At 47.2% G+C, this 141,894-nt stretch overlaps 7 protein-coding genes across 11 annotated transcripts; 1 reads left to right on the top strand and 6 right to left on the bottom strand.

Moving 5' to 3' along the window:
* The first annotated feature begins 13,967 nt into the window (after positions 1–13,967).
* LOC108918680 (brorin) lies at positions 13,968–18,247 on the top strand. The gene is made up of 3 exons (XM_029247142.1): positions 13,968–14,437; positions 15,346–15,475; positions 16,721–18,247. The coding sequence occupies exons 1-3, from the start codon at positions 14,084–14,086 to the stop codon at positions 16,930–16,932; spliced, it is 696 nt and encodes a 231-aa protein (XP_029102975.1). The 5' UTR covers positions 13,968–14,083; the 3' UTR covers positions 16,933–18,247.
* A 2,580-nt stretch (positions 18,248–20,827) lies between these two features.
* Positions 20,828–22,507, bottom strand: eif1 (eukaryotic translation initiation factor 1). Its single transcript, XM_018726193.1, has 4 exons — positions 22,327–22,507; positions 21,436–21,599; positions 21,241–21,342; positions 20,828–21,147 (listed from the first exon to the last, which is right to left on the bottom strand). The coding sequence occupies exons 1-4, from the start codon at positions 22,355–22,357 to the stop codon at positions 21,103–21,105; spliced, it is 342 nt and encodes a 113-aa protein (XP_018581709.1). The 5' UTR covers positions 22,358–22,507; the 3' UTR covers positions 20,828–21,102.
* A 7,119-nt stretch (positions 22,508–29,626) lies between these two features.
* Positions 29,627–40,352, bottom strand: hap1 (huntingtin associated protein 1). The gene is made up of 14 exons (XM_018726107.2): positions 40,084–40,352; positions 37,688–37,764; positions 36,694–36,810; positions 36,490–36,587; positions 36,192–36,300; positions 35,727–35,805; positions 35,492–35,622; positions 34,403–34,477; positions 33,929–34,140; positions 33,529–33,747; positions 33,013–33,329; positions 32,352–32,579; positions 31,913–32,009; positions 29,627–31,212 (listed from the first exon to the last, which is right to left on the bottom strand). Exons 1-14 carry the CDS (start codon positions 40,211–40,213, stop codon positions 30,858–30,860), a joined length of 2,244 nt encoding a protein of 747 aa, XP_018581623.1. The 5' UTR covers positions 40,214–40,352; the 3' UTR covers positions 29,627–30,857.
* A 19,310-nt stretch (positions 40,353–59,662) lies between these two features.
* On the bottom strand, positions 59,663–89,729 carry LOC108918758 (junction plakoglobin-like). Of its 2 annotated transcripts, XM_018726270.2 has the most exons (16): positions 89,635–89,729; positions 72,242–72,291; positions 71,005–71,178; positions 69,101–69,351; positions 68,156–68,394; positions 67,655–67,856; positions 67,279–67,423; positions 67,062–67,165; positions 66,056–66,394; positions 65,596–65,751; positions 64,720–64,839; positions 64,469–64,619; positions 62,739–62,860; positions 62,405–62,447; positions 61,581–61,731; positions 59,663–59,906 (listed from the first exon to the last, which is right to left on the bottom strand). In XM_018726270.2, exons 2-15 carry the CDS (start codon positions 72,252–72,254, stop codon positions 61,598–61,600), a joined length of 2,193 nt encoding a protein of 730 aa, XP_018581786.2. In that variant the 5' UTR covers positions 72,255–72,291; positions 89,635–89,729; the 3' UTR covers positions 59,663–59,906; positions 61,581–61,597. The 2 variants fall into 2 exon arrangements, with proteins under 2 accessions (XP_018581786.2, XP_029102942.1); XM_029247109.1 differs by lacking the exons at positions 59,663–59,906; positions 89,635–89,729 and adding an exon at positions 72,575–73,145 and having other exon boundaries at positions 61,598–61,731.
* Positions 89,730–94,685: 4,956 nt separating this feature from the next.
* On the bottom strand, positions 94,686–103,453 carry cdc6 (cell division cycle 6 homolog (S. cerevisiae)). 2 transcript variants are annotated; one of them, XM_018726215.2, is made up of 12 exons: positions 103,385–103,453; positions 101,459–101,694; positions 100,940–101,128; positions 100,636–100,835; positions 97,887–98,029; positions 97,310–97,416; positions 97,079–97,218; positions 96,348–96,448; positions 95,891–95,958; positions 95,621–95,793; positions 95,371–95,511; positions 94,686–95,147 (listed from the first exon to the last, which is right to left on the bottom strand). In XM_018726215.2, exons 2-12 carry the CDS (start codon positions 101,688–101,690, stop codon positions 95,061–95,063), a joined length of 1,581 nt encoding a protein of 526 aa, XP_018581731.1. In that variant the 5' UTR covers positions 101,691–101,694; positions 103,385–103,453; the 3' UTR covers positions 94,686–95,060. The 2 variants fall into 2 exon arrangements, with proteins under 2 accessions (XP_018581731.1, XP_029103283.1); XM_029247450.1 differs by lacking the exon at positions 103,385–103,453 and adding an exon at positions 103,093–103,290.
* A 4,413-nt stretch (positions 103,454–107,866) lies between these two features.
* LOC108918788 (WAS/WASL-interacting protein family member 2-like) lies at positions 107,867–119,554 on the bottom strand. Of its 3 annotated transcripts, none has more exons than XM_018726334.2 (10): positions 119,476–119,540; positions 118,546–118,591; positions 118,229–118,338; positions 115,063–115,198; positions 112,150–112,282; positions 111,267–111,395; positions 110,033–110,713; positions 108,661–108,876; positions 108,289–108,390; positions 107,867–107,946 (listed from the first exon to the last, which is right to left on the bottom strand). In XM_018726334.2, the coding sequence occupies exons 4-10, from the start codon at positions 115,126–115,128 to the stop codon at positions 107,906–107,908; spliced, it is 1,368 nt and encodes a 455-aa protein (XP_018581850.1). In that variant the 5' UTR covers positions 115,129–115,198; positions 118,229–118,338; positions 118,546–118,591; positions 119,476–119,540; the 3' UTR covers positions 107,867–107,905. The 3 variants fall into 3 exon arrangements, with proteins under 3 accessions (XP_018581850.1, XP_018581848.1, XP_018581847.1); XM_018726332.2 differs by lacking the exon at positions 118,229–118,338 and adding an exon at positions 115,414–116,393; XM_018726331.2 differs by lacking the exons at positions 118,229–118,338; positions 118,546–118,591 and having other exon boundaries at positions 119,476–119,554.
* A 1,976-nt stretch (positions 119,555–121,530) lies between these two features.
* On the bottom strand, positions 121,531–139,487 carry LOC108918678 (Rap guanine nucleotide exchange factor (GEF)-like 1). Its single transcript, XM_018726158.2, has 16 exons — positions 138,697–139,487; positions 132,770–132,848; positions 130,889–131,039; positions 130,131–130,228; positions 129,591–129,703; positions 128,863–129,030; positions 127,952–128,049; positions 127,027–127,149; positions 126,289–126,467; positions 125,695–125,785; positions 123,952–124,002; positions 123,776–123,863; positions 123,424–123,488; positions 123,259–123,313; positions 122,183–122,313; positions 121,531–122,085 (listed from the first exon to the last, which is right to left on the bottom strand). The coding sequence occupies exons 1-15, from the start codon at positions 139,076–139,078 to the stop codon at positions 122,189–122,191; spliced, it is 1,866 nt and encodes a 621-aa protein (XP_018581674.2). The 5' UTR covers positions 139,079–139,487; the 3' UTR covers positions 121,531–122,085; positions 122,183–122,188.
* Between the last annotated feature and the right edge of the window lie 2,407 nt (positions 139,488–141,894).

Raw genomic sequence — 141,894 nt, 5'->3', positions numbered from 1 at the left:
AGCGCCGGCCCCGCAAAAAGCTGAAACCCTTAGCCGGGCTCCAGCACTTACCCTAGCCCGAACCCTAACCCTAGCTCCAGCCTTAACCCTAGCTCCAGCCATAGGCCAGGCTCCAGCCTTAACCCTACCTCCAGCCCGAACCGTAGCTCCCAGCTGAACTCCGGCTGCAGCGCAAGCCACAGCGCTGGCCCCGCACGAAACTGAAACCCTTAGCCGGGCTCCAGCGCTTACCCTAGCCCGAACCCTAACCCTAGCTCCAGCCCTAACCCTATCTCCATGCATAGGCCAGGCTCCAGCCTTAACCCTACCTCCAGCCCGAACCGTAGCTCCCAGCTGAACTCCGGCTGCAGCGCAAGCCACAGCGCCGGCCCCGCAAGAAACTGAAACCCTTAGCCGGGCTCCAGCGCTTACCCTAGCCCGAACCCTAACCCTAGCTCCAGCCCTAACCCGATCTCCAGCCATAGGCCAGGCTCCAGCCTTAACCCTACCTCCAGCCCGAACCGTAGCTCCCAGCTGAACTCCGGCTGCAGCGCAAGCCACAGTGCCGGCCCCGCAAAAAGCTGAAACCCTTAGCCGGGCACCAGCGCTTACCCTAGCCCGAACCCTAACCCTAGCTCCAGCCTTAACCCTAGCTCCAGCCATAGGCCAGGCTCCAGCCTTAACCCTACCTCCAGCCCGAACCGTAGCTCCCAGCTGAACTCCGGCTGCTGCGCAAGCCACAGCGCCGGCCCCACAATAAGCTGAAACCCTTAGCCGGGCTCCAGCGCTTACCCTAGCCCGAACCCTAACCCTAGCTCGAGCCCTAACCCTATCTCCATGCATGGGCCAGGCTCCAGCCTTAACCCTACCTCCAGCCCGAACCGTAGCTCCCAGCTGAACTCCGGCTGCAGCGCAAGCCACAGCGCCGGCCCCGCAAAAAGCTGAAACCCTTAGCCGGGCTCCAGCACTTACCCTAGCCCGAACCCTAACCCTAGCTCCAGCCTTAACCCTAGCTCCAGCCATAGGCCAGGCTCCAGCCTTAACCCTACCTCCAGCCCGAACCGTAGCTCCCAGCTGAACTCCGGCTGCAGCGCAAGCCACAGCGCCGGCCCCGCAAAAAGCTGAAACCCTTAGCCGGGCTCCAGCGCTTACCCTAGCCCGAACCCTAACCCTAGCTCCAGCCTTAACCCTAGCTCCAGCCATAGGCCAGGCTCCAGCCTTAACCCTACCTCCAGCCCGAACCGTAGCTCCCAGCTGAACTCCGGCTGCTGCGCAAGCCACAGCGCCGGCCCCGCAAAAAGCTGAAACCCTTAGCCGGGCTCCAGCACTTACCCTAGCCCGAACCCTAACCCTAGCTCCAGCCTTAACCCTATCTCCAGCCATAGGCCAGGCTCCAGCCTTAACCCTACCTCCAGCCCGAACCGTAGCTCCCAGCTGAACTCCGGCTGCTGCGCAAGCCACAGCGCCGGCCCCGCAAAAAGCTGAAACCCTTAGCCGGGCTCCAGCGCTTACCCTAGCCCGAACCCTAACCCTAGCTCCAGCCCTAACCCTATCTCCATGCATGGGCCAGGCTCCAGCCTTAACCCTACCTCCAGCCCGAACCGTAGCTCCCAGCTGAACTCCGGCTGCAGCGCAAGCCACAGCGCCGGCCCTGCAAAAAGCTGAAACCCTTAGCCGGGCTCCAGCGCTTACCCTAGCCCGAACCCTAACCCTAGCTCCAGCCCTAACCCTATCTCCATGCATAGGCCAGGCTCCAGCCTTAACCCTACCTCCAGCCCGAACCGTAGCTCCCAGCTGAACTCCGGCTGCAGCGCAAGCCACAGCGCCGGCCCTGCAAAAAGCTGAAACCCTTAGCCGGGCTCCAGCGCTTACCCTAGCCCGAACCCTAACCCTAGCTCCAGCCTTAACCCTATCTCCAGCCATAGGCCAGGCTCCAGCCTTAACCCTACCTCCAGCCCGAACCGTAGCTCCCAGCTGAACTCCGGCTGCTGCGCAAGCCACAGCGCCGGCCCCGCAAAAAGCTGAAACCCTTAGCCGGGCTCCAGCGCTTACCCTAGCCCGAACCCTAACCCTAGCTCCAGCCCTAACCCTATCTCCATGCATGGGCCAGGCTCCAGCCTTAACCCTACCTCCAGCCCGAACCGTAGCTCCCAGCTGAACTCCGGCTGCAGCGCAAGCCACAGCGCCGGCCCCTGCAAAAAGCTGAAACCCTTAGCCGGGCTCCAGCGCTTACCCTAGCCCGAACCCTAACCCTAGCCTCCAGCCCTAACCCTATCTCCAGCCATAGGCCAGGCTCCAGCCTTAACCCTACCTCCAGCCCGAACCGTAGCTCCCAGCTGAACTCCGGCTGCATGCGCAAGCCACAGCGCCGGCCCCGCAAAAAGCTGAAACCCTTAGCCGGGCTCCAGCACTTACCCTAGCCCGAACCCTAACCCTAGCTCCAGCCCTAACCCTATCTCCATGCATAGGCCAGGCTCCAGCCTTAACCCTACCTCCAGCCCGAACCGTAGCTCCCAGCTGAACTCCGGCTGCAGCGCAAGCCACAGCGCCGGCCCCGCAAAAAGCTGAAACCCTTAGCCGGGCTCCAGCACTTACCCTAGCCCGAACCCTAACCCTAGCTCCAGCCCTAACCCTATCTCCATGCATGGGCCAGGCTCCAGCCTTAACCCTACCTCCAGCCCGAACCGTAGCTCCCAGCTGAACTCCGGCTGCAGCGCAAGCCACAGCGCCGGCCCCGCAAAAAGCTGAAACCCTTAGCCGGGCTCCAGCACTTACCCTAGCCCGAACCCTAACCCTAGCTCCAGCCCTAACCCTATCTCCATGCATAGGCCAGGCTCCAGCCTTAACCCTACCTCCAGCCCGAACCGTAGCTCCCAGCTGAACTCCGGCTGCAGCGCAAGCCACAGCGCCGGCCCCGCAAAAAGCTGAAACCCTTAGCCGGGCTCCAGCACTTACCCTAGCCCGAACCCTAACCCTAGCTCCAGCCTTAACCCTAGCTCCAGCCATCGGCCAGGCTCCAGCCTTAACCCTACCTCCAGCCCGAACCGTAGCTCCCAGCTGAACTCCGGCTGCAGCGCAAGCCACAGCGCCGGCCCCGCAAAAAGCTGAAACCCTTAGCCGGGCTCCAGCGCTTACCCTAGCCCGAACCCTAACCCTAGCTCCAGCCCTAACCCTATCTCCATGCATAGGCCAGGCTCCAGCCTTAACCCTACCTCCAGCCCGAACCGTAGCTCCCAGCTGAACTCCGGCTGCAGCGCAAGCCACAGCGCCGGCCCCGCAAAAAGCTGAAACCCTTAGCCGGGCTCCAGCGCTTACCCTAGCCCGAACCCTAACCCTAGCTCCAGCCCTAACCCTATCTCCATGCATAGGCCAGGCTCCAGCCTTAACCCTACCTCCAGCCCGAACCGTAGCTCCCAGCTGAACTCCGGCTGCAGCGCAAGCCACAGCGCCGGCCCCGCAAAAAGCTGAAACCCTTAGCCGGGCTCCAGCACTTACCCTAGCCCGAACCCTAACCCTAGCTCCAGCCCTAACCCTATCTCCATGCATGGGCCAGGCTCCAGCCTTAACCCTACCTCCAGCCCGAACCGTAGCTCCCAGCTGAACTCCGGCTGCAGCGCAAGCCACAGCGCCGGCCCCGCAAAAAGCTGAAACCCTTAGCCGGGCTCCAGCGCTTACCCTAGCCCGAACCCTAACCCTAGCTCCAGCCTTAACCCTATCTCCAGCCATAGGCCAGGCTCCAGCCTTAACCCTACCTCCAGCCCGAACCGTAGCTCCCAGCTGAACTCCGGCTGCAGCGCAAGCCACAGCGCCGGCCCCGCAAGAAACTGAAACCCTTAGCCGGGCTCCAGCGCTTACCCTAGCCCGAACCCTAACCCTAGCTCCAGCCCTAACCCTATCTCCATGCATAGGCCAGGCTCCAGCCTTAACCCTACCTCCAGCCCGAACCGTAGCTCCCAGCTGAACTCCGGCTGCAGCGCAAGCCACAGCGCCGGCCCCGCAAAAAGCTGAAACCCTTAGCCGGGCTCCAGCACTTACCCTAGCCCGAACCCTAACCCTAGCTCCAGCCCTAACCCTATCTCCATGCATAGGCCAGGCTCCAGCCTTAACCCTACCTCCAGCCCGAACCGTAGCTCCCAGCTGAACTCCGGCTGCAGCGCAAGCCACAGCGCCGGCCCCGCAAAAAGCTGAAACCCTTAGCCGGGCTCCAGCACTTACCCTAGCCCGAACCCTAACCCTAGCTCCAGCCTTAACCCTAGCTCCAGCCATCGGCCAGGCTCCAGCCTTAACCCTACCTCCAGCCCGAACCGTAGCTCCCAGCTGAACTCCGGCTGCAGCGCAAGCCACAGCGCCGGCCCCGCAAAAAGCTGAAACCCTTAGCCGGGCTCCAGCGCTTACCCTAGCCCGAACCCTAACCCTAGCTCCAGCCCTAACCCTATCTCCATGCATCGGCCAGGCTCCAGCCTTAACCCTACCTCCAGCCCGAACCGTAGCTCCCAGCTGAACTCCGGCTGCAGCGCAAGCCACAGCGCCGGCCCCGCAAAAAGCTGAAACCCTTAGCCGGGCTCCAGCGCTTACCCTAGCCCGAACCCTAACCCTAGCTCCAGCCCTAACCCTATCTCCATGCATAGGCCAGGCTCCAGCCTTAACCCTACCTCCAGCCCGAACCGTAGCTCCCAGCTGAACTCCGGCTGCAGCGCAAGCCACAGCGCCGGCCCCGCAAAAAGCTGAAACCCTTAGCCGGGCTCCAGCACTTACCCTAGCCCGAACCCTAACCCTAGCTCCAGCCCTAACCCTATCTCCATGCATGGGCCAGGCTCCAGCCTTAACCCTACCTCCAGCCCGAACCGTAGCTCCCAGCTGAACTCCGGCTGCAGCGCAAGCCACAGCGCCGGCCCCGCAAAAAGCTGAAACCCTTAGCCGGGCTCCAGCGCTTACCCTAGCCCGAACCCTAACCCTAGCTCCAGCCCTAACCCTATCTCCAGCCATAGGCCAGGCTCCAGCCTTAACCCTACCTCCAGCCCGAACCGTAGCTCCCAGCTGAACTCCGGCTGCAGCGCAAGCCACAGCGCCGGCCCCGCAAGAAACTGAAACCCTTAGCCGGGCTCCAGCGCTTACCCTAGCCCGAACCCTAACCCTAGCTCCAGCCCTAACCCTATCTCCATGCATAGGCCAGGCTCCAGCCTTAACCCTACCTCCAGCCCGAACCGTAGCTCCCAGCTGAACTCCGGCTGCAGCGCAAGCCACAGCGCCGGCCCCGCAAAAAGCTGAAACCCTTAGCCGGGCTCCAGCGCTTACCCTAGCCCGAACCCTAACCCTAGCTCCAGCCCTAACCCTATCTCCAGCCATAGGCCAGGCTCCAGCCTTAACCCTACCTCCAGCCCGAACCGTAGCTCCCAGCTGAACTCCGGCTGCAGCGCAAGCCACAGCGCCGGCCCCGCAAAAAGCTGAAACCCTTAGCCGGGCTCCAGCACTTACCCTAGCCCGAACCCTAACCCTAGCTCCAGCCCTAACCCTATCTCCATGCATGGGCCAGGCTCCAGCCTTAACCCTACCTCCAGCCCGAACCGTAGCTCCCAGCTGAACTCCGGCTGCAGCGCAAGCCACAGCGCCGGCCCCGCAAAAAGCTGAAACCCTTAGCCGGGCTCCAGCGCTTACCCTAGCCCGAACCCTAACCCTAGCTCCAGCCCTAACCCTATCTCCAGCCATAGGCCAGGCTCCAGCCTTAACCCTACCTCCAGCCCGAACCGTAGCTCCCAGCTGAACTCCGGCTGCAGCGCAAGCCACAGCGCCGGCCCCGCAAAAAGCTGAAACCCTTAGCCGGGCTCCAGCGCTTACCCTAGCCCGAACCCTAACCCTAGCTCCAGCCCTAACCCTATCTCCATGCCATAGGCCAGGCTCCAGCCTTAACCCTACCTCCAGCCCGAACCGTAGCTCCCAGCTGAACTCCGGCTGCAGCGCAAGCCACAGCGCCGGCCCCGCAAAAAGCTGAAACCCTTAGCCGGGCTCCAGCGCTTACCCTAGCCCGAACCCTAACCCTAGCTCCAGCCCTAACCCTATCTCCATGCATGGGCCAGGCTCCAGCCTTAACCCTACCTCCAGCCCGAACCGTAGCTCCCAGCTGAACTCCGGCTGCAGCGCAAGCCACAGCGCCGGCCCCGCAAAAAGCTGAAACCCTTAGCCGGGCTCCAGCGCTTACCCTAGCCCGAACCCTAACCCTAGCTCCAGCCCTAACCCTATCTCCAGCATAGGCCAGGCTCCAGCCTTAACCCTACCTCCAGCCCGAACCGTAGCTCCCAGCTGAACTCCGGCTGCAGCGCAAGCCACAGCGCCGGCCCCGCAAAAAGCTGAAACCCTTAGCCGGGCTCCAGCACTTACCCTAGCCCGAACCCTAACCCTAGCTCCAGCCCTAACCCTATCTCCATGCATAGGCCAGGCTCCAGCCTTAACCCTACCTCCAGCCCGAACCGTAGCTCCCAGCTGAACTCCGGCTGCAGCGCAAGCCACAGCGCCGGCCCCGCAAAAAGCTGAAACCCTTAGCCGGGCTCCAGCACTTACCCTAGCCCGAACCCTAACCCTAGCTCCAGCCCTAACCCTATCTCCATGCATGGGCCAGGCTCCAGCCTTAACCCTACCTCCAGCCCGAACCGTAGCTCCCAGCTGAACTCCGGCTGCAGCGCAAGCCACAGCGCCGGCCCCGCAAAAAGCTGAAACCCTTAGCCGGGCTCCAGCACTTACCCTAGCCCGAACCCTAACCCTAGCTCCAGCCCTAACCCTATCTCCATGCATAGGCCAGGCTCCAGCCTTAACCCTACCTCCAGCCCGAACCGTAGCTCCCAGCTGAACTCCGGCTGCAGCGCAAGCCACAGCGCCGGCCCCGCAAAAAGCTGAAACCCTTAGCCGGGCTCCAGCACTTACCCTAGCCCGAACCCTAACCCTAGCTCCAGCCTTAACCCTATCTCCAGCCATAGGCCAGGCTCCAGCCTTAACCCTACCTCCAGCCCGAACCGTAGCTCCCAGCTGAACTCCGGCTGCAGCGCAAGCCACAGCGCCGGCCCCGCAAAAAGCTGAAACCCTTAGCCGGGCTCCAGCGCTTACCCTAGCCCGAACCCTAACCCTAGCTCCAGCCCTAACCCTATCTCCAGCCATCGGCCAGGCTCCAGCCTTAACCCTACCTCCAGCCCGAACCGTAGCTCCCAGCTGAACTCCGGCTGCAGCGCAAGCCACAGCGCCGGCCCCGCAAAAAGCTGAAACCCTTAGCCGGGCTCCAGCGCTTACCCTAGCCCGAACCCTAACCCTAGCTCCAGCCCTAACCCTATCTCCATGCATAGGCCAGGCTCCAGCCTTAACCCTACCTCCAGCCCGAACCGTAGCTCCCAGCTGAACTCCGGCTGCAGCGCAAGCCACAGCGCCGGCCCCGCAAAAAGCTGAAACCCTTAGCCGGGCTCCAGCACTTACCCTAGCCCGAACCCTAACCCTAGCTCCAGCCCTAACCCTATCTCCATGCATGGGCCAGGCTCCAGCCTTAACCCTACCTCCAGCCCGAACCGTAGCTCCCAGCTGAACTCCGGCTGCAGCGCAAGCCACAGCGCCGGCCCCGCAAAAAGCTGAAACCCTTAGCCGGGCTCCAGCGCTTACCCTAGCCCGAACCCTAACCCTAGCTCCAGCCCTAACCCTATCTCCATGCCATAGGCCAGGCTCCAGCCTTAACCCTACCTCCAGCCCGAACCGTAGCTCCCAGCTGAACTCCGGCTGCAGCGCAAGCCACAGCGCCGGCCCCGCAAGAAACTGAAACCCTTAGCCGGGCTCCAGCGCTTACCCTAGCCCGAACCCTAACCCTAGCTCCAGCCCTAACCCTATCTCCATGCATAGGCCAGGCTCCAGCCTTAACCCTACCTCCAGCCCGAACCGTAGCTCCCAGCTGAACTCCGGCTGCAGCGCAAGCCACAGCGCCGGCCCCGCAAGAAACTGAAACCCTTAGCCGGGCTCCAGCGCTTACCCTAGCCCGAACCCTAACCCTAGCTCCAGCCCTAACCCTATCTCCAGCCATAGGCCAGGCTCCAGCCTTAACCCTACCTCCAGCCCGAACCGTAGCTCCCAGCTGAACTCCGGCTGCAGCGCAAGCCACAGCGCCGGCCCCGCAAAAAGCTGAAACCCTTAGCCGGGCTCCAGCACTTACCCTAGCCCGAACCCTAACCCTAGCTCCAGCCCTAACCCTATCTCCATGCATGGCCAGGCTCCAGCCTTAACCCTACCTCCAGCCCGAACCGTAGCTCCCAGCTGAACTCCGGCTGCAGCGCAAGCCACAGCGCCGGCCCCGCAAAAAGCTGAAACCCTTAGCCGGGCTCCAGCGCTTACCCTAGCCCGAACCCTAACCCTAGCTCCAGCCCTAACCCTATCTCCATGCATGGGCCAGGCTCCAGCCTTAACCCTACCTCCAGCCCGAACCGTAGCTCCCAGCTGAACTCCGGCTGCAGCGCAAGCCACAGCGCCGGCCCCGCAAAAAGCTGAAACCCTTAGCCGGGCTCCAGCACTTACCCTAGCCCGAACCCTAACCCTAGCTCCAGCCCTAACCCTATCTCCATGCATTGGCCAGGCTCCAGTCCTTAACCCTACCTCCAGCCCGAACCGTAGCTCCCAGCTGAACTCCGGCTGCAGCGCAAGCCACAGCGCCGGCCCCGCAAAAAGCTGAAACCCTTAGCCGGGCTCCAGCGCTTACCCTAGCCCGAACCCTAACCCTAGCTCCAGCCCTAACCCTATCTCCAGCCATAGGCCAGGCTCCAGCCTTAACCCTACCTCCAGCCCGAACCGTAGCTCCCAGCTGAACTCCGGCTGCAGCGCAAGCCACAGCGCTGGCCCCGCACGAAACTGAAACCCTTAGCCGGGCTCCAGCGCTTACCCTAGCCCGAACCCTAACCCTAGCTCCAGCCCTAACCCTATCTCCAGCCATAGGCCAGGCTCCAGCCTTAACCCTACCTCCAGCCCGAACCGTAGCTCCCAGCTGAACTCCGGCTGCAGCGCAAGCCACAGCGCCGGCCCCGCAAGAAACTGAAACCCTTAGCCGGGCTCCAGCGCTTACCCTAGCCCGAACCCTAACCCTAGCTCCAGCCCTAACCCTATCTCCAGCCATAGGCCAGGCTCCAGCCTTAACCCTACCTCCAGCCCGAACCGTAGCTCCCAGCTGAACTCCGGCTGCAGCGCAAGCCACAGCGCCGGCCCCGCAAAAAGCTGAAACCCTTAGCCGGGCTCCAGCACTTACCCTAGCCCGAACCCTAACCCTAGCTCCAGCCCTAACCCTATCTCCATGCATGGGCCAGGCTCCAGCCTTAACCCTACCTCCAGCCCGAACCGTAGCTCCCAGCTGAACTCCGGCTGCAGCGCAAGCCACAGCGCCGGCCCCGCAAAAAGCTGAAACCCTTAGCCGGGCTCCAGCACTTACCCTAGCCCGAACCCTAACCCTAGCTCCAGCCCTAACCCTATCTCCATGCATGGGCCAGGCTCCAGCCTTAACCCTACCTCCAGCCCGAACCGTAGCTCCCAGCTGAACTCCGGCTGCAGCGCAAGCCACAGCGCCGGCCCCGCAAAAAGCTGAAACCCTTAGCCGGGCTCCAGCACTTACCCTAGCCCGAACCCTAACCCTAGCTCCAGCCCTAACCCTATCTCCATGCATGGGCCAGGCTCCAGTCTTAACCCTACCTCCAGCCCGAACCGTAGCTCCCAGCTGAACTCCGGCTGCAGCGCAAGCCACAGCGCCGGCCCCGCAAAAAGCTGAAACCCTTAGCCGGGCTCCAGCGCTTACCCTAGCCCGAACCCTAACCCTAGCTCCAGCCCTAACCCTATCTCCAGCCATAGGCCAGGCTCCAGCCTTAACCCTACCTCCAGCCCGAACCGTAGCTCCCAGCTGAACTCCGGCTGCAGCGCAAGCCACAGCGCTGGCCCCGCACGAAACTGAAACCCTTAGCCGGGCTCCAGCGCTTACCCTAGCCCGAACCCTAACCCTAGCTCCAGCCTTAACCCTATCTCCATGCATAGGCCAGGCTCCAGCCTTAACCCTACCTCCAGCCCGAACCGTAGCTCCCAGCTGAACTCCGGCTGCAGCGCAAGCCACAGCGCCGGCCCCGCAAGAAACTGAAACCCTTAGCCGGGCTCCAGCGCTTACCCTAGCCCGAACCCTAACCCTAGCTCCAGCCCTAACCCTATCTCCAGCCATAGGCCAGGCTCCAGCCTTAACCCTACCTCCAGCCCGAACCGTAGCTCCCAGCTGAACTCCGGCTGCTGCACAAGTCACAGCGCCGGCCCCGCAAAAAGCTGAAACCCTTAGCCGGGCTCCAGCGCTTACCCTAGCCCGAACCCTAACCCTAGCTCCAGCCCTAACCCTATCTCCATGCATAGGCCAGGCTCCAGCCTTAACCCTACCTCCAGCCCGAACCGTAGCTCCCAGCTGAACTCCGGCTGCAGCGCAAGCCACAGAGCCGGCCCCGCAAAAAGCTGAAACCCTTAGCCGGGCTCCAGCGCTTACCCTAGCCCAAACCCTAACCCTAGCTCCAGCCCTAACCCTATCTCCATGCATGGGCCAGGCTCCAGCCTTAACCCTACCTCCAGCCCGAACCGTAGCTCCCAGCTGAACTCCGGCTGCAGCGCAAGCCACAGCGCCGGCCCCGCAAAAAGCTGAAACCCTTAGCCGGGCTCCAGCACTTACCCTAGCCCGAACCCTAACCCTAGCTCCAGCCTTACCCCTAGCTCCAGCCATAGGCCAGGCTCCAGCCTTAACCCTACCTCCAGCCCGAACCGTAGCTCCTAGCTGAACTCCGGCTGCAGCGCAAGCCACAGCGCCGGCCCCGCAAAAAGCTGAAACCCTTAGCCGGGCTCCAGCACTTACCCTAGCCCAAACCCTAATCCTAGCTCCAGCCCGAACCGTAGCTCCTAGCTGAACTCCCGCTGCAGCGCAAGCCACAGCGCCGGCCCCGCAAAAAGCTGAAACCCTTAGCCGGGCTCCAGCACTTACCCTAGCCCAAACCCTAATCCTAGCTCCAGCCCTACCCTGATCTCCAACCCTAACCATATCTCCAATCCCAATACGTAATTCATAACCCTAACTCTAATCCTGAAGCCCTAACTCATAACCGTAATCCATAACCTCTAACTCATAACCCTCACCCTTATCTCTAGCTCCTAACTCATACCCACTAATCCCTAACTCATAACCACTAACCCCTAACTCCTAACTACTAACTCTCAGGGAGACCTGGGCTGCAAGGAAGATGAGACATAGACAGAAACTTCCATGCAGCGATCAAGAGCAGCTGCGGTTCTTACACTGAGCTCTGGGCTCCTGGACTTCTGAATGGAGGTGAGATGCATCAGCATTCTCACCTGCTTTCCTACATAAATACACAAGCACCATATCACTTTATGGCGGTATAGGAGTACAAAAGTTATGTACACACACACACACACACACACACACACATTTTCAGAACCGCTTGTCCCATACGGGGTCACGGGGAACCGGAGCCTACCCGGCAACACAGGGCGTAAGGCCGGAGGGGGAGGGGACACACCCAGGACGGGACGCCAGTCCGTCGCAAGGTACCCCAAGCGGGACTCGAACCCCAGACCCACCGGACAGCAGGACTGCGGCCCAACCCACTGCGCCACCGCACCCCCCCAAAAGTTATGTATATTGTTATTTATATCTTATGTTTTTTTCATATCATTACAATAGCAACATTACTTCTATTAATTACTGAAATTGTAGCAATGTCGCTACAGTAGTTTGTGCATGTTAGGTCATTTAAATGTTATGTTGTTGAACCCCCCAAGCCCCCACAGGAACACACACACACACACACATTTTCTGAACCGCATGTCCCATACGGGGTCGTGGGGAACCGGAGCCTAGCCCGCCAATACAGGGCCACAGGGCGTAGGGCTGGAGGGGGAGGGGACACACCCAGGACAGGACGCCAGTCCGTCGCAAGGCACCCCAAGGGGGAATCGAACCCCAGACCCACCAGAGAGTAGGACCCGGGCCAACCCACTGTGTCACCACGCCCCCCCACAGGAATACCCCATGTAAAAGGATAAACGACTCAGTTTTATGGTGAAGGTGGCTGGTAGGGAAGTTGCCAGATACTCACTGGGGAGAGCACCGCCCCCTAACGGACAACACCAATACCTCCACACTGTTCATACAAGTTCACATCCTTCTTAGGGGGGCTGATTTTGGTGAATTATTTAAATCACTTTACTGAAAAGAGGGCAAATGGTATTATTACGAAAAGTGTTCACAGAAGGCTATAACAAACCTTTTAAACGCAATTCTGTAAACTTGTCCACTATTATTTTACTGTCTTTTACTGCTGAATGTGATTTCTCCAGCCCTGTGAACACATTTTCCCAATTTGAGGAAGATTACCCATTTGTACAGCTGGGTAATTTTACTGGAGCAATTCAGGGTAACTACTGTACTTTGCTCAAGGGTAGTAGGTGAGATTCAGACTGGCAACCTTTGGATGCAAAGGCAGCAGCTCTAACTACTACACTACCAGCTGTCCAGTACACTTATACACGGAAATGTTCCCAATTTTGGTTCCAGTGTGGTGGAATGAGCTTCCAGTGTCCCCCAAAGCTGCCTAATCCCTTCCACACTGACCTCCTGACAGATCCAAAAATTGTCATTTATTCATTTGGCTGACACTTTTCCCCAAGGCGACTTACAATGTTAAACTACTAATTATGATTTACCCATTTATACAGCTGGGTAAGTTTACTGGAGCAATTTAGGGTAAGTACCAGCTGCAAGTGGGATTCGAACTCTGGGTCCAATGGCAGCAGCTCTAACCATTATAGTACAAGCTGTCCCCAAAAATTATTGAGTCCCACACCATCTGCTATGATTATCTGTGCATTTGCTATTTGAATGTCACATCTACGGGCGCTACTGGAGGGATGCCCTTTCAAACATGTTCTTTAGGAGCGCAAAGGAGGTTGAACACAGTTCACAGCGACTCTCAGCCTTTCAGTAAATGATAGGGACTTGCATACAGTATTTACAGTACTTGGATCATGCAGTCAATAACACTGAAACTATTCTTTTAGGCACACACACACAAATTGAATTTATCATTGAAAACATGGCTAAAGTGCATACATATGCATAGCCTATGAACACATACCTTAATACACACACACACACACATTTTCTGAACCGCTCGTCCCAGATGGGGTCACAGGGAGCTAGAGCCTACCCGGCAACACAGGGCGTAAGGCCGGAGGGGGAGGGGACACACCCAGGATGGGACGCCAGTCCGTCACAAGGCACCCCAAGCAGGACTCGAACCCCAGACCCACTAGAGAGCAGGACCCGGTCCAACCCACTGCACCACCGCACCCCCTACCTGCCTACAAATAAAATTAAATAAAATAAGGATGATGATAATGTGTGACTGTTCCAGTGAAGTGAGCACGTTCGTTTGTACACAGCCAACTCATCCTTTTTTACATCAATACCTTTTCCTGGTCGAAATCCCAAGGGTACGTGAAAAAATGGGTAAAACACTGTTTGTGTAAAAAATAAAAAGCTTTTCGTTTTATTAGACCCGTCAATAAATGTCCTTCACTTCCACGGACCACGCGGTCCTTCACAACGTACTAAAGGTTAAGACCCTGAAAACTGTAGTGTGACACATAATCATGAAAAATAAAAAAGAACACACGACGGGGGGGGCAATGGGGAAGAAAGGTCAGATTTCCGTCTTTCCCTTCAAAGTACAAGTATTGCAACCTGCGGTGTAAATGTCCCTCGGCACGTGCAACTTGCCCCGGTTCTGCTACAAACTCTGTTTGCATCCTGCGCTCCGCTGCGTAATGACCGAGCGAAGCGCCACCCGTCCGTCGTGCGCAAGTGACGCGCTTCTTTACATAATGTTGCCTCCAGCAAGAGTCCGGGTGCGAGGTGGGGGGAGGGGCAGTCGGAGGGCAAGGGGAGGGGCTATCAGGAGCTGCTGAAACGCGCAAAGCTGCTCATTCTCAATGTGCTCGCAAAGTGGAGACGCGACACCTTGTATGCAAATGAGCTGAACTCGCGCAGGTGAGGCGAGCGAGGATGAGCGCGTGCGGCGCGCCCCTCGCCCTCGCGTTGGCCGCTCTGGCCACTGTCGCGTGCGCGGAATATTCGTCGAGGAGCGACGCCGAGTACGACTTCGGGGATTACCGGGGCAGGTGGTGCCTCGACCATCTGGGCTTCGTCTACAGCATCGGGGACGTGTACTACCCAAGTGCCGTGCGCTGCCCGTGCACGTGCACCGCGGACGGGCCGGTGTGCGCGAGGCCCCGGTGCCCGCGCATCCACCCCAGGTGCACGCGCGTCACATACAGGTCCTGCTGCCCCGTGTGCGAGGCGTTCAGCAGGGTGTGCGTGCACAAGGGCAAGACGTACAAAGTGCTTGAGGAATTCTGGGTAAGACGAGCAAAAATTAGCCGTGGTGAGCAGGGCTGGAGTTGTGACATTAATTTCAGTAAAAATAGATACATACATGTTGGGGGAGTTTGGTGGCGCAGTGGGTTTGACCCGGTGCTGCTCTCCGGTGGGTTTGGGGTTCGAGTCCCGCCTTGGGGTGTCTTGCGATGGATTGGCGTCCCGTCCTGGTTGTGTCCCCTCCCCCTCCAGCCTCTCGCCCTGTGTTGCCGGCTTAGGCTCCGGCTCCCCGCGAGCCCGTATGGAACAAGCGGTTTCAGATGGCGCGTGTGTGTGTGTGTGTGTGTGTGTGAGAGATATGTTTGCACGTATTCGTGTGGCAGCGACCTACGATTAATAACGTTGTATTTGTTCACGTCTTTTTATTAGTTAATTTCCACAGACGTATTTGTGTTGAAGCACGTCGACAGAGTAGAACTTGGGCACAAATATAAGTAGGAGAGAAAATTGCCCGCTGTACAAATCGGTCAACAATTTTAAGTAGCTTACACTGGCGCTTTTGGACTCGGAGAGAAGCTTCGGTAGAATGATTATACAGCATTATGTACGTGTTTATAGGAGAACTGCTTGGAAATCTCTTTGTAGAGCAGAAACCCAAGGCAATGTAAAAGTCTTCCGAAAATTGCCGTTATTTAAAAAACAAAAAAAATTCTTCGGAACAAGCGGCGCGCGCCAGCTACTTAACGAGCGTAGAGCTGCACGTACACAAATGTAACATTTACAGATCTAAGCAGGAATGTGTCATATTTTGGCAGTCGAGATCAGTAGGTGTTTTGTGTCTCAGGAACACATTGTGTCTCCCAATGAAACCAGTGGTAACGAAGAGTTTTTGTCGAGCAGAAGGAGCGAATTGGGCCAGTTCGCCTCACGCTGTTCCCTGTCCCACGCAGCTGTCCCCATGTGAGAAGTGCAGGTGTGGGTATAACATGGAAGTTTACTGCACCGTGGCCGAGTGTCCCGGGCTGCACTGCGTCAACCCAACATACGTGCCGCACCAGTGCTGCCCCATCTGCAAAACTGGTAAATCTCAGTGTTTGCACATGTAGGAGTACATACTGGTGAATACGAGTAACGGCACATAATATTCCGAAAGATTCTTTGGACTAAAATGGCTGCAAAGGAAATGTACATGTACTGTAAATCCAAGGGAAATGTTTACTTACATTTACTTTCATATGACAAACAAGATATGTGTGTGGTGTATAGTGGGGGTGGGGGGGGTGGGGCGGAATTCAGTTCAGTTCAGTGTATTTTTAGACTGAGCTGTGACAGAGCACTGAACAAAGGATGAGAGACATAATACAAATAAAAGATTGACTATACTTTAGTGACCATATTAATTATTAAAGCTAAAAGTAAGCCAATTGGCCATGCAGGAAGGCAACAAAAAAACTCCCAACCAAAAGGCAAGTGTCAAAAAACCTCTGGGGGTCCAAGTACCAGTTACCCCTCCGCCCCTCCTGCAGTTGGGCATTGTAATTTAAAAAAGACTTTAAAGTCAATTTACAGCTATTTATAACATGGTCGTTAAATGCCAATAAACTGATGTCCCAGTTCACATAAGCAGGTCTAGTCCACCGTGGCATGTCGTTGTTAAGTGATTGGCAGAACATGGTGCTTAGAATCTCAGTGTAATAACTGATATACAGTTATAACTAATACCCTCAAACTGTGGAAACTCAAATATAATTGAAAAAGGTATAATGTACATCACTGTCATAGGAGCGTTAATAAAGACTCTTGAAGCAGAATAAATATGACACGCAAGAGCAGTCACATGTACATGTACACATGGCCTGCAGTCCACCCTGTGCTTCTGTGTAGATCAATGACTCTATTTGTGGCCCTGAATGGATCAATGACTTTGTTTCTAACTTGTAGAATCTGAGCACGTGTGATGCGTTACATACACATTTTGTACACCACATAGACAAATAGCCAAATAATCCACTTTTTAATAATTTCCCAAGTGCTCTTATGGCATTTGTCTTGGATACTAAACAATGTACCATATTTTAGACGTTTACAGATAACTGAATCCAAAAAGTGATGCAGATGGTGCTGAGACTTCAAAAGTTGTGGGCAAAATGAAGGATAAGTGAGCAAGAGGGAAGTTGGGTGTGACTCTGGTGCTCCACACACTGTCTGACATACATACGGACACAGTACACACACAGAGCAAAAACAAGTGTCCAATTATATAGCATATGATAAATGCACAGAAACGCACACAATGTCTGAGGGCTACTGCTCTCCTTCTCCGAGGGCCCAACTGCTTCGTGGGAAACACGGTGATTCCAGCCGGCGTGAGGGTGCAGGTGGACGAGCACCAGGTGTGCTACTGCTCCTACAAGGAGGGCACGTGGGAGATGCACCATCAGGCCACCTGCGAGGTCCAGGAGCGCAGGAGCGGCAGCGGCGCGACACCTGAGCAGACGGAGCGGCAGCTCGAACCCAGGCTGGAGACCATTCCGTGAGCAGGGTGGTGGCTGGAGCCCCCTTCCTCTGGCCTTGGTGTCACTGGGTGAAGGAAGTTGTTTGTTTGCTTTGTGCACCTCTTTTGGCGACAGGTGCAAGAGTACACCCCTCTCTTCCCCCGCCCCCCACCTGCCTCAAACCCATATGTGCTGCCATCCCCGTTTCGGGTTCAACACGCAGAACAGACAGCAACACAGCAGGCTTTGGCCGGACACTGCAAGCCTTGCTGCTGTGCGCAACGGCGCAGAGAAACTGTTCTCGGAAGCAGGACGCCCGCGTCATTTGCATAGCTGCCCTTGTGCAGTCAAGGCACAGCCCTGTCGGTCAGCATGTAGCTGATGCCAGACTCACCGCGTGGATGTCGTCACCTGTGTGGAAAGTCATTTCCGTTCCAGTCCTGCTGCGCTTTGCGTGTCGTGTCACATGCCGTCATTTTTTCCGACTTTGAAGAACCTTGAGTCCCTCAAGGAGTTTCAGAATTTTGTCCCTACGTGTTGCTCCAGGTGTCCTTGTACGTTCGTCATTTGACAGTTAGCATAAGTGCATCAGTGATGTAACTGGGAACTAACTGTGTGGCATCTATGCAAAACAAAGTGTGTATTGTAACCTTTGACAACACCATTGACACACACCAGCTGTATTTTGAAGCTTAGTGTGGATTTCCCACCTTTCATAAACTAGAATAGACAGGTGAATTTCTGAAATGATCAAAGATGAGAAATATTCATTTTTTATTATTTCTTAAGTCTTTGTCCTCACACAGGGCAGAGATTAGTGTTACTTGGCCTTAAGACCGCAGTACCTGTTTTTTCTCATGCCAAACAGGAGCAAAGTAAAAACTGCTCATCACAGGTGAACAATTCATATTGTATTTTCTGTACCTTTACCTCCATTTTGGGCAGGAACACAAGGTCACAATTGCAGCAGCATCATAGTTTTGTCAGAAAACATGTTGAAGTCCTTCGCAGAGCTGGAGGACATCCAGCAGCCTATGGGGGAAAGTGTCCATCAGAAAGGTAAATGTGGACAGGTACTCTCGTACAGGGTAAACGTGTACACGGGCAGGAAGGATGCCTTTTTTCTCTACGTTTGTTCCATGGTGATAAAAAGGCGGCGAGGTGTACGAATGGAATGTAAACACTGTAATGATGTTCCTGTTACACTGAGCACAACAAAAAAATGTGTACAAACTGATTGTTAGTTTAGGGTGTTGCTGTTTGCCATTAGGGGGTGTGGTGGTGCAGTGGGTTGGACCAGGTCCTACTCTCCGGTGGGTCTGGAGTTCGAATCCCGCTTGGGGTGCCTTACGATGGACTGGCGTCCCGTCCTGGGTGTGTCCCCTCCCCCTCCGGCCTTACGCCCTGTGTTACCAGGTAGGCTCCGGTTCCCCGCAACCCCGTATGGGACAGGCGGTTCTGAAAATGTGTTTGCCATTATTATTATAATTACTGTTAACATGCTTATGAACTCCTTATGAAGTGACTACAGTGAGAGCAGTCTTGTACCCACTTAATAAGTTGTTGTTACTGGTCAGCCCCAGATGATATTCATGGCATTTCACCTTATACTTTTGTCACATTTTCACTTCCCTGCATATTAAAATCAGAATAAATAAAATTGGTGTTTTAACTTTGCTTGTTTGGGGGGGAGATGGGAGTTTCATTATTGCTGGCATTAAAAGTGCTCCTGTAAAAGTGCTAGGATATTTGTGGCTGAGAAACACAAGGGTATTTTGGCACAGCCCACCTTTCTGCTACTGTAGCAGTCGGAGGGTCATCATATTTCTGCTGCAGCCTGCTAAATGTTAATATTAATAGTCATGATAATGATCATGTTTAAGCTCAATTGTAGGGAGTAGCCCAGTGATGGACAAATGTTTGGATTTAGCATACTGCCCTACAGAGGATAAACTGTATATGATGTACTACTATGGGACAATGATGGAATGCCTGCTGTAATTCCACCATTTAAAATATACTGTAATTATTGGGGAATTTCAGCTTCTAGTCGCTCTTCCACTGTTAAAGACAAAAATCCATTTGAATGGTCCTGCTGTTGTCCAGTGTGCTGAATGCAGGTCTTAAAAACATATCCAAAACTTTTGATACACAGACTGTCCTCCCAAGCATAACTAAACCTGATAAAATCAAAGTCGCTAAAACCAGGTTCAGCTGGACTGGCACCTAGATGCTGGAATTCTGGGCAGCAGGTGGCACAGTGGTTAGAACTGTTGCCTTGAAACTAGGTCTTAGGTTTGAATCCTACCTCCTACTGTAGTGCCCTTTACCAGGGTAACACCCTGCACTCATACAGTACAAATTACCTTGCTGTTCAAATGGGCAGAGCAGTGCAAGTAGCTCAGTGTACAAACCTAACTTTCTAATTTACCATGGTGAAAAGAGTAAGATACATAGATAAACCCTGTGCAAGGTGTACCCTGTGCTTCTAGGACAGGCTCCAGACCACTGGTACCTGCACTGAGCAGGCAGCTTAGTGGGGGTTAAGTATTTAATAAGATGGTAGCTAAGGTTAAATGCTTACTCATTACTGCAGGTCAATACAGCAGTGGAAGGGGCAGGGTTTCAACAGACAGCCACCGGGTTACAGTCATTACCTCTAACAGCTACATCACTGACAAAGATAGTACCACAGCTATGAAGGGTCCCTTTCAGGTGGACAAAGCACATTTACATTTGTTCATTTAACGCTTTTCTCCAAAGCAACATACATCTCAGAATACAATGTGTGCTTTACATTAACAGACATTGATACACATGAGCTGGGGGATGCTGTGCCACAAAAACCTTTTGAGAGCTTTTTTCCAGGGTTCTGTTTTTACTAAAAGGCTGCAGTGATATACCTATGCTATTTAACATGTCCAAGGCAGAATCTGCAGTTCACTGCATTACTATGAATTCCTTGTATTTTAATCACTTGTTTTCATTTTCCCCTTCACCAAATCAACTTCTACTAATGATGGACAACATCAACACCCAATGACATTCTGGGCCAAAACACTTACCAGCTGAGGCAAATATTTTAGAAGCTATTAACCCTAGACTTCTCTTTTGTGCCATTTGTCTCCACCCTTCACTCATCAGCCTTCTTTCAAGAATTGTGTTAAACCTGCATCCCCTACCACCAGATCTGTGAACTCCTTACCTCAGTGTCTCATGGCATCAAAGTCTAAACCAGGAACATCTACACCAAAAGATGTAAAATTCAATATTTACCCAATATAGCTTTACATACAAGGCACCTGTTATCACAATTTAAGACTGTACCTTCACTAACAAATCCCCCAAGAATAGCATTATTTTATGCTCATCTGTTCTAGTGAGAACTATGCTGTTAACAGAGCTGGAAGTCTAGGCAGGGCTGATTCCAAAAAAAAAAAAAAAAAAAAAAAAAAAAACCCACTTGAATTCAAGTGGAGACAAGCTCCAGACCCCAGATCAGTGGGAAGCACTAATATGATATGCTAGCAATTCACAACTGATGACTGCAATTATTCTTAAGGGAGATGGGACTATGAGCAGAGGTCTAACGACCAGGCTAAGGTCATCTACTATGCAAATAGTTTAAAAGGTCAACAGCATTAAGTTGACCATGTTGACTATAAGTCAGTTCATTGCAAAGGGCCTCAAGCAAAAGAAATGCATGTAACAAGTCACACTTAAGTGTGTCAAGTGGAGTTACATTAAGTAATCATGTCAAGATATTAAATGGATCATTAGATCTACTTCAAAGTGATAAGTGGTGCCACGATAGATGCCAGAAAGTCCTAAATTAAAATCCTGCAGCCATTCCTGTACTAAAAATGGAAACTCATTTCAGCTAACCTCAAATTATGCCAATTACTGTGAATTAGCAAAAAAGGGACATTATGCAAAATGTTATCTACTAGTTTATTGAAACATTGTACAAAAACAGATATGGAATAGTGCTTTAAAAGCAGCATACAAAGGTGACCAGAAGGTAAATTAAAACTGTAGTTCCTCTTGCATCATTAGTTGATCACACAGGCCATCTGTCCATATACAAATTGGATCACTACCCTGCTCAGAGGGTAGCAAGTTAAGTCTTTCCATTCAGAAGCCATCATTATAAGCGTGCAGGGGAAGCAACACATCAAGTATTAGTTAAGGGACAGGAGGTAACCATTGCATTTAGAATCCATGAACCTTCAGCTGCTCCTCCTTTGCCAAGCCAATCTGTGAAAAGGCACAGGTCACAAATTAGACCAGGGAATCATTTATACACAGTTTAGAGCAACCACTACTGCTGACACTACAAAATATCCATACCTCTGTCAGGAACTGGCAAATATTTTTCCGCTGGTCACCCTGCAGCTGGATCACTTCACCATACTCTGGGTGTTCAATAACTGTCCCGTTGCAGGCAAATTTCTGTTGAATGTACAGACCACTCAATTTCTCATTTTCTACAGTAAATAGATGTAAAGTGTCACTGAATCAGAGTGAAAGTATTCATGCACCTACCTTTTTGAAAGCCTTAACTAGTTTCTTTTTGTCATAATCATCTGCAATTCCTTGAACGGTAGTCAGAGTCTTCCTGCCGTTCCGCTGCTGAATCCTTATGTGGATGTAGTCTTCTGTCCCAGCCGGGAGACGATCATCACCCTTCGTTGCATCAGCAAAAGGGTCTGAAGCAGAACAAAAAGTTACATGCATGCTCTATAAGTGCAAGGTATCAACACATTAGACTAATAGTACTAGCTGATTGTGTACCATTGTTGAAAAAGGTACAGGTAGCAGAGGGTGTCCAGTTACAAGAATTTCAAACACTGAGGCTGATTCCCAAAATGTAGCGGCAAACATTTCCACGATGCAGTATAGGATCCAGACAGCAAGAGCGCCCTCGTCTGTATCGTACACGGTGACACGCATGCGTACTGAACGGACGGCTGTATCCAGCCAAGCAGGGAAGTCACGCACAGAGCACAGCTATTGGCTGGCTGCCCGAGTCGTCCTGCCAATTAGTGGGCCAACTATTGCAAAACGTCTACGTCACTTCCTCCAAGCGGCTAAGACAGTCGATGAGAAACTATTATAAATAAGCGTACAATTTTATATCAATAATTGTACTACAAGTAGAAATGCTCTTACGTAGTTTAATATTACACAGTGATTAAGAGGCAGATCTCTACGATCTCGGCCATGATGATCATCATGTAACTGTCGACATAAATATAAAAAAAAAAAAACCATCACATCAGATCAGTTACTACCGATAAGCGACAGTTAGCATCAGACTTATACAAGTAAAACAAATACTTCAAAATAATGGCGCCTACTACATAACCCTTCCCCCATTTTGGTTAGGCTACCGACCAACGTCGAACAAGACAAGATTATATACAAATATCTTACCGAAAGTTTGGAGGTTCTGGATAGCGGACATACGATAAGATTCTTTTTCCTTCTGGAAGATAACGGGCCGTCCAGCGACTGGAATTCAATGTCGTTATATACGCGCGATCCCGAGTCTTTCACCGTACACTCGCTTATGCTCTGCACAAAATGGCGTTTCTAGCACACCCTTCGAGACCGCGCTTTTATATCCGCAGCGCCTCGCGGCCGACGACATGAGTCACGTGGCTGCGTTCTTCCGTAGGCACAACATGGGCGAACGGGGCGGTGACATACGAATGACGTCACTCTAGACGTTCAGATTGTAGTCGTTTCCCTTTGTTAAGCAGGGATTTTTTCTTGGTGGTCTGTGAGTTTTGAAGAGGCGGTGAACGTAGCTTGTGTTTTGTAAACAAAACAGTATTTTTCTAAACATGTAACAAAGGATATTACTTTATTGGCTGTATGCTAAGATAGTGTCCAGTCCTGAAATTCGCCACATTTTGAGATATTGTTTAGTTAAAGATAGAACTTGTTCAAATCCTTACTACAGCGTTTAACCCAAATGAATAAATTAATTTTGTGATTTTTAAATACAGACAAATCACAGTGAAACCCCTCATTTTACATCTCGTCATTTCTACCGACGTATCTAAATTCAGGATATCAAGACAGGATATTTTAGCTTATTTCCAAATTCATGTCCAAACTGGTGATCTCTGTTTCGATTTGATAAATTATAGTCATGATCTTGCCCACCATGGCGTTGTTTGCAGGCTTTACTGACGATGACGTCATCAGCGGAGACGCCATATTGGAAGAGCAGGGAGCGTCCGCCAGGAAGAGCGCGGTGCGCAGCACTTTACCTGCAGCCTTCCGCACTGACTTAGTGTTCGGACCTTGTTTTCCAGCTAAAGGAATATGATTTGGATAACGCTAAAGCAAACACGCAGAAGGAACGCGACAATGAATAGGTGTTTAACAGCAGTGTAATAAAGAGATTTACAAATCGTATGTGGCGTTTTCTTTTTGTACACAATTGGACTAACCGTTGACTTAGTTTGTTCATGTCAGCGTTTCTCCCGAATTGCTGGGGTAAAGGCATGTAGGAACCCTTTACGCGATCTGCTGACGTCACACCTCGGTAAAACTGAATACACGTTGTTCTACTACAAGATACCGTCACCCCAAATTAATTTTCTGTACTTTTGATGCAGTACACTTCCCCCCCGTGTCTTCCTTTTCTAGAAAAACGATCTTTTTAACCCTAACCCCCCACGCACGCACGCACGCACGCACGCACGCACACACACACACACACACACACACACACACACACACACACACACACACACACACACACACACTCCAGACATGAATCTGTGCTATTCTGGTATGGGGTGCATCTGTTTTTCACCCAATTTTCTCAAATAACAGAGCATTGAGGGCCTGGTTCCAAAAGCGAGATCCCTCAGAAACAGCTCTTCTCTTGTTGTGGTTCAGGAGATACATGCAGAAATTCTGGTTGGATCTTCAGACAGATGGTTTGAGTCTGGTCCACAAGTACAGTAACAAATGATGAGAGTTCAGATGCAGCAAGTTGTTCTTCCCTGTCACAGCCCTCTAAACATAAGTGATGAAGTCCCTTCTCTCTGAAGGCTGAACACCCTGAACAGCTGTTTGGTGTATACTCACACATACACGCACACACACACAATCAATTTTATTCTCTGTAGCCACACTGAGGAAACCCTCTTGTCCACCAAGCAAAGACTCAAACCACACAGCCTTCAGTTGGGGGGGGGCTGTAAATAACCCAACACCCACCCCAGGCCTCTTTTAAAAATGTTTAAGTTTAATATAAGAGCAATTCCCTGATCATGGTGTTTGGATCGAGGGCCCACACTGTGTGCAGGTAAGACCACCTAGATCCAGCCAATACTTTTCCACCAGAGGGGACATTCTCACTGCGCTGAGGTCTATGGCATCCATTCTTGCACCCAGCCACCAGGACAGCTCTTCAGGGAGACCATGCTGTTCCCCAGCCCTTCCCCGGCACCATTGTCCATCCTCTGCTTAGTCCCTGTACTACAGGCTCAGGCGTTTTACTCCTCCTGGATGTAGCCTGTGTTGACATGGCCTCATCCATCTTCTCTCAACAATTTAAGGAACAGTTGGGGGCTCTAATCAGTCGTAGAACAAGACACAGCAGTCCTCTATACCTTAACTTTGATAGTAGCAGTGACACATAGTCAAACATATTCACAAAATAGTATACAATAATTTTGATCCAAGGAAGGATTTGTGCATTTTGAAAAGAAACCTGAGAGAGCCTTTGTTCTAGAACTTGCACCAGAGTAACACATGAGTGATCAGGTGTTTAGCCCCTTCCAGTCCCTCACAGACCCTTCTACGGTTTCACAACTATTTACATTTTCCATAATTTTTGTATTATAGATACCCCGTTCCCGCCCTGAGGAGGTTATTGTATTTCTTTGTTGTCACTCGTGTTGAACATTATGCAACATGTGCACAGACATGGGATTTTATATCGAAAAAATATTAAAAGTGCTATTCACTTTGGAGAGGAAACGTTTTGAAATGGAAGACTCCTGTGACAAAAATCAAACATCTGTGACGACAGTCGTAGTATAATAAACCGTTTTAACGAAAATGTTTCCGCATAACACAACATTAATGCAACTTTCATTTACATTTGTATCGACCGAGCTGCTAAAATGTCCTGAGAATAAATCGACGAGTTTTAGTACTTTCCATAAGTCATAGATCGTGTGAAATGAGTGTCTGATCAATATTTTGTTTCGGGCGCTCGAGGCTAATGCGCGCTTCTTACTTCCGATAGTTAACGCTCTCGGGCAAACAGGTGTTGTTTTCTCCCCATACACACTCATGCACACACGCACACACAGGTGCGTTATATAAGAAAGTACCAAGCCGCGGTCCTTCCAGAATGAGAATCCGCAGCACTGACACCTGCAGTCGGCTGTACCTGTCAGGTAGGGCGTGCTCTGTCTTACAATGACCACCTTCGACTTCTGTCTGTATATCACTAAAGGTACACATATTTACACCTGAGCGCATATTTTCATTTTTGAAACTGATGCATACAAATCAGGAAGAAGTTAAATCTAATTTATAAATGTTTTTTTGTAATTTTTTAGGATAATACTTACGTGAACATTGTATATGTGCGCAGAACCCAAATTTATGCTAATCATGACTGAAAACGGACTGATAACTGAACTTATTTTTTAGACATAAGTTGGTTAAGGGAACAAATCGATATTTCCTATTTATTGCCTATAGACAGAATCATAGTTGTTTTAAGAGAAAAAGCCGAAGAGAAAAAAAGACTAATTCAAGTAATACATTACATATTTAGCAGACGCTTTTCTCCAAAGCGACTTCCAGTGAGCTCTATGTAGTGTTATCAGCCCACACACCTTATTCACCAAGGTGACTTACACTGCTAGATACACTACTTACACTGGAACACACTCTCTCTGTCACTCACACACTACGGGTGAACCTGAGCAGCATGTCTTTGAACTGTGGGAGGAAACCGGAGCACCCGAAGGAAACCGACGCAGCCACGGGAGAACATGCAAACTCCACGCAAACTGAGCAGCGATCGAACCCACGTCCTCTCGCACCACCCAGGCGCTGTGATTACCGCAGCGGTACTCGCTGTGCCACCGTGCCGCCCCCATACATAACATACAGTACACAATACAAGAAGACAAAGTCTTTCAAAGACATTACAAAGACACTTTTCTTCCATAATAAATAAGGTGGCAGACCTTGTAGTCTGATAAAACATGATTATTAAGCGCGTTTTAATTTCTCCTATTTTAGTGGCGCATTTCTGCCTCGGCTCTCTCCTTTATAAACTCGTCGCAATTTTTCTCAGGATTTCTAACGGCCGCACGGCTCCGAGTGTAACTTGACTTTGCCACCTGCATTTCGGGGACCGCAGGGAATCGGAGTCACAGGTGAAGAGGCCACGTGACTACCATTGTAAGTAGTGTATCTAGCAGTGTAAGTCACCTTGGTGAATAAGGTGTGTGGGCTGGTAACAACACTACATAGAGTTCACTGGTAGTCGCTTTGGAGAAAAGCGTCTGCTGAATAAATAATGTAAATGTATGTAATCAGTCACACTGACTGGACGATTTTCCAGCACTATTTCCAAGGCTTATCATGTCTGCAGCTGCGTAAAACGGAACGTCCTTTTCCCCAGGTTTGCTCCAGGTATGACATCCAGATACATACACGTGTGCGCGCTCCTGGTGGCGCTCGCGGCCTCTTGCTCGGCCGCCGCTCGCGCACGAGCCACGCGCGGGCACGACGCACCGGGGGCCGGGGGTGCGCATATGGAGCGCGCGAGCTCCCCGGCTGAGGATCAGCGCGTTTTCATCTCTAGGCAAATACTGCAGGCGATTTCAGGTATGGACCATAAAATCATAATCATCATTGTGTGACGCAATCGATACACTGCACAGAGGGCGAAGAAAAAGTGACCGCTGGAGGAGTAAATGTTACACAAAGAGCTTGAAATAAGTACAGGACACTGACAGCTTGTGAGACAAAACGGTAGGAAGTGGAAACGTTGTACTTACTATATAGACACCTTATGAACGATATGATTTATGATACTGAAAAGCAGGGGGCATGGTCGTTTGGGCCCCTGCCTTGCAACCAAAGGACCTGGATTTGAGTTCCCCCTGTTGCTGTGGTGCCCTTCCTTAAGGTACTTACCCGGTCGTGATAAAGTAAAAATGACCGTGCTGCTTCAATGGGTCAATTAGTGTGTGTACCTCAACACTCCAATCACTTTAGAGGAAAGAGTTGGATGAATGTAAATGATCAGAGATAAACGAACAGAGGTCTTGCCAGAACACTGGCTGCATAAACAGCTTTAGAACCCATATAAAGCAGCTTCCAAAAGCAGCTTGTTTCAATTTTCTTTCGATTTATTAAGATTTCAGCTGGGAAAAACCTATACATTAATTAATACAATATATCTCTTACCTAACTTAGAGGTGAATATTTAAAAGCATGGTACAAACCTTTATTGCTACTGAAAATTTTTTCCACAAAACCATTCCAATTTGATTACACAGAATACAGTGAGAACATCTCTTTGGAAAAAGGGCCCCTATGGCTCCTGTTTAGATGAAACATTTCCCTTTTAAGTGTATGTACTGTTCCAGAGATACAAAACATGATTCCTTTCACAGTAAGATGGCACGAGCTAAGAGACAAGTTATGTTATAAATATCTATGAACTGCTTCATTTTCATAGTGCTTGTATTTTTGTAATTTTGTGCTTGAATTCATGTAAGAATCTCGAATCATCTCATATTTTTAACAGAAATAGTTAATATCAAATTAGTTTTAAGTTCTAAACCAAATGAAATACACACACATTTTCTGACCCGCTTGTCCCATACGGGGTTGCGGAGAACCGGAGCCTGACCCGGCAACACAGGGCATAAGGCTGGAGGGGGAGGGAACACACCCAGAACAGGAAGCCAATCCATCGCAAGGCACCCCAAGTGGGACTTGAACCTCAGACCCACAGGAGAGCAGGACCCAGTCCAACCCACTGCGTCACCGTGCCCCCCCAAATGAAATAAACCAGCCTTTTACAACAGGACTGAACACTTGCCTCCTCAGATTTTCCTTGATGTGTTTCTATAGGCATCCTATTATTTTGCCATAATTTCACATCAGTCTGATCCATATTTTTTGTTACCCATTTTTAACAATGTTCTGCATTCCCCAGTAACAGGTGGTGCTTTTTAACTGTAGGGCATTTTATTTAAAGTGCAGAAGTGTTTTTGTACATCAGTAGCTATTCAAAATAAGCATTTTTAATTTAAATTGTTAAAAATGTCTGTTCATAACTCAGTTTGTCTGTAGCTCCAAAATCACTTATACTACTGAGTCATAGTCAATGAAGGCTACTATAATAGACACCCTACCATCTTTTATGATAATTAGATTCTATGGAGACCTCAGGGAAATCTATAATAACTTAAAAATCTGTAACACAGATCCATTCGTCCATTATCACTGACCACTTGTCCGATGCAGCGTCATTGCAGTCAGGAATCTGACCCAGAAGCACAGGTGTGAGGCAGGATACATCCCAGACCATTGCCATGTAATGCTTGTTTTCATTAACTTCAAACAATTAAAATCTAATTTGAACCCATCTTAGAACCCATACCTTCTACCTCCAACATTAGTTGTTGACCAATTTTTTTCCCCATAATCATGTGCGATGTTCCTCATGTTATTCATCAGGAACAGCAGACAGGAGATGTAAACACTATGGGAGTGAGTTGAATTAAGGTAGTCACACACTTCTGTTTCTGCTTGCAGTCATCAGCTGAGAGTAAAACAAAATTTTTTCCAATGGGAAAAATAGCAGGGGGCATTAAAATATCAAATTGGAAAATTTGTACCTTTGAACATATACAGTATAACTCAGGTTCATAAGATGAACTGGTGTTTTTCCCTCACATTGTTCAACACACCTGGCGCACAGGTGATCAACAGACACACTTCATATGATCAGGTTTCCGTTGGCCTGGTTGTTGTGGTTTTAAACTTTAAACTTTGTAGATTGGCTGGTCTCTGTTGAAGCACACTGAAGTGTGAGGAGTGAAGGCAGTGAGTGCGTTCACACTGACTCTGTGCTCCTGCAGAGCTCATGAACAAGGAGGGTTGCTGGGGAAGCGAACCCTTCTCTGAGCGTGACTATCAGGGCTGGATGGACTTTGGGCGCCGGAGTGCAGAGGAACCGCAGCAGGAACAGGAGCAGCACTGAACACAGAATCACAGACCCACCTTTACAGTCTCAGCATCTGCTGAACCGGGTTCATTCCCTTTGAAATAAATACCCAATTTCTGAAACATGCAAATGTGTCTCCTTTCATTTAATAGCACATTGAGAGCTCACAGAAGTCAAACTAACACATTTCACCTAAACTAAGTGCTTTGCGTGTAGAATTTCATATGAACACAAATAGGTACACTAGTTATTAAACACGTTTATCTGACACTTTTCTCCAAAGCGACAAAGTGTTAATCTACTTACAATTATTTACCCATCTATACAGTTGGACAATTTTACTGGAGTAATTTAGGGTAAGTACCTTGCTCAAGGGTACTGAAGACGGAGGTTGGATTTGGACCTGCTACTTTTGGGTCCAAAGGGAGCTGCTCTAACCACTACACTACCAGCTGTCTCCCCACTGTATTTAACTTTATTCATTTAGTTGACGCCCTTCTCAAGTGCCTCACAATGATTTACCCATTTATGATACACCAGGAAAATTTTTACTGCATCACTTCAGAGTAAGTACACTGATCAAAGGTATAGAGCACAAGGTGGGATTTGAACCTGGGTTCTTTAGCAGAAGGCACTGATGAGCCACATCAGCACTTGCCATGAGGTGGTGAAGAAATAATGAATTCCTTATGAATATGCATTTTTTTTATACTTTCATGTATTAATGTCAAATAGACAGCATATTGAGATATTTGAGAAGCTCCTAAATAACCGTTTTGACCATTCAGTTGCTTATTGTTGACTGATTACAGTGACATCACAGCTACAGTTACAGTGCAGTGAGAGTTTGAGAGCACATGAGCTAACTGACCAAGGAAATATTGAGCCATTAAAAATAATTAACACCTGCGGATATTGTTTTTCAAAATAAATAAAAAAATCAAACAGGCAAATACTCTTCCATTGCATTTTCTTCCTTAACTGGTCAGACGTCCTCGCACCCTGACCCGATGCAGCAGAGCACACGAGAACACAGACCTGCAGCTCAAACCCACTTTCACCACTGCTGTAGCACCCTGAAGTGATACAGTAAAAATTACCCTGCTATATAAATGGGGACATCAGTGTTACTTGCTTTGGATAAAAGTGTCAACTAAGGAACAAATTAATAATGACCCAAGTGACATTTTCTAATATGATTGCTGTTGAATCACCAGTAAAATATCAATGCTTCACAGAGCAGGCTGTTGTACAAATATACCTAATCAGTCCACCCAGTATTCTGCTCTCAAGATGAAAAAAACATGGTAAAGGGATGAAGCAGCATGGAAATACTGCACTGTACCAGCAGTATAGTGGCCCTGAAAAACAGACACGTGGCCGCTGAAGTGCAGCCATTTCAAGTAAAAGGAGGAAGAGGAGAAGGAGATAAGGGGCAGAGATGCCACCAGGACAAGCAGCACCCTGCGCTCTTCATCCCTCCTGTTCTTTCTAAGGGCTTTTTCAGTCATCACTCAAACACAAACAGCAGCATTTTTTGTCACACAAACGTGCTCCGAAAACAGCTGGGTAAAACATGGTTATTGCTTCCCCACCTGCATCAAAGTGTACAAATATTTCCGTGTGGAGAGTGGCTGACAACGGACAGGTGGCCAGGTGACCCCCCCAACACGGAGGGATGGCGGCTGCAGGCGTAAAATAAAGATACACAGAAACCATGCTGGGGGGGCTAGGTGAGCGCTTCCACTGTAGGGGGTGCTGTGCAGTCATCTGCAGGGCATTCGCTTGACCGCCTTCCCTCACACTCAATGAGGCCTCGCTCCGCCACTTTATCCAGCCCTAAACTCTGCAGCTTCTCCACCAGGTTGAGGCTGAAGACACTCTTCCCCTTCCTGGACGGAGGGCGTGCCCACCTGGAGTCGAGCAGCAGCCGGGGGTCTGCGGAGGCCGAGATGCCCTGCTGCTGCAGCAGTTCCACGATTCCCAGAGGAGACGGAAGGGCAGCACGGTGGTTGTCACGGTTCTCCCCAGGGGGCATCACATGCCCTGCATTCCCACCAGCGGATGGGCAGTGAGGGTCAGCACTGCAGACAAGAGAAACAAGGAGGGATGCCCAACATGAGCTCCAGCATCACTAAACAGTTAATCAGATAGTCAGTTATTGTCAGTTACACTCAGTTATAGTAACTTAGACTCTTAAAATCATTTATAGTCCGTTATCAGTTATAGTTAGTTACACAGACAGAAACACGAAAGTTTAAAGTGTTAAACTCTTTAAACAAAACTATTGTCTAGAAAACCTGAGCAGGACTGTTTCTCTTCACACAAAAAAAACAAACTTTTAGTACTAAATAAATATTTACATAAATACTTAACCTTCAAGATAACTCCTAGGCACTTGGACACTTTTCACTTCGTATATACAGAGATATTTACCATTTCTCTCTGCCGCTGTTAATCAGTTATACTAATTAAATAACAGAAAACAAGCAGCAGCAGTAAGAGACAGTGGTCGGCCTGAAGACACCCTCCACTGAGAGCGAACATCCCCAAGCTGCGGGAAGTGCCTTCACCACACAAGGCTAACACTGTAATAACCTAATGTCATAATAATGTAATAATTGTCAAAATATTAATGCAATCATCTCCTCCTGAATGACAAATTGTTGTTACACTTGGCAACACTGAGGCACTAACAGGATGTGAAGTGTAGAGTACAGGCTGGGTTTAAACACAGTACAACTGTGCTACTGTGGACTCCCTGCAGGTCTACCTGTGCCTTACCTGTGCGGGATGGCTGTGAGAGAGGGATGCTGAGTCCCGCAGAGGGTAGGAAGATGTGTGGGAGGGGTCTGGGGCAGCCAGGGGCAGGACGGAGAGGCTGGAGGGAGCAGCGGGGTGGGGTTAGCACTGTGCGCCCATGCACATGCACGTACAAATAAGAGACGGTATGGAGACACACAAAGGACAGGAGGTAATGGTACTTGAGAACAGCTGGAAGGGCAGGATATGGAAGACGGCAGAGACACCATCACACACATACCACACAAACACTGCCTTTACTGTGTTTGTAAGAGGAGCCTCAGCAGTGACAACACTGGGCAATGAGCAGCTACTGCACGCAGTGATTTTTTCATATAGTAAAAAGCTCTCCTATCTGGCGTACGTAAGTATGTGCTGATGATTCATAAGCAAAGTTCTTATGTGCTCAGCTCATTCACACCTGTGGCACAGTTTCCCACAGTGCCCCACACTGCTGGGTCCAGGCCCTCCCACCGCGGGGCCTGGCTTGGCTCGGCCTCGTCCTCCTCCAGATCGTTCAGGCTGTACACATGCTGCAGGTCCACGTCGAGCTCCCGGAAGTCCTTGGTCAGGACCCCGGGACGGGGCTGCAGGATGCCACCCAAGTTGGGTTTGGCCAGCTGCTGCCAGTGGTGCAGTGTCGCTGAGCCTGAGGGCAGAAGGGCAAACATCTGTTCATTTATCTGACACCTGCAATAACAACACGAGGGCCGTCAAAGACGTACACTAATTTACCCACAGGCAGGGCTGGGTAATTTTTAGTGTGTCAATTCAAGGTAAGTACCTCGATCCAGGGTTCTGCAGCAGGAGGTAAGATTCAAACCTGTGACCTCCCAGTGGAAGCAAACAGCTCTAACTACTGTGCCCCCTACTGTTCCTCATTTCATTATACATTTGCTAATTTCTCTTGATCCTTCTGCACATCAGCTCCTGACATTTGTGCGCACAAACCAAGAGGAACAGTGTAATTTAATGGTAATAACGTCCCACATTTAATTCCTCCTAGGAGCCAGAGCAGCCTGTATTGCGTTCTTTACAAATGGCCCCCAAGACACGATCAATTGATCCCTGCAGAGCTTCACCTTCCAGGGGCTTGACAATCTGCAGGCGGTCAGGCAGGCAGGAGCGTGAGCTGCTAGAGACGCCCGAGGCCGACGAGTGCAGTGAGCTACTCGAGTAGTTGGTGCCGATGGACAGGAGACTGTCATTGGGTGTGAGAAAACCACTGGAGGTGTCGCCCTCAACCTCCAACGCTTGCAGTTTGCGTTCACGCTCCACTTCGAAGAAGGGCCGGCTCGAGTCGTGGCTCTGCTGGCGGGCCGAGAGGCGCTGCAGTGCCGCCTCCAAGTCCTGACCACCTGGGGTGCCTGGCTGTCCCAGGCGCTTCTCTTCCACCTCGCTGCATGGGGATACAGATACACAGAGCTTTACCTGAACTTTTATCACACATCAGCCACCGGTGCTGTAAGCCAGAAAAAGCGTACATTCAAGGGTCTGCTCACACATGAACTGTAACGTGTCTCTGGCTTACTACCCCACAGTTAACATTTGCAAGCAAAACGTTCCATGGCGTTACCACGTTAAAGCAGCGTGCCCACCTGAGCTGTACAGGGGGCCCCTGGCTCAAAGATGCCTTCTCCTCCAGGCTGACGCTGGCGCTACAGGAGCCGTAGCAGCTGGTGCGCGGTGTGCTCACACAGCTGGAGCGGCCTGACGGCGGACTGGAGCCAGGAATCTGAGGCGAATGGCAGCGGGAGCGCAGGCGGGCCGCTTGATTGGCTGCCTTCACCGTCTCAAACACGCGAAAAGGGTGGCTCCTATGGAGAGCATGTGAGAAGCAGTTGGGTGAAGACCTTTATCGATTTGTTACGCCCTTTCCCAGGGACTTATTTAACGATTTTTAACTGTGCTTTCTTACAAGCAATTCAATTTGACTACTGGCATGCGTGTGTGTAGAGGTGTGACAGGTGTGCTTTTTCCTGACAGCGGGTCCCTTACCTGTACTCTGGCGGTGCCGGGCTGTCCAGGCCCCTCCTCATGGTGCCTTCGATCTCAGCAGCCAGCGACTCCATAGGGACAAGGGCCGTCAGTGTGCTGTAGCGGTTCACCGTGCTGTTGGGCAGACTCTTGTTGCGCAGGTTCTTGAGCTCCTGCGACGCCTCACGCAGCATGTCCTCACACTCGCAGTACTTGTCCTGAAGCTCCTTCAACTGTGTGACACATTGCGTAGAAATCCAGAAAACATTATGGCATGCACTTTCCCAAAGGATCAATGACTGACTGCACCATCAAGTGGATCAAACACAGTAAAACAGTGAACTCTTTCAGAAAGTTTTCTCTAGACAAGAAATAACAAAGACATACGTGACACCAAGGAAAATATGATGTGTGTGATAAGGACTTTCGTCTGATACATATAGTATACAGTGTCATTTGTTCTGTTCCAGATATACGTGAAAAAGGTGGACTCACTTCTGATGTGAGTTGGGCTTGACTTTCCCGAGATGCACTCAGGTGTTGTGTTAGCTCTTCGTTCTCTGTCAAGAGCTGAGTGAGGGAACAGCTTGGTCAGAATACAACAGATACAGACCATACATAGAAGCTGTGATGACAAGACAAAGACAAACTGCCCAAAAGACATCATTTATTTTAAAAAGTAGTGTACAACAATCAACGCTTAAAGTCTTTCAAAGCCTTATAGGCTGAGTAAGTTTACATGTACAAGAACTTTGACCTGGTGGATCCTCCTTCAATCACATCATCACATAAGAACATCTTTGCTCTGGACACCTTAAAATTCAGGCTTAAGACCAACATGATAACAATCGCTTACAGAGGTGGACAGTAAGGAGTCACACTTCCTCCACTACTTGTACTTCAGTAACTCTCTGGAGAAACAGTACATTTTGGTATCAATACTTTCTTGAGTTCTTTTGAAAAAAAATGCACTTTTATTCCGTTACATTTCTGTCGTCTTCTTGTTACTTTGATATTTCCCCACCCCCGACATTTAATGTTTTCAATTTCTCTCCTAAAACTAATCAGGTCATTACTACTGCAACCATGATGTCTCCTGTGGATTTCACCCTTGACGGTGAGCTGTGAGTCGCACTCACTTTTTTTTTTTTTAAAAAAAAAAAAAAAAAACAGCGAACCACTAAAAAGCTGCTTTCCTCATTTCGTTGGCCAGGTTTGCCAATCAAGACTTTAGTCTTGAGTTTTGTTCCTTCTTGACTGACAACCTAGTTAAGTGAAGTGCTGAGGGAAATGTGAGTTTTTATTAATTTACCAGATGCTTTTCTCCAAAGCACTTTACACTCAGAGAACATTACCTTACACTCAACTACTTCACTATATTCTGTTAATTTAGAATGTGATGTGAGTTCTGACTTCACATTATTACAAGTGGAATCTCATCAACCCCCGTTTGGGGAGCACAGTGAATGTGGTCCCACAAGAAGGTTTTCTGTGAGTTTGGTGCAATATTATCATTACACAGTGGGAGTTTTGTTACTGTGTGTATAAAAATGTATGTCCGGTATGCGAGCAGATGCATCTCACCACTTTATTGTGCTGCTGCAGGTCTACAATCTGGGCCAGCAGACAGCTTATCTCCTCCTGTTGTCTCAGAGTGTCCTCCACTTTGCGGGCCAGTTCATCTGACAGCGCCACCACCTGTTTATTGGCTAAAGCTGCAGTGTGTGTTCAAGAGCACAGTGAGTTCAGCAGTGAGAAGGTATACGGAATAACCTAAACCTAGTAAGCACAAGAATGTGTCACAGAGAAGGTTACGTACCAAGCTCTTCCACACAGTCCCTCATCAGTTGCTGTTCCTGCTCCTCGTAGCTGGATGTTTCTGAAGTCAGTTCAACGGCCTAAAATTTCAAATTCAAAATCCCATTCAGTGCTGACTGCTGACCGATTCATCCCATTAACATGCACAGCATTCCTTGTGTTGCTACTGATCGCTGACACTCGGGAACACCAGACACGAGCCGGAAACACTCTGGAAGTCAGTAGAATCAACTGAGTCCCATACCAATGTTCTGTCTGGATACTTTAACTGAAAACTAACAGCAAAACATGGCAACTGGGATCATTTTAGAAGGCCTCACAACAGAAGAGATTTTGTAACAGAATGGTGAAGAAAATGGTATTAAACATAAGTAAATTAGAAAATGTTTGAAAATGCCTAAGTCAAAAATTCAAAACACGAGGAGCCAGTGTAGCTCAAGTAAGTTTGACGGTGGTTAAAGCTCACCTCTGAACGTAACCTGTGGTTCTCCTCCTCCAGCCCCTTGAGCTTCTGCTGCAGGAAGTCGTGGTCGATGTAGCTGCTGAAGGAGACTGATGACTCGCTCCTCCTCATCCTGAAAGAGGAATGACACAAACAGTGTGTTTCAGTGGAAGCATTGCTGCTGCTAGGACTTGCACCCAAGACATGTAGCCCAGAGCTCAAATGCAGCGGCGCCAGCACTAGGGTTCCCTCCCTTAAGTGTCCCAGCATTTTTGAGTGAAACTCCATGTGATTTGCAGTTCTTTGCGTGTTGAGAACTCACAGTAAAGACTTTTCCAAGGAGGAATCCATCTCTTCCGTACTGGCATACAGATGCAGTAGGTCCTCCCTCATGGAGAGCTCATGGCGCAGCTGGGCAATCTTCGCGTTGGGGACGTAGATCAGTCTCAGTACACATTGTATGCGTAGGACACACATACATACACGCAGACTGTTTGCCCTCATAACTGAGCATGGCATGTCATACCTCCTCTGTGGAGATGTGGAGCTGCTCTTCCAGCAGCTCATTGCGCTCAGCTAGGGCCCTGTTCTGCTTGAGCAGTGACTGACCAATCCGGGCCGCCAGCTCCAGGTCCCGCTCCTTCTATGCTCAGACAGGGACAGAACAACAAAATAACCCCAACAGTGTAAATGATGGTCACCACCAGCATGTCTGTGTACGAAGGCCTAATCCTCATTTGCCTTTTATCCACATACATTGTACTGCACCCATACGGTACTATACTATACTGTACCATATACTCCATTGCCTGCAGTGTACAATACTAGGCCTGTAATAAATGTGGACCATTGTACAAAAAGGGTGATAAAGCATTAATAATGCAATACCAACTGGACGCACTTCTGTGGGCACCTTCATCAAGAGCAAGAGTACTGAAGTTCCAAGCATATGAGAAACATTCAGCAGAGGAGACGAGATGCTGATGATGGCATCTTTCCAAACAGGACCGTCATGTTACAAGAAAGACTACTGTTTCCGTAAGCTTGTGTGTGCTCTCCTACCTTTCCTTTAGTTTTTAATAATAAAAGTTAAAATAAATATACATAAATAGAGATCAATCTGTAGTATTCATCATACATACATGATACAACAAACACTGGCTTATTTTGTTTGAACAAATAGTAATTTCACCAAGAAATAATTCACCAAGAAACACCACTGTATTGCAAGACATTCCTGATGCACCAGTTCTTTTCCTGGTGAACCATAATGTTTCGGTGGTTCAGAGGACAAAAACACAGCACAATGGTTCTATGTTTTAAATGCCACTAGTTTTTAAAATCAACAGTTACTTCATGTATGTATAGTTCAGCATAGCTTTGAGAAGACTGCCACGCATTAGTGTCGCGTTTATTTTTCCATTTCACAAGGCAGGATTCAGTGAAAATCTTATTGGGTAGAATGCATGTGCTTCACGTGTAGAGGGTTGAGAATTCCTTCACACGCTTGGGCCTCGTACCTCTTCCAGCAGATGCGTAACGGCTTCGATGTCATGGTAGGTCTTAGTGACCTGAGCCACCCTCTCAGCACACAGCACTGCAGAAAAAAAAACACACACAGCAAGAGAACTCAAGTTCTGAGCGCATGAAAACATTCAGCTCTTTGTTCTTTCTGTATGTGTCTCCACTGCATCACTGAAGAGCACAGCAAAAAGAGCTGCAAGATTTGTTCACTAAGTCAAGTCTTAATTGTCTTTATTGTGAATTCCCTACTTCATTGCGCGGTCACTGCAGACATCTCAAACGAGTCTCACTCAAGTAAACCTGAAAAGCTGAGTTTTAAACAACTGTACAGATGTATTACTGAACAGTTGTGAAAAACACCTTTTCAGGTTTTCGCTGTACTCATAATCATAAATCCATATGGGGGATGTGGGAGGGGGGGTTGTGAAACTGAATGACCTGCAGATTTGTATACATCACAATGGAACATTCACATTGGTGTGTTTCCATTCAGTTTTCAGTCCTGCTCACCATACTTTACACTGTTTTACTTTACACACTTCACCACACTGTACTGGATTGCCCAGTCCTATGTCTTTTCACTAGTATCATCCGAGTCCTATTTGACAGAAACGAGCACCAGGTGTGGCTCACTATCTAATAAAACAGTCGACTGGGAAGGCAAGGTCATTCTGAGAGGTTTCGAGTTTAAAAACATTTGGTGTTTGACTTATGAGGCCTGGAATTGGTCATAAATGTTACCACACCGCCGAGTCTTGTTTCCGTGTGCTTAGCTGTTTAAGATGTTTGTCTCCTCTTTTTCTATACAGTCCTTCGGCTACATGCGAGTTTAGCACAGGACAGGCTATGTGCAGGAGCACACATTCGCCTCAGACACAGACATTGACACAGACACACACACACACACACACACACACACACACACACAGCAGATGGCCCCAGCCACCTCATCTCAATAATCCTCTGGATCGGCTCTCTCTGCTGGGAGTGTGTGTTGGGACAGTGCAGGTTCACAGCGGCCTGGCAAATACACAGTGGGGCACAGAACAAGGCCAGCGGGGGCCTGAGCTCTCCTGCTCTATAAATACACACGCGCAGACACATACATCCTGGGAACAATGTAGCCCTCCTTCCCCTAGTTCCAGGACTTTAATAATGCCTCCCACCAGCTCCTCACTTACACCACCCCCCTACTGTTGAGTGTCTCAACATATCAGGGTCATTTAGGTCATGTGGTTCTTTCAATATAAAGGAAACATGCAACCTTAGAGACACTAAATTCCCACTTTTCCCCACCAAGTTCCTCCAAAAGTGATACAACTGGGTATAGTTTGAGAGTTTTGTCAGGAACAGGGACAGGAAAGCTCACATAAAAGTACTAACGAAAACAAAGTTCCAACAGGTTTGTTGCTTCCACTCTTGAAAAAAAATTAAGGAAAAAACTATATGGCTCCAGCAGTTTTGATACATGGTCCTCTACTGATAAGAACACTAACAAGAACAGTGACTGGAATAATGAAAAGCAGCAGGTAAAACTGACTACAGCCCCAATAGTAAAACCAGCTGCAACTCAAGTGTAGCTCTTTCCTTTCGAACAGAAGTCAATGCAATAAGTGCAGTAGCTGAAGCTTCAGAATTTCAGTCAAATCCGCATTGAGAGAAAAGGGCTGTAGAAATGTGTGTGCAGCTAGAGTATGAAAAAGTACCAATAGAGCAGTGTGTGCTGGTATGCGTTGGTTTGAAGCACCCACCCCTCCTTGGCCATGACAGCACAACAAGCACCAAGTTGCAGGAGAACGGTTCAGCTGCGCAGGTTGTCTGAATCCGTTAAGTCACTGTGGGTTTAGTGGGGAAAAAATAGGGCGCTGTCTGCGTCAAGTGTTACTAACAAGATTAACGCAGCAGCTCCACAAAACGGGGCTATTTCCAACACACACTGATTCTCACACTGGTTGCTGGTTCTCTTTACTTGTTAGGCAGCAGTATGAGTGCACCATATGTATTTGAGGCCAGCAGGGATTGCGTGCTTGTGCATGCAAGTGTGTGTGTGAGAGACACGCAGCATTGAGCCCTCAATGTCAATACAAAGACACCGAGGTAAAACAAAGATGTATGTTATAAAAGGTCTCAATCCAGGCTGTTACTGCTTTAAAACTGATAATGATACACAGTTACTTCAAATGCAATGCAGACAACTTAAAATTACTTACTGTGGTGTGCCATCATCCTTGCTGAAGTACACAGCTGGAATACAGTCTGTGCACGTCTCTGACCACCCAAAGGACCAAATGTCCAAATTGGTGTGAAATACCAGCAGAGCACAGAAGAAGGACATCATCAGCCGTCACCTTGGCTCTCGTCCCCCCCCAGAGACAGGCTCCTTGTCCCGTACCTTCCACCAGTTCCCTGCACAGCACCTCTGTGCTCAGCTCGGCTTCAGGGTGCCGCTCCCTGCTGTCATCTCCTCCTTCTCCATGGACAACAGAGCAGTTCCAGGTGTCCACAACAGCCGGACCGTCCATCTCTAGCACTCAGTCCGGACCTCAGGTCTGCAGACGCTCTTCTGCAGCAAGCCAACTTCCATCATGCACACCAATCTGTTTTTTTTGTTGGACCCATCAGCGTTTGACGTCCTTCTGACCTAATGGACCATAATGAGCACGGCCCACACTTGGAGGGACATGCACTTTTCTCTTCACCTTACACAGGAACCTGGGAGCCCAGTACAGGGGAGCAGTTCAGCAGAGAGAAGTACACGAGCACGGAGCCATAAATCATGTTGTTTTCCAACAAGAAGGAGGCCCATCTGAGCTTAGAAACACAACAGCACAGATGTAATATTCACAAATTTGTGACGTAATTTAACATAAGAAAGTGCTTCAGCAAAACCAACAACCCCTTTGTTTTGTAGGTGGTATGGTCCAACTTGTTGTAAGTCAGTCTGGTAATCCACTAGTGAGTCCTAACGCTCACCAGTGTGGATGGGAAAAGGGAACAGCGCACGCATGTTAACTGCTCCACTACACAGTTAAAGCGGTGACACATTGGTTTGTGTGTGTGTGTATTTTGCAGACAAAAAAGAACTGGTACAGATATCGATTAATTACATGTATCAGCAATTTGTCTCCATCAAAGCACAGTCCCTCCACATGACAAAGGTAATTCACTTCAGAAAAATCTTCCTTAAAATGACTTCCTCAAAAATCAAAGACATAACTACCATTAATTTAAAAGATAAAAACTGGAGTGTTCCTCAGCCACCCTTGGAAATCCATTTATGCTAAAACATGAATAAATCCCTTTAAAATGTACATGTTACTTCAGCTGTTAACATTAGTTATTTTAATAGTGCAGCTTCCCTTCATTAATTATTCCAGAATACTGTGTATCTTTGTACTTGCGGTCCTTACACAAGTATAAGAGGACAGCTGGTAGTGCAGTGGTTAAAGTTACTGCCTTTAGATCCAAAGGTTACAGGATTGATTCCCACCCCCAGTTGTAGTACCCTTGAGCAAGTTGCTTACCCTAAAATTGCCCAGCTGTATAAATGGGTAAATAATTGTAAATACCTCAACATTGCGAATCGCTTTAGAGAAAAGCATCAGCTAAATATGTAAATGTAACCATGACACTCCGTGGTAAACAATGCTGAAGAATTCACATCAAATGAATGAGTTCACATGGTCTCTCACAGCTCCCTGGTTATGTGACTAGACTTGGGTTCCACCCCAATTCTGTGTTGAGTTTTCATGTTCTGCCCCTGTTTACCTGGTTTCCGTCCAAAGCTGAGCAGCTTGTGTGACCTGATAACTAAATTTTCTGTACTGTGTGCGTTACCCCACAGTGAAGGACCGTTACCTTGGTGTGGTGGTGGGAATTTTGTGTCCCAGTAGTCCTGAAGCCTGGTGCTCCTGGTACGGTTTTCCTTGGCAAAGAAGTTTGGAGGAGGATCTACATAAAGAGTGGTCCATGAAGACCCAGAGGAGTACACATTCAAAAAGTGAGTGTACCCTCCCTAGAGAAGGGTTACCTACTGCCCCTGGAGCAAGGTCTGAGTGTGGTGTTCACTGGTGGGGTACGGGTGTGGCTGTCAACTGACCACCATTTGGTGGTGTGTTGGATTCAATGTCAATGTACACACACAGCTTCTGTATTACAGTTTAAATGTCTTTTTTCCCCCCCCAAGTTCAGTGACTTTTTTTTGTATAAGACAGAGAAAATGGTGTGAATGTCTTTAGTCTTAGTCTGGGATGCCAGCTGGAAGTTCTGTGTTGTACACAACTGATCTGTCACCTAATCTGGGAAACACATTGTACCATGTGGCCAAAAGATTACGTTTATCCCATTCACATCTTTTAAGTTACTATCTCCTGTTATGCCATGTGTGCGGTGTCTTTAGCCATATGTTGACAGAACTGTATTTTTAGTGCAAATCATTTAACAAAACACACACACATTTTCAGAACCGCTCGTCCCAGATGAGGTCGCGGGGAACCGGAGCCTACCCGGCAACACAGGGCGTAAGGCCAGAGGGGGAGGGGACATACCCAGGACGGGACGCCAGTCCGTCGCAAGGCACCCCAAGCGGGACTCGAACCCCAGACCCACTGGAGAGCAGGACCCGGTCCAACCCACTGCGCCACCACGCCCCCGCTTTAACAAAACAAATAGTCTTTTATGGTAATCCTGTAGTTTTCTTTTTCTCTCTCAAACACACACATACACAATGTCATCAACACATCCAAAAAAATTCCAGAAATACAGGAGGTACACATGTAGAAACACCACATTAAAAAGTAATTTAAAGTAACTAAAACACAGATATAGTAGCAATTCATATGAGGTTGATCCCCAGACAGCAGCGTGTCACTATAAAAGAGCTGACAATTAAAAGTCATGTGACATGTGAGTTTTCACAGCAACTTGAGGAAACTAATTCCAAAGAGGACAAACAATTTGTGCCTGAAACTGCTAAACAATTTAATGTGTAAAGAGGAACAGCCTCAAAAATAAAGAAAGCACATGGTAAACATGTATAAACTGCATTAGCAAGGAGGAACAGCAATCATAAGCATAAGCTGATTGACAGGGACGGAAGGACACGTCATTGACTAAATGCTCCAAAAGTACAACCTCAAAAATTACCACAGAATTGAATGGGCTCCTCTGTGACCAGTGTCAAAACATAGCGTATATCGTGAGCTTCACAGAACTGGAATTTATGGCACTGATGATGTTCAGAAACCGGCTGTATCCAAGACCAACGAACCAAGAAACAATGTGAGGTAAGGAGCACAAAACCTGAACCCCTGAGCAATGGAAAACAGTAGGATGGTCTAATAAGTCATTTTCACCATTTCCTTCCTTCTTTCCTAGAAGGATTTACATTTGAAGAAAAGTGAAGGATACCACCAACCCAAAAAGGCTGTTGCCAACTGTTAAACATGGCAGGGCATCCGTAATGCATCCGTAATGATATGGGCAGGACTTGTACGACAGTGTTCCAAGAAGGACTGAAGCTGTTCTGAAGGCAAAGGGTGGTCCCACTATTTGTCATGTCTGTAATATTAATATATTATTAGGTGTTTCTGTTATTTTGTCCAGCCCTTGTATCTCTAGATGATCAAAAATTCAAGACAGGTTTTACTGGACTTGAAAGCAGTATATTCTGAGGGTTATAAATGTGAAGTGCAAGGGTCCAATTAGAGTTTTACAAGTTTAGTGAAGACATGAAATCCTGATACAGGAGCCCTTCTGGATTCTTTTTCAGGTGGCTTTGGCCTTGATACAGTTATTTTTAGCTCCTCCCCCCTAATTACAAGTGACACCCAAACTGCTTCAAGTTTGACGTCAGCCTGAGTAGAGCAGGAGATGAACTGAAGGCCAGATCCAGAAAGGAAGTCAACAAGAGGACCCAGAAAGGAGCAGCGGCCTTCTAAGCTTCTTTCTGCTCTTTAGTATCTGTGCATGTTGACATGAGAGGCTCAAATATAGATCAGACATGGTGCTGATCTATCAGGACACAACCTGCTGTGTCTGCAGCCTTCAAAGAGCAAATCTCTGGAGGCTGGACAACAAACCATGTCAAAGTGACGAGAATCCCATATTTACCCAACTATAAAACAGTGTGAATAAAACCTGAGAGAGAGAAAGTGACACCAGTGTTGTTATTATCTCATTTCCTTGGTGAAGGAATTGTGAAGAAGGAAATAATTCCAGGACAGGTGGTGATGGGGGGGAGTTACTCTCCATCTGTACAGAGCAGGTTCCTCACAATCTCAGTGAAAACTAAGCAAAGGCTACAAGCAAACAATGGCAAGTCTCCTTCAAAGCTATTATGTTTACACTGTTACTGCAATCCATCACTTCCAAAATCTCTAGAGCTCTGGACATGACTGCACTCTAGTTTGAAACTCTACTGTAATTTTTCACTGTATGTGATGGAATTGAGACCCAGGTCTTGTGAGGGCACACATGCTACATGTATGATGCGGGGAGGTGTGGTCAGGTATACACCTGTGTGCGTGTGGTCATCAGAAGGTACAAACCAAACAGATGGTACTGAACAAAACCACACTGAAGTTCACAGAGCAAAAAAGGAAGACAGAAAGATAATTCTGAGGTCACAGAAATATGTCTCACAAAATGAAACTGCATTGATGAAACAAAGTGCAAACCTGTAACATGAAGATTCAACAGAACTCAGCAAAGAGCAGAGCTGAAACTCACAGAAGTATCGGAGCGTCTCCTCAATCTGCTGGTCCGTGAGGCAAAGCACGGCATCCGGGGGGAACAAAGGAGTGTGCAGCCAGTCGTCATGTGTGTAGCCGAACACGCAGTCGGCACGCAGCGTGTAGGCAGGCAGCTCTTCCGTCAGCAGACTAAGGATCTCTACCTCGGGCAAGTTAGCGCTGTAGCACAGGTCTGATGGACACGAGGACATGGCATCGGCAACACACTCAAAACACATTCTCAGTGCATGCAGCAGGTGGTGCAGTGCTTAGAGCCACTAACCTGATGGAGGTCAACTTACCAGTGAGTGTAGAAACGTCCCGGAAGTGTCTCTTCGCAGCACCACCAGTAGGAGCAACAGTGAGCGACAGGGGGTTTGAGCCAGCAACCTCCTGCGTCTGGTCCCCATGGTGGGCTGGGTGTCCCCAGGAGTCCAGGAAGGCTGGGAGGGGACGCAGGGCTGGTAGTCGGGAGGGCAGCTGGTGGGACAGCTTGACTGTAGAGTTGTCTTCAAGGTGCTGAGGAGACTTCCATGGACGAGCGCTGCGACTCAGAGCAATGTCGATGTCAATCTGGACACCGTCCACAGTCACCCTTCCGGTCAGGATGTGAACATGAGTGAGAAAAATGTTCAAAAAGAGCTTTAGTTACAGGAAAGCAGGGCTCTATTGCTGTTCATGTGCTTTAAAATATATAAATACACAGCAAACAAATTAATATTATCAAACATCAAAGAACACAAAGGTAACAACATCTTGAGCACAAGTGTTATTGCGGTTGGAGTCGCACAGTCTATCCCTGTGCGCATGTGAACGAAGACCATACAGAACACAAGAAGACCAGGTCTGAGCACACCAAGAACGTGCGTGTATGTGTGTGTGAGAGTGTATATATATATATATATATATATATATAATATATATATACACTCTCCCACACACACACACACACACACACACACACACACACACACACACACACAGACATCAGTAAGCACAGCTCAGTAAACAGTGCTGATGATGGTGCCCATGTGTTGCTGTTGGTACAGCATTGGACAGTATTTGTACAAGTAGTTTTGGACAGTATTCAAACAGGTACAGCAAGGGACAGTATTTGCATATGTATAGTGTTGGTTAGCCACATACACACTTCCTGCTGTTTTGTCTCTGAGCTCCAGCACTTTGGATTTGAAAAGAACCTGTATCCAGACTGGTGTTACTTTCACCAAACAACTGAGGTGTGAGCATCTCGTGGAGACACACTGCACTGAGGAGGACTCTAAATGAGCTCAAAATGCTGTTCCTGGACCCAAAATGTGTGACATGAACCAGTTCACAGAATAAATTACCCATTATGGGAGAAAAATGACCACATGAACTACTTCCAAATGACTAAAAATGAAAAAAAGTCAGTGATGTCCAGAGCCTACCACTCCAATCGGTGTGTTCTGCTGTTCAGACCCTGAGACAGAGCCACACTGTCTTGTGAAGCAGGGAAAGGATACTTAGTGGGAGAAGGTAATAAAAAAGTGTTTCACTTTAAAATGCTGCCTGTATTTTACTGTCCACATGCAAGGGACTAATTCATCACACAAACATGTGGGTCAGTATCTGGTCAATTTCAGGTTCATGATCAGAAAAGCCTAACAATAGTTAGGAACCTGTATACATTTGTCATTGAGCTTTTTGTAAAGATTTTGGATATAACAAGATTTTGGATGGGACAGCTGGTAGCATAGTGGTTAGAGCTGCTGCCTTTGGCCTCAGAGGTCACAAGTTTAAATCTCACATCAAGCTGTAGTACCCTTGAGCAAGCTACTTACCCTAAATTGCTCTATTAAAATTACCCAGCTGTATAAATAGGTAAATAACTGTAAGTAGATTAACAATGTAAATTGCTTCAGAGAAAAGCATCAGCTAAATGTTATGAAATTTTTAAAATGCTGAATAAAATCCCTCCAGAAAACCACCTCCACTTCATCTTCTCCCCACTTCCACCTGCTCTCCCCCTTCCAACTGTGCTGCACTGCTAACTAGTGGCAGAAAACAGAACTGCAGGCAATTGTTACTGCAACACAAAGTTGAGACTATAAGACTGAATAAAATGGAATTTTAAATTATATATATATATACACACACACATTTTCTGAACCACTTGTCCCACACGGGGTCGCAGGGAACCAGAGCCTAACCCGGCAACTCAGGGCGTAAGGCTGGAGGGGGAGGGGACACACCCAGGACAGGATGCCAGTCCATCGCAAGGCACCCCAAGTGGGATTCGAACCCCAGAACCACCAGAGAGCAGGACCCGGTCCAACCCACTGCGCCACCGCGCCCCCTTATATACACATACACACACACACACTTTTTTTTTTTTTTTTTTAAAAATCACAAATCTTACTACTGTTGGACCTGCAGTGGGGATTCAGATGTACACTTCTAATTTGCGTGTAAAAAATCTCAGTACAATACATATAACCATAAGAGACAAAGTTATAGAATAGAAACATGCCATTTTCCCATAAAAACAACAGAAAAATAAGGAGCTCATTGAAGCAGCAAATCAACTGTGTTCTTCCAGGAAAGAGGGAACTGCTGTGCACACACATACACACAAGCAAGCCAGGAACCACAGCACAGCCCCAGAAACTGACCTTATTCACATTTTATTCCGATTAAATTTGACAATATAAACCGTATGGTTCCAGGCACACAATACATACAGGCCACACAGAAGAGAAAATAATTCCTCAAGAACTCTGCCTTCTTTCTAAAGCAAACAAAAAATGTTAATACATTAACAATCAGATTAAACCCTTTGTTTTTGTTTGTTACAAAATAAAATCTTAATGCCAAAGTAGAGCAGCTCTGTGACCCACTGCTCCAACTCGAGACGGTTAAGGTTCAGATTAGTTAGGGTGTGGTAGCACAGCGAGCAATAATGACTAATAGAGACAAACAATATACAGCTGTTATATGTATGTGTGTCAAACATTTGTGTCATCTGAATAACCCACAGTTTTACTTTCGCCACATTAACAGCAATAAACCTGCACTGCAGTGCGTGCACATATTTCTTGACAGCGGAATATGAGCCCTGTGGACAGGAACACCAGCTGTAGGGGGTCCTCTCATCTCTACACATCATCTTCCTTTGTTTTCTGCAATTATTTTATAATTGCAATTTTACTTTTACTTCAGGCACCACCTTTGATCGAGACAGCTGGCAGTGTAAGTTTTGCACTAAGCTGAAGGGCTCATTGCAGGAGTGAACCAGGACAAACAAAACGCCATTATGAACACAAAGGGACAATGAGACATGAGACAGTGGGGCAGAGCAGAGCCTCTTCACACTTCCTGGACAATGAGTGAGGGCCCCCTCAGCACACCAGCAAAGCAAGGGGGTTGTGGCAGAACGTGGCAGGGGTATAAATGCAACTCTGAGTGTGTATGGAACCCTCTCCCCAAAGTGGGGGGAAAAGAAACCTGACAGTCCAAGTGTCACACACTGAGACCATGGACCCCAAAGTGTCACACTCATCCACACTCCCTGAAATCAGCTATTGACTCAAACTGCAAGTGTATTCACTGGGTATTCTACTTTCTGTCACTGCTCACCCCCATCCCTAACCAGTCACCCCTAACCCTAAACCCACACCCCTAACTCTAACCCTATCCCATTTTGGTCTCAGTAGGGTTAAGAGCGACAGTCCGTATGGGGGGAAGTCTGGGTATCAAGGCTCTAGTAGCTGTGTTCCTGGACCCATGGAGGGAGTGTGGACTGAAAAAAATATAATTAAAATGCCGGTGCTGTCATTAAAAGTTTTATGCAAGTAGAACAAGTACTTCTCAGAGAGAGAGTGTGAGCAAGAGAGTGAGAGCAGCTGTAACCCTTTGGAGGCCAGGAGCTGAGCAACTCTTGCTGTCAATAGAGACTGAATACGTGAGCACAGGCACACAGCTCAAGGCTCTTGGTGAGGTGGGGGGGCGGGGCAGGACGACAGGGCAAACACACCGGGAAGGGGAGAGGAGGGGGAGAGAGAGAAAGAGAGAGACAGAGCGCGTGCTTTGGCCTCTGGACTCCGTGACACTGCTGGTAAGACTACAGCTCTGAGTGGTAGGTCACTCTTCACCATGGTAAAAATTACGGAGGCAGGAATCACACAGTGTGGGTTCCAATAGGAACACAGCAGGCAGGGGCAGGCACACATACACACACACACAGAGCACAGCAAACTGGCCAAACACAACGTTCATTTTTAATCCAAAAATTTATTATCGGTATTTGCAGGAACTGCAGATAAGTGTCTGCATGTGATCATAATAATCATAATCATGACGATGCAATACAGCGACCACAGCAGTAGTTCACTAAGGGACCAGAGTCAAGGTCATTTGCATCCTGGCTCATCATTCATGGATACAGACTTTAGAACAGTTTGACAATCAATGCATTAGAAACCAGGAGCGCTGAAGAAAGTTTATTTAAAATTATAATAGACAAGAGTGCAATTCAAATCCAATGGACAAAATCCAAATCTAAGAAATAAGTTTAAAAAGTGCCTAGGTACTGTGTGAGGGAGTGACACAGTCGGTAAAGCCCATATATAAGTGGTTCATCATACAAAAATGAAGGCATAATCTGTAGCAGCATTTTAATTTTTTTTTTCCCAGTCTACACTCAGTGTAATTACTGATAAAATTAAATGACAAACACCACTATGGACTATACAGTTCTGTGTGCAATGTTAACATACTTATGCATACATATGTGCAAAACTGAGAGCACACAGAACTTAAACCATGCAAACAATGAGAAAAAATATAGTTATTAATATTAAAAATAATAATACAGACAATTTTAAAGAGATCCAGAACAAGGTAGCTAAACCACATTTGCCTTTGGTTACCTCTAAAGTAAAAACTACCGACTACCAGGTCCGCATTTCCATGTCCTTAAAGAGAATCGAGAAATTATTTCCAATAATCAAAGAAATTATTAAATATGGCAATTCTGAACAAACTAGTGTTGAGATTCAACATAAAATATGCAAAATACTGAGTCAATACTGGGGAGGTCCTGTGGTTAGAACCGTGGTTTTACCCTATACTTGCACCGCACATCAGGAGGTAAAGGGACCAGGAAAGTGGAAAGCTCAGTGTAGAGCCGGACACCAGAACTGCTCAGTACTGCAGTGACCTTCCATCCCTTCCCACAGACGCACACCCACAGAACCGTCCCACAAAAAAACCACAAACACCCACAGCCAAATACAACACAACGACAGGTAAACGTTACCACAAAAGGCATTTACACACTCACAGTGCGGCAAGAAAGAAGCGGGTCCTTGTCACTGAATTCCTCTGAGTCCTACTTCCACCGCCACAGGAACTGCGCCTGTTCAAGGCCGCGAGCGTAGGGTGCCACCTGGTCAAAGGTCCTTCTCCTGGCGGGGGGAGGGAGCAGGAAGGGAGAGAGTCCATAAATAATCACATTTACACAGGTACGTTAGAATAAATTAAAAGTAGCTCAGGCAGTTTGCTTCCACTGAGCCAACCGAGGTGAGACTCCCATGAGTGCGTGATCCAGAATGCTCCAGCGTCCTTATGGCGGGCATTGGCACGGTAACAACTGCAGGCACTGATGCCTGACACATGTCCTCCAAGCAGGTCGGCTCCGCTTCTCGAGGTGCTGCTCCTTGTACCGACTCTTCCCCCAGTACACCAGACTTTTCAAAATCAAGCACTTTACCATCCTTGCCATGCGGACCAAAGAGAGACCAATCAACCTTCCACACTGAGAGGGGTCACAGCGCTCGACAGTGATCCCAGGTACCTGCGTGAGGTTCTGCAGGCATGTTTGGAAAAGACTTTCTTTGCCCACCGCTTCTCGACGGGTCATTTGTGAAAATGTGAACCAAACAAAACAGCAGTTCATTCATTTGTTTAAGATCACCTTCATTTCCTCTTTGTGAAAAAAATTTCCTTCCAGCTATTTCATTATATATGAGTGCACAGTTAGTACAGCAGCAGAGCTCATCTCTAAGTACTGTACCCTGCTGAGCAGTAAGGTGTACTTTACCATATTCTGCAACCAACATAAAAAGGCGAACAAAAGCAAATCAATAAGAAAAAGGTTATGCAAGCAAATTATCATTTGTATTAACTTGACAAGTGCAACGATGACCCAGCTGATGATATTCATATTGTAGTATGTTTCACTGAAGTTCCCCACATCCGGGTTCACACTGTGTGTTGCCTGAATGCGTTCTTTCCCCACTTCTTAGTGAAACGTGACAGCAGGAAGGAAAGTGACACCAAAGGACAAGAACACAGTAAATACCATGTGAAATATGACGATACAAGCTCTGACCACCAGAGTTTTATACAGATTGAGTAAGTACATAGTTGAATAGTGCTGGGAAAAACTGTAACTAAATAATTAACCGTAAGTCCTGCGAATCGCAGTGCGATGAATGAAACACAGTTAACTCAAAAAAACACAGTCCTTCGCTACCTGCTACGGTAATGGTTCCTTATGACCACTGGCTGGACCAAGTGTCATTATGTCAATTATTCAATAAAAGAACAAAAGGGAAAAAACTCAGACACTCACGTTTTTAAAAACACCTCATAGTTTCCAACGCTCTGCGATGAACTTGTGAAGAACTTGTTGCGGTTACTTAGTTCTTTCATTGTGACGTCGGCGACTTGGACGCGTTGGATTGTGGGACATGTAGTCCAGGTCGAAAGCCCCGCCATTATGGGCTACAGTGCGCAGCAGGAGTCAAGAGTGAGGTCATTGAACTGAACCACATAGGTTCCACATTCGGGGTTTGATTGACAGGGGCACCTGTCCTCCTTTTTCCAAGATGAATGAATGAATGAATGAGAACTTTATTAATCCTCAGAAGGAAATTGCAATAGGTATACAGTGGTATACAACATAGAACATACAACATACATGCATAGATACATACATACGTACATACATTCATAGACTGATGATTTAGCCAACCCTTCATCTCCAGGTTATATTTTCTGTCCTACTTCTGCATTTCTTAAGCACACTACCTAGTCACCCTGGGCAAAACCAAGTGTGAAAATAAAGAAAAAACAAGTCTAACAATGACATTTTCAGCTTTAGAGATATAAAACCAATCTCTATTGTGGCCTATTAGTGAAAATAGCAGATAATACCACAGCAGGATTATTTTGGCCACCTGCTCACCCCTGAGGAAAGGAAGCAAAACCTTATACCTTTTCATAAATTTAAAAATGCAAGTAGCTCACATTCACTTTTTCATAAATGTAGAATGTAAAAATAGCAAATATTGTTGAGTTATGAGTAGGAGGAACCACAAAGAAGAGGGTGTCTGGGGACAGTTGGTGACAGTGGTTAGAGCTGCTGCTGCTGCTGCTGTCTTTGGACCCAAAGGTTGCAGGTTTGAATCCTACCTCCAGCTGTAGTACCCTTGAGCAAGGTATTTATCCAAAATTTCCCAGCTGTATAAATGGGTAAATAACTAAATTGCTTTGGAGAAAATGCCAGATAAATGCAAACTTCCATGACAGGAAAAGTAATTTATCAAAAAGCAGCAATAGAAAGATACTTTTACTGTAAACCATAAGTCAAAGGTCAGTGTAATACAAAAGAAGCGATAAGTGGTTTAAGATAAGTGGAGATATTGGCCTTTTTCAATCACTCCCTGGTAAATATGAGTAAATGTAGTGACTGTAGTAATAAGCAACTTTCTCTCGTCTGTTCTGAGCATGTGATCAGAATCAAAGTTTTCAGGAGGCTCCTCATTTAGCTGCTCAGAAAATTTCCTTTTTCTCCTTGTCTACACTGTAGCTGTGAACCATGTTGTTTATGATGACAAAGCGCATTATATTGTCATTATTATTCCCACCTAGGGCAAAAAAATGTGTTCTGTTCCTCTGGTGTTGTACACACACTATGTGGTCGACTGGAGTGTCTCGATTAAATCCACTAAACGAGGCGATATTAGACCTGAATCCTAATTCTAAAGCGTTTTGTCACCTTTATTGGACTTCTTACACAGGACCACGTGACCCCCTAGGAAATGCTGTTACCTGTTGCCTTTGTTCTGTATTTACCTTTCTCTCATTCTGTTCTCTTGAAATGAGACTATTGCCTTAAAAACTATTGAAAAACACATGGAAAAGGGTGGAAGACAGCTGGTAGCATAGTGGTTAGAACTGGTGCCTTTAGACCTTGAAGATTACAAGTTCAAATCTCCCTTCTGGTGTGAGATTTAAACTTGGGCTGTGAGCAAGGTACCCTGAAATTGCTCCAGTAAAATTACCCAGCTGTATAAATGGATACATAGTCATAGGTAGATTAAAATGGTAAGTTGCTTTGGGGGGGGGAAGCACCAGCCAAATGAATAAATGTAAATGTGTCCAGCTGCAAGGGGGTGTGGTGCTGCAGCAGGCTTGGACAGGTCTTGCTCTCTGGTGGGTCTGGGGTTTGAGTCCTGTTTGGGGTGCCTTGTAATGGACTGGCATCCCATTCTGGGTGTGTCCCCTCCCCCTCCAGCCTTAGGCCCTGTGTTGCTGGGTTAGGCTCTGGCTTGCTGTGACCCTGCTTGGGACAAATGGCTTCTGTCAGTGTGTCTGTGTCCAGCTGCTGAAGGGCTGGCTGATAAAGACAATGTGCCAGTAGGGGGTGCCACACACCTGCCCTGCCTCTCTGGTCCACACAGCACTTGATACTGCTGAAGGACAGTGGAAATGCCTAGATTTGACAGACATGTAATATATAAAAAGGCAGAAGGAGTGAGTGGTAAAGCTGGTGGGAGGTCTTGTTGTGTAATGTTGCAGTCATAAAGGTGCAGAATTCTCAGCTTCTTGACTAGACAGTCTTTGTCTCATGTAACTGCTCTTGCTGAGTGATCCAGCTGCCCTGGAGACACTGACCTCATCCTAACTCTCTGGAGTGTGATAAAACTGTAGCACACAGGGAAATACTCTGATGTCAGTGCTTTGCATACATGTATCATTGTCTCTTATTGTACATACAACGAGGTGCCCCACAAGTTCCAGAAGAATTTTCTGTACGACTGTGCGTGAGCACCTGGGCTGCACCCACTCATCTTGAAGTTGAATAGGGACTCGTAGAGTTTATATTGACACATAATTTAATCAACATGTACAACAGGTGTTACTATAGTACAAGTTACTATAGTACATATGTGTAGAGAGCATGAGCTTCAGCGCAAATATCTCCAGTGGAATGTGAGCCCTGAAACACCAGGAGATGGAAGGATGGGAGTCTGTTGAAATGACAATAAAATGAAAATTAATTTAAAACAGCTGAAAATAAAATAATTTTTTCTTGTAAACTCCTGTCTCTGCCATGAGTATGTGCAGCTGTGGAAACCAGTTACCATCTTTACTCTCTTTACTTTTTACTTTCTTTACCCTTCACTGTCCAGTAAAGCCTGAAACTGTCAGCACTTCACAGCTGTTTGGAAGCTGGAAAAATGCCAAATGCGATCTCCCCAAAATGGTTAAACATATAAGTTTCATGTTGAAAAGGGAGAAAACGTACTGTCCCAATTAGGAGTGAGAAAGGGGGACAGTCCCAGTGCAGTGCCAAGGAGCTCAATGTCATTAGCAGTACACACACACACACACACACACACACACACACACACACACACACACACACACACACACACATATTCCCCATGACTCCCAGCAGGCCCTAAATGCTGGTGCTCGCACATGTGATCTGACCCTTTAACATACACATTCTCTTCATTATTACTCGTGTCTGTTGCGCAACACTATTCCCCGAATTAACTGCAATTTGCATAGAAATTAGCCTCCCTGAAGCGCTATCTCCTGAAAACAGAGAGCAGCATGCACTTAAACACAGCTATATTTTATGCATAAATGCTTTGGCCGCAAAGAGATTCCATTATTGCTTTTAATGAGTCCTTTGAGCTCAAGCTGGACTCAAACCATCAGCCGCAGAAACGAGTATCGCATGATGGCTTCAGCAGCTTCTTCTCAACGTGCCCCGCATTTTCCAGTGACATTACCAGTCCAAGACGGTGTCTTACGCGTCACACACATTTGGACACTGTCATGCACAAACAGTCTCCATTCTCTTTAGCGTTTATACCCGGTGCAAGAAGTTGGCTTCCATCTGGTGCTTCTCCAGGGCAGGGCCTACAGAGGGTTCATTTCCTCCTCTGCACGGATTCCACGTGACCTGCATGAGCCGAGTGGCTGAGCAAAGAGTGGAATTGCAAGGAAGGGCTACTCCACATTGTGTGCCAGGACATGGACATATGGGAACATCCCAGTCAGTGTTCTGGTCTTGCTGGTCCCCGATGTATTAACCTAAGTAACAAACATTTTGCTGATACGAACTTTGACAAGTATTTAGGCTGGGATAGTAATCCGAATTGCCAGCAAAGTATCACCTGCTGTAATAGCAAACAGTAAGAGCTGCCTTGAGTCTTTCAACATAGTGGAGAAGAAGCAAACAACTTGTGAATAAGCTGTTGATTATCCTATGGCTTCTACATTAACCAGGTTGTCATCCTCCTCCTCCATATAATACGTCGTTACCCCTGGTTTTTTACTAGGCTTCTTACTTACCCACTGTGATAGACCAGGGGGAGGCGCTGTCCATTTCTTCGCATATGGAAAAACCCTGCTGTTGCCTCCCTCCCTGAAGAGCGGTTCCAGATGCTGACATGTACATTTTTTTCATTTAGCAGACGCTTTTCTCCAAAGTGACATATGACTCAGAGTCACGTTAGTTCATTTCACCAGGAGACCAAGAAATAATAGATCCAGGTGGGGGATGGGGGGGGGGGGTTCATTCGCTTCACCTGAATGTGCTACTGCTGCTTTCTTACAGGACTGTGAAATATCACAAAGAGAGAGTACTGCACAGCAGAACAAAACGGAAAATGGGAAAAGGGAACAAGTGGACGCCAGCAGCAGAAACAGGAGCGCAGTGTCATATTTTCAACAAGTTCTCAGCAGGCATCTCGAATGGCGCACGGTGCAAAATATCCTTCTGGCTCCGCTCGTCGGGCTCATTCCGTGCTGGAGCTCAGCGGTCCGGATAATTCCGGAAGCTGGTCGAAATGACAAAGTGCCTGAGGCACAAGGCACAGAAGAGGCCTTTATTGCATTAATGCAGTGTGGTGTCCATGAGGGCGGCACAAAGGGCCCTCTAACAGTGGGTGCGAGAGACAGAAACAGCATCTCCCTTTGGGACAGCACTCGCGTTCATCTCAGAGGCTTTTTATTGCTGCCTTCATACGGCTCTTATTGTCTCCGTGTCCCCAGTGATGGAAAGCGCCAGTCTGGAGGCCCCCGGGACCTACTCCTGGCCTGGGGGGCCCACATGACACTCATTAATAGGAGCATGAAAGAACTCCATTATTGAATTTTGGATGAATCTTAGAGGAAACAGAGGTCTCATACATGTATGTGACACATTAGCAAGTGAAAAACCACTTGGATTTGCACCCTTACTAGCATTATAATATATTACACATCTAGTCTGTTCTTATATCCATTTCCGCTCATCCACATGTTAGAATGACAATGCTCCACTTGCAAAATCGATTTTTTACATCTTAAACCGTCATGTTAAACTAGCTGCACGTGTTTCAGTGGGATTCTGTAAATTATTAATGCATCATTAATAACAGTCCCTGCACCGCGGGCTCAGCATGGCTTTACAGCGATGTCTCTCGAGCCACAGACAGCCACACGCATTCAGATGCTGTCACGCATAAACGGTCCCCAGAAGGTCCTTCAGCACTGCTCTGAGTTTCATTGTCCTCTGGGCAACTGGGAGACTCCCCCCAGGATGGCAGGTAAAGGACCTGAGATGATCAGTGCAGGGACTGAGGACATTATTCAGTCAGGCTGATCTCCGCTGCAGCTTGAGAGCGAATGAATGAATGAATGAATGAATCTTTTAGTCCCTGAGGGAAATTCTCGATCATTGCAGCAGTATACAGTGTACAAGACACACACACAGAAGATGCTGAGAGAAGTAGATAAGTGAGTGATGATGCCATCTCTAAAACTGTTCTCCTCTTTCACTGTAATGAACAAGAAGAATCAGCAGCAGAGAAAATGCAGAACACACTTCAGGTATAAAGTGAGACTCCAGACTCAGAAGATGGAGCCACAGTGCAGGACGCTTCATGTCCCGATGACTGACACCTTGTCCCACATGGTCAGCTCCCACTGAAAGGGCCCTCTTCTCCTGCTACTTGTAGCTTAACAAGTAAAAGCTAAGGTAAGGTCTCTTCACGGATGTATGATCACCACCTCCAACTCAACCTCTCCAGAACAGAGATTCTTTACCTCCTAGCTGGCCTGTCCTCCTGTCACGACCTGTCAATCAAACTGGACAACTCACTCATTTCGCCTACCTCCTTGGCTGAGAGTCTGGGAGTAACAATTGATGCGAGTCTATCTTTCTCTCAGCACATCGAAGCCACAACCCGGTCCTGCAGATACATCCTGCATAATATTCGTAGGATTCGTCCCTACCTCACTACTGACTCCGCCCAACTACTTGTCCAGGCCATGGCGACTTCCCATCTGGACTACTGCAACTTTCTCCTGTGTGGCCTTCCTGCTAATGCCATCAAACCTCTGCAGCTCCTACAGAATACTGCTGCACAAGCTGTGTTTTGATTTGCCAGAGTTCCCATGTATCTCCTCTTCTCATTTCTCTGCACTGGCTTCCTATAGCTGCCCGAATCAAATTCAAAACCGTGGTTACTGTGTACAATTGCATCAATAGAACTGCTCCTGGCTATTTACAAGACTTAATCAACCGTTAAACCCCAGCCAGACCCCTTCGCTCATCTGCTTCTGCTCGCTTGGAGGTCCCACGCACAAAAGGCAAAGCTCAAAGGTTCTCGGTTCTGGGTCCGTTGTGGTGGAATGACCTTCCCCTGTCAGTCAGAACTGCGTAAACTCTGTCTATATTCAAGAAGGGTCTGAAAACTCACCTTTTCCAGATCCACTTTGCCCAAGATCCCTCCAGCTCATTTATGGTGTAACTGTTCACGCATCGTAACTCCAAAAGCATCCCCAGATACGACCTTTATTCAGCCACTACTCTGGCATTGTACTTGCTTATTTGTGCATCTTGCAATATTAAAAAAAAAAAAAAAATTGGTGGGAGGGTATCGGGATTTGTCTATCCTGTGTCTTATGCACCTACTTGAACGATGAACCTCAGTGCAGCAAGTGGTAGGGAACAAACTGGGTTTGCTTCAGACTTTCATGTCTGCAGCTATGTCTCCTCCTCTTAAAGAAATGCATAAATTGTACTTTTGCTGAGATGTATTCCGCTTTGGACAAAAGCGTCTGCTAAATGAATAAATGTAAATGTAAAATGACAAACTTCCACTTTGTAATTTAACTAAATGGCAGTTTAACCATCGCAAGTTGAAAACGTGTCTAGACATTCTGTCACCAGTATTGAATATATATGTATATACTGTATGTACCCATATACTATACACACTGTCTAATGTAAAATAGCAGTAAAGTGGCAGTACCCCAGGAGACCACCAGAGGCCTTCCTCTGCAGCATCATACCTATACTTGATCCCATCAGGATGCTCTGTAAAGGGAAGCCAGCTGAGGATGTGTGCAGAGTCTTCTCCATGTCTGCTGTGCTCACCACTTGTTTTTCCTCATGTCGCTCATCCCTCTGATTGAGGGTGATGTGCATCTTTACTGCTGTAAACAAACTGCACCATGTTCAGCTCTATCGGGCAGTTTGCGCTGCAGTGAAAGACACGCCAGTGACCTTGTGACCTATTTTTCTTTACACCCAGCAGCCATGACAAGTCCACGTGACACACACACACACACACACACACACACACACACACACACACACACACACACACACACACGCGCACACACACACACACACAACCACACTTTGCCCCAGCGTCAAGTTAACACTGGAAACTATATTCCGCTGCAGGATATTTAACTAATATGAAAATAACTATAAAATTACTGACCACTGTGTTTTTTTTTAAACATAAGATAAAAGTGGGCAACACGGGGTGTAGTGATTAGAACTGCTGCCTTTGGAGCACAGTATATAGGCTCAAATTCCACTCCTGCTAGCAAGGTATTTACTCTGAGTTGGTGCAGCAAAAGTTACCCTGCTGTACAAGTCAGTGAAAGGTGCTTTGGAGAAAAGTGTCAGAGTAATTAATGGAAATACAGGAAGTACGACCACACTCCAGATGTGTTTAGTCGAGTCTCGATTCTCAGTCGGAACCAGTCTTTCTGTGACATGAAGCTGCTTCAGGTACCCAGAGCATCACCACCAGCTCTACCCTCTAAAAGACAAGAAGCCACAATATGTTGGTGAAATTAATATAAACTTTATTTTTTTGTATTATTGTACAACATAAACTTTTTTGTAAAAAGGCAATTCCGTGTTTATCATCTTTTATTATGATGTAAGGTAAATAAAATAGTGTAAATTTCGGAAGCTTTGAATGTCTCTTGTCGTCATGAGTTGTCATCCTTGTCATGATTTTCTTTAAGAGCTAAAATTTAAACTGAAAAAGTAGGAAAGTGAGTAACAGCAAACCGTTAAACCATACAGGTGTAAATAGTACAGTAATGAACAGTAATTAAGACAGTGAGCGGCAGAAAGCAAAAACGTTTAATATCCCTGCATTCTAAATATTGACTGATTTAAAAAAGTTACATGATTCTCCTCAAAATAAATCTCTTTGGCATAGCTCCCCATCCGCTGCCCACATCCAGTTAATCCCCACAAAAAACCAGTTGTCCTAATAATGACGAACACCATTACTGATAAAAACAAGAGTAATATTAATAAAATATGCCACACATCAGTAAGAAGGGAATTTATATGACAGAGCAACGACAACGCTTATGAGTGTTAGTCCAGTGTATTTACCGCGTTTATGCAGTCTTGAGTTGTCGAGCAATTTGCTAAAACATTTCGTAACGATCATCAGCCAGGTTCATACAGTCAGGATGTTTCATCACTGCTCAGCTGGCTACGCAGATGCCCAGTGCTCCCAATGCTCAGAGCCCAGTGCTCCCACAGGACCTTCTCTGAGCTCCAACAAGTCCTTTTAGCAAAATCCTTCTCTACAATATTGTGATGTCATATTACACATACAAAAAAATAAAAGCAAAAATGGCTCGTTACATTTCAATCTGGAAGCAGTGTTTAGAATTTAAGGAATGAAAGGAAAAAAAAATGTTACAAAACTTGTAGTGAAGCAAAAGACAAAGTTAAAGCTTCTGTTCAGTGTTTCCGTTAAAGTGACTCCGCTCGACAAGGTGAAAGTCGGAAAGCTGTTTCCTTTGTGTTCTGTCTGCATACAATGCAGCTGCACGACACCCTCCCAGCACCTTCCCCCTTTCACTTGTGCTCCTCTTTCCTGGGCGTCTGGAAAGGAAGAGCATTAAAAGTCAGTCCTGGCCCCCTGATGTCCTCAGCAAGACACACTACACACTATGGGACAACAGCACTGTGACTTTTATCATCAGGGTCATGAGTTGTCATAAGCACACGCACCATGTGGGACACCAAGTCAGCCGAGCGCTACAATACACAGCAAAGTCGTCACATACGTGAAGGGACATGTTTTACAAGCACAGTACAGGCAAAAATGTGGTAAAAACTAAAAACGAGGGACAGCAGGCACCGACCTCTCAAATTCAGTTACATGTTTCACTCATAATTTATGGAATGAGCTGCCTGGCTGGTGAACGTTTGTGTGGGATGAGTGCTTTGTGTCCATCACTTCATTCAGTGACACCTGAAGCTCTGGACAAAATGGGAGGCGACTCCCCCAGCAGAACAAGGAGGGAGCAAGAGGCCTTAAAAAGGGTTTTTTTTTTTTTTTTTGTTTTTCTCTAATATTATTTGTGCAGAAAAGTTTTTGGATTTTCAAACATGTCACTGATGGAATTTTCACAGAAAACCAACTGTGTCACTCAGTTTAGCTTCCTTTGCACATTTAAACCCCACCAGCAGAAAGCCATATTTCCAATATCCTCCTGAGTGAACTTCTTCCTTTTACATGTACTTGGGTAGCTGAGAACTTTGAGGCTGACTATACTGCACGTGTCCCATTTGCTGAGGAATGGGGGCCTTGTGACTGCACACCAGTAGAGGAACCTGTTAGTTAATACAACAAATGTCAAAATGACAATTCAGAACTGTAATTCAATAATTTATTAATTTATTCACTTAGACGCTTTTGTCCAAAGCAACTTACAACGGATACTATATAGTGTTACTAGCCCACACCTTATTCACCGCAGTGACTTACACTGCTAGATACACTACTTACAATGGGTCACTCATCCATACATCAGTGGAACACACTCACTCTGTGACACTCACACACACTAAGGGGGAACCTGAACAGCATGTCTCTGGACTGTGGGAGGAAACCCACGCAGAAACGGGGAGAACATGCAAACTCCACACAGACTGAGTGGGTCCCACGTTCTCTCGCACCACCCAGGCGCTGTGAGACAGCAGCGCTACTCACTGTGCCACCGTGCTACCCCATTTAATTTAAGGGTATTTCCTGAGAAAGTGTCTTTCTTCTGCTTCTCCATCACTCAATGCAATTCAGCTGGAATTTAACCCTCTTTCTGAGGAGTAAAACACCACAATGTGGCCCTGATCATGGCTAATAACCTGTTTAGTGCCTGCAGTCATATTTCTTTAACTGTGGGACACTCATGCTACTGAATTCTGCAGAAAGCTCAGGAAAAGTGCTCAGGAGACTCCTGAGATGTTGAGTCAAGTACATGGAACAGAGAGAAAGAAAAGAAAAGAAAAAAAAAAAAAACTGCAGGGACAGAAAAGGAAATTTTCATCTGATGAAGAAGTGAAAGAAGCTGTAGTTACTACCTTGAGGTCGACGTCAAAAAAAACAGGCACCTGCATGTCTTTTAGGACTTTTCCAAGCACTGGAACATCAGGTGTCAAAGGAAGGGCTCTCAAAAGCTGCCCCACCCCAAGGAATCTTTAGATGCGAACGACAGGTATAGTGAGGGCGCTCTTCAGTGAACACACATGTACCTGTGGCCTTGCAACACTCACCTGGTGAGCAGTGTGTGTTAGTAGTTGTCATTGTAGCCTTGTCTGTGCAAGGTATCAAAGGCTATGCTGGGCTGGTAATCATCCATCAGCCCCTCCCCATCCCCAGGCATGTCTGCGCCGTACGGATACGGGGGGTAGCCTCCGTCTAGCTCTAACACACAAACACAGAGAGAGACAACAGTTTGATAGCCTTCTACATGACGACCTGTTTTCATCACTAACTGTAAACAGAATTTGCTCATTTCCCACAAGCACCAAAAGGACCGAAACCATGCAGTTTTATCAATATTGTCATTTCTTCACTGTTTCTTCTGCAGTTTAACATGTCTAAATCATCATGTGTGTGTTTCAGCCCAAAACAGTTGGTTTTGGTTTTCCCACCAACAGTCAAAATGAATACTTCAGTGAGAAAGTAACAGAACCTTTATGCATAAAGCGATTTCAATTTTTTAACCTTATTTGTAACCAGCAAACTGGTTAAGTAAAATGGAGTTTATTCTTATTTGAGAGCTTTACATTAAAATTGTAAAGGTCTTAAATAACCAACTCTGTAGCTGTGAAGTGCTGTTTTATTATTAAAACTTCAATTATGTAATAATTTATAGCACTATTAGCAACTGGTTCCTCAAAACGTAAAGCAATAATGCTTAATATGCATTTTATCAGAGGACTTCAGATGTTGACAGTTGTGAAACATACAGCAACACATTTGTTTATTCACCTGTCTGACACTTTTCTCCAAAGCGACTTACAGCATTAAGCTACTTATTATTACAGTTCGAACCCTCAGTCAAGCTGTGGAAGTTCTGTGGTGCCGTACTCACCATCGTGTACGTATCCGACGTCCATGGGCACGCTATTGTGGGCCTGTAAAGGAAAACACCATGTTCAATAGTATGTTTTTACTCCACACTGACAGCCAATAACACACGGCTGTTCCATCTTCTCCTGGCTGAGCTCAGCTGTTGATGGCGGGGCCGGGAAAAGCACTTGGCCTTTTACAGGCCATCAGGCCATTGCAGAAACACCCGGAACCCACAGTAAGAAGCCAAGTGAGACAAGTAACCACGAAGCCTCGGTGGGGCTCAACAAGTAGTGTGGGAGATGAGCGCTCTGAGCTCACAGTCAGGGCTGTGAGGTTGCAAGGTGCACACGCACCATCTCCCAGGCGGCGGGGTCATGCTTGAACAGCGAGTGCGTCAGCTCCACGGAGACGCGCTTCCGGTAGTCTGGATTCTTGTCCTCAGAGATGCGGAAGAGGACGGCAGCAGCATACGTGGCTGGAGGGACACACAGTGTGAGTGACGCTTAGAAGGAGTCAACATTTCAGGTAAAGACTCAGAGAGCTTTGCAGTATAACACAGAGCAGACGGACAGCTCCACACCTCATTGAACTTACAAGCACACCTGGAAGCAGAAACCTGTTGGTGACTCAATTTGTTCATAATTACAACATTGCGTTAATAAAAGTTAAACAACACAGAGGCCCCTCCCTGTATTTTTGGGTTTGGTTCTGTACAAATCTCACAATAAATGTGACAATAAATAAAAATACTGTAACCCTAACACCCACCCAACATTGCACCGACCGCCGGTCACTCCATCACACACACTTCAACTATCCAGAAGCACCGGCCTCATCATTTCTTTACTGCAATAACTTACTTTGTTACCCACACAACCAATAAGATTAGTTTAGCTTTAATGAATAAGGAATAATTTACTTAGACTTCTCCTGTCAACATTCTATTAAAGTCATTTTAAAAGACTCAGTGCCACAGTTACTGTCATTCATTAAGTCCATTCATGGTAACGAACACGGCTCAGACGAGACCCAAGCGCCCATTTGTCACGCCAAGACATGTTTTGGCACGGAGCACTGAGTCACACGCTCATCTCACAAGTCCATGACAAATGGAAACAATACTGGGTGTGGGAAAACACAGCCCTGGAAGTTCAGGTCTGCTTTGAGGAACACAGCTCTGCACAGTGTCACAGTTCCGTGACATACAGAAAAGCATTAAAGTAGTAAAGTGTTGTTTCTCAGTATTACTTTTCATTTATTGAACTAGGGGCTAATAAGAGGGATGTGTCATCTAGATGTATAAACAGCAGGATAATTACAGTCGCACCTTTCCTGAACCCTCAGCATTGCAGTTCACACCACTGCTGCCCTGCGCGCTGTTTTCGATGGACCCCAGACTATTTTCACACGTTTGAAAGTTTACAGTTCACATGAAGCTGCAGGTCCATGTTCCGTCATACTGACAATTCCAGGAATTAAAGTACAGAAATTATTCACACATTTGCACACAACTCTAAGAACTATCAGTGCTTAGAGTTCATTTATAATAATGGTACTTTATGAGCATGTTTACTTACATTTATTCTTTTAACATTCCTATGTACTGGAATAATTTTTTTGTAAGATTACCATCAGTTACCTCCTCTCACGGAAGAGGGATCAAAGCTGTCAAAATCATCAATCATGGGGCTCTTCCCTTGGTTTTACTTTCCCTGCCCTCAGTACCATGGTGTTTTGAGCCTCTGCAGGTGGACTATGTGGGCTGGCCAACGCTATCAGGCACCCAAGGAAAGTGTCCCCCAGCACATCTCAGTACATTGAGTGTCTAGGCCATTCTGACACCATTTAAAGTCGGTGAAAAGACAGTCCTGTGACCAGCCATGTCTGAGAACTGAACCCAGCACCAGAGCCTCGCACTGCTTCTCTCCCTTTCTTTCTCCTGCCTTCCTTGTGCACCTGCTCAAACTGCCCTTGTCACTCTTTTCTGTCGGGTCCTGTTGCATGTTCGATATGGGTCATCAGTTTAATGCGCCTTTCTCCATCCTCGTGCTCCGCCTACGAAGCCCCGTGCCGCTGTCCTCACCAATGCCTTCGTTGCTGGAGTGCAGGAGCTCCATGAGAGGTGCCGAGGCCCCTTCGGCATCGATGAGCTCCGCCGACTGCTTGTCGAGCGCCAGCTCGCATAGGACACCAGCTGCCACCCTCTTCACGTTCTCGATAGGTGAGTAGAGTAGCTGCCACAGAATGAGACAGAGGCCATACAGACATACTTCACAACAAGCACTTTGACAAAAACCACCTGTCAAACATTTCTTGCAGGAAAAAAAGCATTACCTGTACAAAGAGCGGAATTGTCTGCATGCTCGCTATATCAGCCCTGTTTGCAGGGTCCCGAGCCAGGATGTGCAAGGCACCCGTGCAGCCCTCCACGATCTCCTCCATGCGCACACCATCCTGTCCCGTAAAAGGGAAAACATGGTACAAGGTCCAGCTGTGAGTGTAGTTGCAGTGAGGAATGAATAGATGCCATAAACACACATTCCACTGCCAACTCCCTGCAGGGGAATTAATTGATATAACAATCAGTGAAGTTCCTCAAAAGCCAGAGCTTCCACATGCTGTATAAAACTGCACCTTCCCACATATCCATGTCATTGAGTATTAAAAATATACACAGCGAGGGTAGCCACTGGAGGCTCAGGAGTCCTTTATAGCCTCTTTCACAGGGCAGGACACAAATCCTGTCCTAGGAAAAGACAACTCAAAAGGCTTGTTTAAAAGGGGAACACTTTTCATTATTATTATTGTTTATTTAATTAATGTCTTTGTTCAAAGCAGTTTACACTCTGATTGCTCAGAAGTGTTCAGGGTGATGACCCCCCCCCCAGTTTTCTGCAGCCAGTCACTAAAGGTCACACGTGTTGGACTGTACGCTACTTACAGTCTCGCTGCAGCAACATCGGCTCAACTAAGAGCAACCCACAGACGTGCTGGAGAAAAGCTGAGATGGTGCCAGCGTGAGACAAACACGTGACACAGCAAAACACGTCTGTCCATCAGCACACAGAGACATGTTGCCCCTTTCTATGATGTGCAACTAAGGTATTCACCCTAACCTCTGCTGTAATAACAGCACTGCTCATACACGCTACACGGCGGACACATCGTGGCAGCGCAGCCAAGGTCATTTTCCTGCTGCTGCTGACTGACCTGGTAGGTTTGCTGCGTGCTGGACGTGGCTTGTCTCTGCGCGTCCTGGTGGGCCTTCAACAGCAAGCTGACCAGCCGAGGAATGGTACCTGCGTCCTTCAGGGGACCTTGGTTGGCTGGAGACAGGGCCAGGTTGCGGATCAGTCCAACCGTGGCCTGAGGAACAGGAGATCGATGGACACACGTGTGAACCAACAGGAAGCCCTGTCCCGGAAAACTGCTCTGCTCACTTTATCTCCATATAATTCCTTTTCAAATACATCTCACATTTTTAAAAAATTCCATGTCGACCAGTTCTTCTTTTTACATTAACTTCAACCACTCTTCCTCTAGCAGTGGAGTTTTCGCACACTGAATTGATTTATTCACACTTTTTCCAGAGACCACAATTTATATTTCAAGCAACAAAGAGAATGATAAGGAATGTTCGATGCAAAGTGCTTCCACGCATCTTTCCCACCTTGACAACGGGCCAGTAGTACGGCTGATTGAGAAGCTTGACGATGGCGGGAATGCCATAGTACTGACGCACGGCATTCTGGGCCATCTCGGCGTCAGGGTGACGGCTGGTGAGGTGGCGCAGGGCACAGACAGCCGGCTCAGTTACATCCTCCTTCTCTCCAGCACGTAGGATGGCATGGATGAGTGCTTCCACGCCATTGCTCTGGGTCACGAGCGACTTGTTGCGGCTGTTATTGCATGTCAGATTGGAGAGGATGCCCGTGGCACACGTCAGCATGTTCACGTCGTCCGACCCCAGCAGCCCCACAAGCACTTGCAGCAGGCCATCCAGGCCATCCTGGAGATGGGGCATCAGAGGGCATAGGCAGGATGAGGAGGGGTCAGATGAGGCAGCGAGACAGAAGAAAGAAAGGAGTCGACATGAGACGGGAGTCATTCGCTTGAACAACTTCTCAAATACGGGCAAAAACAATTTACCACTAAATGTACACAAAATCTGTAGCACCTGCCCAAAACTTGAAGTGATAAAACAGTTTTAACTTCTTGAAAAGCAGTACTATTATGGATGAATTCGTATGATGTGTTATTTATTGCAAATAACACTTCATAAAGGGCTCAGGAGTGTCAGAGTAAGTACGTTATAAGAATTCCCTCATCCCATAGTGTTCTAATGTTATGATCATAAGATAAAGTAGTAGGTTTAAACAATAAATGAATAAAAGGGATGGATCTTTTGTCACCACTGTTTTTCCCCATTTAACAGTAATGAGGAGTTCATTTTATGACAATTCACCTTAAGAAGTAGGAAAAAATTGTGCTGCATGAGGGAAGCATGCACATGAGTCTCTTACAGCCAACGCGTTTCGGAGATAGAACGTGTGGCTACAATAACCCTATATGTGCATAACGACTCCTGCCAGGTGTGCTGTCGTACTGCACTCTTCTGAGAGGTACATGTGAAATCGTAAGATGACATCAAATGTTCAGTGAGGTGCAAAGCTGACCTGCTTTGTGGCAGCATCAGACAGGTTGCGCAGAGTCCACAGGCAGTTCTGCATGAGACGCTGACTGGACCCAGACAGGTGCTTCCCCAGAGCCTGCATTCCACCTGGAGGATAGAGAGCATAAGTTACGATGTCACCTTGTCAGGAGCAGCAGTGAAGAAGTTGAAATAACTGTTAGGGAGGACCCCTCGGAGAGAGACAGTACGGTGTCACTCACCAGCCTCAACGATGGCTGGCTTGTTGCTGGGGCAGACTGACAGCACCTTCAGCACCCGGCTGGTGGTCCACAGCAGCTTCTCGTAGTTGTAGTTCCTCATGATCTGCACAAGACCTTCTGGACCACCATTGGCCAAGATGATGAGCTGAGAAGAGAACCAAATGTCCATTGGGGCATGCGCTCATGGGATGCGGAGCAAGCTGCACGTTTACTAACCCTAAACTGTTATGGTGTAAAATATCACGGCGGGTGCAGGATTCAGAGACACGGACCACTTCAAATGTGTGCTGGATTACAGTAACGCAGTGTAGAAACGGTAAAGTTGAGATCATGGTTCACTTCCAGCGGAGCCTCCCACCAACAGCTCAGCACCCACCTTGCTCTCCTGGTTGCCGTAGGACAGCAGCTGCAGGCAGTCCGTGGTGATGGCCAGGAACTTGGGGTTGCTCTTCTTCAGCAGGGGCACCATTCTCTGCAAGCCGTCAGCAAGGCGCACAGCCATCTTGGCCCCTTCCTGGTGCAGCAGCAGGTTGTGCAGCGTCGTGATGGCATAGAAGAGCACAGGCTCCATCGGGGAGCTGCCAAAGACAAAGAGTTGACTGCAAACACAGCTACCACTGGGTGTCTGTTCATTACTCCAAAGTCACTTTCACCACCTTCCATTTCTGCATTTCCAATAAATATTTTTACCATTATATATTCAGAACTGTTTTCTTGCAAATAACTTTAAATCAAGGGATCTTCCCTCCATTTAACTTAAGCGGCCGATTATTTCCAATATTTTATTAAAAAACTTCGAAAAATATGTTGAGAAAATGACCCTGTGATGGACCGGAGTGTGCGGTCGAACCCAGGCAAACTGCACCAAGGGTCTCACCTCAGCATGCGCACCAGTGCCGGGATGCCTCCTGACTTAAAGATGGCCAGCAGGCCCTCACGCTGGTGTGACAGATTGTGCAGGATGCTGGCCGTGCAGCGAGCCGTCTCCATGTCATTGGTGTTCTGCATGGTACGCACAACCGCAGCCACCATCTGCGGCGATTGCATGAGCACCTTGCGGGAGGCATCCTTCCGTGTCAGCTGGTTCACTATCATAGCAGCCTTGTTCACGACCACCTGCAGCACAGCAGAGCAGCACAGTGACACAGCTGGGAGGCGTTTGCTGCAATCATCGCTATCAAGGTGCGCACACCAAGGATTGTACAGTTAATGCAAACCAAATCTCGGTTTTCATGCTACTACTTTCTCAGACTTTCTTTCAATATCTTTTGTGTACCTGACAAATTAAATATGTCATAACTTCATAAGGACACTCAAGGCTTTGTAATCCTATTTTTGAATGAGGTTTTAATTTTTTTCGTTCCCAAAAACAGCAAAAAAAAAAAAAAAGTCTACTGAATGTGCGCAAAATTTTTTAAATAATCTGTATATAAAAAGCATATAAAAGGCTTCTTCTCCATCTTCATCTGGTGTTGTCTACATCTGGAATCAAGATAATGTATTTTTATTTCACATTTTAACTTTTTTCTTTTACTCTAAACAAATTAAAAAGATTTTATAGTGGCTTATTTTCTAAGTGTGGTTATCAGGTGAGGTATTTGCAGAAATTTCACACTTCTAGGCAGGGAGACACTAAATATAACAGTCTAGGATATACCTAATTTCAGTATTTTTATGAATACAGTTGTTAAAGTGAGGCTGGAAACCAGAACACCCATGAAGAACCAGCGATGTGCACTGAAGGCACGGGCGAACACACGCGTGAACACACAAGCGGAGGTAGAAGTACACCCTGTCCCTCCCATGGCACACCACCACTCGCCTGGTCGTCATCGTTCAGCAGCTTGGTGAGCTCAGGCACGGCGCGGGTCGCCAGCTCCGCATCGTCCTGGTAGTTGATCAGGTGCATGATGGCCGTTTTGAGCAGCTGCGATGGCTCCGCCAGCCTCTGCACATTGGTCTGCTGCGTCGTGTCCGTCTGCGTGGACAGCACAGACACGCCCTCCATGGTCTCGGGGAACATGGCCGCACGCACCCTCTGGGCTCGGGTCAGCATGTACTGGGACTCCACATCTCCAAGTGGGACAGAAGAAAGAGATCCAGGCGTTACCGTCCACACTCCAGAAAGCCTATTTTACCAGCACTTGCTGTAACTTCTAGCAAGTTTTACACTGGGTTGGGGGGGGGTGTTAATGAATAAATTTGCATATTTCACAATATTGCTTAGTGAAACTGGTTACACTACAAGTTTATTTCTACTTTTTTAAGTACACTAAGCTCCTGTACAGTGATATAACCTCCCCCTTCCAAACAACAGGCTTAATGTTGGGTAAAGCAGCATTTTTGTCCATTACCCTGTCACTTTATTTCCACAGGAGGTATTTTACTTTGTTAACCGGATTGTTTCAAATATTTTGACAGACACACACTTGGAGTCTGAAACCCAAAAGGTTTCTGTCCATCTGCGTGTCACTGCAACTTTTCTCTGTGTAAATGAAGCATACGAACCTGAACAAACTAATCATTGCCAGTCTCAAGTAATTACAACCACTGGTTAAGGTCAACTGAATCTTCATTTATCTGACACTTTTCTCCAAACTTACTTACACTGTTAAGCTACTCAGCTGCCTTACACATTTATAAAGCAGGAGAATTCTGACTAAATCATATAAACAGCTTTAATAACATGAACACCCTTACAGCGGCATAAAGAGAGCTTTAACGTGGCACTCAAACAGATCTAATGCTACGAATTTGTTAGTAAGGCCAAGTGGCACCTCTACAGTTACATATAGTCTGTGTGTGTCAACGGTCAAAGACATGGGCAGCGATCTACCGAATGTTCTTTATACCCAAAGTCCATCAGTCAATTTTATCTGCACTGGACAAGGCGTTTTGGATAACAAAGAAAGAAACAGAGCTTTAAAAGGTAGAAACAGTGACAAGTATTGTAAAATGTGAGTGTTATCATGTGTAAGAATACATTTTGTTTTTGTAATTACATTAAGTGAACCAACTTTGAACGCTGGTAAGAAATTTCGTGACGAGTGATTCCACAGCACTATTACCCCTGCGCTCTGTAAGTAACGGAGGAATTAGGAACATTTCCTCGGGTCAGCAGAGTCGTCCTAAATGAGCAATTTATTCAAACAGAGAATAATTTATTGGTGGCAGACGCAGACCAGGCACCAGTCTGCACGCCCGTGTCCGGTCTGACATCGGAGCGTCTGTCCATTTGCTCACCCATCTGTGCCACAGGGAAGCGCTCCTGTGTTGACAGCTTGTGTTTGTGCACACTGTTGTTTAGAGAGAGCAACCAAACAGAAGGGATAAAAGGCACTGGAGTGAAAATGAGCTTCCAAAGGAAAATCAATAAAGCAAAAAGGAGGGCGAAGCCTCTCTGTGTATTTGTGCGTTCATTCTCAGTTCACACCCAGTTCCCCCACGCTGCGCTGCAGCACTCACAAACACATAAATATAGATCTGGTAATTCCTCCATTATGACTCGGACTCCGGGCCATTACTGTGCTGCAGGGGCATATGAGGTCATTTCCTTCAAAGCTATGTAAAAACCTTGCAGTCACAGCATTAAAGTAAGCAACATGGAGCAACCATGTTTCACAGGTATGTCATTCTGAAGCACTTCAAAATGTCGTTTTCTCTTTTCGCCATCGTTGGAGGCAGCCGTCATGTAACGAGGCATGTCCGTACCAGGGAGTGCCATACCTGCGGGGATCTCGGTAACTGTAGTGGTGAGCGTGTACTTCTTGGAGCCGTGCTCCAGGCCGTCGTCATCACTAAAGCTCCGCACCGTGGTGGCACCCGACTGGATGCCCGAGTCCGTAGAGTAGATGGTCTTCTGCCACTCGGTCACCTTCATGGTGCCCTCTGCTTCGCTCACTGCGCACAAGGGGGATGATGGGAGGAGAGGAGCATGGGACAGTCTGTATACAGCATTGCATGCTACCCTCTCCAAAAACCATCGACTGCTGGCTACACTCTGGCTAAAATGGTCAGCTACATTTCCATATTATAAGCATTCTGAAAAATACCAAAGGAATAATAAGAACAAGTGGTGCTGAATACAGAAACACAAGTTTGTTCAGGGGCCGTTCTGAACACCAGCGCTGATTAGTGAACAAATCCCAGAAAAAGACTCAGTGTAGAATGGCTGCGCGGTATGCCGGGCTCCGAGAGCGAGCAGGCGGGGAGCACTGATGGGTGCCTGTATGGCAATTTTTTATTGTTTTTCTCCCCACATTATTGATAAAAGTACAATAAGAACAAGAAGGAGCCACAAACTAAATCCAGGACGACAAGAGCAACGACTACACTCAAGTGAAACACACTCCTTCCCTCAGGCTCTCAGTCTGAGCCCATTATTGGGTGACTGGCTGCACCTGGTGCTCATTGTTCCCAGGTGCAGCTTCCATTCTGCCCAGGGAGTGGGTGTGAACAGGCTGGAACCGCCACAGGGACACCAGCCACTCCCAGAAACTCCAGTGCTTTTCACATCAACTGTTCAGATAAGTAAAAATGCAGTTTACAGCATTTCACCTATTTATACAACAGGGTAATTTTTACTCTATCAGTTCTGGGTATATACCTTGATCAAGGGTACAACTACAAGAGGAATTGTTTCAACCAAAGTAACAATGTAATAGAGGCACATATCAATGTAAAGGTCCCAATCACAATACTTGAACATATTAAGCTTATATAGAATGATGCACCAACGTTTGTCAGCATTAAATCACAAAGCACATCGCAAGAAATTTAGACCACTTTAGTAGTGGGATTAAATATTTACATTTTTCCTGTTAGCGGATGCTTTTTGGAAAAGCAGTTAACAGTGTTAACACACAAATTTCTAGAATAACTTTAAAAACCCAAATTCCCAAGTGCCCAACATTTCTCCCCCCCCCCACCACCACTACTGAAAAGAAAGAAACCAGGTACTCACTCTGCATAGCCATTTTCACCTTGCAGACCAAGATCTTTAACAACAAGAACCTAAAAGAAGGAAGATGGAGAACAATTTATATGAACTTTTCTTCCTTTAAAAGTCATGATAATTAAGGGATCGAAACAGACTCATGATCAATATTTCAGCAAGGAAGAAGGAACACTGCTGCTGCGGCACGGTGTGGCGCTGCCCTGTTTAACCACCCGACTGGCGCAAACACCTGGCAGACCATAGCAGTAGCGGGGGGGTGGGGTGAAGGACGACACACCTTTTGCAAGTAGCAGCAGGTTCTCCAGGTCTGGGCACATACCTCAACATTTTGCCACATACCTCTCGCTCTGTTCACACGCTCCACTCTCACATCTGCATTTCTTGAACCGCCTTTTCTCCCACAAGACACGTCCAAAACACTTTGGCGATTCGCTGCAAAGCCCACGACTTTTAGAGAGCTCTGCACTTCTGTTTTCCAGGCATCAAGCTGCAGTGTTTCTCCAACTCTGCGATCTCAGCTCCCTGCACCGCCGCTCTCCCCAGCCCCCACTCCCGTCGGGCTCTGATCTAACAATGTAACTTGATCTCTGGGTGTGTCGGGCCAAAGGGCGCCGAGCGAAAAGGCCACATCGCTGACACTCGGCTAATGGCGTCTCTTCCTGTCTGCGTTCCGTCTGCCACTCCACCCCTTCATCGCTCCTAATCTCGCTCCCACCACCTCCTGGTTTTCCCCTTCTTTTCATAGCCACCCTTAAGTTACAAAGTCTCAAAGATACAAACATTTTTCAAATTTATTTCTGCGTAGATTTTTTTCCCACCATCAGCCAAGCTACCGGACAGACCAGGTGTTCGGGGCAGTTGTCCTGGTTATGCACATCTGCATTGACGCACTAAAACAGACCATGTGCGCACACACAGACACCAGAACGCTGCACTATATTAACCTCTTTCCCAAAATCTCACATCATTATCTTAATTATTTTTCATATATTAAGCTGGATTTTAATTAAAATTCACTCATGTATGAAACAGGCTCAAATCCAGTATTGGAGCAGATGTGCCACCTGCACAAATGGTATTCTTATGCGCTATGAATTTTTAGCAAGATGAGCTTCACGATTCTTGGAAGGTTAAATTATAGCCTATTAGTCTATGCATATTCAGCTACAGCACACTGTCCAACTTTATTTCAACAGTCCAATTGTAAGTTGATATTACTTTAAGTCCGAAGTCTGGTTTCTCCAAAACTTCGGACTTTAACGGAGCAGTAATCAAAACAGAGGAGCACCCTCCAGTTTTCCCTGTCCTTTTCTGAAGAAACAACCCCTAAAATAACCGGGAAAAGTTAAGAGACCTGCTGCCTGTTGAACTGGATGTCAAAGGATACACAAAAGGACACAGTACTGTCAAAGTATGTGAAATGCCTGTGTACCTTATTTTGACCTCAAAATGGTTATTTAGTGAGAAGCAGTCTTCTTCATCTGACACAGTAGGTGTGTAATGACCAGTTCCATATGTCGGTTCAGAGGAAATCATGTGTGTAGTAGAAACATATTAGTAGTGCTGGTGCAAAAGTAAGTGAAAATCAAACTGCACTGGTTAAACCAACCAGGTAAGTAGAATCAGATGAGTAAATCAGGATCATTTATTAATTACAAATTTAGATTAATAATTTATACAAGAATAGTGACCACCCCTGTAGGGTTCACATACTTTCAAGCAGCACTGTAAATGCTAAGCGCTGACCCAAGCCACTCCAACGCAGATTCCAGCAATTCCCACAGATACTGGGGACACACATCACAATGCAATATTGCAAATGTGAGTATGAACATCCACTTCCACAAAGTGCCATAAAAAAAAGGAATGCTGTAAAAATATATAGTGGTAGGAATTTAAAAATGCTATTGCTCTGCATGTCATTATATATTCATTTCCAGAAATAATGTTTACACTCAACTGCACTACAGCTCAGCTTTCAAATTTTTTTAAAAAAAACAAACACAATTCTGTCTGATTCAGACTGCGTGGTGAGTTTTCATCAACAGAAATGATGCGGAGAAATGTCAAGTGCAGCACAGTCTTTCAGAACCGCTCGCCCTTGTTTACTTGATTACGGTGTCCTAGCGAGACATGGGTTATAACATGTGGTGCCTGTTGGACTTTCTGTCGAAGGCCTGGACTGGCACATGCCTTTGCAAAACTGCACTGAAGAAAGGGGAGTCGACTGAAACAATCTTCTGAAGGCTGCTCTGGAGAAGCTGCTGCCAGAGGAATTACAGTAAAGACAATAAAGAGGAGCACCAAGGTTCATGAAGAAAGGGCCTGGACACAGTCTGCACTTCACTGTATATTGCTTTTTGTCATCTCTCAAGTGTGAGGCCAGGCAGAAGGTGCTCAAAAACCAACACCTGTCTCAAACATCCTCCTTTTCCTATGGCAGGAAAACCCAAATGGCATCACACTGAACTATAAATTTCCCTGTGCTTTAGAATTGCTGCTTCTACCAAGTATTACAGCACAGTAAAGTGCCATTTATCTTTACATAGCACAGTACCCTGCAGACACGCACAGAGCTCTCACAGGGTTTCACATAAAACAAATGACAAACCAACACTTAAAACACACATCTCCGAGACATTATATATGCATTTAAGAACAATTAAAACAGGAACAAAAACAGTTAAATACATGGATAAATACCTAGGAAACAGAGCCATCCTTGACATACACCGTCATATTTAACTTTAATGGGGTGCCTTGCGACGGACTGGCGTCCCATCCTGGGTGTGTCCCCTCCCCCTCTGGCCTTACGCCCTGTGTTGCCGGGTAGGCTCCGGTTCCCCGTGACCCCGTATGGGACAAGCGGTTCTGAAAATGTGTGTGTGTGTGTGTGTGTGTGTGTGTGTGTGTGTGTTAAAAATGACTGAAGAAAATAAACCTTTGAGAGACATGGTGAACAGTAATTTACTATAGTGCAACGTATTACGTTACAGTATAGCAGATGTTAGTGACCTTAACGAAAACTAGTGCATATATCCACAAAAATGGTGCAATTGCTGACACCTCTCGTATTTCCACAAGAAATCTGGGCTGTGACCCCACAGTCAATCACAAGGATGGGGTGCTCTTCCCCAATGTGGAAAGGCCCATCAACGGGACCAGCTGACACAGAACAGGACAGGCTGACCATGAGACAACATATGGACATCCAATCAGACGCAGCCAGGACGTCCTGTGCCGCACTGCGACCTGTCAGGAAGGATCCACATGTTCCACGCTCAGCAGCAACTGTAATTCACAGAGGAACAGGAAATTTAGCAAAATCTGTATGATCATGTGATTGCAACTACTATTCTCCACATGACCATCCTAAAGCTGTCAGGCACAAACATCTACGCATCAGTCTTTGTTAAGCAGTAAAGATATAAACTTCATGTTATTGAACGTTGTAACACTTCTATCTATATGCACCCGTTTACCTACCCACCCATCTAACTGCTCATCTATTTAACTATTTACCTTCCCACCCATCTGTCTAAGTATTAATAGTAAAATTACAAACAGTGTGTTCAAAGATTGTAGCATGAAAAAGTGCTATGAACACAGCAGAGTGAAGAGACTGGACTTCACCTTCCGACAAAATTAATAATATCTTGCTGTTAGTCCTGCACCAAGCCGTTTCATGCTTATAGCAGAACCACGGCAGATGACACACCCCTCTGCAGTCAAGTGCATGCGTGTGTTTCAGTGGATGTGAACGATGGACTTTTCCACCACGTCGGCTGCTAGGGACACCAACAGGACGCTACGCAGACGGCTAAGGGCCACATCAACTGTGTGAAATTCCTCAGGAGGCGATGACATGCAGCGTGACTGGCTGGCTGCCTGGCACTTACCACCCTGTTTGGAAACCTTACTGTACAATAGAGGCACAAACAATCCCCCGTGAACAGGGCTCCAAACAGAAATAACCGTTTCACGGAACGTCAACTACTCACCGAAGAGGCAACTTTTTGATGTATTTTCAAATTTAAATGAAATACTGCTCAATCTGACATCATGCAACTCTGGATATAAAATAAACATAACCCTGTTAGAAGCAGCTCAGATTTTATCCACCATATAAAACAAAATGCATTCATCTACTCCTCTTCTCACACTGCCAGGGCTGCTTAAGTTTAAAAAAAAATTAAGCTTTTAATTCAGAGACTTGAATATCCTAGAACTGGTCTTGGCCGCTGTCATAATCCCGTTGGCATTTCATACAGCTAAATCTGTACTTCAAAGGGAAGGTGATAAATACCATTGAAAATCTTGTCAAAATTATAATTACTTTCTGAATTTTACTTTTTTTTTTTATAAAGCTGGCACACTTTTTGAAACATAACCGCTAGTGGCGATTCCAGAAAGACGTACAATGAAGGTCACACACTGCAGCACTTGGTAGTTGTGTGTCTAATGTATGTTCGCTGCATCACCACACGCCTGTCTACCTGCAAAAATATGCCAGCGTTTACCTTTACCACGAGGTTCCAAAGGTAAATTAAGGTAAATCCATCACCTGGCAGCTTCACAGACTTGTGAATAGTTATTACTCATGCATCTGATAAGTCTATCACAGTGCAGCCCTTACAGCAATTTACTGTTCCACGCTAGTGTGTACTGCAGTTGCACACTGCTTTTACCACGCAAGATCTAAGGTTAGTTTTGATAGCCATTGCCCATCTGGTTCTCGCTGTAGAGCTGATTATAAAGAAGACTTTAAGCAAAGATGCAAACTAACAGGCCTTACATGAGGTATCGTCCGATTTACATTTACATGTATTCATTCAGCTGACGCTTTTCTCTAAAGCGACTTCATTGTCGGTAGACTAGCATTGTATTTATCCATTTCTACAGCTGCGTAATGTTACTGGAGAAATTTAAGGTAAGTACCTTGTTCAGGGGTACTACAGCCGGAGGTGGGGATCAAACCTGCGACCTTTGGGTTCAAAGGCAACAGCTCTAACTACTATTCTACCAGCTGTCCTGATGGCTGAACATATATGCTAATTTCAGCTGACTGCTGAATATGTATATATATCAGTGATCACGATAAAACTTAAGTTAAAATTCAATAACAACCAACAACGAACAAGAATTGGGGAAAAACAGCAGTTCAGAAAAATGTCACAGAAGAGTGACACACACCAACTAACCGCTATTATGTCTTACTCTTACGGACTTCCGAAAAACCCCTGCAGTGACACCAATGACTAAAAACGCATAATAAGCACAACTCCTCACGGCTAGAATAATTCTCACACTGGGAAAAAAAAGCTGCACGAAAACCAAACGTGTCATCAGTGAATACTGTGTTCTCTGTGCTCTGTGGGTAGGTCAGTTTCCCGTCGTTTTTAAATGCGTGGGGGGTTCAGCAGTTTGGTGTGGTACCTGGAAGGAGGCTGTTACTGGAACGGTGGGGCCCAGGTGCGGCCCATCAGCCAGCAGCGGAACCCATAAGAATCCAGACTCAGACAGGCAGAAGGGTTTGATGCCATTGGTTTTGTTGCTAAATTTTTTTTTTTTTTTATATATTACTAGGACGGAATCGTCGACATTCAGATAAAGCTTTATGCAGCTACTGTGATAAGCACTGGATCATATAGTGGAAAAACTAACTGTACTTAATCCTGCCTGCACACTTCTGCTAAATGAATAAATGTAAATGTTGATAAAACTGTGTGCGTGTGTAGTTCTGGAGCACTTTTTGGGTCCATTTGCCAAATTATTTGTTTCGTTCGCTAGTTATTATTGACTTGCTTATCTTGTGCAAAAAGGAAGAAAATTAAGGATTAAAAAAGTCTCCCAGCATACAGTGTTCTGCAAGTGAAGTTTCTGATATTAACAGGACAAATACTGAGCGTTCTTGGGAGAAACACTTCTACGTTGAAATGCACTGAAGTGAACTGAACATTACATTATGCTCAGACAGAACATCCAGCTTTACTTTCAGGCAGTTTCCTGTGGCTCGGACGTGGGTCCGCTCTGCCCTTGACCGTATTTGAGCATTAAAGACGGGCTGTGCGGTCGAAGGGCAGCCGGTCGTGCTGGAACAGCGAACTGGTGACCTAGAGACCAAGGGGCCGAGTTCACCTTCGGGTGACGTGAGGCCTATTTGAAGATTACGGTTTTATAAGGCTGCTCAAAGCACACGTGGGCTCCTTTTCCAGTGATTTAAAATGCAAATCTCTCAATTCTGAAACTGAGCTTTATATTCTGTGTCTAGAGGGGAGAAGCGGGAGTATTAAGGCTCAGAAAACCATCAGAAAGAGGTGTGGAGACCAATCATGACACCCGCCTGTGTGACCTTCAGAGCAACCGAGAACAGAGCTAAACAGCACACGCTCAGTGCCACTTCTGCAGTTTAATACGCCAATATCAGAGTGGCTGCCTACTCCAAAAATCCAACGTGCAACATCGCCACTCAGCCAGTCACAGTCACTCAGGGAACGCATACAAAACTACTACATCCAATTATTTACCACCTATTTTATAGCTACTCACAATGTTACAGTTACAGAAAAATCAGACCCAAGCTTTGAATTCCCCAATTTAAACCCTGGGCTGCGGGCAAGATGTGACAGTTTTCCGACCAAGTTGGAAAATGGCAGGCAGCACAAGCAGTCCCGGAGGTAACGTCCTCCCTAGAGGACGTCAGACACTGTTATGCAGCGAGCTGTGCAGAGCAAAGAGGCCCTGCAGGGTTAGTCATAACTGCACTGCACATGCATGAGAACACACTCCCTGAGAGTGTGCATGCGAGAGAGAGAGAGAGAGAGAGAAACGCCCGTCGCATCCTCACTGAACATCAGCCACCAGCAGCACCACGCCTCTCAAAAGCCTTGCGGTTGTGCGCATTCCCTCCACACGTCATTTGTTTGGATGTGTGCAGTGCTTTGGCAGCTGTCTGAAGCTGTACCACACCGTCCATTCCTGTGGCTCGACCTGGGCCCCTTTACCTTAAAATACCTTCCTCAACCACCATCACCGCAGGCCTGAGTGAAACCCATAAACCTACCTTCAACCCTAAACAGCGAGTGTTTATGTGGCGTCCGCAGCCGGGTCACCGAGAGGGAGCTGCCGTGTGGGGGAGACTATCGCGAGCGGCGAACGCAGAGCCAGCACATTCTCTCTTGACATTTCATTTTTAGTTACAACAACAGAAAACAAACAGAGGAGGGAGGAGACAGGGAGGAGAAGAGGTGCAAATGCTTCCAGAATCAGGGGAAACGAGTACTGTAATGACTACTTTGGAGCAACTGTGGATAAAGGCATTTTACAGTGATAAATGCTGGTGTTTCCCCATACGTTTTGGCACAAAGTGCTCCGGGACACTGTGTCCAGACAGTTGGATCACCTGTAACTGTCGCTGCAGGAAATAAACGTAACTGTAGCGCAGTACAAACCAAACATCGGTGTTAAACGCATCGAGCGGACAAAAGGAAGAGAAGTAGCTGAAAGGACATCGTTCCTGCTCCGTGGACCACGGAAAGAAGAGAGGCACGCGTGCTGGGCGCACTGTCCCCCTCTAAAACAGAGCACGGAAGAGTGGAACACACACCCAAACCCCCGCGAAACAAATCGTGTACAGCAGGCAAACGTGAGGGAACTTTATAAACGCGCACACGATATCTGTTGAAGTCTCCAAACTATTAGTCTGCTGAGCACCACGATCTTTCCACGGACGCTGGACAGGCAGTTCGAAGCATGCAGACTGGAAAAGGGGGGGAGGGGGGGGGGAATTAATACTCTAATATGAATCATATCCTTTAAAATATCAAGAGCTAAAGTATTTATGGCATGTTTTTTTTTGGGGGGGGAGTGCAACTTTAAAATAAAAAATTAAGCGTCTCCACCTGTAATACGTTTAAACGAAAGCTCTGACACCAGTGACAAATCAATCCCGCCGAACAGCACCAAAAAGCAGAGGCAAAGAAAAACGTGCATTCCCCACACTGAGAACCAGAGAAGGCGGTGTGGCAGCAAACCCTGCTCTTCGAGGTAACTAGTGTATCGAACACGTAGCGACTTGTCCAAGTGGTCAAACGGGTCTCTCTGCTCACTTATCAAGATGAACTAATACCCATCTGTGCCTGGCTTGTTCTCATCATCGCTAATGGTTATACAAACAACTCTGAGGGGGAGGGGGAGCGGCGCTATATACAGACCAGCTGACATGAAGGAAAAGGCGCGGTACAGCAGAGAAATGGCCATGACAGCCGACAGTGAACCGGTGGAAGCAGGCAGAAGGCAAGCGGTTAAGGAGACGCTCGTCCCCAAACAGCGCTGCACTGGTTAGCGACTAGATGAAACACCACGTTATTGCTTGAACAATGAAATCACAGAGCGCTGTGCTGCATAAAAACCCGGCTGCGGGCAGCAGCTGCCGACTCATCTCCATGTTTCGCCGGTCATCCATCAGGGTCCCCCGTGGGTCCCGCGGCCTCGGGCGGGGCACCGATGTAGGTCCAGCCCACAAGACCTCACCGGCCAGACCTACATCGGTTCCCTGCCGACATGCCTGCGTGTGTGTGTCAGTGTGCGCTAAGGCAATGCGACAGCTTGTGAATATTTCATCAGCTCTGGGGGTTTGAGAAGGTAAGGAGGTGCATTCTCTCCTAAGCTGGGTTTCAGCGGCTCGCGGGACGGTTACAGTAAGAGCAGTGAGGTGCTGCGCAAACAGAATTAATGCACCATCACAAAACTTCCCCATGATAATCATGTTGGCGCGTGCAGCGTTGCCAGCAGCCAAGCCGGCGGCTGGCACTGACCAGGTATACATCACGTTCTGGATAAAATCCTATGGTATAAGGACATTTACAACACCGTGCTTTATACTTACTCAGCCCTCATATAACAGGGTCTGGTACAATGGAAAACCACAGCAGCTTATGGAAACATATACCCTTCTTTATACAATCAGATTATTTATTAGCCAGTATCATGGCATTCTCACCCACTAATTGGTCATTTAACTTCCACAACGAGCAAAAAAAAAAAGGTTGATATAAAAAACACCAGACACCTTTGGTTTGTGGGATTTTAGCCATGCATTCGCTTAAAAAGAAATAGAAAATGAGTCACTCCATGGGCGGGAGGGCAGGAGGGCACTGCAGAAAAGGAGTCTTTGAGCATCAATGTGTTCTAAAGTAGCGCTGCTGTCTCACAGCGCCTGGGTGGTGCGAGAAGACGTGGATTCCATCCCCGCTCAGTCTGTGTGGAGTTTGCATGTTCTCCCCGTGTCTGCATGGGTTTCCTCTGGGTGCTCCGGTTTCCGCCCACAGTCCAAAGACATGCTGTTCAGGTCCACCCATAGTGTGTGTGTTCCATTGATGTATGGATGAGTGACCCATTGTAAGTAGTGCATCTAGCAGTGTAAGTCACCTTGGTGAATAAGGTGTGCGGGCTGATAACACTACATAGAGTTCATTGGAAGTCGCTTTGGAGAAAAGCGTCTGCTAAATAAATGTAAACGTAAATGCAATTCAAAGATAACGAAGAGGTCAAGCACTTCTTCAAAATGAGAACCACACAGTTTAGAAGAAAGTTTTAAAAAACTAAGATATAAACAAAATAAAAAGAAAATACAAATACTATAAAATTTGTCAGTTATCACTGGAACAAATTAAAATACCTTATATTTCAGTATTTAACTTTAGGCGATATTTTCCTTCCAGGAACCAGTTTTTACCCCATATGAAATAGTGGCAATTCAACCCCCTCACAGCGGAAATTCACTGGGCGATTTCAGAGAGTAAATAAACCCTGTCAATTGAGGAATGGGTGTGTTTGGTTTTAAATCACACGGACTCAGTTGACTTTGCTTACAACTAAAGCTCTGCTATTGTTTACGAAGAAGCAGATAAAGTTTTGTTTCTCCCCAGTAAACTTATCATCCTTCTTATCTAGCATCCTGCATCATGAAGAAACCATTCCAAGACACCAGGAGACGTTGCCCAGCCCACTCCCAGCGGGCCTCTTCACAGCAACATAATTAGTAACTGCTGAGGAAGTTTCAGATACCCAAGCTAAAAAGATCCATGTTGGTCACAGTGCAGTGAGACACATTGCTGAGAAGAACGAGGGCCGTAGCGCGAAACATTTGCACAATGACTGGGAAGCTTAACTGACATGTGTATGATGACTCATCCCAAAATCCAGGACTGTTACCGAGGTTCCAGGCATGATTTACCGAGTCCTACACCTACGTTTCCTACCAGAGCCAAGGCTGCGCTCCACCCCTCTAGTCAATTATTTCGTAAAAACGGTCAATAATTGGCTGTGTGCGTGTGGGCTTGAGGATTAAATGCTGCACCTTCCATACCACTGGCACAAGTTTTCAGACTGGCACAAGAAAGAAAACGTACAAAAAAAAAAAAAAAAAAAAAAAAGTAAGAAACCAAACACATAAGTTGCAAGCAGTTTCACAGGGGTCTGTGCAGCTTCCCTGCAGCATCCACATAGACAGTAGTAGGTCAGTTCTGCTTAACATGTTGACCACTGGTCAGAGCTCAGGAACAAAGAGCCCCCGTCAGCAGCTATGAAGATTTATTTTTATTTAAATTTTAAGAAACCTGTTTCGCATTGTGCCAAAAATCCCAGCACTGGGTAAAAATTGACTGATGCTCTTGTTCCAACAGAGGAGGCTGCCATCAACGATATGGCGATTCTTTCCAAAACAACAATTATGTCAAGTCTGCAATCTCAATACATATGACATTTTAAGTGATCTGTTTTACAATTGGACTCTCATTTTGTTGATTAAGCAACTTTTCTCTTTGTTTTTTTAATTCTGGAAAATGATCACAACTGACATTTGATCACAGGGATGCCCTGGACTCTGTCATGGGGACAATCCCCAATTCCCGTGCAGCTTCTAAGAACAGCATGAGAGCAGGAGGAGAAGCAGGAGGAGAAACAGGAGAAGATTAAAGAGCACTGTCCCATCAGATATGGTACCAGAGCTTCTGATGCAAATCAGCCTAACTCCTGTAAAGCCCTACACGATCTGCACTCATATCTTAACGTGCTTTGTCACTTTCCTCACGCCACACCACAGCAGCTGTACTTTCTGTTCGAGACACGGGGACACCTAGGACAGACACCCCGCCAACAAGAGTGCGTGTTGATGCACCCCGACACACTGCAATGCAGCCGTGACACATCACACTTTCCACTGAGCACACTGTGCTGAGTGGACAGAGGGACCCAAAGTATCAGCATCACGCCACCCTCGAGTCCACATGGGAGAAATAGCATGCTCGTGTTGATTCGTAATTCCGAATGGCAACAGTAACTGCCATCTGAACTGCGTAATCATAAATAAAGTGGCTATTGCTGCCATGACTGCAGTAACTGGACAGAGAGCCACATTGCGTGTCCTTCATTCCTCAGAATGCTGCGTGCATCTGCAGCCCTCACCAATAAGCCCATCAGAGTTGGGTTACGATCATCATGTCCTGATGCAAATGGTCCAGGGATGGGAATTACAGCAGGGGCATCTAAGTAGAAAGGCCAAGCTGTGCGGTGAAGGAAACACACTGGATGGAGCTGCTCCTGGGGCTTTATTCATTTATATTGAAGAGTGCTCAAAGTCTGTGCGGTAAACACGGCATAAACACGAAGAACAGAAACACTAACAAAACTTACCTCACACAAACTGCTGTATATGTGCACACTCACTATAAAAGGTAAATAGTGCAGTAACTCAGTTGTCATAGCAACAGGCCACCTGTCACACAGCAATAGAGACCCTGTTAGAGGCACTGAAATAAATACTTTTATGTAAAATGTTTGATGTAGATAACGTCCAGTGGGGTCTCCAGCTCGGATCCAGACGTTTTTTTTTAAATTAAATAAAAAAAAATTATTTAAAAAAAAAAAAAAAAACCATCTGTGACCTGGTCCCATTTCAGCCCCTTACAGCATATGGGGGGGGGTGCAAAATTATTTGTAATGTTCCAGTGTGGAATAACATGTCTGTGACAGCAGAGGGGATTATTGTGTCTGGACTGCAGACGGATGGACGCGCTCACACACCCTCTCCAATTAGTACTCAAGCGATACAGAACCAAAGTATTATGGGTATTCGTCACACATTTCACACCTGGAGTGGGTGGGAATGACACAAACCACAGCAACATCATCATCAGGAGGAAGACAACGACACTGCGTTTATAGGGACTCCCCATTCCTCCACTCGGAAAGCACAGAGCAGTATTAAACAACACAACACATTAGTATATCTCTCTCACATACACACACAGAGAGCTCCTGAGGACTCAAGTTTTACCCCAGGGACTCATCACTGAAGCTCAGCGCTGTATGTAAACAGGGTGCCTGTCACTGAGCAACAAGCAGCAACAAGTTACAGCAACAAGATGCCACCGGAAACTACGGCAACATTGTATCTTGTGGCAATGATACAGACCGGTGTGATGATGATGATGAATGACCCACCGGCTGAACTGGGACGCAACACAATACCCTGCTCAACAGGTCCCACACCTATAAAGAGGTATAAATCTTTGTTGTGTCCCTTGACTTCTTAGCAAGCCCCGCTGGCGCAGTGCCCACAGGGGCCGGGGCCACAAGTCGACCTCGGTTAATGAAGACGCATAAGCTGCTGTTCATCCAGAACTTAAAGATTACATGTCTGGCTGGCAGTTTCCTCTTACACAGAATAAACAAGAATCATTCAACAAAACTGGCATTTGCTTATCATCAAATGACTCATATCTTTGCAGATGCCTTTGAAGTTCAGCAAAACATTTTTAAACTCCATATTACACTTTAGTGGAACTAAATTATCTCCTGCCCTGGTCACCTGTCTGCTGCCTCTGCACCTGAGTAAATGAAACTGACAGCAAAGTGGAGAAACTTTACAGAGTTAAACCACAGAACTGCTGTGACTCGCACCTGGTACAGTACCATCTACAGTATGCTTGACAGCAGCGAACTTACAGCGTAACAGAGGAGGTGTGAGGAACAGCGGAACTGAATAATGACAACAGATCAACTGTGGGCACAGGAGCTCCGGGGAAGCTCTGTCTGTGTGTGTGTGTGTGAGTGTGTGCGCTCGCACCCTGGAGCACACAGAGAGCGACAGCCTTGTTATTCACACCTGCAGCAGCAGCTCTGGGTCATAGCAACACAGAGAGATGGCAAAAACATCCACAGATGTACTTTTCAGCACAAATGTACAGCAGGTGCAAAAAGCGCAACATCTCAAACGTGTCATCAGGTGTCCCTGCCAGTGATGTCCACCACCCAAGAGGGCATCCTAAGCTCTCATCAATTTTCATAACAAACCTGTTATTAACGCAGAGTACAGGTGCGGTTATTTGCTGCCATCTAATGATTTTTACCTCCAGCTGTAAAGGACACGTGTGGAATCCAGCCTCTTGCTTACATGCACATTTATTGATCGATCTGATGATTTTGCCAACTTACAGTGCTGAGCTCCTTACACTGATTTACTCATTAATAGAGCTGGGTAATTTTTACTGTACCTGTTTGCAGCGAGTACCTTGATTAAGCAAGAGGTGGGATTCGAACCCTGGTGGTTCAAGTGTAAGGTGGCAGCTCCAACCACTATGCCCCCTGTTGCCGCACTGTGATTTTACTAATACAGTAGTTTGTTTAGTAACAGTGGTGGCATGGGAAGTGGATGCTACTCAACCATTCTTTTGTTCCTCTCTGTGGCTGGGAGCCTCGCACGTGCGCACACGCCCCTGAGGAGAGCTGAGAGCAGAGTGTAACAGCTGGAAGAGCTGTGTGCCACACACGGACAACACAAGGACGTGCGTCTAGGATCCGTGTAGCGCTGTTCACCTGTACGTGAACGGGGCTGTACCACATGCTATTATACAAGACCACATTACTGTAAGAAACCGTTTGCACATTTTGCACTTTTAACTGCGCCACCAAAAGTCGCTTGCTAAAAACCTGAAGTACCACCATGAAACAATTAAGCCAATTATGGGATGGGATGGATGGAAACTCATCCCTTCATTTACCTCCCAATTTGTTCTTTGAAAACCAATGAGCTGAACCTTAAACATTCACTTATTTAAATGCGGAAAGCTGCAGGAATAAAAAAAAAAACCTCACTGTTCCCCAAAAAGTGCCGAAACAGAAAATGAAAAATCAACACAAGGTTACTGCAATATTAATCTGATTAAAGCTGCACACAGTGAGCGCAATTTGCCTTCATAGCACCTTGGCAGCCATGTGTAATAGTTACACTTTTCTCCAAGGACACTTAGAGGTCAAACAGCGAGTGCATTTAACAGGAGACTAGAAACATGTAAATGTGCACAGACAGCAAGTACAGCGGAGGGGACTGTGTGAGGGAGCAAAGTCCTTATTTCATATCTCCTTGTCCATACAATCAGTATCATCTTCTGTGCTGTACCATAATACCGTACACAGCATGCTTATACAGATGGGTATCACCGATAGTGAAGGTGAACAGGTTTACTGTACACAGTGACAAACAGTAAGTTGTCTGAACACTATCAATAAGATTAACAGGTGTCACCGCTGTGCGCAGAAACGGAAACTGACTGCAGACACTCATCGACCGGGCCGAGATCCACGCGCGCAGTTCAGTCCACAGCCGATAATTTCAGCAACCACAGAAACGTGGGACAAAAACAGAGCAACGTCCTCTTTGAAAGTGTCCAGGGAGAGAACTTCATCATACATTGTAAAGTGCTCTTCTGAGTTCTGATTTACCGCAGCAGCCTCTTTAACAATGAACTTAATGGAAATGAAGCGCCGGACCATAAACACACCACATCATGTAACCCAGCTGACCTCAAAGTGATCGACCCAACTAGGGTATGAGGGAAGCAGTTGAATTTCCTCTAAAAACTGCGCTCCACGTGCAGCTACTGAAATAACGTGCACTGCTTTCATACTGCGGTGTAAGACAAGGTGAGTGTACTCTGCTTCCAGATCCCTCCTCCAGTTGGTGCCGTGGACTTTCTGGATCGTTCTCGGAGATGTCTACTAACGAACACAAATAAATCTAAACAAACATATTTCCACAGAGTCGTGCGAGACGGTTTCAATGCCACACTCAAAACCCCCCAGAAAGAAGCGTTTCAAAGCGTGGTGCAGCTCTGCCAGCAAAACGAATCGAAGTTTTGCTCATCGAGAGTTTCCAAAGGTCAATGCTGATGAGTCATAATGAAGCCCAGTGTGGAATCGATCACCTTGTTGGTCAATGTGTTCACTGCTGTTGGGATGGCCAGATGCTCCACTGAGAGACCCCAAAAAGTTCTCTGACGACGACGACAAAAAAAAAAAAAAAAATCTACATTTCTGTGCGACTCTGCTTCCCTCTGCGCCTTTGACAGATGGGTGTGGAAACAAGTGTCAGACAAGGTTCAGAGCATGTTCTGTAAAAACACACAGAATTTAACCCTGTTCAGCAGTAATTAGAGAAGCTCAGCTGGGGACCTTTCTCTCTCTCTCTCTCTCTCTCTCACTCACTCACTCACTCACACACACACACACACACACACACACACACACACACACACACACACACACACTCACTCACTCACTCACTCACAGTCTCCTTTACCTGAGCATCAGTTCCCTAAAAAAAAAAACAAAGGATTAAAATGGCATTATATGCAGAAGAGAAGACAGACACATTGAGAAACAGCTCAAGATGTACTTTAATGTGTGGAAACAGCACGAGAAGCACCGAGTGTGACCTCTATATTTATTATTTGTACGGGGAAAACCAGAGTAGTGTGTGGCAGACTGAACACACACAGAAGAGACTGGAAAACCTGGAAATATAAATGTCCTTTTGTTCAGTCATCTGGAAACAAATCAGTGGCCTGTTTTTTTTTTTTTTATTTATTTATTTTTAGAACTAACAGCTCTTCATAGCCAAGGAACAGGACTGGGGAACGATGAGGGACAGGACTTGGAAGAGCAGAGCAAGGGAGGTTTGAAAGCACGCGGCGGGTTGTTGTCTGGAGTGAGATTCCACAACTAGGAACAGTTAGGAGGGTTAAAACAAAAAATTAAAGCCAAATACAGTAACACGAGACACTGTTTATGGCAAAAGAAGGAAGTCTGCCCTACCTCAGGCTCACGCTCCCCACCCGAGTTGACAAACCACTGTAGACGCACAATGTTTTGATGCGTTTCCCAAAGTAGTGCCTGTTTATTATTATGAACCCTTGTATATACAGTAACTAGTTTTTAATATAATAACTTCATAATTAAGCCTTTCATTTGATTCTTACTGAAGGGTGACAAAAAAAAAAATAACTGCCAATCAGTAAGGGGGTGGTTTGTAAGTACAGGATGTACGTAAGTTGGACGTTTGCAACTCGGGGATCGTGTAGTAATCCTTAACTAAAGTATTGTGTAAGACACGTAAACACTATACAGTAGAAGTACTTTACTCACTCTTTACTCATCTCCCTCCTGCAGTGTGAAATGAGGTATACATAAAATACCACCCAAAACACCCTAAAGATCCAGTAAAACACCATTGTTTTCAACCACCGCCCCCCCCAGTGGGGAGGAGAGACAGCCGACGAGGACACTGACTGACCTACATCAGCCGTGGACGGACGGGCGCGCGCGCGCACACACACACACACACACACACACACACCGATTTCGCACGGATAGAAAAACATCGTTTCTGTGGATATTTTTCAGTTGCCCGATGGCACTATGGGGACAATATGCAAATCGGGACAGAAGCGCATACAAAATGAAATGAGAAAGCGCGGCGCGCGCGAACAGGTCGCGAGGCGCCCGGGGGCAAAGGCGAGGTGTGGCGCGCGCAGCCTGTCGGGCAGCTCCGGGTCCGAATATCCGGCTCCCTCCGGCGTTTCCGCTTATTCGGCCGACACTTTGTCTCCATGGCGCGAGCGCCCCGTCCGCAGGGGGTCCCCACGTTACACGGCTACACGCCACGATACGATACGGAAGCGCGTCACTTTTTTTTTACCTGAGCACAGAGAGCGCAGCGCGGCTCGCGCCGCCGTACGCACAGTGAGCGCGCGCCCTGCTCTCCATGCGCCGCCAGACGTTATTACCGAGGGAGGCGAAACAAGGCTGTCGGACAAACCTCCAAAATTAGGTTGCCACCGAAGCGGAACTCCAGTACAGTACGCGTTGCAAAGGAGAGCGCCTTTCCTCCCCCACAGACAGACACAAACACATCACATCTGGCAAAAAGTGCTCCAACGAGCGACAAAACAAGACAAGGACCGCGCAGCGCAAGACCCCGTTTACCACCGTACGGAAGCCTGCTATGATGATGCCGCGGCGTCAACCCCGTAAAAGGCGCAGAAACACGGAGTCGCTACCTGTGAGCAGAAGACTCAGCTCCAGAACCGACGCTCCCCAATGGTCACTCCACCCCGCGGTCGCGCTGGCCTCTGCGCACGACGTGCCCGAACAATGACTACGCGAGCAACGCCTTGGCGAGACTCCGCCCCCCGGCGGCGCCGGCCACGCCCACCGCCTGCTCCCTCAGCTCTCATTGGCTAACGCCAAAGTACAGGTGTTACTCGGTAAAAGCACGCAGTAGACAGAGAATAAATGTACAAAACCGATTATACAGAGTTGACCGTTTGAGCTGTGGTCCCGTGCTGCCGACGCGCTCTCACGGTTAGTTGCTGGTGCAAATGAAAAATAGGTTCTGTAGCACTGCCCGCCTCACTTCCTGCCCCAGTTCCCAGACACCCTTCCCTGTCTGCGCCCACACCTGGGTGACGTAATGAAACTACTCCCAGTTACAGTGAGTCACTCAGGTTCGAGGAAAACTGGGTGGCTCCGAAATGAGCACGATGAGTGTGAGAACTTTGGCACAGATGTTTCCACAGGGCGTGTGTCAAAACACCCTGAGTGAAAGTGCAAAGAGGCCAAACGCTTGTCTTCTCCCTCCTCCCCAGCGCTTCGGCTCCTCGGCCTCACCTACCGAATGCTCGGAAAAGCCCTGCTGGTGTGATTTAAAGAGGAACAAGCTGTGATGATAACAGTTTGTGAGCTCATGTAGCGAAACAGAGAAGGAGCAGGAAGTCCAGGTGGACGACGTCCCACGCCAACACACTGGAGACACCTGAAACACACACACACATTTTCGGAACCGCCTGTCCCATACGGGGTCGCGGGGAACCGGAGCCTACCCGGTAACACAGGGCGTAAGGCCGGAGGGGGAGGGGACACACCCGGGACGGGACGCCAGTCCGTTGCAAGGCACCCCAAGCAGGACTCGAACCCCAGACCCACTGGAGAGCAGGACCCGGTCCAACCCACTGCGCCCCCACACCTGAAACAACTAATTCTAATATTAATATTAATAAAGTGAACACTGTGTATTGCGACTCTCGTGGAGATGTGCAAGCACTCAGGTTTGTGCAGCCAGAAGCTACATGGCCTGGCGGTGCTGGACCTCGGAGCCTTGGGACTTCTTAACCCAAACCCTAAGTCAGCGCTGAGATCCATTTCCTAATACATGTACAGTGAAAGAGCACTGTAAGAGCACTGAAAACACAACAAATTCTCGCCAAAGTGCATTGTTCTGTGACAAACATCACAAAGAAGGCAGAATAATTTAGATATCAGCTGCACAGGACATCAGTACAGCACACAGATGTATGGGCCATAAACCATACAAGTAACTGCATAATGGTGTGTGAGAGATGTTTAATACAGTTTTCAGAGCTTTCAGTCCCATCTGAGGTTCTGATTCAGAACTGATGAAATGTATCACTTGTGTGCATGTACGTGTGTGTGCGCACTTCTTCCTTGTGCTGAGAATGTTTGCCACCAAACAGAAAGCAAATTTGCTCCAAAGCGCACGTTGCTTCCCCAAAAAGGTGCTGAACAAAGGGCCAGGAGACATAATACAAATAAAAAGTTGGTTGTACGTTAAATTACTACAATAACTATATTAATTATTGAAGCTATGAGTAAGCAAGCTGGCCAGAGAGGAAAGGAACAAAAAAACTCCAAACCGAAAGGTAAGGGAGGAAAAAAACAAAGGCTGTTAGCTAAAGACCGCATTCACCCCTCATGACACTGAATATCTCCAATGCTTCCTGCACTATACATATTTTACACTATAGGCTTTCATATTTTTATCAAATATATTGATAGACATTGTTTTTACAGATCATTATAAGATCCTCCTCAATTTACTCACAGGAAAGATATGTAAAAAATATTACATGTAGTTATATTAAATAAACATACATTGTAAGACTTGTTTTAAAATTGTATAAACTGCAAGTTACATTAAAATAAAAACATGCTCTGTGTTGCTCATCTTATTATTGATCACACCGAGGGCACAAGGTGTGAGTTGTAAGCACTGTGGAAGAGAGTTGAATGAAAGGCGACCCCCCCTCCGCCATTCATACCCTGTTTTTATTCAGTCTAAATACATTTTGCTGCTGGACCCGCACACACAGGTGACTTTCGCGACGGCCAAAATGTTGTGCAAAAGGGAGAAAACACAACTGAAAATAAAGAAATTGGAAAACGGTTGTATTTTTGAAAATCTGCTGCCACAATGTTCATAACTAAGTACGGAAAAGCCGTTCTTAGGAGCTCCATGAAAGATTTACAGTAAAAAAAGGGAACTGAGACGACAGCGAGTGGAGCTCCGGAGAAGTGATTATAACCCCCTTGAGGAGGTCTGAAAGGCCCAGTTCTGCTGAAATAATGAGCGCCTGTGCAGTTTTCGCCAGGAACTCACACATCTGTCCCTCCATCAGCGTGAAGTCCGTTGTCGGCAGTCGGCCGAGGCTCACGAGGGAGACGAAAGGGCGCGGAGAATAACTGTTTCCGGAAACATAGCATTTCAGCCTCTGGGATTGGGGTGTATGGAGGGACGTGTCAGGGGAGTTCAGGCGCCCCACCGCTCTTTCAAGTGCAATAAGAGTTCCCAGCAGCACTTGCTGCATGATCCTCCGTCACGGTTTTATAAATAGCTCTGCTTTAATGATTAAAGCTGAAAAAAGCATCCCTTAAAAGTGCTCTGAATAAATGTGACGTGTGACGCAGACGTGAACAAACGGAACACAGCAAAAAAAACACTCCTGACACGAAGGGCATCACTGACATGGGGGGTGGGGTGGGGTGGGGTGGGCTTGGGGGACTGGGCTCCTCCTCTTTCCAGCATTTGAGTTATGAATTTCTGAAGATACAAACGATTTTCTGGTTTAATTTTTTTATTGCCCCACTGATACCGAGCCCCCATTGCTCTGGGGCAGTGAGCCACTATCTAGTTATCAAGAAGGGCGGTGCTTCACTGAGGGTGTCAAACGTAGCTGAGCAGCAGAGCATTGAGTCACACTGAATCACAGAATACTTACTCACAATTACTGTGGTAAAAACTACCCAGCTGCACAAAGGGGTGAATAAGGCATCTGAGGTGTGGTGAAATCCACAGGAGGCGTCAAGATGACAGCAATAGTGAGACGACTGGATGCAACTGTGTGCGCCTCGGGTCTAGTACAACCATGGTAAAATGATCCATGTAAAACCGTGCTGTCTTTCAGCAAACGTCTTTCTGGGAAACTCAAAGGCACCGTGTCCATGTCCACCTCTGCATTCACGTCCACAAGCGTCAGGTGAAAGGGATCGAGCTGAAAGCTGGCGTGGGGACGAGGGACACTAAGGTGACTCACCTGCCTGGGCTGCAGTCACTAGTGTCTAGACATGCCTGCTCTTCTTCACAAGCCACGCCCCTTTCCTAGGACTGCTTTTCCTGCAGCAGCCTGCCTGCCTCGCACCCTTGACTTGACCGCCGTTTAGGGTCCAGCACATCCTCAGACAGAAACCCCCTGTGCGCAGGGGGGCCAAGATGCTGCTCTTGGCTCTGAGCGGAAGTGTATACTTTTTTACAATTTGTTTTATTAGCAGATTTTCTCCCATGACACACAGTGACTTAACTAGCCTTCGCATGACACCTTGTTCCAAGATGACACACACACACACATTTTCAGAACTGCTTGTCCCATACGGGGTCACAGGGAGCCGGAGCCTAACCCGGCAACACAGGGCGTAAGGCTGGAGGGGGAGGGGACACACCCAGGACGGGACGCCAGTCCATCACAAGGCACCCCAAGCGGGACTTGAACCCCAGACCCACTAGAGAGCAGGACTGTGGTCCAACCCACCGCACCACCGCACCCCCTTCAAGATGACATACTACGGTAAAGCGCCTGCAGTCATTGGCACAACTGTCCAGTGAAGCAGGGTCAGACACACATAGAGGTTAAGAACAGTTCAGTTACCCATCCTCCTGACACGCATGTCTTCGGGCTGGGGCAGGAAACACACCATGGGAACATGCAGAGAACACGCAAGCTGCGCACACACTCAGTGGGCATTGACCTCATATCCACAGCACGTGAGACGCCACCGTTAGCCGTGGCGCTCTGTGTGTCTTATTGGTTTGATTAGAGAAGAAGCGGCAACCTCAGAGTGCAGCTAGCGCTTGATTTGACGCTGTACTACGGTAATATTTGGGCACAAAAATGCCACACTAGTTTGGACTGAACTGCTTGTCATACCACCTAGACCTTTATTAACCATTTTTGTATACAAACACAGTAGAAGGCAACTGTAAGGAGAGAGCAGTGACAGTTGAAGTGGAGACAGGTGGCACCCCCCTGCGGTCAATGAGTTTGTACATGTGTGTATATGTGTACGATAGCCTATCTCCATAGAAACAAGAAGCCCTGGGCAAAAGCTGGAAACCGTCACTTCGCGGCTCAGAGGCAGAAACGCCCATGTGGTGTGTTTAAAAATGTGCTTCACACTGTGACATGGCCTGTACACTAGGGTAACTTTTACTATATCAGCTCTGGGCAAGTACCTAGCTCAAGAGCTTTACAGCAGCAGGTGGGATTTGAACCTACAACATTTAACTCCAAAGACTGCAGCTCCAACCGCTGCACCCTGCGTGGTACAGCAGGGATTTACCACAGGCCTCTTCTGCACAGCTCGGCAGGTGGTGCCTGCGTTCACAGCCAAATGGGCCCAGCTGGAGCAGGACTCAAACCCGTGCAGCAACACACAGCCCAGACACAGCAAGGCACCAGCGTTACTGGCTGCTACCAGGCTATCCTATGGAGAGGTGTGGCTGTGCTCACTGTGCTGCATCCCACCTGAGAACTACAAGCACTCAGCCATCACTTCCCGCTTTTTTGTCACATAGCTTATAAACAAACCTCCTTTGTCAGCTGCCACTAATGTGCTGAAGTAGTATTTCACAGGTCAAACAGTTTTAGGGTGCAGTGTGTGGAGCAGGTCCTATAGACACCCCTTGGGCTGTCTAACACAAATGCACACATACAGTATGCAGAAACAGAACTCCACCAAACTTTAAAACTGATTTTAATTTTCATGGAAATTAGGACACAAAGCACTGATACTGACATTGTCCAGCTCTCACTGAACAGGGGGGTGAGCAGAGCTCAGCAGATGCTACTTATATTCTAAGGAAAACATACAGCCGGAGGAGCAAGTAAACATGGTAAATAAAATACAGCCAGTTTCTGTAACTACCAGTGAGACCAGAGGGCAGCAGGGAAACCTACAGTGCTCTGCTGTGGGTATATATATGTGTGTGTATTATATATATGTATACACACACACACACACACACACACACACACACACACACACACACACACACACACACCAGAGCTGCCGAGGGAAACAGCACTGTGAACACTTGGATTCACAGGATGGTTGTCAAGGAGACGGTCAGTTCCTATCAAAGGCAGGTGGACAGGATGCTGCCCAAAAGTGTGTGGTCCTTCAGCGCATTCTCCACATCCTGTTCCTCAATTTTCAGACACACCTGTGGGCCAAGAGACAGGGACACAGTGAGGGACAGTGACTGTGGACAGACACAAGGTGGTAAAATATCAGGAATTGTACAATAGATGACAATATAATACTACAACCATATGTTGCATTACATTCTATTGAGCTGTAATAGAATAGATTACAATACAGTAAATCACAATTAACAGAAGACACTGGAATATGTCGATACGCATTGCCATCTGTGCCCCTCCTACCTTGGTGGTTCGCGCCTCCTTGGCCTTCCTGAGTGCAAAGACGCCCTGACTCTCGAGGAGGGAGCACAGCGACAGGCACTCACTCTGACTGACAGGTGACACGTGGCGCTGGACACAGAGGCGACTATATGCTTCATGGAGCTGGGGGGAGGGGGGGGGATAGGGGGTAGGGGAGAGAGAGGCTCAGTGACAGGGATTGTAGTATGGTGCCAACAACACACCAACACAAAGATACACACACGACGCTCACCTTGCCCAGCGGCACCTCACGCCCCCCTCCCCGGCGTGTTTCCATTAAGAGGCTGCACACCAGCAGCTTCTGCTGCAGTGGGAAACTCTCGCCATCTCCTTCCCTGGATGCCATGCGGTCACCGTAGACGTCGGAGAGGACCCGCGCCACCTGGGCCACGCCCACCCGGGACACTGCGGCACACAGAGGAATGGCACAGCCTTCAATACACCGACACTTCACAGGCGTGTCTCGGCGGGGATATCGGTGACCGCGGCACCAAAACCTCACCTTTGGATTCTGAGGTCACGGCGGTCAACCTGGACCTTGTCTCCGACTCCACCATCTCCACGGCCCTCCTGGACACAGGGACATGTTATTGGGACCCTGAGCATGGGTCACCCTCACAAGACTGCAGCAAAGTGGCACTATTGACCGCTCATCCTAGCGCACCATGTGCGCACACTGCAGGGCAGTGATGCTCCCGCCAACGGCTGGGTGTCCTGTGTCTAGAGTTATTTAACACTTTGGACACACTTTTTCCTCTTTCAAATTTTGAATTTTCAAAACCATATTTTTTTATGTCTAGTATTGTAATTAGGGGGTGCCAATTACAGCTTTCACAGAATTTCTGGAAAACACATTAAAAGAACAACAACTCCAATTACTGTCTACACTGTCCGCTCACACATCCAAACCGTGGCCCTGAGAGGAACCACCGAAGGCTCGCAGGGGATCCTTCACCAACCTGCAGATGTCCAGCGCTTTGCGGGCGTCTCCCGACACCGCCGACACCTTCCTGGCACAGAACTGCACTGCAGATGCGTCCAGCAACACCTCACTGGCCACCTGGACACACACAGACACACACACAGTCAGGGACACACACTCTGGACAGGAACTTGGCAAATCTGTTCTCAGATGGCACATCTTTACCGTTTTTACATCCATCATTTACCCCATTACAAACCTATTATTTACCCTCATTTAAGCACTACAGAACTTTTTTTACTCTTTCCATTAAACACATTGCTGTCTTTTGGACCCATGGTATTATTGCGCTGATTGCTGGAGAACCTTCTAGAAAGGTCAGGAAAAAGAATGCCTCTTGCTGCCCAGTCTCGGCCGTAAAGAGAGCAGCTTGTGTACACGACACACTCCTCCCCTCTCCCCAACTGCCTCACTATTCATCAACAGGTCAACGTTTCTCTATTCTTATAAACACAGCAAGGATTAAAGATTGGTGAAACAAAAAAAAAAAAAAATTCACACACAAAATTTTTTTTTACATATAGAGCAACACTGTGGTGGAAGTGTGATGCCCATGTGGTTGCTTTCAAACCCAAAGCTTGGGAAGATGTCACCCCCCCCCCCCCATGTAGTGTGCAGTTACACTACCAGAGTGTCGCATGGTATATCTGTACATTGTATATGTAGGCCTGTGGGGTTTTGGAGGACCCAATGGGGAGAGACACTCACATGGGCCACGCGGTCCTGCACGATGGCGGTCAGTTCCTCTCGGCTGTATGGTGGGAAGTGGAGGAGTGCTGGGCGGCAGCCGGGCCGGGTGTGCAGGCGGGGTAGGATGCGGTCTGTGAGGTCCAGTGCATTGGCAACACCTTTGTGAGGACGGAGGGACAGGAGCGTGTGAGCTGCGTGCGCATGCGTGTGCCCACTCGACCGACCCCACAGGCACTACCCACCACTTACCAATGAGACAGAGGCGGGACCCGGGTAGGTGGGGCCACTCGAATATGGTGTAGAGCACATCCTGAGCCTTACTGTCCAGCTGGTCCATTTCATCCAGGATGAGCAACCTGACACCACAGAGAGAACATTTCAGACAGACACACACTAATATACTTTTTTCCGTTCATTCACATTTTCTCAAGTTTGTTGACTGAAGAGAAACCTGCGTTTCCACATGCAGCCTGTAGGTGGCAGCAAAACACACTCAGAACAGGAAAGTGGGGCTCAGAGCCAAAGCCCAAAAAAAAAAAAAATCAATAACTACCCATCTTTCACTGGTCAGCAGATAAGGAAGACAGTGGAAAGCTGATGTGCACATACACACCCTTCTGTTCAATCGGTCAACCAGGAGGTTGTGCGTTCCTCATTTCCAGTCAATTTAACTGATGTTTTAATGTTCCAAGTTGGTAAAAATCAAGTCTATCAAACATCCACCGTGAAGCAGTGTGAACAAACTGACTGACTTCTGTTCCCAGGTGTATTCTGAGACTAAGACGTGGCAAAAATCTGGTTCTGGTCACTCCAACATGGCACTTACACTGCAGGGCCTGATTTAGTAAGATGCTTCTCCAGGTCGTCAGCAGAAACGCCCAGGCATTTGGCAACCCGGGGGAAGATTGCCTGGGAGCTGCGCAGCGTCATGCAGTTGATGATAATTTTCTGAACTGACTGAAGATCGTTCTGGAAAAGAGAACCATGTGCACAGCTCAGCATTAAAACACTGTAAATATCTACTCGACTCATAGTACCGCATCACTTATGTAATCCGTTTATCCAGTGAAAGATTGATGGATGTCCCTTCTTAAGACCAAAGGAACGGCACTTAGATGGCTTGAGCCCTACCTATCTGACAGAACCTATCAAATAGTCCAGCAGGGCTGCTGTTCTCCTCTGCCTCTCTCAACTGGTGTCCCGCAGGGCTCAGTACTAGGTCCTCTGCTCTTTTCAAGCTACACCTCCTCCCTTGGACCTGTCATTGCCTCCCATGGATTCAAATATCACTCCTACACTGATGATATCCGGCTCTTCCTCTCCTTTCCATCTGGAGCATCAGACATTTCAGCGTGCATCGCTACCTGCCTGTCGGACATCTCCGCAGGATGTCTGATCACCACCTACAACTCAACCTCTCCAATACAGAGACCCTACATCTCCCAGCAGGCCTGTCTTCCTGTCATGATCTCTCACTCAAACTCACTCATTTTGCCTCCCTCCTCAGCTAAGAATCTGGGAGTGATGATTGACAAGTTTAGCTTTCTCTCAGCACATCGAAGCCACAACTCAGACCTGCAGATACATCCTGCGTAATAGCCGCAGGATCTGCCCATACCTCACAACAGACTCTGCCCAACTACTTGTCCAGGTCATGGTGACATCCCATCTGGACTACCGCAACTCTCTCCTGTCTGGCCTTCCTGCTGTCACCATCAAACCTCTACAGCTGATACAGAATGCTGCTGCCTGAGTTATGTTTGACTTGCTGAAGCGTTCCCATGCATCTCCTCTACCCGTTTCTCTACACTGGCTTCCTATAGCTGCCCGGATCAAATTTAAGACCCTGGTTATTGCCTACAAATGCATCAATAAAAGTGGTCCTAGCTATTTACAAGACTTGATTAACCGCTACACCTCAACCAGACAGACCCCTTCGCTCGTCTACTTCTGCCCGCTTGATGGTCCCGCGCACAAAAGGTAAAGCACGGAGGTTCTCGGTTCTGGCTCCATTGTGGTGGAACAACCTCCCCCACTCACTCAGAACTACTGAATCTTTGTCCACATTTAAAGACTGTTAAAACTCACCTCAAAAAAAAAAAAAACCCACACATACTAGTAGAGATCAGGAATCGTCAACATTCTGATAAAGTTTCATGCAGCTACTCCTGTGATGAATATTGGTGCAGTGAAAGAAACTAACTGTACTTAAGAATCACACATCTGGAACGGTCTTTTTCTCCTAATGCAATGTACAAATTGTATTTTCTACGAGATGCACGTTGCTTTGGAGAAAAGAGTCTGCTAAATGAAGAAATGTAAAATGTAAGTGTTTATTGCAAAGTTGGGCAACACACCCTGAGTCCCGACAGACCCTTCAGCAGCAATTTAAACTACACTTCACTGAGTTATGAACTGAACATATTAAGTTCATAATTCAAATGTCAACACACACACACACACACACACATTTTCAGAACCGCTTGCCCCTTACGGGGTCACGGGGAACCGGAGCCTACCCGGCAACACAGGGCGTAAGGCCGGAGGGGGAAGGGGACACACCCAGGACGGGACGCCAGTCCGCCGCAAGGCACCCCAAGCAGGACTTGAACCCCAGACCCACCGGAGAGCAGGACTGCGGTCCAACCCACTGCGCCACCGCACCCCCAAATGTTAACACTTCAGATTTTATTAACTTCATTTTCCTCAGTTTTGTCCTTAATAGCTGTGGAGCAAATACCACCTGCATTTCTACATCCAGCCCTTAGGGGGAAGGAAAGAGTGTGGAACACAATTAGTTCCTGACACTTTACATTGTGTCCAGTGATCAAGTGTCCAAGATTGATAAGATGAGAAATGCTGCACTGAAGAGGGTCTCTGTAGATTCCTATTTTTGTGTTTAGTAATGATGAGTAATTTTTACATTAAAATTAACTATGTAGCATTGATTTTTGGAGACTCTACCAAATGAATACACTGAGGGATACATCTAGAGCTCTTATTGACTGTACAGATAATAAAACAAAAACAAGTGGCTAGATGATAAACATCCAGTGATGGATGGGTGTCCCACCCATGGGGTTCCCAGGACAGACTAGAATACAGTGACCCTTGATAAAAATGTAATTGAGTAAATTTCAGTTATTGCCATCTGAGGTTTTACATAATCAAACCCTTGGGGAAAAAACAAAAAGCAAGAGCTACGTGTAGAATGTTTTAGAAGACTGTACATCCAACCATGCCATTACACAGAACTTGAGCAACGAACGTCCCAGATGCGGACTCTGTGTCATGTGCAGGTCCTGTATTAATTTTAAAGTTGGTTCTGCTGAAACCGTGTGACTGGAAAACCAGTGAAGTTCAGCATAAGTCGTCAACTGGAGTGTCCCACAATTCCAATGGGAGGCAAATCAATACGGTCCAGTGGTCACTGGTCACATTGTGCTTCGAGGTGGTGCAGGACCCCAACACAGCATTAGCGCTCTTACACACTCCTTACACAAATGCAAGGAGAGTTCCACAGCCTATGGCTTTGGTACACCAGTTCACGTGCCCAACTGTACATCGCTCCTCACCTCCATGTCCTGCAGCACGCAGCTCAGACAGGCTGTCTTGCCTGTCCCTGGCGCCCCGGAGATGTAAAGGCTGCCTGGACATCCTGCCTTCACCCTGTCCAGCAGGAAGGAGCGGATGGACGCCTGTTCCTGCTCCCGGGACAGCAGGCGCTCGGGCAGAGCTGTGTGGAGGGCCTGCTTCACACTCTGACACTGCGCCTCTGCGGGTGGGGGTAGAGGGGTGACAACAGAGAAAGGGAGACCCACTGTCAGAGACAGACAGACAGACAGACACAGAGCAGGTGGACAGAGCACAGACACACACCTTCTGCTGCAAAGAGGCGTGCCACAGGGGCCCGTTTGGCAGACCGGCTGCAGGGGGCCTCCTGCGAGGGCCTGAGGGGGGAGGGGGCACTTTGTGATGCGGGGCTGTTCTCGTCCCCAGATCTGTGGCAGCTTTGCTTGGACGGTGAGCAGCAGAGGGACGAGGGCACGTTGCATCCGTTGTCGTCACCTGAGTAAATCAGTGTAAGCAGCTCAACACCAAGTCACTTTGGAGAGAAGTGTCTGTATTAATAAACCGTTTGTGAAGATGATTGATGCTCCTTAATAATGATAAACTGAGCATTATTAAATTACTGAACATTCATTACCAAATGTATCACTTCACATTCAGTGTCTTTATTTTAACACTGTATATACACACACTGTTCACTGTATGTATCAGATGTGTAAAGGCTGAATGTCATTTTTGGCAAAATTGTTTGTATTTATTAAAACACATCATACTCAGGCTTACGAGGCAGCACATTGGTAATGGCCTGCAGTATCACAGCGTGTTTACCTGTGCGCTTGCGGGGGCTCAGAGGTGCAACAGTCATCCCAGAAGGCTTGGGGGTGCTCCTGTTGGACTTCCTCCTGGTTAGAGGAGGAGCTGCAGCTCGGGCCGACTTTGCGGCTGCGGGACACAGTTCACCCAGTAGGGCGGCGCTCTTCATCCCCGAGGTAATGCGTGATGACTTCCTGCGGGGGAACGCCAGGGTGGGCTGCTGTGTTCGGGAACACGAGCTGGACATCTTCCTTCAATGTGAAAACATGTGTTAAAATGTCAGATGGACAGAGTCTGGACACACACACACACACACACACACACACACACACACACACACACACACACACACACATTTCTGTTTATGGAGGCTTGATGCATAGCATTTGCCACACCACAAACATCTGAGAAATTGATTAAGGGGCTGAATTTCCCCATCTTTGAAGAGTAACAACCGGGCATTCGGTTAGCGTGGACAAGGAGGATGAGGACAAAAGCGTTTGCTAAATACATGGGTAAATGAGAAACGAGTAAAAACACCAATTTACATCCATTTCACTGATCAACGAAACTTCAGACAAACTTAGGAATTACATTTCCATAAAAAATTTAACATGCTGATTCCCGATCCTCCACTCAGCAAGTCATTAAAAAAAATAAATAAATTCTGCTGCCTATTATCCTTTTATTTCCAGTACTATTTCCAAGAATGAGCTTCTAAATATTTAGCAGCACAAAAATGAGGGAAAAAAAAATACTTAAGTATTAAAAAACACCACTAAAATACAAATTTGCATCTTAGTTGAAACTTAGGTACAGTGTGAGGAGACCCAGTGTACTGGGCGGGCGAGTGTGTGCGTGTTCGTTCCATCGAGCGCTCTTTGCATTAGCGCAACGATATCCCGCGCTCTGCGGAGCCGCAGCGCCCCCTACAGGAGCTGGAGGGAAATAAAAATGGAGACCAGAGATGCGAGAGGTTGGTTCGCTTGTCCTCTTTCCGTAGAAAACCGTAACAGGAGGAATGACAGCCCTTCATCACGTGGCTCGTGCGGCTGCTCTGCAGTACAGTGGAGAGAGCGGGACTGCCGTGTACTGTACCGTAGTACAATGTTGAATGTACTGTACATGATGGTACCGCAGCCCCCATCCGTCCGTGCACACACACTTTCCTCGGAGAATAGCCTATAGGTTCTTACAGTAAGGGTAGCTATACTCTTCGGAAATTAACATAAGCACCATGATGATGATGATGATGATGATACACTCCACTGCCATAAGAGACAATTATCATCACGCGCTGCTTTGTTCGCCACGGCGAATTCACGCGCATTTACTAGAGCCCGTTTTACAAATAAGCACGGCCTGGAGTTTCCGTGTAACACAGCCTGGAGGTTTAAGAGGAAAACTGTGGCACATGAGCAGCCAGTACTCTGACAGAGTAAAACCAGGAAATTTAACAGAACCTGTGCCATGTTCTCCAGTGTACTGCCTCGGGAACGAGCGAAGTGAGGAGAAGCGTCCAATTCTGCGATGGATACGTATTTTTAGCTCACCAAATGCTTATTCCCTAGTAATCCTTGTAATAACGAGGGCAAAATAAGGTAAAGTTAAAGACGTGGTTCTCATCGCCATTTCCTCAGCAATATTACCTCGCTTAGACAAGCGCCACTGACTCCGTCCTCAATTCACATCGAATCACGAACAGATCATCAGGTCGCCACTAAGAGGCCTTCTTTACATGATGAATCGCTGTCGCCGGAGTTGTGCCACTTTTTCAACGATCGATTACCACCAGCACACCAAGCCCAAGGTGTCTGGCTCCACCGTCCAATTCGAGAAATTTCCGACGATTAAAATCCTTATTCAGTAAATAAATCCAAAAAATTGTCATATCAATGAAACCAATTAATATAAAAAATGCATGATTTTTGCACCACTTACCAACTTTCCTGGTTTCCCCACACACGTTGGTTGTACAGCAGAAGCCTTAAACTGCCGCGTAAATTCTGAACAAGCCCCTCCTCCTATGCTTCGGAGCTCCGCCCACGGCCACATCCTCCAGCTCTCATTGGCGGATGACGTTGAGACGCGCCAATATTTTACTGACGTAGAATCATAGGGAAAGGGCAAAACCCGCCAAAGTCGATTACGTGGTGGAAGCGCTGCTGACCTGAAGTGTTTTTCTGTAGAAAGTGGGTTAAAACATGCTTGAAACTGAGTTAAATTCACTAAAAAGCGGCTTCAGAGTAGCACTACTAGTCATTTTCCCTTAGGGACCGCCTCCACTGTCCTTAATCCAATTAATCAGTCTGCAGTAATGAATGATCAATCGTGATTTGATTACATGAAGCGCAACTGAGTGGTTTATCAAACGTTTTCTGAGCGCATTTTCGCTCGATTGTTTTAAAACCAGAGAGATTTTGCCATTTCGAATATAAAGGCTGGTATTGTGAGCTCGGATTTAATTCGTTGAGTCCAGATTTTGATCAAAACTCTGCTGTTCTCGGCCCCAGAAGGTTTGCGCGTGTTAAAAGAATACATAAAATAAGAAGCCTTCACGTTTTCTCCCTTTTTAAGTTCCTTGATCATTTTTAGTATCAAACATATAACAAAATGTTTCACTGCTTGTTATTAGTCCGCGCACTTTCGATGTAGGCCCATCTGCTGCAATTATACACATATATGTATCGCAGTGACTTAAGCCTGACTTTTCTCAAAAATAACTATTAAATAATATTAAACAGCATGACCTCATGGAGATAACCTTTATGATCACGAACCAGTGAGCAGAAAAAGAAGTCAACTTCCGGTTCCGGGAAAGAGAAAAGGTCAAAATAAAAGTCCCTATATGTGCAACCCTGATCTAATGGAAATTTTGGGAAGAGTTTCAAGGCCCAACATTCCTCTCAACAGATTTTCATGTGGTTACCCTGGTTACAAAGTAAAAGCAAAATACAGAAAATGTGAGCGGGAGCTTTTAGCTTACAGTACAATGGTGCTCAGTAGCAGAATGTCACCAGTGATCAAGCCTATGATGGTTTGTGTCCATCCTTGTAATCAGCAGAAGTTTTTCTTATCCCGCTAGAGCAGACCCTTATTAATCTTTACCACATGTGAAAGATTGGGATACTGAAGACATAACCTGGAGGGGACAAAGGTGAGCACTCCTTGCTGTGTGTGCCATGTTGAGTTGCTGTGTGAGCCAGAACTCTAGAACATCTTCAGAAATGTCATTCTTTACCCAAATGCACAAAAGAAAACAACTACCAGCAGTGTTTACTTTTTTCTACACATTTTATTTGAATTTGTAAAACATGGCCAGACAGGCAGAGTGAAATGACCCCTGTAGGACAGACGGCATCTTGAGTTAAGCGCGGATGGAGTGATAATGAATGAAGAGAAACAGAAGGTCCCTCAATGTGAGTCAAAGCAGCTCCGGTCAATGTGTCCAGAAGAAACCTCAGTGAGTGAGAGAGGCAGACAGACATATACGTACAGTACAGAGGCCCAGCTAACAATGTCGCTGGGCTTTCAATAAAATCCACCTAATTTTTACGTTCTTCTTTTGTTTACTATATTACAAGCTTTATACAACAAAAATAGATCAAAGGCTATGATTACCATAATTAACATAGTGTAAATATACATTTTATTATGGTCTTTTTAATAGTCTCTTAATCGCTTTTTTGTTTTTTGTTTTAAAAACAAATTTATTTGTACCGATAATTATGACAATAGATGTAAGGCAAAGGTCCAGCTAGGTTATTGATGAGAATGGAGAACGACTACAGACAATTCTCAGCTAAAAATTCTCACTCCAGGGTCGTGGGTAGTGATAAAGCAATTCTGTGAGAATGCTGCACATTAGCTGGCTCATCTTTACAAAAATAAACCGTTGTTTTAGCATACGGGTGAATGAGGCAGAGCAAACCAGCAGAAAAATTTAGCGGCACCTCCATTCCTTCTGTTTTTTGGTTGACGGTGACTAACGTGGACAGAGGATCCTGAGCGAACGCACCAGGCTTCCTGTTGCATAGCAAAGCATCTCAGACGGTGTCCTCTGCTCTTTGCTCTTGACATCACAGCACACAGTTTGGAGCACATTAAAGAGTAGTTCTTTGTGTTATGACAGAGGCATTCAGCTTAAATGATACTGCGCATTTTCTAAGTAATGTTCTGTTCAAATGAAAGTGTTTACACATCTGGCAAGACCTAAACATGACGAAGTATATCAGAGTATTTCCCCTATATTAAATAAATGTAGCATTCCACAGCAATGGTTGGGAATGGACATGTTTGTGTAAGTCATAGTTACCAAGCAGATGAACGGAGGTCCGAATGCACTGTTATAAGAATGTCTTTACACGCTGCCCTTGGCAAGCAGGTAGGACTAGACTTTACTGGACACTGTGCTGTCCACGGAAAGTAAATACACGGAACGTGATTTTCATGATCCATCTTACAGGAAACACACCGAGTAGCCAATACTTGATTCATTCACAGAGCTTCATTGCCAAGGTGCCTTTCAAGTTATTCAAACTGCGCCGTACGCAAACGGCCAAGTAAGGACAAAAACTTTCAAAGTGTAGTGTAGGACAGTCAGTCCAGATGCGCTGCAACACATCCAGCTCCCCCGACCGATATGCTGCAGCCAGGACTTGAGAACAACCTCAGCGAAGTGGTGGATTTCTCCACTACAGAATGTCTGTAGTGTTGATTTTAGTGTTCAGGTTAGTGTTAGCGAGGCCAACAAGACCTACAGATTCACCTGCGTTTCCTTACAGCAACACAACAGATGCAGTCTTTTGGAAAAGACACACTGCAGTTGCTTTGTGGTTTAACGTCAGCTATGTGCGATCTTTTGTTTTCCAGAAGAAGCAATACTAATAATGCAAACATAAGCCCTGACTGATAAACGAGGTACTGTAAATTAAACATAAGCGAATAAGACCACCTTTACAGTACATGTGGCGGCTGAGCTGATATCTGGGGCTGACACCAAACTGGTGCTCCTCAATCACAAGTGCACTAAATCATGTGCTGGAATGTAAGACAGTCCCTGTTCTTTGTTAAGCGTGCAAAGGACAGAAAAAATGCCCACTAGAGCCACAGGACGCAGGAAAAATGTGTGTGCCAACCACAGCAGCAGCGCTCCAACATTGGTGTTTTACCACTGGGATACGAATGAAACGTGTCCAATCCACAACGCCACAGTGCCAGAGTCCTTGAGAGCAAAAGGCCAACTGACAAAAGCAAAACAGAGAAATGAAGGAAGTAATCAAGGTAAGTGCCTCTGCCTGTTGTCATCTGCGAGAAAAGCGGAGTACACTCCCATTCAGGGATAGCTGACAAGGACCGTATCAGTGCTCAGGGAAGTCTACCTGTTAGAAATGGCTTGCCACTGGAAGACATGTTTAAGACAAACAAATCAATGAGACTTTCACAGTGTCACATATCCTCTAAGGTAGGAGATGAGGTTACTACCTTCACCAAAAAAGAAACGGTTGAGCCCCTCCAGTAACCCTCAGCCTCGATTTGATATAAATCAGTGTGTCTGCAGAGGAAGGTTTCTCTTTCAACCAACCAGAGAAGCGTAAAAAGGACAATCCTGTCACATTCGACCTGTTATTGGCACTTGGCTTTCAAGGATGAATTGCAACAGAACGGCTTTCCTCCCAGACTCCTCTACGAAGTCCCAGTATACTGGGCAATGCTAAAACAAACATTTCTAAAAGAAAACATTTCCCAGGCTAAGTAACCATGAGACAGCCTTGACCACAAAGCTGATGACAGGAAACTGCACAAGACCACTGTTACTCTACATGTTGCTTCCTCAGCCAAGGAGGTGAGTCTCAACTCTGGCACCATGAACCCAACCTGCAAAACCCAATAACATTAAACATAAAACGCAGGGAAACAAAACTAAAAACATAGCAGAAAACATACTAAACCAAGAACATGCAAGGAGATACCCTACACCAATTACCCCATCACAACATGGCACTATTGCCAAGTCCCAGTTCATGTGGCATCAGGCCAGTGGCCAGGCACAGCAGCAGTTCAGTACCTTCTCCATTCATTAGGCACCTCCCTACCAAGTCATATGGAGACAAACCTTATTCTTGGTCCTTTTATCTGGCCTCTATTGCTCCTTTCTCATGTCAAAAGAGGAGATGCAATGCATAGGGATTCTTCGTCTTGCGCGTGGCTTGGTGCAAATTTGAACTGGCCTTTCTCTGCTGTTTCCAAGTCTTCGCACAGCATCGGTGCGCCAACAAAGTGGTCATTTCCAGTGTCACTGGAATAGGCTTGTTCGCTGTGAGGGTTATGGACTGTAGTGGGGTGGCCTTGTGTGTGTCAGTGGGTCGGTAAACTCATTAGGATGATATGGTACAGGCTGGTCATTATGTGTCTGTGTACAACTTTTGTCTTGCGTACAGTAGTAGGGATCTGTCACACTGTTCACCTTGCCACAGGTGGCAATGGCGGAGCCCCCCTGATCACTGTCAAACCAGAAAGTGGAAACAAAGGAGGACATAAGCAAGAGTGGTCACTCACAGGCCATATATGCAAATACCTGCATAAAAAGCACACTGCATGGAAACAAAGAGAACCCAAAGAAATGTAACAACTTAGTCATGTTTACCGTCTGAAGCACTTAATGCACATGCTTGGAAGCTGCTGTACTATTGTATTCCACACATCACTACTGAAAGAATTTTTCCACAAACTGAGCATAACTTTCATACATATATTATACACTGTGTTTACAGTGCAGGGAAGGAAAACAAGCCAATTTCTGGAGCATGAGTGGTGATGACAGAGTGCAGTGCAGATGCGCTCACCTCTGTTTGTCTTGCTGGGGTAGATTTTAGTGAAATGCCTGTACTCCTCTGGTGGTGGGAAGTCCTCAATAGCATGAAAGGAATACTTGGACTCAAAGTCATCTGGGAGGAGACAGGGGAAGGCAGAAGCCAAGAAGAGTCTCATTTCATAAGTTTTACAAGGGATTTTATCAGCTCAGTTATGCTAGTGAAACAGACAGCCCACTAGTGGATACAAATTGCCACACACACAAGTGTTTTGTTAAACGGAAGAACAACTGGTGTAAAGTTTATTTTATTAATGCTTCAAAATTTATACTTAAGGTTATACATGCTCTTACCATGTATATAGATTAAGGATTTGAAAGAAGAAAAGCGAGGTGAACACCTCACCTATGAACGACTTGGAAATGGAAGTGTGCCCATTGCGAACGGGTGGTGGAGGCGGTGGGGGACCAGCAGGGGTTCGAGATGGAGGGGGCGGGGGTTTCCCTCGGCTCTGCGAATCCACAGCACTGTGAGCAGTGCTACCGTGCATCCTGTATGGGGGCGGGGGCGGGGGAGCTTCTCTTCCACCATTCCTTACCATAGGAGGTGGTACTGGTGGAGCTATACACATAGAGATCGGTGAAACAATACCTTCAAGTGTACCATACACCAAACACATGCATTAACAAAATCAGACAAAAACATAGACACCCTTCCACATTCATACCGCATATGCCATTTTCATAGGCTTATCTTACAGGCTGTTTCAACCCAAATTTCTACAGTAATCTGTGTCCCTCTGATGCTGCTGTAATGTTACTGTGGCACCATGTTTCACAGATATTCATAGAACAGGGCTGCTAGTTCTACAGCTAACACGTAACACAATAGCATGAATGCACTGGCACCCTGTGCTTCTGAAAATGATCTGGAATGTAGTCATTTAGAGGACTATGAAAAATATTTATCCTCCTGGGTACACTTCTGTAATGCCAAGGTCAAATCCTGAACAAGTGATTACGAACAAAGGGCAACAGAGTATAAAATAACTTTGGGTGCAAAGACCTTCCGGTTTCACCCTGAATGTCTCTAAATGCCCTTATAAAATGTTAACACTGGAATACACAGAGCAATGAAAAATTCTGTAGATGGACACAATATGAAGTTAACAAAATACTGAAAATATCCTTTTGACAGCCATAGCTACTTTTACAGAGAATATTTCCAAGTTCAATAAATAGTTGTGTACATCAGTTAAACCCTGTACATATAAAGATAAATAACCATCTATATGCTACTTGCCAATTGCCCAGTACCATTTAATAATCAAATATGAATCCCATCTCCTACTATAATACCCCTGATTAGGGTACTTATTCCGAATTGATAAAGCAAAAATCCCCCACCCATATAAATAGGAAAATCACTGTAAGCAGCTTAACACTGCAATTAACTTTTAAAGAAAAAATTAAATTATGTAATTAAATTAAAATTTCGTGCCTTAAGTTAAACGTGTTTATACAAGTAAAAACAAAATTCCAGCACCTTCAAATCTCTCCTCTGGGTGAAGTTTCCAATCTTGTAAAAGTGAATACTAAAAAACACTGGGGTCAATGAATCAGTTTTTCTGCACTGTAAAACAAGCCCAAAAGCCAATTAATCAATCTTAAAAAAATCCCACCACTGATACCTGCACCTGACACAAAGATGATAGAAGCTCCCAAAGTTTCACGAAACAAGAAAGAAAAGAGCTGAAAGTGACACTCTTCTTTACTACCTGCTCCACGGCCAGGTGGCTCCCGGGCTGGAGGGGGTGGCCTGCTGCTCTGGGGAGATGGAGAGGGTGGAGGCGGTGGGGCATGGGCTCGTGATGGGGTGCCAGATGGGATCTTCTTGTGTAGGGAGTTGTGCCTCTGAGGAAGCTCTGGGGCTGCTTCCTTCACTGGACTCGAGGGCCCATTTGACACTCCAGGCGGCTGGCGGTATGGTGGAGGTGGTGGTACCAAGGATGCACTGGGAGGCCGGGAGGTGTTCAGTGGTGAAGGAGGAGGTTTAACTGGTGGTGGAGGTGCAGCATCACGGCCAGAAGATGGCAGCCCTCTGTGTCCAGGGGTGGGTGGGAGCGGCTTCTCCCTGTTGTAGGAGGGGGCGGTGGCCTTCTGCTGGGGTGCAGGGGGAGCATTGCCACGGCGGTTCACAGGTGGCGGCGGCGGTGGGGCTGAGGAGCTGTGTTTCATACCCCCAGAGGAACTAGTGGTGCTCGGTGGCCGGGATATGTCCGGGAGGGAAGGCCGGTGGGAGCGGGGTAGCTCTGGAGGGGATGCCTGCAGGCTACTGGTATCTCCATCCACCTGATTTCCAGACCCAGAAGCGTTGGGGTTCACTGAGCCACCAGAGGCACGAGGCACAGAAGGTCGAGACCCAGGAGGCTGCAGCGCTGACCGTCCCACTGATCCATCTGGATAAAACACAGGCATCCTATCCATTACATTTTCCATTTATTTTAATTTTTTTCTTTTCAATTTTCTAACCAAAGGAGTAAGTCAAAAGAGGTCTGTTTTTAAGCTGTTGTAATTAGGACTTTGTGGTAAAAGTTAACTTGCAAAAAAGTTATGAATAGACTTCTAATCCCAACTATGCTCTTAAATTGAGGAGTCAGTTGTCTGATCAGGGTCATAGTGATCTAGTGCCTATCCCAGAAATACTGGGAGCAAGGTTAGGGTCAGGTATACCCTGGACGGGACATCAGTCCATCAGAGAGTAGCCACACAGAGAGCATGTACTTTTTTGTTTCAGAAAAATAAGTTGCACTGAAAAAATTTTCTTGATAATTATTTGGAGAGATTTGCTGGTTTTATCGAACTGTGCACAATTACAACTGTATTTTCTGGATAGTATTCCAGAAGCCATAATTTGAGTCTGTATGTATTAAGTATGGAGAAGATGCTGCATTCACTTGTCAAGTTTAAATTTCCATGTTGATCTGGCGAAATATAAAAGGTTGCACTTGCCTCCAACTGGTCGAAGCTTAGGCACACCCCCTTGGAAGAGTCCTCCCATTGGATTCAGAGGAGCAGCCCCACCTCCAATGCCCCCAGCAGAGCTGCAGCTGCTACCTCCACCAGCACTCCCTTTGGATTCTGGACACAGAATGACATAGTTAAAACACAGAGCATTCCTGAGTACCAGAACTGGTCACCAAATCCCATTAAAACGGAAAGAATGACATTTAACATAATTTAACAGTAATTATGAAAACACTACACAAGCGGGTAACTTCCCTGCATTAATTACCGTGCAGTACTGTATTTCAGTCTACCTGTGCTCCTTCAGCTCTTTCACAGCTATTACTTACTGTACACTTCCTATAGTACTGCACTGTTCACTGCTCAGACTAAACACAGATGCATATTGTAACGGTGCTAAGGGGGAAAACCGTTCATTAGTTTCTTTGCAGTGCCTTGCGCTAAGACTGCCGTGTTTCTGTACACGGTTGAGTGACTTTGTGAGACCCATAATGTTCTGCTATGTTCTTACTGGTGTTTATTCTAGGTTCACCTTGCTCTGCATTGTGGGATGTCTGCTTGGGGCGGGTGGCTGTGGACTGGTTATGAACTGTGTATGGTTGGGAGTGAGTGCAGAGTAAAATGCATAGTCTTATTACAGCCATACACTGGAATTGATTTGTTTCAGTTTCCATCACTGACCAAAGCTACATTACATGTGTAGATGCTGCTGGGAATGTGTGTGCAGTGTGTGTGCTGGGGCATCCCCGTTTGATTACCATTTATACACTACTCATTTATGCAGCATAACATTTACTAGTTGAGAATGATGCGCAATGGAACAGCAGCCCCATGAGCTGAATGTGAAAATGCCCCAGGAGCGACTCACTCTCGATCAAAGGTGCACTCCTATCATTGATCACAGCAACCTTCTTCAGCTTGGCGCCCTTACAGATGTCTGACAGCAGGGCCCCTCTGCCTTTGGCCTCATCACGGCTTAGTTTCGGTGGGTTTGTATTTGCCTGGAGAAAAATACTCATTAATCACATATTTTCTATTATAATAATAATTTGGGACTTCAGAGCTGGTAAGGTGGCTTGTGTGGGCTTGAGCACTACTCTTGCATTTGAAAAGATTTGTGGTCTACCACATAAATAATGTGAATAGTCTTGGATTTTTTAAAATCAATTTTATTATTTCTTTAAAGACACCAAAGAAATATCAGAACTATGCATAAAACTCCCCAGGAAAAGGTCCAAAAGGCTAGGATCTCATTACTTGCAGGAAGGCCCTGAAGAGTTACATCTTTGACTTTGTTCATCTTTGTCACCGAGCTTTGCAAAAAACGAAAATTAATAAAATTTAAAAAAAAATATTCCCAGTGTCCATGAGCAAAAATTAAAATCTTTTAAAACACATGTCTGCCAGGGAAACAATGACACAAAAGCTGCTGCACTGATATATATATATATATAACCAGTTCACAAGATTATCATCTGTAATTATGAGACCTGTAAAGAACAGTGTAAAATGTACAACTTTGAGCCATTTTAAACGCATGGAATGTTACATGCCATTATATATTTTAATAATTGACTTGTTTGGAAATAAGAGCACATTGTTTTCAAGTGTTGAGATTACTAAGCTGACTCATGATTTTTGTCTAATCATGTAGTTTATCGATTACATTTTATGAGAACTAAACCTTGAGCCTTCCACATGATGTACGTCCTATCAAAGTCACAAGCAATTTTCAAATACAATTTTTAAGTAACACACCTAGATTTGCAACAGATGGAACTTGTTTTCATTTGCAAATTCAGCCACGCTCACCGTTACAATGTTACCATGCCACATTTTCACACCTGCGTGCTGGAATGTGATCTGTGAAACACTTCTGATCACCATGCCTTACTGATTAGTTCCGCGTTTCACTTACACTTACCACAGCTGCACACAGCATTATATTAAAACATACTGTAATTTATGGACAAATGGATTAACTGAATATTTGGGCACTTTCCTCTTCATAATAGAGTGCCAGCCTGCGGTTTTACTTTGTTTTAAGCTCATTAAAAAATACTGATTGTGTATGTATGGCCACTGTCTGCCACAAAGATGTCGACACCAGACGTTGAGAATTGCAGTCTTTTGCAAAATTTAAAAACTGTGAGAAAAAGCTGGTACAAGTTGTCCTGGAGGTTCAATCCCAAGTACTGTGGGCATGAAAAGTGAAAGTGGAGATACAAAGCATCAGCTCATCACACAGGTGTTGCACGCCAACCCACAGGACGTGAGCTGTTGACCAGATGAACCTGAGTATTTCTATTTTGGCATGATAATGCAGTCCTTTAGTCATTTCTATTAAAACATTTTATATCCTGAATAAGAATGTCCTGCGGCAATTCTGGGTATTATTCGGTGTGTATTTACAATTAGGGGGTGTGGTGGCGTGGTGGGTTGGACCGCGGTACCGCTCTCCGGTGGGTCTGGGGTTCGAGTCCCATTTGGGGTGCCTTGTGACGGACTGGCGTCCCGTCCTGGGTGTGTCCCCTCCCCCTCCGGCCTTACGCCCTGTGTTACCGGGTTGGCGCCGGTTCCCCGCGACCCCATATGGGACAAGCGGTTCTGAAAATGTGTGTGTATTTACAATTACCCATTTATTTTCAAAGTTATTCAGGTACCTAAGCTGGAAACTATTGTTTGACACTATTAATATCAAACAGCAACTGTTTTGTTTGCATTCCTGACATTAAAACCATACTCTTACATTTATTTAGCAGACACTTTTCTCCAAAGAGACTTCCAATGAACACTATGTAGTGTTGTCAGCCCACATACCTTATTCACCGAAGTGACTTACACTGCTAGATACACTACTTACAATGGGTCACTCATCCATACTTCAGTAGAATACACTCTCTCAGTCACTCACACACTATGCGTGAACCTGAACAGCATTTTTTTGGACTGTGGAAGGAAAGTAAAGCACCCGGAGGAAACCCATACAGACACGGGGAGAATGTGCAAACTCCACACACACTGAGCAGGGATTGAACCCATGTCCTCTTGCACCACCCAGGGGCTGAGAGACTGCAGTGGTACTCGCTGTGCTACCATGCCACTGTACTCACCGTACTCTTACCACAAGATGCACAGTAAAGCTGAAGTTTGCGACAAAAGTTTTTGGAAAAAGTTTTAGCTGGAAAGCAAAGCAAAAGCTGGTATAGCACAAGACAGATGAATATAGCCACTGAAATTAAGATATGGAAATATGTGCGTTAACGTTTCTTATTCACTGCCTGTTCTTACAGCACCACTTATGGACAGCAAGACAAGAAACCTAATATATAGATGATAAAATATAGACAATAAAAATAATAGCTTCCTGTAATTACAGGGCAGATCATAGTCCATATCCATTAACAGAAAATGAACGAGCACCAAATTCTCTCTTTGCCAATGTAAGTGACAGATGAATATCCAACCAAGAAAACACTGCGGTAAAGAACCACAGCCTGTGCTGACAGTCGTAGTACAGTCTCCACAGGGAAAGCCAGGACCATAACCACGTCACCTGTCAGCAGGGCTTCTGGTATCAGCTTATTGTCGCCAAGCATTCCAGCATCCACCTCTCGAGTTTCTAAAGACCGAATTCTCCAAGACCATAAAATGGTGACAGATTTTCTTTTTCATTTCTCTTTCTTAGCAATCAAGACATCTGCATAAACAAAAAAACTGAGTTCAAGGACTTGCACATTTTGAACATTTTGCCATTTAAAAATGAAATGCTAAGACTGACCTGGCTGAATGTGGGGGGCGGTGGGGGTCCGCCAGGGGGTGGTGGGGGAGGGGGAGGAATTGGCATCCTGTCCCTCAGTTTATACGCCGCTTCTCTTCAAGGTGTCACTGCGGCGTATTTCTGTGCACACAAAGAACTAGAATACAAAGTAAAAACACACCTGTTAAAACCAGCGATAAAAAGTCGCAGAGCCGCTGTAGTGAATGGTACACACTGATGTGAGGCATAAACTTCAGCTTTTTTTGGTAAAAATATTGAATGACAGATAAATGTTTTTGGAAAACTCAGGCATCTAATTTAAAATAATTTTGGTTGCACACAGTGTTTATGGGATGAACTGGTCAACAGTACCTCTCAAACAACGGCACCACCAGGCACCATCAGGCCCTTGAGTCGAGGTCAAGAGAAACTGGAGGTAAAGAACACTTTCAAAGAGTGTTCAAACAAGTTTTCGCAGCACAACTGGAATGTGACTGTGCGGGCTTCAGGTGTTGACGGCGTTGCACTGGAATTCCAGAGGAATGTGCGGTAAACGCCAGGCACACCGACACATATTGGGCACTTACCCATTTGCTTTTAATTTCCGTACTCTGTTCTGTTAAAGGTGTACAAGAAATCAGTGAACTGTATGGACCGTAACGCCATCGTTGCAGTTTCAGGGAATCTTAACATTTGCACTAAAAAAAAAATCCAAATAAAATCTAGTGCTTTAACGTACATTATACTTTTTCAAAAAAAGACACGTGAATCTGACACTTTGCAACTTTGTAAACACATTTTGGCTACTGCACAAAGAGGACATGTTGGACTGCTTATCAACAAGATGTATGGAAAACCTAGAAACCCGCTGTGTCCAAACATCCAGTCAACACTCAGGGGTCTGTTTTTCCTCACCATGATCTGTAATAACTCCTGGTATCATTATTGATAAGGACATCTTGACCATGGCCTTTCTGGTTTGACCATCATGATCCATGGTGCTTCAGTCACAAAACTGACTGTTCAGCTTCCATACAATGTTTGTTTACTGCTATACACGTCAACGGATGATTACAAATAAGTGTTGTGGGAACTGAACAATTCCACAATTCATCTTTTTAAATACTAACTCATACTATAATAAATGTTTTCCTATGACAATTTATCATCAGAGAGTTTGGGCAGCACTTGGGCTGCACATTCAGAACCACGTTCAAACCTTGACCAGTCTGTGCTCTTCCTGGGTTTGCTCGGGTTCCCTCCCACACTCCAAAGTGAAGTCCAATCGTGAAAACCAAGTGCTCTCCATGAGCCCAATGACTCGACAGCAGTCATTCCAATCTTAGTGTATCCTAGAAAGATGTACATCAATTTTTTTTCCTCCCCCAACTGTACAATTTGCTATTTTGTGTTACAAATGGTACCAACCCCAAACACTTGTCCTTGTCAGGCTCTTACTGATACAGATAACCATAGGACAAATACTTAACTCATCTCTGCAGGGAAATTCACACACTAATTCAAAATTCATAAACTAACAAATGTAAATGTTATTCTTTCAGGAAGTGTCAAAATAGTGATCAAAGGTTTCTGTACCATCCTTTCACTAACAGACACCTTATGTGCAATTTCTAGATCTACAACAGCTGGCTCTAGTACTGTCAGGAAAGGTTGATAAAATTCAACTCCTTGACATACACACCCATAAAATTTCAGAAAAATGTGACAAATTTTTGTCTAAGTCTGTGTGTACATAACATTTTCTATGAGATGTACGTTGCTTTGGAGGAAAGTGTCTGCTAAATGAATAAATGTAAATAACTATATACATACATATATACGCAGCAAAATAATGAGTGTAACTGACTCATTAAGAGCTGTTCATTACGTTGGTAAAGTGAAATAATTTAAATACTTTTCCACCAATCTAGCGGCACAGTTCTCCCACGGAGACAGATCAAGTCTGATCAAATCAGTGTCCATCCAAGCAGCAGGGACAGAAGTCACCTGCTCATCATAAACTGTTATACATTTCTAATAAGCTCTGCTCCATTTATAAAATGTCTGTTTGCAGCAAAACAAAGGCTATGTGGATTTACTCAGAGAGGTGATACACGGAAGTAAAACACACCCAAACGAATTAGGAATGTGTGACCATCTAATTCAAATCACTTCCAGTTTCTACAGCTCACATCTTATGTTTTGAGGGCTGCTCCTTCACACAGTCCCGGGAGGAGGTGGTGTAATGTTACCACGGTAAAGTGGAGATAAAACTCAATAATAAAGAGAAAAAAAAATCTTCTCAACAAATGCCAGTACCCGTTTACCGCAAACACCTCCCTACTAAACTGCTTAAAGATGTTTCACGAGTATTTACTGTGATCATTCATTTATAGCATCCACAAAATCCATCCTTTCCTCTGTGACTATGGCCCCCAACTCCTTGTCTAGACCTCCCGACAGGTCATCGTACACATGCCATCCGCCCCAACACCTTCGAACACCGCTGCTCACCGGTGTACACTCAATACTCTGATTTCTGCGATACAAGCTGAGTGTGCTTTATCATTTATTTGCAACAGACTGTTTTGGGCAGGTTCTGCAATTTCTTCATTAAATTGTGGGGAATGTTTTGAAGGGGAATTTTATTATAACCTGCTCTGTGTCAACCATTTTGCCCCACTGAAAAATATCTTTATTATATAAACTGATATAATGCAAAGTTTCACAGGAACACCACTTTTGTGTTGTAGCAGAACCAACTGTGTAAAGTTCCTTTCTCTCTCACATACAGATATGCGCACTCTGGCCCATTTGAAGGCACTAAAAAGTAAGGAGTCCAGAAGTAGAATGCAGTCTTGAAATCTTAAGTAGCAGATTAAATTTCTCACTATAGTGAGATCTTTGTTTTTAATTTGTGAAACACCTACATGAAACCATTAGTGGACCTTCAGGAAAATCTTCCCAGAATTGTGAGGAAAGAGTGGAATAACAGCCACAACCTGAATGACTAAATGACTCAGTGCCCAAGTAGGTACAGCTCACAGGTGAAAGAACCCTTTCAAAGGTTGCGTTCTCCAGCAAAGGAGGAAACGGCTGCACAAGCTTTATTCAAAACTCTCAGCCAGAAGTCAAGAAAACTAACACATAAACAAAGCATCACTCTTTATTCAAATTTTTACTGCACCTCTGAGGACAAACCAACTTCAGTGAAACAGGGCTGCACTTCCGAGGAGCTACCGGAACGTTCCTCGTCCTGGATGTGGCCCTTCCTGCATAAGGTGGTTCTCACCCCAGCTGCCAACGAACAACAAAAAAGCTCATACATATTTACTTTTATTCAATTTGCAGATCTTTCCTCCAAAGCGACACACACTGATGATTATTAAGCAGTATTTAACAGACCCATTAATTGAAGGTGATTTACACAACGGTACACTCCCTACAGTCAATCGTACATTTATTCGCATATTTATACACACACAACTAACAATTGGGACTCACCAGATCAACTCAAATGGCTTTGGACCATGGGAGGAAACCAGAGTACCTAAAGGAAACCCACAAAAAGAGGGAGGATGTGCAAACTACACACAGACTTGGTGGGGATAGAACCCAGGTATAACAGTGCAGTCCAGGCGGTGAAAAACACCAGTGCTACCCAATGTGCCACTCTACTGCCCTTCTTTTAATTCTTCAGCTGTTACTTTAGTCCAAAGTGACTCACAGTAAATCGAATACTTCACTGATCGCAGAAGGAAACTGCACTGGAGCTTGCTTTACTACCGCTTGCTCTAGTCAGGGTCGCAGCTGTCCAGCACCTATCCTGGAAGCACTGAGCATAATAATGGGCGACTATGAACAGGGTGCCAGTCCATCAGGTACCACTGCCACTGATGTACCCATTTATACAGCAGGGTAATTTTTACTGGAGCAATTTGGGATTAGTACCTTCGTCAAGGGTACTACAGCAAGAAGGATTCAAACCTGGGTCCTTCGAGCACAGTGACAGTCAGTGGTGACACCTCAAACCACCATTGCTCCTGCAGGCCCTAACACACGCGCACACACCCCTGTCTGCCCCCGGACAAGGAACTGGAGGCAAAAAAAAAAAAGAGCTTCTTCACACCCACACACTGGTATGTGTTCCTGAACAGGACCGTGCTCGTGTGTTCCCCCAAGTGAAACATCATGATGTTTCTCGTCAACAAAAGCGCCGAGGCCCTGTGTGCGCCACACGCAGTACTGTACGGACGGTGTTACACACTTTCTGTTACCTGCCTGATGGGAAAGGCGAATACGGCGACTCGACACACCGAACCGCACTAGACTAGACTAATTGTGGGGAGAACGACAGCGCGCGCTGCCTCACGCCACACACCAAGTGTACCCCCTTCGCCGCGCGCGAAAGAAATTCGCACGAGCTCCACTTACCGAGTCGCGAGCGAAGATCTCCAGTCGCTCCTCTCCGACAACATCGATTGACGACGAGGCTGTAGCAGTCTTCGATCGCGAGCTACCGGCGAACGCAGTGTTACCGACTACACACCCGTTTCTCTCGCGCGCTCTTTCTCTCTGTGCGTAGATAAAATATTAATGTTTTTATTTTTTATTTGTTTGTCAAGTGTCCCGTGGCGTGTATCCCGCGTCTAGAGTCGAGCTCTGGCAGCTGGCTGGCTTCTCTCACTCACTCACTCACTCACTCTGTGTCGGCCTGCGCCGCCGGCGCGTGCGGTGGCACTTTAGCGCTTCTGGCGTGGAAGCGGCTACGTTCAGCGGGGCGCGAGCTGCTGCTGACGGAGCCCCTGACAGCTAAAGTGACGAGACGCGTCTGCCTCCGTGGCGTTTCTGGCCGACAGCGGCGAAAAGATCAGCTGCTGCGAGCTTCCATGTTGCGCGCTGCCAGCGCCAGACGATTCTTCCTCGGTACGCGCGCGTGCGCGCGGGGAAACCCGGAAATGAAAGGTGGGAAACGACAAAATGGCGGAAGGTAACGCGGGATCGGATTCCGAGCTGAGGCCCCGCTCGGCCCCGCAACGCCGCAGCGCGAGAGCCCAGCGGGCACTTCGCGGTAAACGTTTACTGCAGTATGTATGTATCTATGTGGCGAGCCCTCGCTAGGAGCAACCTAGAACATGTCAAGGCTGGAGCAGCAGGAACTGCTCCCAGTGCAGCCATTTTAGCAGCTTGCGCAGGTGGAGCTGTCGCTGCTGAGTGACGGTTCGCATTACCTTTGTGTGAACAGTGGACCAGCAGGGGGCGCAGTGGCTAGAGCCATCGCCTTTGGACTCGCACGGGTTACAGGTTCAGTCAATAACATGAACTATGTCCAAAAAGAGTGCAGTGATTTGTTGTCAATAAATTTAAATACATATAGTAAAAATGGGGGACACACCAATCCATTACACTACAGCACCTTATTTTATCATATATGTGAACAACACGGGACGTTTGTCAGCATCAGCAGTCAACAGTAGACAGGCATTTTATTCTCATAGTAGGTTCTGTAGATTAATATTGAGTATCCTTTTGGATAATATGTGAAAAATAGACTAAGACAACATTTTGATTTACTCTGCGCTACATTAGAGTTAAAAACCAATATAAAAAGGCACTGTTACTGGTGGTGTTGTTTCTGCCACACATTCAGTGTTTGTCACATCATTGATTGGTGTCACTCAGGAAACGCAGGGGCTGTAAACAGTGTGGAAGGGAGTTGTAGGAAGATGGTCCCGCACTCCTGTTGTGGCTGGGTGCTTTTTACTGCTAACTGGAGCGCGTAACGTAGAAACGTAGGTGACAAACTTAGAAAATCTTTGAAAATAGGTTAATTGGAAAAAAAAAAATTCTATTGTCTAATATGAGCGAAGAGAGGTGTGGTGGTGCAGTGGGTTGGACCTGGTCCTGCTCTCCGGTGGGTCTGGGGTTTGAGTCCCACTTGGGGTGCCTTGCGATGGACTGGCGTCCCGTTCTGGGTGTGTCCCCTCCCCCTCCAGCCTTCTGCCCTGTGTTGCCGGGTTAGACTCCGGCTCCCCGCGATCCCGTCAATGATGTTGTGTCCTGCTAGCAGTTAGCAAGACTGTGCGCTTGGGGTCAGTACCGCTGGTCTGCAGTCCACTCACATGTTTTCATGGCAAGGGAGGTACAGAAGCGGTTTACCATAGTTTTTTTCTGCACTCCATTCTACTGCAGGAGGAACTCCGTACAAACGTATGGAGAACATGGAAACTGCACAGAGCCTGACTGGATTCCAACCCACAGCCCAGTAGCTGTAGGCACTGGTGCTACGTGCTGTGCCACCAGGCCGCTTTGGATGGTTAGGGAAGTATTATTTTTATTCATGCCACATGTAACCAGTAGAAAGTGCCCTGTAATCCACAAATACTTACAAAGAGCATTTAATAAAGATGGGTTGCATAGTGAGAAACACACACACACACACACACACACACACACACACACACACACACACACACACACACACAGAGTTGGCACAGCAGACATGTTCATCAGAACAGGCTTTAATTAGAGTATTCTTTCCAAGGTTGCAGCATGAGACTCTTGTATGCGGATGACTTTGATACGTCTCAGTTTGCAGATCGATGATTTTAAACGCAGACCTTTTTTTCATAAACAACAACAAAACTCTCCAAAAAATAGAAGAATCTGTACAATCCCTGTGGTTCTGCAGGCCTCACTCTGTACAGTTCGCAAATATACAAAAATTCTGTGGCACACCTCCATCTTTCAGCTCACACATAAAATAGAGTCTTCTGTCTTATTGTTGACTATTTACAGTATTGTACAGGTGTGTGAGGAACACACACGGCATTAGGACCTTCGCACATCTGTCTGCAGCTGCTGCTCCAACGTGGCCACATCAGTGAAACAGGAGCGCACTCATCGTCCTCCGGCAGCAATGAAAAACTCAAATATTGCAGTGTGTAGGGAACCATCAAACGCTTACACTCACATCTGTGTGACAATTGGAGGGGACGGGACAGGAGAGGGCAGGGGAGTAGCCTCCTCCGACAAACAGCATCTCTATACGGAAATAAAGGAAACATTATTACAAGATTGTCCCGAGTTTCTCACCTGCATAAGCGTGTACACACACACACGCATCAAATGGGTCACATACCAGCGTTCAGGCCTCCTTCGGCTCCAGCTTACAGGACATCTCAAAGAGCAGGTTCTGATTGTCAATGACCTGCAGCTGACGCACGTACGCCTTGGTTTGCAGGTACGAGGGGGAGGGCTCCATGTCCAGAGCTGCACGCAGGAAATGACAGACAACATGGACATTTAATTAATTTAATTTTTTTCCTTCCATACATTTATTTATGAAGTGTTATTAGTGTTGCTGTCTCACAGTGCCTAGGTGGTGTGGAGGATGTGGGTTCTATCCCCACTCAGTCTATGTGGGGTTTGCATGTTCTCCCCATGTCTATGTGGGTTTCCTCCCACAGTGCAAAAACATACATCTCCAGTGAACTGGTGATTCAATCACCCAGTGTGTGTCTAACAGCATATTTTACTGGCAGATGGATGAGTGACTGACTCATTGTAAGTAGTGTATCTAGCAGTTTAAGTCACCTGTGGTGAATAAGGTGTGGGCTGATAACACTACATAGTGTTCACTGGAAGCTGCTTTGCAGAAGAGTGTGTGGAAATGTACTATGGGGCTTACATGGAGAAAATGCAATGGCACAGCAGGGCACAAGGGGGAGCCTGGAATTCATATTTCCATGGCAACAAGAATAATGCAGTCATAAACAATGGTATTTGAAAGATCAGCAGGTGTTATGGAAATAAGAACACAGCACAATACACTGTGGGACACAAATATAGCAATGTTTCATAAAAATCACCAGGAAAAAAAATTATAAAATCTGAATAAAAATAACCATATTTTATATTTGTCAACATAAACAGGGTGCATCTTAAGGGTTAAAAAATATAGGACTCCATTTTCACCTTGACTGCGACATGGTGTTTTTTTAATTTGTTTTAACGGGCAACTTGTTTCTTAATTCTGAATGAAATAGAAATAATCCAATCATGATATTACAAACAATTGCTGACAGTACTGCAGTTTTACTTCTTACCCACATTAGTTTCCTGCACAGCTCACTGTCTATATCTGTGGTCCTGTGTGACTGCTGAGCGTGCGCGTGCGTGCGTGCGTGCGTGCGTGTAGGAGAATTCCGCACTCACCCAGCTGGGTGCTCCTGTAGCGCCTGATGCTCCTCACCATCTCTGCCACCTTGTGCTGCACAGCGAGGACATTCAATTCTTACCATTAGTGTAAAACAAAAGCACCGAAATTCCAAAATGCAGGACGTGCTTCAGAGACGCTGTGGCACGGAGACCAGCTCTTACCATCTTCTCAAAGTTGACCAGGTCGCCGTAGAAGGTCTTACAGCTCTCATGGAGGAATGTCAAGTCTGAAAAACAAGAGTGTGCAAAAGGAGGGAGGTGAAGGGAGGAGTGATGCTCAGCCGCACTCTGCGTACATGGAGAAACACACTGGCACCACGGGCATGTTTCTAACTCGACTGCTTTGTATCTGCAGAGGCACTTCAGTGCCATGGCATCACCAACGGGAAGCTCTGAACGCAGCCACCATTAGCGTAGGAACATCAGGCAAATGAGTGCGATGTAAATGGGTGAGTGTGTGTGTGTGTGTGTGTGTGTGAGTGAGAGAAAGGAGGGGGTGGGCACTTGTGCTCACCTTTTAGCAGCAGCGGGGTAAAGGGGATCAGTGGTGGTCGCAGCCTGGCTATCAGCTCCCGATATGACTTGTGATTCCTAGAGGGATCCTGAGGAACGTCACAACACCGTAGTAAATTTCACAGCACTGTGTGCACACAAGCACATGCACACACACACAAGCATACACAGACTCACCGCAATGGCCTCGAATTGCTGGAACTGTTTCTTAAATTTCCCTGGCAGCCCCTGGAGGGGAGACACACACACGTAACATTAGGCATATTTGGGAAATTATACTTTTCTCAAAGCAGGTGACTGAGTTACTGGATTAATACCCAAACCAATGGACTAAAACGGTAAAAAACACTACAATGCATCTGGACATAGTGTTTCTCCTTGAACCTGAAACCTGGTCACACACCTTTAGCAGCAACGACTGCATCTAGAAATTTACATGTGCATTTACATTGACTAATTTTTTCCAGGAGGGCAGAGACACTCTTCTCACAGTAAACAAAGACAGAAATACAGACGAAAAGCTTTAGACACAGGACTATACCCTCACCGGCCACTTTTTTAGGTACACCTGTTCAAGTGCTTGTGAACGCAAATATCTAATCAGCAAATCACATGGCAGCATCTCAATGCATTTAGGCATGTAGACACGGTCAAGACGATCTGCTGAAGTTCAAACTGAGCATCAGAATGGGGAAGAAAGGTGATTTAAGTGACTTTGAATATGGCATGGTCTGAGTATTTCAGAAGCTGCTGATCTACTGGGATTTTCACGCACAACCATCTCTAGGGTTTACAAAGAATGGTCAGAAAAAGAGAAAATATCCAGTGAGGGGCAGTTCTGTGGGCAAAAATGCCTTGTTGATGCCAGAGGTCAGAGGAGAATGGCCAGACTGGTTCGAGCTGATAGAAAGGCAACAGTAACTCAAATAACCACTTGTTACAACCAAGGTACGCAGAAGAGCATCTCTGAACGCACAACACGTCGAACCTTGAAGCAGATGGGCTACAGCAGCAGAAGACCACACTGGGTGGCACTCCTATCAGCTAAGAACGGGAAACTAAGCTACAATTTGCACAGGCTCACCAAAATTGGACAATAGAAGATTGGAAAAACGTTGCCTGGTCTGATGAGTCTCGATTTCTGCTGCAACATTCAGATGGTGGGGTCAGAATTTGGCATAAACAACATGAAAGCATGGATCCATCCTGCCTTGTATCAACGGTTCAGACTGGTGATGATGGTGTGGGGAATATTTTCTTGGCACACTTTGGGCCCCTTACTATCAATTGAGCATCGTTTAAACCTCACAGCCTACCAGAGTATTGTTGCTGACCATGTCCATCCCTTTATGACCACAGTGTACCCATCTTCTGATGGCTACTTCCAGCACAATAATGCGCCATATCACAAAGCTGAAATCATCTCAGACTGGTTTCTTGAACATAAAAATGAGTTCACTATACTCAGATGGCCTCCACAGTCACCAGGTCTCAATCCAATAGAGCACCTTTGGGATGTGGTGGAACGGAAGATTCGCATCATGGATGTGCAGCTGACAAATCTGCAGCAACCGCGTGATGCTATCATGTCAATATGGACCAAAATTTCTGAAGAATGTTTGCAGCACCTTGTTGAATCTATGCCACAAAGAATTAAGGCAGTTCTGAAGGCAAAAGGGGTCCAACCCGGTACTAGCGAGGTGTACCTATTCAAATAGCAAATATATAGATAATTATAGCAGATGGCATTGGACTAATTTATGGAGCTATCAGGAGAGACGTGAATTCAAGACCCTTCTTGAATGCTGGGAGGGATTAAGCAGCTCAGAGGGACACGGAGCTCACTCTACCACATCGGGGATGAACGTGTAATAAATTAATGAGTTTCAGATAGATCCACAGGGTTCTTCTGGAGCTCACCTCCCAAGTGAGGCGCAGGCGACTGACCGCAGGGTTGTCCAGCCCAAGGATGAGGGCCAGGAAGGACAGCAGATCCTGCTGCTGCTTACACCTGACAGGAACAGGAATAAGAATTTGATGAAAGTCAAGAGTGTGTCACGGGCATCTTTTCTGCTGCTAATAAACAGCACGTCCACCTTTGGGAAAGTAAGCAAGCACTGATACACATAAAAATGGAATATTACACATATTTACATTAAGGTGAATTGTGATGACAGTGACTAATAGGACAGAATGACAACACCTGTGAGAGGTCAGGATCCAGCCTAACATTTAAACTCTGATCTAAACCATTTTGAAACATGCACAGACAGGCACACACCCACACCCAACTGCGACAAAAGCGATTGACAGTGTTAATCTACCTACAATTACTTTTGTGCAACTGGGTAATTCTTACTGGAGCAATTAAGGGTAAGTACCTTGTTCAAGGGTACTACAAGCAGAGATGAGATTCAAACCAGTGACCTTTGCGTGTGCAAAGGCAGCAGCTCTAACTACTACACTACCACCTGTCCCCCCTACAAACACACACACACAGTGCGTGTCACTCACAGCGCTGCCATCTTTATGAACTTGCGCAGTAGCTGCACTCTCTTGGGCACCGACTGGCACTGCAGGATCTCCGTGGCGACCCAGTGCTGCACCTCACTGCAGCGCTGCAGCACCAGCTCTAGGTTGAGGGGGCGCCAGCGAGCCTGTTCTCCGTGGAACACGTAACACACAAACTCGACCTGTGCAAACAGACACAGACATGAACCCTCCTCAGGGATGATGCACGCAAAAACACACACACACTGATCTGGCCACTGAGACAAGGCTCAACTCCATTACATTTGCACACGATGACATTTTCTGGCTGTCCATGTGAGACCACAGTGGGACAGCTGTGCGGAGCATCTCGCTATGTGAGCTGCACCTCTTATTCATATGTAACTAATTTACATATGAATTTTACAAACTAATTTTACATTTACTCATTGATCACTTGCATCACATTACATTGAGCTACTTACACTGAATTACCCATTTATAGAGCAGGATCATTTTCACTGCAATAACTCAAGGTAAGTACATTGACCAAGGGCGCTAGAGCAGGAGGTGGGATTCGAACCTAGGACCTCTGAGCCCTGAGGTAGTGGCTCTAACTACTACACCCCCTGCTGCCCCCATCTACTTCTTGTCTCCCAAAAGATGTAAACGATGCACTGTAAAGTGTCAGTGTTTCAGCGTCGCTGTGCATGCGTATGCGTGCGTCGGTGCACACAGAACGAGGACCCCCGCAGCGCTGACCTCATGCACGCAGCTGAAGAGCTCCCAGTCGAAGGAGACCAGCTGGTTGGCCACCTCCTCAGCGCTCATGTCGTGCAGCTTGCTGTCCCCCGGGGACCAGTGGACCTCCTCGGGCAACGGGAGCTGAGGGCCAAGAGCAGCAGGAGAGGAGCTCAGCATACGTTCGACACGGCTTTACCCTGCGTGTGCCAAACATGACCGCGGTGATTTCATTGGCTTTTTTTTTTTTTTTTTTTTTTTTTAACTGATTCGCAACATAACAGCAATTGGACACAGAGAGACGGGGACACACAGATATATGCTGAGACAGATAGACATACTGAGACATTACAAATATGTCCAGATACAGAAAATGAGGTGGGAGCTCCGAACATCCCTGTGTTTCACAGGTACGACGGTGCCTTGCCCTCTAAAGACATCCAGAATTGCTCTGAACTGTCTCACTCATCAAATGTCCACTTGACACTCGAGGAAATGTGTTTGAATCACAAAATACAACGTGGTTTGGGCTTTGACAGGGACAAACGAGACTTTTCACCATAGATGCGTGAATATAGGAGCCAAGTGACCCGGGTCTGAGGAGTGCACAATGCCTTTTCAAAGTTAAAGTTTACTTTGTCATTCCCACAATATGTGTAGGACATTCACAGGAGTGAAACAGCATTTCTCCTGGACCACGGTGTGAACACAGAGAACAGACACAGAGGACGATGTAAAGGACAATATATACATATATAAAGTGCAGTGATATGTTCAGTCTTACAAATATTATAATCCCCCCACCCCAAGTGTCTCCATTTCCTCTGCTTTCTCCGTCACCATCCGGTGTCAACACTAATATTAATAACAATACTGTGCAGCGCTCTTTACTGCCCCGTCCAGGGCCCCTCCCTACAGCATGTCCCCGTACACCTGTGCATCTCACCAGGGCATCCAGTTCGTGCGGCTCACAGGCAAACAGGTGTGTATTGACACCCAGCGTGGTGAAGACAGCCTCATCACTGGGGCGAAACATGGCCTTTTCTGCGGAAACATGCAAAACACAAACACAGTTACAAAAGTTAATAATTTAAAAAAAAAAAAAAAAAAAAAAAAAAAAAAAAAAAAAAAAAAACAATTCCAATACTAATTAGCACAATTATGAACCACCAAGGAGAGCGCAATTGCAGGATCTGGGTTCGAATCCCACCTTTGCTGTAGCACCCCCGCACAAAGCATTTAACTGAAACTAAAGCAGCAGAAAAACCCAGCTGTATAAACAAGTAAATCCCTGTAAGTAGCATCGTGTATAAATACATAACAAAAGTCTCTTCATAGAAACGTCAGTGAAATGAACACATGGGAACGTATCATTACTGTATAAATGTATCATTACAAATGTATAATTTTTTCTATTTCTACCTGCGTCATCTAGTTTGACAGCGTGCAGCATCTCTGTGTACTCGTGTGTGCAAGTGCATGTGTGCGGGAGATGATGCACACGCTAATCTGCACAGACACCTATACTGTAGGACCATATATTAAAATTTACATTTAGTTGCCAGAAGCCTTTCTGCAAAGCTTCTTACGACACTGAGCTACTTATGCCAATTTACCCAGTTATAAAAGGGGGCAAATTTGACTCCATCGATTAAGCAAGAGGTAGGATTTGCACTGAGGCCTTTTCAGTGGATGTGGCAACTCTAACCCTGCTGTTATTTAAGAGTTAGGATTGACCGATGTGATCGACAAGACGTGGATCACAGTACAGCTGAACACACGTGGTCATCCAGTCCCTGCGGGCCTAACGGTGCTAAAGCTGTACTGGACGCGCACTGGACATATGTTGAGCGTTACCTCCGGAGGACGTGACGGCCACGAGAATGAGCGTTCCCGGGCGACTTGGCTGATCCTCGCTGTACTGCAGCTTTTCCTGCACGAGAGCCAGGATCTCACCCACGCGGCACGACAGTCGGCTGCGGATGGTGACGTACGAGTGGTCTGGCATGTACACCCTGCAGAAGACTACACGGGACAACACACAATGAGCTCTCCGCAAACAACACGGTGTATCTTGCGTACCTCCTGCGAGAACATGCTTGTGGAGGCACGCAGAGCCACATGCCGACGCCGCCCGCCTCTGCAGGTCAAGCGTGGCGCACCACACCTGTCTGTCTGGATCTGAAGATTAGGACATGCCTGGAGAAGAGCAGAGCCAGTGGAGAAGTGGGATGGGCAGCGTTAACTCACAGGCTCCCAGGGTTGGACAGATGCAAATGAGACATGTAATCACTTTTTAGTGCGTTCTGCCGAATCCTGAGCCACCTGGTGTGCCGAAGGACCACGGTACGGTCTAGTGTGCATAGAGCCGAAGAGCACGCGCTGAACAGGAGCTTGCTGACATTAACAATTTCTTTTTTTTTTTTTTTTTTAAAAAGTCATTTTAAAGTAAAATTTTCTTTAACGCTCCATCAAATTTATAAAAGATTAGAAAATAAAAGTCCAGTAATGGACTGGAGTTCTGCTTCCACCTGTGTTCGTAAGCAGTGGCGCGATTGTGTTACGTAACCTGACGGGCCACTTACTCTCGTCCGATCCTCGGAAGGCCTCTCGGGGCTGCAGGCAGGAGTCGATGCGGCGGAAATGGCGGAAGAGCGGTCGCACTTGCTTCTTCTTGTTGTCCTTGTCTTCCTCACTTCTGCAGGCAAAAGGGTTTCGGGTCATTCAGCGCATTGTTTGTGTAGCGAAAGAAACCACGAGCACTACAGGTTAGGCTCACGCTGCGTTCCTGAGTGCGGTACAAAACGCAGTCAACAGCGGTCCCTGTGTAAGACAGAGACGTTCGACCGTCCTCTGGAGCTCCTCCGTGTCGTGCGTAGGTGGGCGGCGCCACTGTGTCCGGTCACCTTGCCGCATGTCAAATAATCTGTGCTGCGGCGCACCACGGGAGCTGCTCGGCACACGTGGAGACAAACCTGCGGTGATGATGAACGTGTGTAGATGCTGTGCAGCTGCAGGCATGCGCTCCAGGGCAGGAGCGCAGAAGAGTCAGCGGTACGGAGGTACCGCAAGAGCACAGTATGTGCAGCAGAGTACGTGTCGGTGTTTTTCGGTCATCGACTCACTGGCCCTGCAGTATCTCAGTCCAGCGCTGCAGCTTGAGGATGTCCTCGACCAGCTCTGGATATCGGCTCAGCTCCTGGGCGGCACGCACATACAGCTCCTGGTCGACCGACAGATAGACAGACCGAGAGACGCACACGGTGGAGCAGGTGTTGATAAAATTGCTGCCGATTTCATTGGCTCTAGTTTGAGAGCAGAGAGACCAATCAGAGGTTGGTGTTGAGTTTTCTCCCACCTTGACTGACAACTTAGTTCATTCCCTAACTACTTACTTGTAAGGTAACAAGTTTTGTGGGATTTAATGCATTTAAAAGACAAAGATTTTTTTTCCCCATGAGTTAAAACTATACTGTATTTCAATGGTTAAGAACATTAAAAAACTTAATATGAAGTACAGTCATTTGAAACCTGAATAGTTTTTTTTTCTTTTTTTTTTTTTTTAAATCGGATACATTTTTCTTTTACTCAAGTAATTTTGAGGACGTTTTTACTAGAGTACGTTTTATAGTAACAGAACTCTTGTTCGAATACTGTGTTCACCTGCCCCACGTTTACATTTATTCATGTAGCAGATACTTTGCTCCAAAGTGTACAGTTCAGAAAACAAAATTGATTTTTAACCAACAGACAGAGACAAATATTTGCAGGCACGCCATTACCCACCTCCCCACCTGCGGCTATACATACGTGGTCATACAATGAGAAATACATGCAGCGTGTGACAGTGGGGAATGTTACCGTGTTTTGGTGTGAACAGTACCTTGGCAAAGCTGTTTGACCTCTCGCCCTCCTCTAGCAGCAACTCTCGGTAAGTGTCCAAATAGCGGAAGGCCACGTTTAACACAGCCTGTTTTCTCTCCGCCCCATCCAAGCTGGGCCAGGCATCCCCCGGCTTCCCCTCGACCCCAAATCTGAGCCACGGGTCAAGGAGAAACCGAAAGGCAGTACATGGAAAGAGAAGGGGACGTTGTCTTGGACAGACGGGCGCGTTTTCGCACACACATACGCACACGTCAACATACAGCATCCACACAGTAAAGAAGAGCGACAAAGGAGGAGGATGCAGCTTCTGAGATTCACCGAGAGACGTGGTTGAGTGTTAATGAGGAGCAACAACATGCCGTGGAACCCGGAATAAGAAACACTGCTCCACAATGTGGGCAAGTTGAAGGTGAGCACATGTCCTGATGCTGAACATGGTCACAGAGCTGTGGGGGGGGCTCTTGAGCACAAGCAGGAACACTGGTCAGGTAGAAAGGCACACACACACACACACACACACACACACACACACACACACACACACACATCTGCCAAGCCTTCACACAAAGGAAGAAAAACGTACAGTACATTCAGCGCCAACATGTAATTACCTCCTTGCCCAAGAGCTGCACGACAGGGACACACCCCTCACACCCACACACTTCTGCTCTGTCCCGTCTCCTTCGGAACAGTTGTTGGCATGGAACACACACACACACACACACACATCTGAATGGAACTTATGTAGTAGGAAGATACACTTTCTGAAGCAATAAAGAAGTCATTTCCACAGGCTGGAGAACTCACGCATAGTACGGATTACAGGTTACATGGCCTGGGCTCAGCCTCAAAACCTGGACACTGACATCCATGCAAGACAACAATCAGAGCGGTTTAAGTCCAGTCCTGATACAGATAATTTTAGAGGGGAGTGGGGTAAAACAGCCCGAGTAATTCATCATAATTATTTATTGTCCTCCGCGCAGCACGAGAAAGATCCCAACATGCTGAGGAAGGACTGTGCTGTATACTCTGGTACATTGTGGGTAATTTGCCGCTCCCTTCACAAGAGAGAACAGTGGCGGACAGCTGTAAACACACATCAGACCGGCTCCTCAGGTTACAAACGCTCAGCATACACTTTAGGCATTTACCATCATGACACTTTCTCCAAAGCAACTTACACTGATTTACCTATCTACAGAGGAGTACCTTGATGCAGGAATGCAATAACAGGTTTGCGTGACCAGGACCCCCTGGAGTGTACGAACCAGTGATAGGAGAGCGCACGCACACGGAGTGAAATAGTTGTATTTTTCATAAGAGGCCGGATGCGTTTCGGAGGGACACCTTCATCAGCGTACCTCCATACGCATCTGCAGCTGAGGTCATATGACAGGAAATTACGTTTTAATTTAGTTTTAATATTAATGTAGCTCAAAGTCTATTAAACGTGTACCTGAGACCTGAATTATGTATACTCAAATAAATCGAGGTACATCTCATTTACTGTACTTTTCTACACAAAGATCGAGAGAAATGTTGCACACGTGTTTTCAAGTTAATAAAAGACAATAAAATAAATGTCCTGTGACAACGATAACGATAAACCCGCATGGGGGTTCCCAGCATGCCCCAGGGCATTCCCACGGCACTAACGGGAAACCCTTGAGTTTCCCAACGGGTTCTTGGAAACAGACATTTGTGTGGGACAACACAGCCGCTTCCAGGGTACTTTCTATTTTACCGCACTTTAGCAACAGACAGGAGGAAGGAGGTTATTTACAGCAAAGGAGTAGTAAACAGGACAGTATGTGCATGCACGCGCGCACACACACACACACACACACACACAAACGCTGCATGCTCCGTAGGATACTGTTCCAGGAGGATCTGCTGGAGCTTGTCTGGGGCCAGGAAGATGGGGTGTGTCAGCATGAAGTCATCCAGGAGTGTCTCTGGGGGGGAGTACAGGGGGTTACAAAGACGGAAAAGGGCAACAAAAATCCATCGCGTCCAGAGAGAAGACCGTGCACTGGAGAGATTCGCGCTACCAGTGATGAGCGAGGGTGATGGTGAATGAGTGCATTTACTGTGCCTTCTAGTGTCCCCAGTCTGAACCTCCCTCTGTGACTCACTCCTCCTCCATCGATCATGGACATCGATCAGAAATAATATCCGGTACCAATTCACGGACCAGTGAGACAGTTGCACAGAACAAAACGCATACAACGGGAGCAGCGGCTCACGTGCATTTGTAGCCTGAAGTTCGCCGGTTCGAGTCTTGCTAGTAGTTCCTGCTCCGGACCCTCGAGGCCAAATAGAAGAGCGCTATAAGAGGGTCCAGGGCTGAGCAGCTCTGCATGGTTAAGAGCACCAGCTAAAAACCACACCTGCTAAATTTAGCAGATGTTCGGTGACGTGAAAACCTGTGGTGTGTCCACTAATTGGAGTGTTTCGCTGCACCACAGGCTATGGATCCCAGCCCGTCTGTCTGCCCAAATGCAACTTTTTCAAAGTGGATCTTGATCTATATATAGATATATGTAACGGGGAATCTGTACGTTGTGGACAAGTGTCATGTACTGAGAAGATGGGCAAAACTGGACAGGATCCCTTCACTGCGTTCACTCCACCACTGCCATGGATTGTTCTGGAAAGAAAGGAGGACAGAGAACGGCCCACAGCAGGCAGTTACACGGTCAGCATCGCCATCCTCCATCTGGCACAGATAAACAGCACAAAGTACCCCAGAAACACGGTAACATGCGCAATTATACCATTCGAACATCACACCTCGAGCAATCAGCCAGCTGAACCCGTGGCCGTTAGCTATCACATTCACGTTACTTTATTTAGCAGATGCTTTTCTCCAAAGTACTTCCAATGAACAGTACGTAGAAGTATCTTGCCCACACCTTACTGCCCTGAGGTGACTTACGCTGCTAGATACACTACTTACAATGAGTCACTCACCCAAACAACACTGGAACACACTCTCTGTCGCTGTTTACATGTGTCAGTCATGGAAAACCTAACCCTAACCCCTAGCGGCACATAGGGCCCCGTATCCCACAAACTCCGCAATGTCTATTTTCAGACAACCGGGTCCAACATTCAGCTACGGTTCTCCGTGGTACAGTCCCATTCCCATGGAGTTCGTGCAGAAGCGGTGCGTTTCTCCCACGTTTAGCACGACACACAGAACCGTTTTGGTTTTGGTCCCCCCGCTAGGCACATTGGGACACGTGTCCCTCGGGGGCCTCACGACTGGACAGCTCCAGGCACCTGGGAGACACTCTTACGAAGTGCAGAAACATGCATGGAAGTGTGTGTGTGTGTGTGTGTGTTGAGCTGCTGATGGAGGTGGAGAAGCAGCGCTCCGTATGTGTGTGTGTCCCAATACTAAGTAGCGTGCGCTCGTTTGGAGCACCACTCGCACTCGAGGCCCTGTTTTACGTTCTCTGGGACAACATGTGATTCTTTGAACACTGATTTCAATATAAAAGGCGCCATACAGCGTAACGCTGACCGTGCGGCCCTAGAAGGTTCTGCATTGAAAACTGATCAGAGACGACTGAAAAATGATACTTTACAACCCCATTATGACACCGTTTACAGTATTTATTTGCTGTTCTCTGTGTAAAGGAAAGAGGAGAAGCTGTTCATTATGTCAGCTCTTCATTTGCATACGTTGACCTTGCCTAAATGCATCATTCGGTGGAACAAAAATGTAAAAAGCTCAAATGATGCGTTTCGAGTCTGCTGGCACTGCACTTTTAGTGAAAATTATATTACAGAAATGTAAACACTTGTGTTGCTGAATTCTGTATATATTCTTCACACATTCTGGATGTTTTGTATAGATTCTGTATACATTCTCTGTACATTCTGTACAGCAGGCAGCCATAGAAACGGACAGCAATAAACGGATTAAACAATGAGCCCGATGCTGCCGATGCCCCACACGCACACGTGGACAGAAAAGACTTCCCAGCTTCCCTTTGTTCGTTAACCCCATCCGACATCCACCGGCCCCCAATGCCGTGCTGCTGAACCTGGAGGTCATGTGTTCGCCTCCCTGCTCAGAGAGACAGCAGGACGACACCAGTTGGGACATGCCTCTCGCATGTCTCACGCATAGGGCGCGTACTAACCCGGCACACACACACACACACACACACACATACACACACGCACCCTTTGTTCCGGAGTGATAAGAGCCAAGCGTGACTCCAGAGCACGTCGAACCGTGCGGGAAAGAGCCCACAAGCAGACCCCACAGCAAGTTGCTCCATCCACAGCAACACACACACGTGACTGGAACTCAAAGCACTAAAATGTTCGTGTGTGTTTCAAACAAGCCCCGGGGTCACCTGGTCACATATGACATACCAGCACCGTTCAACAGCAGTATTTGTGTCACGTCCTAAGGACTAGCGGTGAAGTGTTTCCTCTTCCATTTTTTACATTAATATTTACGTCTCATCTTCTTTATTTTCATAAATTTTTTAATACTAAGTAACCCTGTGCACACAACTTGTACTGCAGAAGCGGCGCTCGACAAGAGTCCTGAAAGTCCTCCAAGGATCTGGTGGAAATGTGTTCAGGCTCTTTCTGCTTGCGTTGCCAGGGAGATGCAGTGTTGACGGGCTGTGGTGACAAGACCCCCCGGGGAGGCGGGGGACACAAAGGACATAAGGAGAACGTGGACAAGGAGAAGGACATTGCTGAGGAACATCTCGGCTGGCCTCACGGGGCAGAACTCGGACACAGGGGTCACAGCGAGAGCAGCGGTCAGAACCCACTCCTGGCATGACGGGTCTCAACCTGAACACTGTGTGTGTGTGTGTGTGTGTGTGTGTGTGTGTGTGTGTGTGTGTGTGTGTGTGTGTGTTACTGCACTTTGGATAAACACAAATGGCCGCTACTGGAGATGGGCCTTACAGGACCCACACCTTCTGGACTGGTTCTTGGCTCTCATCCTCTCCATGTGTCCACAGTAAAACTCCACCCTCATCATGAGGATCCAAGTCTCTAAGGACCAAGTACTGCGCTTCTCTGGTCTCTGAAAATATTATGACCCATTTGAAGACGTGGAGGGAAGAACGATCAGTGCCAGAAACATTTATTCCAAGACAAATAAAAAAAAATAATAATAATTAAGAGTCACCAAGCTGTGTTCTTCTGGAAATGTTACGGTAAAGCTCTAGAAATGAGTGTCAAACCATCATGAAAAGACTCTTACAACTCTATCCTCTTCATACATGGTACTTGTGTCTTCCGCTTTCTTCAAACTTGATTATCCACCAAAACTGTCCAGTTTTATACAGTTTTTACAATTAACACTTTCTGGGCTGAAATCACCCGAGTGATTGCAACAAACCACTTTACTTTATGACTGCACGCCACACCGAAAACGCCGATTAACCCATCACCTCGTTCTTACCCCATGTATCATGTGGAGAACCACCACCGTGTGGACCGATAAAATCAAATGGGAGGATAGGAAGCCCTAGATGTCCAGATGTGTGTGTTCTGGACGCTGACCTTTAATGAGCTCAACCAAGAACATGATGGCGAGACACACAGTCCTGGCAGAACGCCTCCTTTCACAGCACGAGGACGGCAGCCAACACCGACACCACGCAGCCGCATGGTCTTCCTGCAGTGTCCGTCCAGCTGAGTTCCTCATCTAATGCAGCTCTCCAGTGTCTATTTGATCTCTTTTCTTGTTGCGGACATCATTGCAGTTTTCACTGTGGGGACAGCGGGACATGGCTCTCGGCAGGTCGGGGTAAAGAGTTTAAGGTGAGGGTGTGCGGCGTGGAAGCCGCTCCCCCACCCGCCAGGCTCACCGGATGAATCTGTGCTCACATAAACATCAGACCCCAAACTTGCATGGGAATTATGGCGCAATGAGCAGTAAACAGGTGGAGCAATTGACACCTCGTTTCCACACTCAACCCCCCATACACGCACAAGGCAAAATTAACTAATTTCATCACTGCAAAAAAAATTTTGCACAGTAAGTGTTGGGTCGCCCAATTTTGTGCTCAGGGACTGTCCCTCGTGTCCCCCTCGTTCCCCGTACTTCCTCACTGAGGACAAACAACTGACCCCCACCGCACCGATGCACCCAGTGCCCCCGGTCCCCCGCATCCCGCTCTCAGCTCCACCCACTCCAGCTCCTTTTCTCACTCTAGTTGCCATGTCAACAGTATTGAGACAACACACCAGCATAACAAGTGCAGTGGTGAACTGGCCAGTGTGCATCTGCACCCCTGGGGGCCTCGACCACAGCCCTTGACCACAGCCCCCCCAACAAATCTCAAACGTCTGTGCATTTCCCGCACTTCCCCAGTCCTTGCTGTGGGACAGGAAAGTTGTATCCAAACCCATCAGTGGGAAAAGGAAAATGCATCACGCAGGTATCTCCTGGGTGGCCAGAGAGGGGAGAGACACCTGCAGGCAATGCTGAAACACGGTAAGCCTGAGCCGGAAAAGCAGTAAAACCTAGTAATTACTTTTTGTATTTTTAGCCCTCTGGAAGGGAAACACGTTTTCCGTTGTGCAGCAGCGTGATCCGTATAGAAAACACGCGGAGTGTCACAGTCTCCACACTGCAGCTCACACACACACATTGTCACACTACAGCACCTGGCGCAACAACAGGCCTACGGTGCGAGTCCAGTGTTCCTGCACAGCCCACTTTCCACAGGTGTGTCGCAGAAACTAACAGTAGCTCTGCCCCCTAATGAACATCCTGTCCACACGAACCTGCGCGAGAAAGTTTATCATTATTAACAACATATGATTGCTTTATTTGCATTTCAAATGAAGAAACGACCATGTTTTTACTGGAGTACGTCTATCCCGAACGGGCTCTGCAGAGCCATTCCAACCACATTAACATTGATCCCGTCACCTTCGCTGTGCTCCGGCAGCCCGCTAGAGACATGCCTGCTGTTGGGGCCTCGAACCCAGAACATACTCTTGAGCTCCAGTCAAGAACTGCCCTCGCATAATCATAATCTCACTTCATCAGCAGTCAACGACAACAGCAGCATGTGGTGCTTAATCACAAGACTCTGGCTCCTTCTGTGTAGCTACAATAAGACACTTTTAGAAATGTCCTCAATATGCGGTGTGCTGTAAATTATTAACAATATCAGTGACACCTGATTTTCGGTTTAATAATTCATTGCACTCAGTGTGTGCAGCAAGCGCCAGCTGAGCTACGTTACAAACACACACACACAGAGGCAGACAGACAGACAGACAGATGGTGTGACTGCCAGTGTGTCCCTCATGTCCTCCTTAGTGGACAAGGCCCACCTGGGGGTTCCGAACGGTGCCACAAACAAGGCCTTTGCTTCTTAGGTGAAGTGCGATGTACCCATGAGCTGTGCGCGCCCGCCCACACACACACACACACACACACACACACACAGAGGTTTGACACCGTGCAGCCACAATTTTAGGCTAGCGGAAAGAACATGTCTGTAAATACAGAGAGCACGAGTCCCCTTCTAACACCACATATTACAGTGCACATTTAACTCATTTAAAATGACGCTTTTTTAAGGAGCGACTTAGGGTTATTTACCCATGACATGTACACTGTTTTTACTGTACCGATTTAGGCTAAATACTCGACCGAGGGAACGAGAGCGGAAGGCGGGACTCGAACCTGACACCACCCATCACCCCGGCCCGGGCGGGTGGCTACACTAGAAGTGTGTGAGAGGACGGAGCGCCCCTTCGGACCCTTCCCTTCCCTTCCCTGTGCGTGCGCTCGCTCACCTGTGCACCCGCCCAGCCTCCTGCCCCCCACCACGCTCTCGAGCAGCGCCACGAGCAGGTTCTCCGCGGTGTCCGGCGGGACGGGGCTCCACGGCGCCTCGCCGGCGCTGCCCTCGGAGCTCTGGCTCTGCTCGTCGCTCGACAGGGACGGACTGCGCAGCTCCCAGCACGGCGGCTCCTCCGATTCTGGACTCAAGAGCTCCCGCGGCGCCGGGCCGCTCTCCGGGGAGCTCTCGCGGAAGAAGGGCATGACCCGGGAGAGGCTGGCGCGCCGCCGCGCAGCCCCGCCACCGGCCGCCTTGTCCGCGAAGCTCCCGGGCCGAGCGAGCGCCGAGCTCTGCTTCTTCAGGAACTTCTCCAGGGGCTTCATCCCGGCCGGCATGGCGATGCGCTGCCGGTGGCCGCGCGCGAGCCGCGAGCGGGCGAGAGGCGACGGCCCAGGGCGCGCGAGCGCGTAGCACAGCGCGACGCGATGCAAGCGGAGTGTCGCGTGAGCGCAGCTACAGCGCGCGGCAGGTGAAACAATGTGAGCGACGCGCCGACCGCACGCGACGCGAACACACTCGTCTCATGTTGCGCTGAAATGAGCGTTTGGCGGCGACACACACGGAACAGCGCGTGTGAAAACAAAGGAGCTCCTCCTCTCCTCTCCTCTCCTCCCCGTCACACACACCCCACACACTCGGCGGTCCGGCGTGTAAACGCTGCTGGCTCCGCTCCCGTGCCTCCTCGTCGGCTTCGCACCGAGCTGCATCCACCCGCCCCCTCCTTTGTGTGTGTGTGTGTGAGTGTGTGTGTGTGACTGTGTGAGCGTGCGCGCACTCGCGCTCCTTCCCTCCGCTCCACATTATTCGCTCCGTAAGGAAACGGCCCGCTGTACGCGTACCGACTCTGCGTAAGAACGGAGCCGTTTGAGGTGGGGGGGAACCACGTGACACCGATGGTGAGGAGCGCGCGACCGGTTCTACTCCCCCCCAGCAGGAGCAAGTAACAGTGAACTTCGGTAAGATCCTGACACTGATTAATCTTCATCAGTGTTTTTCTACCCGACAGGTCCTTTCCAGAGCACGTGCTGCTCTCCATGAGTGTAACACCTACAGTAATGAGCACTCATTGTGGTACCATGAGGGTGAGAAAGTCCCCACTGTCACCTTGCACTGTCCCCCACCCCCCAATCAATACAGTGTCTGATACACCATGGTAAACTGCCTACAGTCATTCACACATCTGTTCAGCAGAGCAGGTAACACACACACAAGCTGAAGCAGGGCCAGGGCAAATTGGAGCCTAACCCAGCAACACTGGGCGCAAGGCTGGAGGGGACACACCCAGGACGGGACACCAGTACGTCGCAAGGCACCCCAAGCAGGACTTGAACCCCAGGCCAAACCCGCTGCACCACCGCACCCCCTGCAGAAGATAACAACACTGTTAAATATGCAGCACGCAAGATGGCCAACTAAAAACGTGCTGTCAGAGCATCTGTTCCGTAAATGTAGTAACGAACACCAAAGGATGGCCTCAAGGCAAGCTAAGCGACATGATCCTACCTAGAGCTTCTCTACCTGGGCTCTTTACAGCAGAAAACATGCTTACATATTTATAGCGAAATGCTATTTAATCCCAGACCGCCATTGAGCGTGCTGGCCTCTTTGAGCCCCAGTAGACAAAGGTGTCAGATAAATGAAACAATGGAGAAGCTGCCATCGTTTGTCATCACGCACAACACAGTATGGAACAGCCCTGCAGTACTGTGTATGTGTCTGTGTGTGTCTGTGTGCGCGCATGAGTGCAGAAGACCCGAGGACAGGCGTGTGGGAAGAAAGGCGCTGCTGAGCGTTCGGAGGGCCGGTCCAATGCGGGCTGCAGTCCTGAGACGCAGCCGAGGACACAGGGAACTCTGGGTGGAGAAGAGCGTCCTGTTTCTGATCGGCTCCAAATGTTAAAAATTGACACCAACCAGATAATCATATGAGAACAGAGAGGGGAAGAAACACAAGGATGAGGAGAACAATTCTGAGGGAGTGTGACTGGCAGTGAGTTTGTGTGGGAGTGTGAGTACTAACGGCGTGCGGCTGAGCGCGGCGATCAAACCCCAGACGGCACGGCAAAAAGAAAGTAAATGTGAGTGCAAACAGGGTGTTTTTGTGCTCCAGCTGCGTTACATAAGCGACAGGCCTGGGCCTGCGGTGCGTGCGAAGAGCAGAGCGTCACTAGGGGCCCTGAGCCCGTCCTGCACTGCCGGTTCCGCAGCTTCGCCAAACTCCTCAAAGCCACCAGCAGGTGAAAACAGTGAGAAAGCATCATGGGATCAGTCAGCACTGGTGGGTTCCTCTTCACAATCATCAATAACTGTCTGTCTAGGGCACGGTCCCGCTGCTCTCCTTCTCTCTCTCTCAAACACACACGCACATAAAAGGCAATTCAGATTCCACAGTCCATCTGAAACACCTGTCCTTGGACTGTGGGAGGAAACCAGAGCACCCAGAAGAAACCCATGTGAACAGACGAAGAACACGCAAATTTCACACAGGCTGACCTGGATTCAAAGCCACATTCCAGGAGCTGAGAGGCACGGGCACGACCCACCGTGGCACCGTGCTGTCCCCCCCACCATCCTCCACACAATGCCTACTCACACTAATAAAACGTGTGAAGTCAGTTGATGGTTTCCACGCTACAAAAATAACACTGTGCGTATTTATTCTCCCGTGTATTGTAGCTTTTATTAATGTTCCACCTACATGATTTGAGACGAGAGACGTTTCTGAAACGTTTCCTTCGGTGGAACAGCTGGAATTTCATAAATTCAGCACAGGGTTCCATGTAGAATGTCAGGGCCTTGTGTCCCAAATTTTCACCGTATTGAACCCATCTGCGATGCTCAGCATTTATGCAGATCACCTGCACTTGCCCAGAATAACAATAATCAAAATATGTTCGAGAAACAGTAGGGGGTGTGGTGGTGCAGTGGGTTGGACCACGGTCCTGCTTTCCAGTGGGTCTGGGGTTCGAGTCCCGTTTGGGGTGCCTTGCGACGGACTGGCGTCCCGTCCTGGGTGTGTCCCCTCCCCCTCCGGCCTTACGCCCTGAGTTGCCAGGTTAGGCTCCGGTTCCCCGCGACCCCATATGGGACAAGCGGTTCTGAAAGTGTGTGTGTGTGTGTGTGTGTGTGTGTGTTTGAGAAACTGTTGCAAA

This window comes from Scleropages formosus, chromosome 21 (genome assembly GCF_900964775.1).
Source record: "Scleropages formosus chromosome 21, fSclFor1.1, whole genome shotgun sequence".
Lineage (NCBI taxonomy): Eukaryota > Metazoa > Chordata > Actinopteri > Osteoglossiformes > Osteoglossidae > Scleropages > Scleropages formosus.
This window is presented reverse-complemented; position numbering and strand designations above follow the sequence as displayed.

Coding starts and splice junctions, on each gene's coding strand:
- LOC108918680 (XM_029247142.1), top strand. CDS start 14,084: ATGAGCGCGTGCGGCGCGCCCCTCGCCCTCGCGTTGGCCGCTCTGGCC. Junction 14,438..15,345: donor AAGTGCTTGAGGAATTCTGG/GTAAGACGAGCA, acceptor TGTCCCACGCAG/CTGTCCCCATGTGAGAAGTG. Junction 15,476..16,720: donor CTGCCCCATCTGCAAAACTG/GTAAATCTCAGT, acceptor TCCTTCTCCGAG/GGCCCAACTGCTTCGTGGGA.
- eif1 (XM_018726193.1), bottom strand. CDS start 22,357: ATGTCCGCTATCCAGAACCTCCAAACTTTCG. Junction 21,600..22,326: donor CCAGAACCTCCAAACTTTCG/GTAAGATATTTG, acceptor GTTCTGCTTCAG/ACCCTTTTGCTGATGCAACG. Junction 21,343..21,435: donor TAGTTAAGGCTTTCAAAAAG/GTAGGTGCATGA, acceptor TACATTCAACAG/AAATTTGCCTGCAACGGGAC.
- hap1 (XM_018726107.2), bottom strand. CDS start 40,213: ATGGACGGTCCGGCTGTTGTGGACACCTGGAACTGCTCTGTTGTCCAT. Junction 36,811..37,687: donor TTACGCATCTGCTGGAAGAG/GTACGAGGCCCA, acceptor GTCTGAGCATAG/AAGGAGCGGGACCTGGAGCT. Junction 32,580..33,012: donor GATTGTCAAGCCCCTGGAAG/GTGAAGCTCTGC, acceptor TTCTGCCCTCAG/GCTCAGCGACACTGCACCAC.
- LOC108918758 (XM_018726270.2), bottom strand. Junction 64,840..65,595: donor GCACGCAGCAAACCTACCAG/GTCAGTCAGCAG, acceptor TTTACGGGACAG/GATGGTGTGCGCATGGAGGA. Junction 62,861..64,468: donor CTCCAGCAACGAAGGCATTG/GTGAGGACAGCG, acceptor GTGTCCCTCCAG/CCACGTATGCTGCTGCCGTC.
- cdc6 (XM_018726215.2), bottom strand. CDS start 101,690: ATGTCCAGCTCGTGTTCCCGAACACAGCAGCCCACCCTGGCGTTCCCC. Junction 100,836..100,939: donor ACGCCTCTTTGCAGCAGAAG/GTGTGTGTCTGT, acceptor CCCCACCCGCAG/AGGCGCAGTGTCAGAGTGTG. Junction 95,794..95,890: donor CGTGACCTCAGAATCCAAAG/GTGAGGTTTTGG, acceptor TGTGTGCCGCAG/TGTCCCGGGTGGGCGTGGCC.
- LOC108918788 (XM_018726331.2), bottom strand. CDS start 115,128: ATGCCAATTCCTCCCCCTCCCCCACCACCCCCTGGCGGACCCCCACCG. Junction 110,714..111,266: donor TAAGCTTCGACCAGTTGGAG/GCAAGTGCAACC, acceptor TGTTTTATCCAG/ATGGATCAGTGGGACGGTCA. Junction 108,391..108,660: donor CATTTCCAAGTCGTTCATAG/GTGAGGTGTTCA, acceptor GTCTCCTCCCAG/ATGACTTTGAGTCCAAGTAT.
- LOC108918678 (XM_018726158.2), bottom strand. CDS start 139,078: ATGCCGGCCGGGATGAAGCCCCTGGAGAAGTTCCTGAAGAAGCAGAGC. Junction 132,849..138,696: donor GAGGCTGGGCGGGTGCACAG/GTGAGCGAGCGC, acceptor ACTCCCCCCCAG/AGACACTCCTGGATGACTTC. Junction 130,229..130,888: donor GGTCAAACAGCTTTGCCAAG/GTACTGTTCACA, acceptor TCGGTCGACCAG/GAGCTGTATGTGCGTGCCGC.